The sequence below is a fragment of the Capricornis sumatraensis genome, chromosome 17 (genome assembly GCF_032405125.1).
Source record: "Capricornis sumatraensis isolate serow.1 chromosome 17, serow.2, whole genome shotgun sequence".
NCBI classification, from domain to species: domain Eukaryota; kingdom Metazoa; phylum Chordata; class Mammalia; order Artiodactyla; family Bovidae; genus Capricornis; species Capricornis sumatraensis.
Genome location: NC_091085.1, coordinates 75389211 through 75529578, shown reverse-complemented (window position 1 = coordinate 75529578; position 140368 = coordinate 75389211). Strand labels below are relative to the sequence as shown.

General features: G+C 53.9%; 4 protein-coding genes across 7 annotated transcripts; 1 reads left to right on the top strand and 3 right to left on the bottom strand.

Annotated features, from left to right (window-relative positions):
* Positions 1 to 12760: 12760 nt before the first annotated feature.
* On the bottom strand, positions 12761 to 13133 carry UQCR10 (ubiquinol-cytochrome c reductase, complex III subunit X). The gene has a single exon (XM_068989631.1). The coding sequence runs from the start codon at positions 12947 to 12949 to the stop codon at positions 12761 to 12763; it is 189 nt and encodes a 62-aa protein (XP_068845732.1). The 5' UTR covers positions 12950 to 13133.
* A 180-nt stretch (positions 13134 to 13313) lies between these two features.
* ZMAT5 (zinc finger matrin-type 5) lies at positions 13314 to 36375 on the top strand. The gene is made up of 6 exons (XM_068990017.1): positions 13314 to 13384; positions 25602 to 25756; positions 28840 to 28902; positions 31159 to 31239; positions 32440 to 32551; positions 36067 to 36375. Exons 2-6 carry the CDS (start codon positions 25630 to 25632, stop codon positions 36194 to 36196), a joined length of 513 nt encoding a protein of 170 aa, XP_068846118.1. The 5' UTR covers positions 13314 to 13384; positions 25602 to 25629; the 3' UTR covers positions 36197 to 36375.
* A 1268-nt stretch (positions 36376 to 37643) lies between these two features.
* CABP7 (calcium binding protein 7) lies at positions 37644 to 46949 on the bottom strand. Its single transcript, XM_068990259.1, has 5 exons — positions 46841 to 46949; positions 39605 to 39748; positions 38386 to 38498; positions 37951 to 38104; positions 37644 to 37771 (listed from the first exon to the last, which is right to left on the bottom strand). Exons 1-5 carry the CDS (start codon positions 46947 to 46949, stop codon positions 37644 to 37646), a joined length of 648 nt encoding a protein of 215 aa, XP_068846360.1.
* A 20581-nt stretch (positions 46950 to 67530) lies between these two features.
* Positions 67531 to 137972, bottom strand: NF2 (NF2, moesin-ezrin-radixin like (MERLIN) tumor suppressor). Of its 4 annotated transcripts, none has more exons than XM_068989840.1 (16): positions 137859 to 137972; positions 114823 to 114948; positions 112808 to 112930; positions 110304 to 110387; positions 100977 to 101045; positions 99925 to 100007; positions 98012 to 98087; positions 95044 to 95178; positions 90186 to 90260; positions 88875 to 88988; positions 86235 to 86357; positions 85264 to 85481; positions 84615 to 84720; positions 84021 to 84148; positions 81797 to 81962; positions 67531 to 70171 (listed from the first exon to the last, which is right to left on the bottom strand). In XM_068989840.1, the coding sequence occupies exons 1-16, from the start codon at positions 137970 to 137972 to the stop codon at positions 70121 to 70123; spliced, it is 1791 nt and encodes a 596-aa protein (XP_068845941.1). In that variant the 3' UTR covers positions 67531 to 70120. The 4 variants fall into 4 exon arrangements, with proteins under 4 accessions (XP_068845941.1, XP_068845942.1, XP_068845943.1 ...); XM_068989839.1 differs by lacking the exon at positions 67531 to 70171 and adding an exon at positions 80268 to 80380 and having other exon boundaries at positions 81790 to 81962; XM_068989841.1 differs by lacking the exon at positions 81797 to 81962.
* Between the last annotated feature and the right edge of the window lie 2396 nt (positions 137973 to 140368).

The window sequence follows — 140368 nt, the reverse complement described above, 5'->3', positions numbered from 1 at the left end:
AGACCCGGGTTCGATCCCTGGGTCGGGAAGATCTCCTGGAGAAGGAAATGGCAACCCACTCCAGTATTCTTGCCTGGAAAATCCATGGATGGAGGAGCCTGGTAGACTACAGTCCATGGGGTTGCAAAGAGTCGGACACGACTGAGCGACTTCAATGTCAATGTCAATGGTGGCCAGGGGTGATGAAAAAAGGCACTGGATGAAGAGGCAGGAGGCTGGGGCCCAGGCCCTAGCCTTCAATAAGCTGTGTGACCTTCGGTCAGTCAGTCTCTGGGCTTCTATTTCTTTTTGTGCAGAACGGAGATGATCATCCTCCAAGCCCTCTTGCCTCGTGGGGGCCAGTAACTGGGGGGAGGTCAGATGGGATCATGATTGGGGGACACTCAGAGCAGTGAACCTCGTTCAGGTGAGAGAGAAAAAAACTGCCATGGGCAGCCGTTCACTCTGCATTTGGGGCAGTTTCCTTCTCTGCTTTCTCTCTCTCTCCCTTTTTTAATTGCCTCGTCGGTGGGATCTTAGTTCCCTGACCAGGGATTGAACCTGTGCCCTTTGCCCTAGGAGCACAGAGTCTCAACTACCGGAGGGTCAGAGGAGTCCCATCCTCTGCTCTTCTTTAATCACCCTGCCGGAAACCTCTTTGCACAAATCACCTGTTATTTTGGGGGGCAGGGCGCATTAGTCAACGTGGACTTCTGGGGTCCCAGGGCCACAAACAGCTCCAGAGCTGCCAGCATCTGCGTTTCTGCCGACAGTTCCCAGAAGGACAGAAAATGAGGGGAAGGCTTTTGCCTTTGTGGGCAAGTTCTGTCATGTAACAGCCTCCCCCAGGCCCCTGCCTCTAGGGAGCCAGGAAACCGTGGAGCTGAGACCCCTTTGGTGGGGAGTCTGATTAGAGGAGGGGAGGCCACTGCCTGCTCCTGTGCCAGGCTCACCGGGTCCACGTGCCAATGGGCGGAGCCCCGCCCCCAGGTCCCAGGAGAGGAGTGACAGTGAGGACCAATGGGTGACCTGCTAAAGGGAATGCTTGTCACACCTGGAAAACCAGACTCTCCTGCCCAGGAGAGGTCCGCACACAAAAGCATTGGTTCCCCCCACCCCCAAAGTTGTAAACTCAGAGTAACAGCAAGGGCCAGGCCAGAACTTTCCACCAGGGACCAGGGGCCTCTGAATGGCCAGTGGCCTATATTGCTTTTGCCATTCATAGAAGGAGCCAGGCTCTGGGGTCAGGACCCAGCTGGCCTCAGCCACTCCCGGACCCTGTGACTCTGAGCAAGGTGGCCTTTCCTCTCTAAGCCAGAGCTGTCTTGTCTGCAGATCAGAGATGTTGGCAGGATGGCAACAAAGTCTCGGCCTGCTGTGAGGTGGCCAGCGACCAGGGCAGTCCTCCCAGAAGTCCTCCCAGGGCTCAGGATGGCCTGGACACACAGGAGCCAGAGGGAGAGGAGATAGGCACAAGCCAGCCTGTAAGTGTGTGCTAGGTACCCTGGGAGCCCAGAGGGGGCGCCCCGCTCAGCCTTGTTGGATGTTAACTACCTCACTGAATCCTTAAAACAATGCCAGGTGGTACGTGTTATTATAAGCCTCATTTAGCAATGTAGTCACTGGCTCATGGCTGAGTCAGGATTCAAACCCAGATACGCCAGCCTCCAAAGTCCATAGTTGCAGCCCCTTGGTTTTCCCACCTCAGTGTAGCTTGGCGCTTGAACCAGCAACCACAATACTCCACATGTGATCGGCTCAGCATGAAAAAGAGGACCTATCACCTCCCTCATTCTACACTCCATACTTCTTTTGATACAACCCCTCTAGTCAAGTCATTCCATTGACGGAGGGGCAGGAGAAAGGAAAGGAGAGTAGCAAGTCAGACAGGACATATTTTGCAAATTTCCACTCTGCCACAGTCTCCTAGCAGAAGGAAAGGATACCCATTGGAGGCTGCAGTTTGAAGGATGGGTTTCATTAGGAAAGCTTAGCGAACCAAAAAGATAAGGCATCCCACGGAATTGCAGCCCTAGGGCGGGAAGTGGCTTCTCTGTTGGAAGGAGGGAGACAGAAGTCTGCTAAGTCGTCAGGAAGGAAGGAAGATGGACGGAAGCAGACGGGACTCTGTTACATGGTGAAAGGTGTGAGGAGGAGATAAGGTCTGTCTGAGGAAGGCACGAGGCAGCTGGGGTTTACAACAGTGTTAAAGACGCCAGGAACAAGATAAGGGGGACAGAAGGGAACACGAGAAGGTGATCCGGCCTCCGAGGGATGCAAAGGAGGTAGGGAACACCTCCTGTTAAAGCAGCGGAGACGGCAGTGCTGTGGGGGAGGGGGTCACTTGGATGATTCAGCTGTACACTCGTGCCCAAAGCTCTCAGCCTGCATTTGGTGGATTGAATATGCTAATTAGGCGCTGATCCCTGCAAACTGTGCCAGATTCCCCCCCACCCCATTAACTTCCTCATTAAAGCAATGTAACAAAACCACCCCACAGACCTGTGCTAAGCGCAGCACAAGCATCGTCTCACATCCTTCCAAGCACCCCTAGGTATTATTATTATCATTAATATTGTCATCCCATTTTCCACATGAGGAGACTAAATGGTGGAGACGCAACTCGCCCAAACCCCCCACCCCCGCCCCAACAAGGTCACCTCGCTGGAGGTGAGCAGACCCGGCCTTTGTTTCTAGAATCCATGTGTTTTCTGGTTGTTGTGTTGTTATTGTTGGCTGTGCCACATGGCTTGTGGGTTCTTAGCTCCCAGACCAGGGATTGAACTGTGACCCCTGCAGTGGAAGCATGGAGTCTAAACCACCAGCCCACCAGAGAACTTCCCCCCTTAACCCACGTTGGGAAGTTTTGGTTGTTGTTGATTTGGGAGGAGTTTTTTGTTGTTGTTCATAATGGATTTATTTTGGCATCAATTTTTATCCTTGTTTATTTTCTGGCCATGCTGCATGGCATGAAGGATCTTAGTTCCCCAGCCAAGGATCGTGTCCCCTGAAGTGGAAGCATGGAGTTCCTACCACTGAACCACCAGGGAAGTCCCCCCATAATCTATGTTGAATCACAAGATGAGAGAGCCATGGGAACCCCCAGCAAAGGCCCCCTATTTAGAAGGTGAATAAAGTGAGATTTGAGGTAGCCTGGATCTGAAATTGTCAGGTTAGGGAATTTGATCTTATAGGTAGTGGGGAGCTCTTGATGGCGTGTGAGCAGGGAAGTGGACATGGCAGGCTTCTGAGGGTTCCGTGGAGAGGAAGGAAGAGTCCAGAGCAAGAGGATGTGCAAGAGGCCTGAGCAGGGGACAAGGCTGGGGCAGCTGGAAGGCAGTCGGCACCCTTGTGCTCGGGAACTGTGGACGGCACGGCTCCGGGCCAGCACTCTCTTGCATTCCATTGGCGCCTTGTCCTTGATGCTGGCTGGAGCCTGCCCTTGGCTTCCAGTCTCTGCATAAATCCAAGCGTATCAGGCCAAGGCCCCAGTGAAAAATGATTTTTACGCAGTGTAGAGTAGTGGACCTGAGCTCTGGAGCCAAGCATCCTGTCTTTGAACCTCTGCTCCACTGTCACTAGCTGCGTTACCCTAGGCAAGACATTTGACCTCTCTGAGCCTCATTCCCACCTGTAAGATGCTGCGGAGAGCAGTGCCCACCTCGGACTGAGGATCCAGTGGTACAGGGTATGTTAATGGCCTGCTCCTGGGGGAATGCCCGGAGAAAGCAGCTCTGTGTGTGTGAGTGTGTGTGTCTGTGTGTGTGATATGTGCTGCGTGGGCCACTGCCCGGCCCCAGTACAGAGTGTTCATCTTTTGCTCACACTCAAGAAGCTGCCATCACCTCCATCTTGCCCGAGGAATTTGTATTCCCTCCAACACTGCACATGGCTCAGACGTTTTAAAGTCATGGATTTCTGTCCCTTCCTCGGGAAACTTCAAACTCATCTGCAAGACAGTCCATGTGCCCTGTTGCTGGAAGGGCTGGCTGAGTTACCGGGTGGAATCTCTTTCTTTGTAATTAACTTACATTGCTTCCCACCCCCAGCTTATTACAAAAGCAGTAACATGCTTGCCGTGGGTCACAGGAATAAGCAAAGAAAGAAAAACCACCAGAAAGAATCACTGTTAGGATTTTAGTTCTTTACAGCATTATTTTAGAAAAAGGAATATAAACATCAGTTTTCTTCAAAAATGAGATCATTCAACACAGGCTGTTTTCACTATTCTTTTCAGTTAATAAGACATTGTGAACATTTTTCCATGTCTTATTTGCATCCTTTAATGGGTAAAAGCATGTCTTGCTGTTGAGTCGCTCAGTTGTGTCTGAATCTTTGTGATCCCATGGACTGTAGCCCACCAGGCTTCTCTGTCCATGGACTTCTCCAGGCATACTGGAGTGGGGTGCCGTTCCCTTCTCCAGTGGATCTTCCCAACCCAGGGATCAAAACAGGGTCTCCTGCATTGCAGGCAGATTCTTCAACGTCTGAGCCACCAGGGAAGCCCATTGACCCCAAAAGCACTCATCAGTAAACCTCCTGCACAGAGTCTGCATCCCAGAGAACCCAGCCTGTGATAGGCAACATCTTGTGTCTACCAGGGACTAGACTAGAATGTTCTGAGGGCTGGGCCTTCCTTCTTTCTTTGAGCTGCCAGGACAAACTGGACTCTACCCAAAGCCGAAAAGTTTTGAGCCTTGGCCGGCAGCCCTGAAATGCCAGAAGTTTGCAGGGTAGCCCTTGGCTGGGTTAATTAAGCAGAGAGTTGGGTGAGAATTTACTATACAGTAATCTTCACTCCCCTTGACACTGCTTCAAGATGACAGCATCTCCAGAAATAACAAGAATCATAGCTGTCATTGTAAATAGCACAGTGGGTATTTTACAGGCGAGGAAATCCGCTCAGAGAGGGTGAATAAATTGGTTGAGTTTGCACAGCCAGTGAGTGGTGGGGCTTGAATTCTACCCCAGGACTGTTAAAATATTTGTGCTCTTCATCCTTCACTAGAGCTATTCAATGGGAATAATAATGTTACCTTCCGGATCGTTGCGATTATTCAAATTAAATGACGTGAACTGCTAACACTTGGTACAATGCTTGGCTCATAGTAAATGGTTTATAAAGTAAATCATTACTCAGAAAACTCCCCAGGAGCTTCCCTTTCTTTGTAGTATGAAAACCAGGGACTTCCCTGGTGGTCCAGTGGTTAAGAATCCGCCTTCTAATGCAGGGAATGAAGATTCAATCCCTGGTCAGGGAATGAAGATCCCACTTGCCATGGGGCAACTAAACCTGGGCAACAGCAACTACAGAGTGCATGTGCCCCACAATGAAAGAGCCCGTGTGCCGCCGTGAAGCTCCTGTGAGCCAAACTAGAACTGATGCAGCCATAAATAAATACTTTTTTTTTAATCAAAAGATTTAAAAAAAAAAGAGCGAAATCCAAACTCTTGGTGTGACCTATATAAGACCACACAGTATCTGACCCTGTCTTTCACGCCTTCTCTTCCTTCAGTTCAGTAACTGAACCAAACTAACATCTACCCCAGGGTCTTTGCACTTGCTGTTTTCATTTCCTGGAACACTCTTATTCTGGGTCCTTACCTCACTAGATTTCTATTCAAATCTCAGCTCAAATGTCATCTTCCTGGAGAAGACTTCCCTGACCATCAAACATTGTTCTTCAAACCTGTCACTCCCTATAGGTTATCCAGTTTTATTTTCTTCATAGCCCTCAACATGAGCTGAAATCCTTATTTCCTTTCTCATTTACTGTCTGTCTCACCTACTAGAATGCTTTAGCTCCAAGAGGGTGGGGGTCTTTATGGTTCTCCACTATTTGCCCAAGGTCTAGGACAGTGACAGGAATAATAGGCACTCCTTAGAGATATACTGCTTGAATGAATGAATGAATAGTTTCTACCCATTTGCAGAGATGTTCCTGGATGCAAGAGAGAAGCTAGGGGAATAGGGCATCAGCATAAAACTCTTTGCCCAGAGAGAGGTCCTACTTGCTCAGAGCTGACATACCAGATGCCAACTTCTCTGAAAAGTTTCAGAGACCTTCTGGAACTTGCTTGATGAGGCACCTAAGCAGTTAGCTTTTCCTGACACGTGTACGAGTGGAGCAGGTGCAGAGTCCTTGGGGCTTCTGACCTGTCAAGACTATCCTAGCTCTTGCCCTCAGAAAATGCCGTGGGCTGAGCTTGGGACAGAGGCGGACCTTTTTCCCAGTAATAACGTCTCTGTGTCAGTCTGAGAAGGGTGCTAATCCTCACTTCCCCCACCTGTGGGCAGATTCACCCAGGGAACCCTGGGGAGGCCCAGCTCCCACTCAGCAGGGCCAATCAAGAACAAGCTCCCGGGACTTCTCTGACCGTCGTGGTTAAGACTATGTGCTTCCACTGCAGGGGGCACAGGTTCAACCCCTGGTCAGGGAACTAGGATCCCCTCTGCCTCAGGGCAACTAAGCCTGTGTGCCACAACTAAGAACCTAGGCGGCCAAAATCATTAATAATAATAAAAAAAAGATTCCATGCTTCCACTGTAGGGGGCATGGGTTCAACCCCTGGTCAGGGAACTAAGAGGAACTAAGATCCTGCATGCCACAAACTTAAAAAAAAAAATTTTTTTTTTAAAGAACAAGTTCTCATCAGGACTTCAGGAAGAGGCACCGTGGACCACCCCGCAGCTGGGTTCCAGGGCTGGGGGCCCACATTTCTGGACTCTCTGTGTTCATGTTCTCCCTGGGCAGCCCTCTTTTAATTCACTTCCATTTCCCCACTAAAGAGAATACAGGCTTGATGTAGAAAACTTAGAAATCGGGGGAAAAAATACAAGAGAAAAGAAAATGGCTCAGCCAGTTAATTACTGTGAGGAATTTCGTATAAGCATTTCCAATTTTTTTTTCTTATACATGTTTACCAAAAACATAAAAGGTATCACACTTTATTGGAATTTGTGACCTGCTTTTTTCACTTAGCTTTATATTGTGACTGTTCTATCTAAGCACGTGAATTAACTATTTTTTTTTTGCTGCATTGCTTTGTTTCCTATAAAATATTTTTTATTAGAATGTCGATATCAGCTTGTTTTGAGAAAAAGTCAATCACTGTTGCACGAAGTGAAGGTATATCTTTGAAGTCCTAGCCCTCAGGTGTGAGTTTTCCCAGGAAAATCTGGTGCAGCTCCTGCAGGATTCTGTGTCCAGCCTTATCAGCACGCATGCGTGTGCTTAAGAGGATCCAACTACACATTGAAACATGCCATTTTGCACCTTGGTTTTGTTTTCACTTTGTCCTTCTTTTCAACTGCAGGCTGAGTCACCCCATTCTTTTTATTGTCTGCAAAGATTTCTATGGTATGAAGCTACCTGTTATTTAACGACTCCCCCACTGAAAGGCATTTTTCTCCTTTTTTAAATTCCAAACAAGCCTCCAGTGACTTTTTGTGTGTGCGCATATGCATGTGGGATCCTGGAGATACTTTTCCAGGAAAGATCAGGAACAAAAGGAACAAACAGGGACTCTCCTGGTGGTCCAGTGGCTAAGACTCCAAGCTCCCAATGCAGGGGTCCTGGGTTCAACCCCTGGTCAGGGAACTGATCCCACACGCTACAACTGAAAAAATAAAAGATTCTGCATGCTGAAATGAAGATTGAGTGCTGCAACTAAGACCCAGCTCAGCCAAATAAATAAATAAATAAATATTTTTAATGGAACGAATATTTAAAAATGGATATCACCAAAGTACACACCAATATCACTGCTTCAGGGCCCGTGGGCAGTGCCTGCTTCTTCACTGAAACACTGGTTTTGCTAATCTTCTCCATTTTTGTTCGTGGGATGTGCAAAAAAATGGTATTTCATTGTGCTTATTAGTGAAACTGGGCATCTTTTCACGTTTGTGGCCATTTGTATTCCCTATTTTAATTGCCTCTTCCTGTCATTCACCCTAACCTCTACTGTGCTAGTCTTTTTTTCTCATGCATTTGAAAGACTGTTTCATATATTAGTGAAGCTGGTACGTTGCCATGTTTGTTGGATATTTTCTCCCAGATAAAACTTAATTTTAGGACTTTCCTGGTGGTCCAGTATTTAAGGTACACGCTTCAGGCTCCCCTGGTGGCTCAATGGTAAGTAATTCATCTGCTGATGCAGGGGACACAGGTTTGATTCCTAGTCCAGGAAGATCCCACCTGCCGTGGAACAACGAGGCCCATGTGCCATAACTACTGAGCCTGTGCTCCAGAGCCCGGGAGCCGAAGCTACTAGAGCTTGTGCGCCACAAAAGAAAAAAAAAGAAAAGCCCCCACGATGAAAAGCTCACACACCACAGCGAAGAGTAGCCCCACTTGTTGCAACTAGAGAAAAGTCCGAGTAGCAACAAAGACCCAGCACAGCCAAAAATAAAATAAATAAAACTATATTTTAAAAAACGTTAAGCCCCTAAATCTCTTGGTTTTAAATGGCTACATATTTCACCTTAATGCTGCTGTTAAGTCACTTCAGTCGTGTCCCAATCTATGCCACCCCATGGACGTCAGCCTACCAGGCTCCTCCATCCGAGGGATTTTCCAGGCAAGAGTACTGGAGTGGGGTGCCATTGCCTTCTCCGTTTCACCTTAATAGTAATTCCTATTTTGGATATCTCATCCCTGCCCGCCACCCCCTCCCCCCCAGCCATTGTAGACATCATGATGAACATAACTTGTGGACATTAACTTTTTTTTAGGAAAACTTGGTAGAAGTGGAATTTACTGGGTCAAGGGTGTGTATATTAAGGATCTTGATACATAAGTACAAATATCCTCCAGGAAGATGGTACTGCTTGACATACGCTTGCAATAGTCCATCTGTGACATTTTCCTGTATCCTTGACAAGGTTAGGTAATGTTCTTTAGCTTGGCCAGTGTGTGCCAAGTTTTGTCTGACTTTTCTGCAACCCCATGGACTGTAGCTCACCAGGCTGCTCTGTCCATGGGATTTTTTTCAGGCAAGAATACTGGAATGGGTTAGCATGTCCTTCTCCAGGGGATCTATCCCACCCAGGGATCGAACTTGTCTCCTGCATTGGCAGATTGGCGGATTACTGCTGAGCCATCAGGGAAGCCCAACTTGGCCAATATGACTATGTCACCCAGGGTTGACATGACAGATGACCGCAAACTGAGTGACTGAAAACAACAGAAATCTATTTTCTCCACGTTCTGGAGGGTTACTCTAAACTCAAGGTTTCATCAAGATCCCTCTAAAGTTTGGGGGATAGGAATCCTTGCCCTTGCTTCTGGTTGCTGGCAATCTCTGGCTTTCCTTGACCCCTGCAATTCTCATCTTTCAATCTCTCTCTTGGTCTTCTCAGGACGCCCGCCATTGGATTTGGTGGGGGTTCCCCAACCCATTACTCCATTTCTTTTGAAAAAATGTGTATTTCATAATGTGGCTGCTCTAGGTCTCAGTTGTGGCACGCAGGATCTTTCAGTTGGGGCATGTGAACTCTTAGTTGCAGCATGTGGGATTTAGTTCCCTGACCTGAGATCAAAACCTGGCCCCGGGCATTCACAGCGCAGTCTTAAGTCACTGGACCGCCAGGGGAGTCCCACAACCTCATCTTCATTTAACTGATTATATCTGCTGCTGCTAAGTCGCTTCAGTCGTGTCCGACTCTGTGCGACCCGAGACAGTAGCCCACCAGGCTCCCCCGTCCCTGGGATTCTCCAGGCAAGAACACTGGGATTTTCCAGGCAAGAGCACTGGAGTGGGGTGCCATTGCCTTCTCCGATATCTGCAAAGACCCTAATTCCAAATAGGGTCATGTTGAGGTTCTGGGTGGATAATATTCACTCCCATAAAATAGGTAAAATGGGGTTAACATTCGTCTCTTAATTGAAAACAGACATACAACCTCAACAGTCCAGAAGCGCCAATGACAAATAACGGGGCATCTTAATGCAGAATGGCTTAGAGACACTCTTGCTGCTTGGGCTGAATATGCCTCACCTGAGGCAGGTAATCAATTAAGCTCGTTCTAGCCCCACTGCCCTGAGCTTGTCATCAGGTGCGCAAGGAATATTGTAGAATAACTTTTCAAGAATGCTCCATTTTATTGTTTTTCGCCTGCAGACTACCCTCAAATTGTTGGGGAAACTGTAGTGTAATGTAAATGGCAAATCTTCAACCCCCGGGATTATTCTTTACTTCATGGTGAAATCGTTCTTAAAAAGAATAGCCTCTACTCTGGCTCAGGTCTTAATCTGGCCCCTAGAGCTGTACGACCTTTGTCGGGTCATGATTTCTCCAGGCCTGGACTTGCCACCTTCATGAGGATATGCCTCAGGTGGGGCACACTGGGCAGTTCCTAGGGTCTCTCCAACCCCCGCGTGAGTTTCCCAAATGACTCTCCCCCATCAGATGCTAGTGGTTGTTCTAGCTCTGGCCCCATCACTCCAGGCTCCAGGTGAAAGATGGTGGGCAAGTGAGCCACTCATCTTTCCAGGCCAGTCACCAAACAGAACCAACCGCTCCACTGTTCAGCACATCTCCGTGCCCTCCAGGGCTGCTCCCAGCCATGCAGCGTGCTTTCCGATATGCCTTACAGCTATGAGAAGATGAGCTGTGGCCCAGACAGGTATGCCAGCTTCCCCAAAGATCCTCAGCAACTTAAAGGCAGAATGGAGAATAAACATTTGTTCCCCAGATGGATCCACAGCCAGTTAGCTAGCTGTCCTCTGCGAGACTCAAGAATGGAGCTATTGGTTTAGAGGCCAAAGTTGAAGGTTAACACCTCCAGCTCTAGCTCACGGTGTGAAAACTAGAATTCTCTGGAAGTTAATGGGAGACCCAGAATAATGGAACCTGCCCTTCATGCCTGCAGAGGACTTTGAAGTGGTGTCAAATAACTGGTTAAGTGAAGAGAAGGTAGTTAAGAAGATGCAGAAGCAGGTCTCAAGGACAATTTACATTTATTTGGTGATGACTCTGACTAAACATACTTCAGACACAGCAGAAGTTAGAGTCTGTCAGGTGACGCCATGTCCCTGTGGACAGCTCAAGGTGGTCTGTGGAAAGCGGCGCGAGCATGTCTTCGAGCTGCGGCCCCGGCTCTGGGCAAACAGCTGGTGCTGGACCTGGTCCTTGCGGCCTGGACGGGGGCCTCCGAGGAGCTACTCCTTATTCTCATACTTGTGCTTGATGTGCTTCCACAGCTTCTGCATTTGAAAGGCAAGAGCCACACGCTGAGTTTTGCTCCTCACATCGTACACGCCTCCCACAGCCCTGGACTCTGAAACAGGCCTGAGAGAAACATGGACCACATCCAGACAGCTTGCAGTGGGCAGTCTGGAAGCAATAGCAGGCTTGACGTACACTCCAAGCATTTCCAGAATGTGCTCAATCAGTATGTGAAGGAAGGGGAACGCATGACCTCACTCTAGAGGTAACTGAGGTAGACACTAAGGGCCCCCAAAAGTGAAAGTGAAGTCGCTCAGTCGTGTCCGACTCTTTGCGACCCCATGAACTGCAGCCTACCAGAGTCCTCTGTCCATGGGATTTTCCAGGCAATACTGGAGTGGGTGGCCCCCAAAGCACACAGTTATTAAGGAAGAAAGGCTGGAAATGTCTCATTTCTTCAACTCCCAGGTATTACTCCAGAGGTCCTAAGAGCCTGGTCCCCAAATACTTCACACTGAGCCACACTTTAACCTCATCAGACTTATGATCCCTGGGTCAGGAACTAGCTGTATTTTCACTCCTAAAAGCACCAAGAATGGGTGGATTATGACAACGTTCTGAGATGCTTTCCCCACATACTGAAATGGCCAGGGGAACAGCTTACAAATGAACAGGAGCAGCACTTTCGTAAGGACAGAAAGCTACCCTAACCACAGGCTGTACATCAGGAGACAGAGCCTGCCTGGGCTGTAGGGCCAGACAGTTTCAAATTATTAACAGAGTGGTGGAACACGGCTTATTTGTCCAGGACATTCCTTAGTATGAGCCATAAATTAAATACTTTAATTTAACGATATGAAGTAGGCAGAGCACCCAGCACAGTGCCGGGCACACAGCGACTTTAAAAGCTGTTGTTTTCCACTATCTTATGCTTCCACCTTCTCCCTGGGATGGTAGAAAATGCTAGTTTTTGACTGGTACCACCTACTGGACACCAGCATCTCATGGAATCCTCACAATAATCCCCTGAGACAGCTACTATCATTTCTATGTCACAGAAAAAACTGAAGCTCAGAGAGCTTAACTCACAAGTTATTAAGTGGGAAGGCCCGGTATTTCCACCCAGGGTTCTCTGCTTTTATATCCTCCCGATCCCCCTCACCCCTCACCCCCTAACCACTATTAATACCATCGCTGCCAGCATAGAAAGGCTTCGGAACTGAAAAGTGCTGTCTAAAAAGGCCAGCCCCAGTGTCTAAGAAGATGTCCTATTCACGGCCGTCGCCCGCTCAAATGTGCCCTTGAAACCCTCAGACGAAACAGGGGTCCCGGGTCCAGCCCTGACGTGCCACTGGCCTCCTGGTGGTGTGGCCCTAATAATCCCTCGCTCTCACTCTGCTTTGGTTTTCGCTCCTGCCGATGGACAAGTGGGTGTGGGGCGTGGGAGACAGCGATACTAGCAACCCCTGCAGAGTGGGAGCTGCTGATCCCGTTGAACGTTTTAGGGTTCATACCGGCCGGGAACGGACAGACGGCAGTCTACAGAGAGAAGACCTCCAGGGTTCCCCCGCTTCTAGTAAAGGTAGACTGCGTCCCGCCCCACCTCCACCCCTCAGAAGGGCCCAAGGTCAGGGACGGTCCAGGCCCTCACCCCCTCGTTGATGTGTTCGTAGATTGCGTCTGCGCCTTGATCGAAGGCGCGCTCGAAGAACAGGGCGCCCACGACGATGGTGAGGGCGAAGGTAGAGGTCCGGCGGAACAGCAAGGAGTACAACCTGGCAGTCAACGTCGGGGCCGCCATGTTTGTCCGCTGCAGAACGAGCGCCGGCGCCGAGACGACCTTTCTCTCCAAAGGGCCTCCACGTGTAATGCTTTATGGGATTCGTAGTTCTTCTGAATCTCGGCGCTCGTCGTTTTGAACTATGGAGGTAAACTGATGGCTTGTGCGGGATTAAGGTCTCCTAAAATCCAGATCATGGAATCCCAAACAGCTTGGTGAAACGTATTACTGAATTCTTCTTCTTAAGCATTTTTTTTAAAAGATTTAATATTTTCACTACAACACCCAGAAGCCCTCGCGCTTCCTCAACTTCCGCTCTGTTTCCGCTTTGATTCGCAAAGGTTTCTGGGAAGGGCGGGCCGCTCCCCAGCGGGAGGACTACGAATCCCAGCAAGCAGTTCACGGCGTGAGGGCGCCGGAGGAGGAGCTCGGAGCCGTCGGGCCCCGCCGAACCAGGTACGTTCTGTGAAAGGGACATCGAGGGAGAGTTTCTCCTCACCACCCCCGCGGGAGGACTTGGGCTCTCCCAACTAGATCGGCGAGCCCCGCGGCAGTTTAACACTACGTGGACTGGATACATGGGCGAGGCCTGGGTGCCCTATCTCAAGCTTGTCCCCACCCCTGTCGCCTCTGTCAGCCCCAAGTCCAGGTCTAGAGTTGGAACCTATGGCAACAAGTCGGGTCCAGGGGGCTAATTTCCTCTGCCCGACCCCCGGGGAAGAGGCGATTCTGCCCCTGCTTCCTATACTCCTCATCCCGGGGTTTCGCAAGCTGACAACCTGGCTTGGAAGACGGGAGACCTAGATGCACTTATTCCTTCGGGGAATAGAAATAGCAAGAACTTCGGAGGACGAGGGCGGTCCAGTAAACGTTTTCTAAGAGGCCCTGGGCCCTACGCTGCGGATCCAGCGGTGAACCAGTCCCTGCCCTCATGAAGCGCTCGTTCGAGTGTGTGTGAGGAGGGGCAGTAATAACAAGTAATACTTAGAAGAGCAGAGGACAGGTTGATTGGGGAGGGAGTGGTGGTAATATTTTAGCCAGGGTGCCCAGGAAAAGTTATGAGCAACGTAGATAGTATATTCAAAAGCAGAGACATTACTTTGCCGACTAAGGTCTGTCTAGTCAAGGCTATGGTTTTTCCTGTGGTCATGTATGGATGTGAGAGTTGGACTGTGAAGAAGGCTGAGCGCCGAAGAATTGATGCTTTTGAACTGTGGTGTTGGAGAAGACTCTTGAGAGTCCCTTGGACTGCAAGGAGACCCAACCAGTCCATTCTGAAGGAGATCAGCCCTGGGATTTCTTTGGAAGGAATGATGCTAAAGCTGAAGCTCCAGTACTTTGGCCACCTCATGCGAAGAGTTGACTCATTGGGAAAGACTCTGATGCTGGGAGGGATTGGGGGCAGGAGGAGAAGGGGACGACAGAGGATGGGATGGCTGGATGGCATCACGGACTCGATGGACGTGAGTCTGAGTGAACTCCGGGAGTTGGTGATGGACAGGGAGGCCTGGCGTGCTGCGATTCCTGGGGTCGCGAGGAGTCGGACACAACTGAGCGACTGGACTGAACTGAACTGAGTGAATGAATAGTAGCAGTTCAAACAGGGCTTCCCTGGTGGCTCAGAGGGTGAAGCGGCTGCCTGCAATGCAGGAGACCTGGGTTCGATCTCTGGGTCAGGAGGATCTCCTGGAGAAGGAAATGGCAACCCACTCCAGTACTCTTGCCTGGAAAATCCCATGCACGGAGAAGCCTGGTAGACTACAGTCCATGGGATTGCAAAGAGTCGGACACGACTGAGCGACTTCACTTTCACAAACAGGAAAACATTGGTGCGAAGGCCTTGAGACTGCTCTGTCCTGGGGTGTTGCAGGGGAAAAAGTAGAATGGACTGTGAAGTAGCTCAGATCAGCTCATATCTGGCCTTGTAACCCACAGTAGAGTCTTACTTTTTCCTTATTGCACTAGGAAGCCACTGATGATGGGTTTTAAGCTGGGGTGTGACATGATCTGATTTACTTTCAAGGTCATTTCTGGCTGCTCTTCAGAGATCAGACTGAAGAGGGGAAGTTGCTGTGGTGGAAGTGGAGGCTGGATGGTGATTTAGATTAGGGTGTGGATTAGAGTAGTGATCAGATTTGGGATGTATTTAGGGGGTGGGTCAAATGGAACAGATGCATGTAGGGGGTTCAGTTCAGTCGCTCAGTTGTGTCTGATCCTTTGCACACCAGGCCTCCCTGCCCATCACCAACTCTCGGAGTTTACTCAAACTCATGTCCACTGAGTCGGTGATGCCATCCAACCATCTCATCCTCTGTCGTCCCCTTCTCCTGCCCTCAATCTTTCCCTGAATCAGGGTATTTTCCAGTGAGTCAGCTCTTCACATCAGGTGGTCAAAACATTGGAGTTTCAGCTTCAACATCAGTCCTTCCAATGAACACCCAGGACTGATCTCCTTTAGGATGGACTGATTGGATCTCCTTGCAGTCCAAGGGACTCTCAAGAGTCTTCTCCAACACCACAGTTCAAAAGTATCAATTCTTCGGTGCTCAGCTTTCTTTATAGTCCAACTCTCACATCCATACATGACTACTGGAAAAACCATAGCCTTGACTAGACGGACCTTTGTTGGCAAAGTAATGTCTCTGTTTTTTAATATGTTATCTAGGTTGTTCATAACTTTCCTTCTGAGGAGTAAGCATCTTTTAATTTCATGGCTGCCAGCTACACCATCTACAGTGATTTTGGAGCCCCAAATAATAAAGTCAGCCACTGTTTCCACTGTTTCCCCATCTATTTTCCATGAAGTGATGGGACCGGATGCCATGATCTTCGTTTTCTGAATGTTGAGCTTTAAGCCAACTTTTTCACTCTCCTCTTTCACTTTCATCAAGAGGCTCTTTAGTTCGTCTTCACTTTCTGCCATAAGGGTGGTGTCATCTGCATATCTGAGGTTATTGATATTTCTCCCGGCAGTCTTGATTCCAGCTTGTGCTTCCCCAGCCCAGCGTTTCTCATGATGTACTTTGCATATAAGTTAAATAAGCAGGGTGACAATATACAGCCTTGATGTACTCCTTTTCCTGTTTAGAACCAGTCTCTTGTTTCATGACCACTTCTAACTGTTGCTTCCTGACCTGCATACAGATTTCTGAGGAGGCCGATCAGGTGGTCTGGTATTCCCATCTCTTTAAGAATTTTCCACAGTTTATTGTGATCCACACAGTCAAAGGCTTTGGCATAGTCAATAAAGCAGAAGTAGATGTTTTTCTGGCACTCTCTTGCTTTTTCGATGATCCAGCAGATGTTGGCAATTTGATCTCTGGTTCCTCTGCCTTTTCTAAAACCAGCTTGAACATCTGGAAGTTCACAGTTCACATATCGTTGAAGCCTGGCTTGGAGAATTTTGAGCATTATTTTACTAGCGTGTGAGATGAGTGCAATTGTGTGGTAGTTTGAGCATTCTTTGGCATTGCCTTTCTTATGAATGGGAATGAAAACTGACCTTTTCCAGTCCTGTGGCCACTGCTGAGTTTTCCAAATTTACTGGCATATTGAGTGCAGCACTTTCACAGCAGCATTTTTAGGATTTGAAATAGCTCAACTGGAATTCCATCACCTCCACTAGCTTTGTTCGTAGTAATGCTTCCTAAGGCCCACTTGATTTCACATTCCAGGATGTCTGGCTCTAGGTGAGTGATGTAGGGGGTACCGGAAAGAGAAATCGAGGATGACATCAAAGTTTTGACCTCAGCAACTTAAAATCAAGGAATGATTTTAGCTTCTGTTTGGCCATGTTAAGCTCAAACTGCTCCTTAGATGTCAGATGGAAGTGGTGGTTGTTCAGTTGCTACATGGTGTCTGACTCTGTGACCCTGTGGACTGCAGCACACCAGGCTCCCCTGTCCTCCACTATCTCCCAGAGTTTGCTCATATGCATGTCCATTCAGTGGGTGATGCTGTCCACCCATCTCATCCTCTGTCCCCCCTTCTCCTTTTGCCTTTGTTCTCTCCCAGCATCAGGTCTTTTCCAATGAGACAGCTTTTTGCATCAAGTAGCCAAAAGTATTGCAGCTTAAGCTTCATCATCAGTCCTTCTAAGGAACATTCAAGGTTGATTTCCTTTCCTTGATTGGTTTGATTTCCTTGTAGTCCAAGGGACTCTCAGGCGTCTTCTCCAGCACCACAATTCAAAAGCTTCAGTTCTTCAGTGCTCAACCTTCTTTATGGTCTGACTCATATTCATGCATGACTACTGGAGAAACCATAGCTTTGACCATATGGACCTTTGTTGGCAAAGTGATGTCTCTGTTTTTTAATACATTGTCTAGGTTTGTCATAGCTTTCCTTCCGAGGAGTAAGCATCTTTTAATTTCACGGCTTCGGTCACTGTCCACAGTGATTTTGGAACCCAAGAAACTAAAATCTGCCACTGCTTCTGTTCAGAGGGTGACGGTGGTATGAATGTAGAGTTCAGAGGAGAGGTCTGAGCCCGAGATAAAAGTCATCTGTGTAGGTGCGGCATTGAAAAGCAGGGACCGGATTGGAAACCTGGATCTACCTCTGACTTGTAAAAGCAACTGTAATGCCTTATTAGGGGATGGGGAGGAAAAATGTGAAATGCTCTATAACCATGACCAGTTATTTTCTATTTGCAAAGCATCTTGGTAGCCCTTTGGGGCAGGAGATTGTGAAGCTTCTGGGAAAGAGCACTTTTTCCTTGCTGACAGCTAATCTGGCTGATGGTAAGTTAAGAGGAGGGGGATTGTTTTAGGTGAGATGGGTAGGGAAGACCACAGGGAGTTAAGGTGTGGCTTATTGTATTTTTTTTTTTTTTGCCTTTTTTAGTTAATTCTCATTTTGGAGCAAGGCTTTATAAAAAAATATATAGTTTTCTTTAAGCTATCACTATCAGTTTAGAAATTATTATTCTATGCGTAAACCTAAAAAAATAAGAAAAATAACCTTAACTTTCCCTTTGATTAATGTTTGAACTCAAGTTGAGCAAATGAAATTCCTTTAAATATTCAGCCCTATCTTTAGCCCAATTACATTCCCTTACACATTTAATTCCACTTATACATTTAATATAGTTGATTTTCCTTTTAAGTACTTCAGATATATAACCTAACAAGTATAATATCCCCAGAATACTTAAGCAATTAACTAGAAAAGCCAATAAACTAATAAATGTGATAAATTTTCAGTTCTTGTAAACAGTTTGATTCTGTTAACAGACTTAGTCATGTTCTCTTATGTCACATTTTCTCAGTCTGGGGATTCAAAAAATACTGGTTCCATCTCTGTCATGAAATTGGAATACGGGGGCCACTCTTGGAAGCTCTTCTAGCACCCCAGGTGTTATATGCAGGTGTTTACTATGCAGCCGACATTCCCAGCCATCGCTAACTCCTCCGCCTAAAGTAACAAGCCTCAGACAAATCGCTGATACATTGTCAGTTGTGGACTTGTGCTCGGCCACTCAGGCGCGTCAGATTCTTTGTGACCCCATGAGCTGTAGCCCGCCAGGCTCTTCTGACCGTGGGGTTTTCTAGGCACGAATGCTGGAATGGGTTGCCATTGCTTCCTCCAGAGGACCTTCCTGACCCAGAGATCGAGCCCACATCTGCACTGGCAGGCAGATTGTCTACCACTGGGCCCACTGGGAAGCCCGTTTTCTCAATCATCTAACTACAGGTTTTAATTTTTATATTTTAAATTGGAATCAGTTTAATCAATTCCTGAAAAAACATGCTTTCCTCTTGTATACTCAACAGAAATTCTTTTCAGTGAGATACTTTTAAATACCACGTATACACTGATTATTAATAAACTTAGGACAAGAACATTAATACAATAATCGAGTTGCTCTTCTACCTCTATTTTCTTTGCTAAAAAATGATTGTCTACGTTAATCAAATTCCATGAAAAGTGAAAGTGAAAGTCGAGTCAGATTCTTTGCGACCCAATGGACTCCACAGTCCATGGAATTCTTCAGGCCAGAATACTGGAGTGGGTAGCCTTTCCCTTCTCCAGGGGATCTTCCCAACCCAGGAATCGAACCCAGGGCTCCCACATTGCAGGTGGATTCTTTACCAGCTAAGTCACCAGGGAAGCCCAAGAATACTGAAATGGGTAGCCTATCCCTTCTCCAGCAGATCTTCCCAACCTGGGAATCAAACCAGGGTCTCCTGCATTGCAGGTGGATTCTTTACCAACAGAGCTATCAGGGAATCCCAGTCAAATTCCTTACATATAGCTTAAAAAAAAAAAATGTATTCATGTGTTCTTTATTTTTTTCCGTGCTCCGTCTTCATTGCCGTGCGCAGGCTTTCACTCCCTGTGGAGGGCGGGGCTTCTCTTTGTTGAGGAGCCCAGGCTCTAGAGCGCTGGCCCGGTAGTTGTGGCACATGGGCTCAATTGCTCCCATAGCATGTGGCATCTTCCCGAACCTGGGATCAAACCTGTGTCCCCTGCATTGGCAGGTGGATGCTTAACTGCTGGACTGCTGGGGAAGTCCTGTATTTTCAATTTTAAACTCTCCTGGAGTGTGACAGGAGACGTAGCCAGTAAGAAAAGTGTTTTATCCACTTTTCTGAGTTATGCTTTGCTTTCCGGTCAAGTCGGGGTTTCAGGACACTGAGGGTGTTTGTAGACCAGCAGATTTCCAATTGGGACACGAATTCGGGGGCTGTGTCCACCCAGAGTGACTGCCTGCAGCAGAGGCTGCCGGTGGCATGCAGGGGAAGAGAAGGTTGATGAACAGTGGGACCTCAGTTCTCCAGGCTTTTATTTCTTGGGGGTATCTGCTAGGGGGGTGCTAGACTCACTGGTTAGAAAACAAATTTCTCCAGATATGCTGAGTCAGAATTCCCGAGGATCCTATTCAGGAGGCTTCATTTTTAATAAGCTCCTCACCAGGAACAATGGAAAAATTTGAGGAGTTGTTTTCAGAGGGTTGATATAATGCTGCCCAGGGTGGGCTGAACTAAGGAGGCTGGTTCAGGGGCTCAGCAGTGGCTCAGTGGTAAAGAGCCCGCCTGCCAATGCAGGAGACATGGGTTTGATTCCTGGTCTGGGAAGATCCCTTGGAGAAGGGAATGGCTACCCACTCTGGTGTTCTTGTCTGGGAAATTCCATGGACAGAAGAGCCTGGTAGGCTACAGTCCACGTGATCTCTGAGTCAGACACGACTTAACGACTAACAACTACAAACCAGATGTTATTGAAATAAAAATGTGAGGAAAAGGAAATAAAGGGCAGGGGGAGGCTGGTCTTGGTGTGAAAGGGTGAGACGTGACTTGGGCAGCAGTGGCAGAGAGTCCCGTGGTATTGGGAGCCCAGGCTTTGGGATGGTGGGGGGAGGGTGGAGAAGGGAAAGGCAGAGATGTTTTGGAATTGGGGCGTGTGGATCAAGAGCCTCCTTCGGGTGATTTTTTACCTCTCCTGTTTGGAGCTCTGTCCTTTCAGGAGGTGAGGAGGAGAGAGATGGGTGGTTGCTACAAGACCTCGGGGGCATCTGAGGAAGACCCTTAGCATCTCGGGGGTCCCATCGGGAGACATTTGGGTCTCCTAGGCACTGCTGTTGGAGCTGGGTCCCGAGCAGGTAGTCTGCAGGCCTCCCGTGTGGGGCGGGTCTGATGCCACCGACTCCAGACGGCAGGCATATGCGATGCTGGAATGTTGCGGTGCTCCTAGTGGGCACGCCACAGAGCCGCCCTCTGGCCAAGGTTTGCTGTTTACCCGGGGCCTGGCGGTGCCGTAATCAGAAGAAATGACAGGTGAGCCCGAGGGCAGCGTGTGGAGAGCGCAAGCCTGGATCATTACCGGCTGCCTCCCAGCCCCCGCGGCCAAGCTGTTGGGTTATTTTAGCCTTGTGCCAAAGCCAGCTCTGGACCCGAGCTGCTCACGATAAAAGGAACTGAGAATATCAGTGGAGCAGCCTCAGGGTGGGGCGCTGGGGAAGGGACCGCCGGCCCCGTGTCAGCCGGCCCCGGGACGTGCGGCGACAGCGCTGGCGGTGCCTGGGGTGTGCCCACCAGCCCACCTGCAGTGCTCGGGCTGATGAGAGGCCATCAGGTCTCTCCCAGTCGAGGCTTTGAGCAAAGTAGGAAGTGAGGGTTTCTGAATGTGTGTCCCCACCTGTGAAATGGACGCCCTGGTGTCTGCTCAGGGGGTCTGTGAGGTCAGGCAAGGGAATGCCTCGCACTACAGAGTCAAATCGGACTCTCTTTTCTCCCCTCCTCCTCTTCCCCACATCTCAGCTCAGTGGCCATCCTTTGCTGGAGCCTGCCGGGTGTGAGCTAAGTGGGCCGGGGGTCTCTGCTGGGGACAGAAGCCCTGCGGGGAGGGGGAGGGTGGCAGACTCCCCTTGGGGACCTCGTGTCTCTCTTCTTGTCCTCATGGTCGTCCCCATATTCAAGCTTACGGAGAAGAGGGTGGGCGAGCTGGTGACCAGACGGCGAAAGGCCTCGGGCAGGGATGGGCAGGCCCCTCGCTCATCCCAGCAGCCACTCTGCGTTTGAGCAGGTGCAGCTGCCGGACGGACAGACAGCGCTCTCTGCCCTGGTGGAGCTGTGTTCTAGCGGGGATGCAGCCCATTTAACAGTAAATCAGCATGTGAGACGAGCTCTGGAAAACAGAGCAGGTGGCGAGAGGGACAGACGTGTCTGCTGCTGAGACTTTGGCTGCAGTTTTGAATCAGGTTTAGGGGGGAGGAGTGAGCCCCCTGGGTGACGATGGCAACAGCAGTCACAGCCTCCACTCTCCGCGGTGCTAAATTCACAGCAGCGGCGGGGTTCCTATTTTCTAGCTGAGGACAGACTCCGGGAGATGAAAAGGACTTTCCGGAGGTCACCCAGCTGATAAGCGGTAGAGCTGGGACTCAAACCCAGGCCTGTGTGACCCCAGAAGGTGGTCTCCCCCGAGCCTTGCCCTCTGCCCTGTGGCCACGAGGAGCCACTCTGTCACCTGGCACAGGTCCAGGGAGCCAGCAGATGCTGTTGCCACCGCAGACCCGGTCTCCGGGAGTGGGCGGGCAGTGCCGCCTGTGTTCCCTGCGAGGGAGCGGGGCCGGATGGTCCTGTGTTCCACAGGGCTGCGCTCACATGGTGCAAAGCGTCCTCGGAGGACAGGATGAATCATGGCTGTGGAGAGGGCCCGCTTACTCAGCACCCTATGCTGGCATCTGGGCGCCAGGGAGACGTCCGGCTGTGCCCACCCCCGCCCCTGCCCTGACCTCCTGCTCAGGACTGCCAAGTGCGGTGGTGCAGGCTGTGCCCTGTGCAAGGACGCCTGGCACGCTCCACCTGCCGAGCTGTGTGTCTGTCCAGAGGGCTCTGCAGCTGCAGCCCCTCCTAATGTGAGCCGGGGCACTGGAGCGGGAGGTCGGGAGCCCTGGAGGTTCACACCTGGGCGGTATCCAGCCGAGGTCACCTTGCTGGGAGCCAGCTCCTGCCCAGGGTCAGGGCCTCTGCCTCCTGGGGTCAGGCCTGTGAAGGCGGCAGAAAGTGCTGGCCCCCGTAAAGCCACTCTGCTCCCCCTACCGCATTCCCGGGCACGGGGGGACCCCCGCAGAGCTGCCGAGCGGGCGGGGGTCTTAGGCTGCCGTTGGGGCTGCGAACCAGCCTTGTGCTGGGTGCTGCGGATGGCTCACTTCCCTTCTCCTGGCCTCACTCTCCTCATCTGTATTACGGAGCAGCTGATCACAGAGGTCACTGGGGCACTGATACCCTGGCTTTTTGGAGGCCAGCAGTAATGATGGTAATGATGGCCAATGTTTCTTGAGGGCCTGCTGTGGGCCAGGCTCTCTGTTACGTGTCTGTGTGTGTGTGTGTCTGTGCTTTTAGAGATCTCCTGGCCTAGCTACCTACCTCGTGCTTTCCATGTGGGGAGACTGAGGCCTGGAGAGGGCACGTGACAGCCACAGCCTGGCAGAGCTGGGACAGGATGCACGGCCCGTTGACCTGTCCTGGACAGCTGAGCACCTCCCCTGCCCCATGAGGGGCGGCTTGGGTGGGCAGCGGGGAGGAGGCATGGGGGGCTGTTGCTGCTGCGGCAGCCCTCAGCTGAGACTGGTGTGTCCCCCGTGGTTTGTGCATGTGAGAGACAGGAAAACACAAACACACGTGTACACAGACACACGCAGCCCAGCCCCAAGGGCTCATCATTTGAATCAGTGTCACCAGGTAGGTTGAGGGAGGGGTGTGTACTCTTCATTTCCTGGTGGGTTGGTGGGTGGCTTTCCCAGCAGACCTCAGCCCCAGGCATGACGAGACCTGCTATTCTTCCTGGAGGTGTGATCTGGAGCACCCCAGAGCCCCTCTCTGAGCCTCAGTTTCCTCCTTCATAAATGGGATCATGATACATACCTCTTGGGACTTGAAGGGGCCGTGTGGTCCTGGGGGTGTTGTGAGTAAACAGCAGAGGAAAGCTGTCATCAGTGCGATCTGTTGGGAGGAGGCTCTCTTAGCCGTGGGGAGTGTGGGCTCCAGAGCCATCCCCGCTGCGTTCTCAGCCGGGCCTGGCCGCTCTCCAGCAGCGTGAGCTTGGCTCAGTCCTTTCCCTGCTGGGAGTCTCAGAGCCCTCATCTGAAACCTCACAGGTTGTCCTGAGGATTCAGTGAGAGTACGCCTTCTAGAGCTTTGAGCCCAGTGCTGGCCTGTGGTAGGTGCTGACGCCTACCACCATACTACATGACACTTATCGTGCGCTTGCGCAATGCCAGACATCGTTAGCGTTATTTACATTGCTAAGTCGCACCTGACTCTTTGGCAACCCCATGGACTATAGCCCACCAGGCTCTTTTGTCCATGGGATTCTCCAGGCAAGAATAATGGAGTGGGTAGCCATTTCCTTCTCCAGGGTATCTTCCTAAGCTACGGGTCGAGCCCCCGTCCCCTGCATTGGCAGGCGTGTTCTTTACCACTGAGCCCACCAGGGAAGCCCTGTATTGCTATTTCTCTTTTACTAATAATTCATTTGGATAAGCAAACTTCTGTGTGCTGCTCTCTAAGCAATTAGCCAACCAGTCAGATCCACTGCCCCATATTCCTAGCTGGAACGTAGAGGCCTGGAGGGGTCTGTGGTCCCACAGCTGGCTTCCCAGTGCCTTCAGGGGTTTTGCTCAGCGTCTGCCCAGAGCCCTTGTTCCATCACATCCTCCCAAGGGACGCCTCTCCCCTGGCCCTTCCCCCTGCCCGTTTCTCTCCTCTGAGCTGCTTCAGGCCTTGTGAACTGCTTGGTTAAGCACTTGGCCTTTAAACGTTCATCTCTTACAATTTCAATCCAATTCCTATAAGTTTATTGGCAAGACGGGGTGTATTAGAGCTGCCAAATTTAATATATCAAGTCCGTGTGTCTGGGATGCGGTTTCTCAGCAGTAATAGAAGAGAGGTTTTATACGTTTTCATTTTGAGTGGCTGTCTGTTCCCGATCCCATTACTGCCCTTGACTTAATGGCTGCTGTCTGTCGCGGGAGCGGCCTTCTCCAGGGGGCTCGTTTGTCTCTGTGTCCCTCCCCATTATCAGGAGGGATACATCCCAAGATGCATCTGTCCCCCTCTGGCTGCCCTCTCTGGCTGCCCTGTGGATCGCCTCTCAGCTTTAACTGTATTCTCCGGGCCCCAGGGGGCTGGGGTTTCTGCTGCTGGCCTGGGCTGTGACCTGGTGACCTTTCCCTCTCGTCCTCGAGGCCTCAGGCACCCACTCTGGGAAAGGAGGCTAGGACCTGAAAGGTGTGGGACGATTCTGGGCTCAGCCCTTTGCCGATCCCACTTGATGGCCCTGAGTGGACCCGTTTGTCCTCTCATCTTGTGACACCAAACGGGGACCCAAGGGCTGGCCATGAGTCACAGAGTTGCCACCTGCCTCTGGCTGCTGTGGTTACCACCGGTGAGGGGTCTTACGGGTCGAAGACCCTGAACCGTTCTTGTTTTCCTCCGTGATCACCACCTGAGCGTTCAGTGCCTGCGTGTCCGCCCGAGCCCTCTGGCTTCTCTAAGCCTTGAGCTGGCTGTGGAAGAGCGGACACCAGCGGCGGGATTGTCGGGCACCGGGGATTGCCTTCCGTGTACCAGCTGTGTGGCCTTGGGCGAGTCACTTCCTCTCTCTGAACCTCAGTTGTTCCCATAAGGAAAATGGGAATTAATGCACGTGTTCAACACACATTTAGTTGCCTTCTCTGTACTGTGCACCACTTTGGGGGCTGTAGCAACACACAACAAAACTATCCCAGCCCATAGGCGCACATTCCTGTTGAAGAGATGACATAATAAACAGAACAGATAACGTTACCTCAGAGGTGGTAAAGTGGAGCTGGGAATGGGGAAAGCCAAGCAGAGGGCTCTGCCGTTGTCAGTGAAGTAGTCACGGGAGATTACTGAGAAGGCAGTGTTTGAGCAAAGACGGAAGGAGCACAGCTCTGAGAGGGGAGATGAGAGGTGTGGGGGGCCCTGCGGGGGGCTGGCCAGTGGAGGGCAGGCGGCTGTCCTCCAGCCTGGCTGCAGATGAGGACCTCCAGGGAGCGTTGAAACATGCTGATGCCCATGTGGTTCCTCCCAGGCTGTCTGGGACCTTCCTCCCCCGGCACAGGCCAAGCCCCGGGCGAGCCCCTCTGCACTCCGGGAGGGCTGGTGGCGTGCCCTCCACGCTCTGACCCAGCGCCCTGACCTTGCAGGCAGTGGTAGCTCCCAGCGCGGGTCTCCATGGGGAAGCGTTACTTCTGCGACTACTGCGACCGCTCCTTCCAGGACAACCTCCACAACCGCAAGAAGCACCTGAATGGGCTGCAGCACCTCAAGGCCAAGAAGCTCTGGTATGATATGTTTCGAGGTGAGTATTGCAGGCCGGGCGGCCCGGCGGGGGGAACCCTGGTCTCCGATCGCTCTGATCATCCCTGGGGAAGCACCATGGACCAGCGACCATCCTGGCCTGGGCTCTCCGAAGAGCCAGAGAGAGAGGCCCGGGCTGCTGGCCCCTGGGGCAGACGGGCCCTTGGAGGGGCAGTGGCAGGTGCACTCCTCTCTCCCTGCAGTCCTGACTGGAGGCTCCATTCTCAGAGCCCTTGCTAGGCTCTGGGGGACACCGGGGACAGGGAGAGGGCCTCTCCGAGGAGCTGGTGTTCCAGCCCACAGCTTAGGGAAAAGCCTGTGCTCCGTCCTGAGCAGGTGTTCTTGTTGCAGGAGAGAGGGCGAGGGGGAGGGGCTGAAGCTGGCCATGGGGTTGGGGAGCACCTGGCATGCACCTGGCTGCCCAAGAGGCTCTGAAGACCGAAAGGTGAATAGAACAGGGCCCTTCTGCCCCATGACCTCACGCCCCGTTAGGACAGCGCGGACAGGGCGGAACCCCTGCTGGCCTTTCCCTCCAAGCTCCAGCGCGCTGGCCACGGCCGGTACTGGCCCCTCCCTGCCAGGCCTTTCCTGCTGTCCTGCCCTCCCCAGGGGAGCCCTCCAGGACTCCCTCTCCGACCCCTGGGCCAGGGCAGGTCATCTGGCCGCGTGCGGGCTGTTTACCTTGCTCACAGCCGCGTGGATTAGTGTGACTGTCAGAGTGGAAGGAAGGACCAGGTCTGACTTGTCCTCCGCTAAATCCTCATCCTGGCACAGCGCCCGGCGCCCAGGACGTGCTCGGGAAATGTTTGCCGGGCAAATGTCTCAATGAACGAGCAAACAGACCCAGGGCAGCGGGGCAGCTGTTCATCTGGAGAGCTGAAGCAAGAAGGACCAATGGGGTCAGACCTCGAGAAGCCTTGAATGCCGGGCAGAGGGGCAGGGCCTGGGGTGGGGGTTCTCAACCCTGGGTGCACTTCAGCATCACTGAGGAGCATTTTAACAGTTCTCAAGCCCTCCCCTCGGATGAAATAAAACAGAAGCTGGGAAAGACAGGCTTGGGCTCAGTAGACTTGAAAAGCTGCCTGGAGCTTCTGCCGTGTGGCTAGAGTTGGAGCCAGCAGCCAGATGCTGGGCAGCCTGGAGCCCTTCCCCATAGGGTTGTCTTGACAACCTTGTCAAGACTCAGACTCAGCACCTCTTCCAGTTTCGCTATCCTGCCTGGGAGATGGGTGGCAGGGGAGGCTCTGAGCAGTGTCCAGATGCCTTCCACGGGCCCACCACCCCAGGGGAAGCCTCTGGCACCAGCAGGGTGGGCCGAGTAACAGGCCTAGTACTGACAGATGGACCCTGCTCAACACTGCCAGCTGCACCCACGCTCCGGCAGGCAGGCCGGGAATGAGTCCTCTGATAACTGACTGCAGACCTCAGCAGCCCAACCCCACCCCTGGCTGTCAGCTGGCCCACCTGGGGAGGTGAGGGGCCCCCGTCAGCCAGGGACTCACTGCTGGCGCTCAGCTGCTCAGTCGCGTCCAACTCTTCGCGACCCAATGGACTGTAGCCCTCCAGGCTCCTCTGTCCAAGGGATTTTCCAGGCAAGACTACTAGAGTGGATTGCCATTTCCTCCTCCAGGGCATCTTCCTGACCCAGGAATTGAACCCGCCCCTTCTGTGTCTTCTGCATTGCAGGCAGGTTCTTTACCCGCTGAGCCATCAGGGAAGCCCAACACCAGGGAATCAGCAGCCACACGGGAAAGGGCAGGGGCTTGAGACTCACTGCTAGGGTTCAAACTTGGCACTGCCAGTTCCTGTCTGTGTGCCCCTTTTCCTTACATGAACCTCAGTATTCCCATCTGCAAAATGGGCCTATTTGCATATATGATGGGTTTATGAGGAGGTCATGGAGTAAGAACTGCTCCTATTGTTTGAGCTTCCACTTCTGGCTGCACGTTAGCATCACCGGGGACCCTGGCGCTGAGGCTGCTCCCAGCTCCACTTTCCTGGCAAAATTCTAATGTGTGGCGTCCTCTGCCAAGTGCTGTCCATCCATTAACTTATTAAATGTTCACAGCAGCCCTACCAGATGAGCGTTTTCCTCCCATTTGACATGTGGGGAACCCAAGACTTGGAGAGATTAAACAGCTTGCCTGGGATCCTGTGAACCTAGGCTCCGAAGTCCCTGGCCTCTGGAAAAGGTGGTGGATGGATGGGGAAAGTGCACAGCCCAGGCCTGGCTGCGCCCTCCTCCAGGGCGACGTGAGAGGTCTGAGTCAGGGCACCATCCTGTGTGCCTCACTCACTCACAGATTTTGACCAATTGATTCCTTGCCCACCAAGGAGCACACAAGGTTTAAACTTCAAACAGAATTTAAATTCTAACATATAAGATATAGTATTCAATATGGGATTCCCTGATGGCTCGATGGTAAGGCATCTGCAATGCAGGAGACCCAGGTTCGATCCCTGGGTTGGGGAGATCCCCTGGAGAAGGGAATGGTAGAATCTCAGGAAGTTGCAATGACAGAGCAAAGAAGTCTTCTTCCGATTGAACCTGGGTCTCCTGCACTGTGGGTGAATTCTTTACTGTCTGAGCCACCAGGGAAGCCCAGGAAACCCACTTCCCTGGTGACTGGGTCAGTAAAGAATCCGCCTGCAGTGCAAGAGACACAGGAGATGCGGATCTGATCCCTGGGTCAGGAAGATCCTCTAGAGAAGGAAATGGCAACCCACTCCAGTAGTCTTGCCTGGAAAATCCCATGGACAGAGGAGCCTGGCAGACTGCAGTCCATAGGGTCGCAAAAGAGTCAGACATAGCTTAGCTACTAAACCGTCTGATACCAGGACTTAAAAAAACTCCCCAGGTGATCCGCCATGCACGGTTGAGAGTCCTGACCTCACACCTGTCCTGGCTTTGGCTGGGTGGGGCTGAGGTCACCTGAGGCTCGGGTCCCTCTCCCCACGTCCCTGCCCGTGGTCGTCCCCTCTTACCCTCCTTGCTGGGTGAGGCGGTCTCCCCTTCCCTGGTGTTGGTGGTGGGAAGTGCCCGTCCGCAGCCACAGTCTGAGCCCAGCTCCTGTCTCCTTGCAGATGCAGCTGCCATCTTGCTGGATGAGCAGAACAAGAGGCCCTGCCGGAAGTTTCTACTGACAGGTAAGGTGCCCTGCTCAGTCCAGGTCCCTCCCTTCCCTCCGCCTGCCTGGGACCCATCTGGCCTGCCTGGACCTCTGCACAGCGCGCCCCCTGCCCTCACCCCAGCCACCACCCTGAGCCCACTTTGTGGTCTCAGTCACCGGGGCCCTTCCCGGGGGCTTGTGCCTTATGACAGCCAGGGCTTGGTCCTCAGCTCTTCAGACCTCAGCATATGAGTTTATCAGGTCACCCAGGACAAGCAAGCGCTGGGTGAGCAAGAGCCTGCGAGTCAATCCAGGAGACACTAATGGGTGTAATAGACTGGCTGATTAAGTTAGCCTGGGAGCCCGACCTTCACCGCGCCCTCCTTCTCGGCAGGCACGGCTGGAGACGCTAACAGGTCGACAACAGCGAGAAACTTCAGAGTTCGAACAAAGGGTGCTGGGTGTCGCTTTCACTGCTCCGTACCCAGCTAGTAAAGATGCATGTAGTTCCAAGAGCCAGAAACCTCAGCAGGCAAAGGAGCCGAAGGCAGGTGAAAACAAGAGCAGGAAGAATAGGGCAAGGCCGGAGAGCGGTGTGTCTCCTCCAGGCTTGTCCCGGGGTCCTGCGTGCTCACTAAGGGTCTGGCCCTGAGGTTCCTCGCAGCCAAAGCAAAGAGGAGCACCATGGTGGCTAGCAAAGTGTAAGAGGGAGCTTGGCACCCGGGACAGGTACTGCTGTTGGCCTTGCAAAGCGGGGTGAACGGCTACGCTCCCCTCAGGAGACAGTGCTGCCCCCAGGGTCTCCTGAATGCAGCGTGGTCCGTGAGGCTGTCTTAGGGTACCTCTATCTCCTGTGTTTGTTTTTTTCCTATTTTTTGTTGGAGTCCAGTTGATTTACATCGTGTTAGCTTCAGGTGTCGGAGAAGGCAATGGCACCCCACTGCAGTACTCTTACCTGGAGAATCCCATGGACAGGGGAGCCTGGTGGGCTGCAGTCCATGGGGTCGCTAAGAGTCAGACATGACTGAGGGACTTCACTTTCACTTTTCACTTTCATGCACTGGAGAAGGAAATGGCAACCCACTCCAGTGTTCTTGCCTGGAGAATCCCAGGGATGGGGGAGCCTGGTGGGCTGCCGTCTATGGGGTCGCACAGAGTCGGACATGACTGAAGTGACTTACCAGCAGCAGCAGTTTCAGGTGTATGGCAAAGTGATTCAGTTACACGCATATTTATTCCACTGCTTGTGTGTGTTAGAGTCTTTTCTCACATAGGCCGTTAGGGTGCTGAGTAGAGTTCCCCGGGCTATGCAGCAGATTCTTCTCGGTCATCTGTTTTATATACAGGAGGGTGTGTGTGTCAGTCTCAGTTTATCCCTCCCCCAGCCCCACAGCCTCTTGCTATCTCGAGATACTTTCTAGTCTCCACAGTTGAGATTCGGAAAGCCACCCTGGACTTTGGTGCCTCCTTGACAAAGCTGCTGTGAAAGCCTCTCCGGGGAAGCAGTCCAGCTTTTGTGCCCCACCCCCAACCATGAGCCCTGGGCAGGGGCCGCCAGCGGGCCAGGCACGAGGAAGCAGGACGCTCACAGGGTCCTCCCATAGTTTGATGGGACTCGGGTAGGGGGAGTTGACAGGGGACAAGCCTGCAGAGGCTTAATGGAACCTAGTCACTAAAGGGGCTTCCCTGGGGCTTCCCTCATAGCTCAGTTGGTAAAGAATCCGCCTACAATGCAGGAGACCCCGGTTCGATTCCTGGGTTGGGAAGATCCGCTGGAGAAGGGATAGGCTACCCACTCCAGTATTCTTGGGCTTCCCTGGTGGCTCAGCTGGTAAAGAATCCACCTGCAATGTGGGAGACCTGGGTTCGATCCCTGGGTTGGGAAGATCCCCTGGAGAAGGGAAAGACTACCCACTCCAGTATTCTGGCCTGGAGAATTCCATGGACCGTATAGTCTGTGGGATCGCAAAGAGTCGGACACAACTGAGCAACTTCCACTCACTCACTCACTCGAAGCTACAGTGGACTTTGGTCTCCGGCCAGGGAAGGGTTTCGAGCAGGGCCTGGGGGACCAGACAGGCGGTTCTGGCAGCCCCCGTGGCCAGGCCAGAGTGGGTGCAGCTTCTCCTTCGGGGCTGGGCGGCCCCTCCTCAGTCCCTGACGCTAGCTGGCCCCTCCTCAGGCTGCCCCTCAGCCCGCGGGGCTCCGCTCCAGCAGTGACGGGCTCTGTCCGCTCCAGCAGTGACTGGCTCTGTCTGCTCCAGCGGTGACTGGCTCTGTCCTCCCGTTGCAGGTCAGTGCGACTTTGGCTCCAGCTGCCGCTTCTCCCACCTGTCCGAGCGAGGCCTGCAGGAGCTGAGCGTCCAGGCGGAGGGTGCGTCTCCCTGGGGCCCTGGGCTGGGGGCGGGGGTACTGGGGGCTGCTGCCCTGCGCCTCCCCCCACCCCTTCTTTTGTGACCGCCATGTCCGGTAGCCCGTGGCATCAGGAGCCACCTTCAGTTCACCCCGGGCACAAGTTGGGAAGGAGCCAGGAGCTCCCATCCGCATCCCTGGCTGGGTTTAAAGTGAGACGCATGGCTTCCTGCCCGGGAGTCCTGAGGGTGTGCCTCAGCCCCGCTGGGGCCCTGCTAGCCTGCCCTTCATTCTTATACACCCACGCGCCCTTCCTCAGTCAGGCCACGTGTTTGGGGTCCCTGCTTGGTCCATGGCAGATCCCTTGTTGCTGCTCTGGGTCCACGGAGATGAAAAGAGCACCTTCCCTGACCTCAGGGTGCTCCGTGGAAAGGCGAGGTCAGCGTCCGCCTGGAGACTGGCCTGTCCGCCTTTGTCCGCCACTCACTTCTTACCGCTTCAGTGAGAGGGAAGGGAATTCCCGCTAAGGTGGCCTTGTCGATCTTCTGCCTCCCTTCACTGAACCCATGGAGAAGCAGCCTCGCGTGAGCCCCCGGCAAGCGCAGTGCCTCCATCCACGTGGCCAGCGAGCGTCTGGGGCGGCCTGGCCTTTGCCCTCATCCCCCTATGGGCCTCGCTCCCCTCTGACCAGTCAGACCCTGTGGGCAGTGCCTGCCCTGGGGGGCGGGTGGCAGTGCAGCCGCAGCCCTGGCACAGACAGAGGTCTCTCGGCGCTTTTCCAGGGCAGAAGTGAGGCCCGTGGGCCAGACCGGTGCGTCCCGGCAGCCAGCTGTATCTGCAGCCCGTCCCCACCACCATCTCTCAGAACCGGAGGCCCGTGGAGCAGGGCGCACACAGGCTCTGCTCTGCTCTGCAGCCTGCACTGTCTCCCCGACCCTGGGAAGGTTTGGGCCCTCCTGAAGACCAGGCTCTCAACACGCATTATCCCGTGTCCCCCTCCAGAAAGCTGGGGGGCAGCCAGAGTTTGCTCTCCATTTGATGAAGCAGTGGGAGGCCCAGGGGGAGCTGCCTGGGGAGGCAGGTGGCTGCAGGTGGAGACAGGCCAGAGGCTCTGCTCCTGGCCTCCCAGCCTGTGCCCCCCACCCCAGAAGGTTCCACCTGCCGTGTGGGAGCGTGGGGGTGAGTATGTCCCTCACTCTGGCCTGTCTGTCTGTACCCTCAGAGGAGAGGCGGGCCAGGGAGTGGCCGCTGGACGTTGCCGAGCTTCCTGAGGTCCGCCTGGAGGACTGGCTGGAGAAGCGAGCCAAGCGGCTGAGCTCCACCCCAAGCAGCAGGTACAGGCCCTGGGTTCCCCGCTCCGTGCCCTCTAGGAGCAGGACCCAGCCAGCTTGCCCTTGTCGCCACCAACTGCCCAGGGAGCAGACACGGATACCCACATAGGACTCCCCAGGGGGACCACATTGGGGCTCTTGGTCCCCAGGCCCTGGCCAGAGGCTTACGGACACTCGCTTGTAGGCGCCCATGCCCAGCCTTGTGCCCTGCCTTGGTGGCTCCCCCCTTATAGCAGCCTGCACTGGCTGAAGGCGGGCAGGTGGCCAGGCCAGCTTGAGTCCACAGCACCAAGTGTCCCTTGCCAGAAGGAGAGGCCTGACCGTGGTCACTGTCCCCTCTAGACCCTGCCAGAGGGCCACGGTTGCCCCAACCCTGCGGAAGGGGAAGGGAGGCTCGTGGGAGGTGTGACTTGTCGGGGGGCACACAGCTCTGAGCGGGCAGAGCCGGGATGGCACAGGGGGGTGACAGACTTCTCGCCATTGACCTTAAGGAGGGGGCTGGGGTGGGGCTGGCCTGGTTGCTGCCGGGGCCCAGCACTCAGGAGGCCCAGGAGTAGATGGGGTGCCCTTCACTCCTTATATGGGGGCAGCCTGGGTCAGGAACCCAGGTTCTGCCCTTCAAGGTCACGGCCAAGGCCAGAGCCAAGGCTCCTGGGGCCTTCCACCAGGTATTGAGAGAGAAGGGAGGAAGAGGGCTAAGGGGTGTGCTCGGGAGCTGTCCGACATGGTGAGGTCACCCCGCGCCTGGCTGCACTGGGGCTGCAGAACCGGTGATGTCTGCGGGGGGGCCTCATGGTCTGTGGCCCAGCCGGTACAGTCTGTGGGGTGAGGCCTCCCCTTGAGGCTCCAACAGGGGGTGAGAGCCAAGCCTCCTGCCTTCTCCATGCCCCAGTGAGGAGAGCTTGTTAAGCTGTTTTAAAATTAATCCTGTTTTTAAATCTGGGCCCCGACCTTGAAAACACATTGCAGCCATGACTCTCATGTTGGAGCGTGACGGCCCCTCCTCTGGTCCTGTTGGGAGCGGTTATGACCTTGGTGGCCCACCCTCCACACAGCCGCCCCAACCAGCTTCTAGAACACTCCCCGGCCCGGCCCCTGCTGAAACCCTCCGGGCCTCCTCCCCCTCGAGAAGCCTGGACTCCGCTGCCCACCTCGAGGGGCCCTGGCTAACTTCTCTGCTGCTTCCGTGGCCCGTGGGGGTCGCCTTCTCACCTCCCCCGTCCGGCCTCCGCGTCAGTCCTGTCAGGACACTTGGCGGCTTCTTAGATGTGGTGGGCGCTCCTGATTGTGGGGCGCCTCGTGCTATTTCCTTGGCCTGGAACTGCCCCCCACCCCCGCCACATCTGCCTGGCAGAGTCAGACTCATCCTTCAAGCATTAGCTGAGCCGTCTCCCCTCCCCTGGCCCTCCCCGCCCTGGGCCTCCCCCTCACGGCAGCCCAGAGCTCACAACCCAGGACACACTGGCTGAGGAGAGCGTTTGGGGAGAGGGGCCCGGCCCGGGGGACCATTCCTGGGTGTTCGTGCCACATCCGCCTGGTGGGGACGGGTCTGGTGGCCCCTCTACCTCTCGGGGTGTGTCTGTTTCCCACTTCCTGGGACACCCAGGGCCCAGATGGCTGCCTGGCCCATCTGGGGCCACCCAGCCCCGAGGGCTCCAACCCCCCCAGGCCGAGCAGAGCCCTCAAGCTGAGTCTGGGCAGCCCTCCTGGGGAAGGGGAGATGCAGGCTGGAGGGGGGCTGCTTGCGTGTCCACTGCCCCCCACCCTGGCAGACTGACCCTGAGGGGCCTGCCAGAGCGGGCAGTGCTGGGATGTGGGGGCTGGCCTCAGACCAGCAGGCTAATCCCCAGCCAGGCCAGGGCTCATCGCGCTTTCCATTGTTGGCACTTCAGATTGTGACTTGATCCGTCTTAATCTCCCCTCTGCACCCTTCTCCGAGCTGGGCGCTCCTGTTCAGCCCAGGCGCCTCCCTGAGACCCTCTCTTTCTAACTGGGCCCAGGGCGGGGGACAGCGAGAGAGAAGAGAGAGCTGCCCCTGTCCCCGTGACGGGCAGACTGGGCGCCCGCATCCCTGTCCGCTCTGTGCGGGCTGGAGGGGTGCGCCCTGACGGCTCAGGGCCTGTGAGCCTGGGGAACGTGCCGTTCTCCTGGCGGGACCCCTTGGCCGCCTGGGCGTCTGCCCGGGTCCAGAGGCAGGACGGGGCTCCCCGTTGGGTCACGCCCTCTCTGTGGAGCAGCGGGGCTTGGCCGGCAGCCAGGCGTCCCTTCCAGCAGCCGCGGGGCCTCCCCCTTCACTCCCACCCTTCTCTGCGGCTGCTGGAGTTTATGAACTCTACCCGACGCCATAAATCACGGTGGGAGCCGCTGTCTGTGCTTTCCAGCAGGCAGCAGACAGCCGAGCAGGGACTCCCCTATCCTCACGCCACAGGAGGCCCCAGGCCGCCTGAAGTCCTCGCTCCGGGTCTGACGGCGGGTCAGGCCGGAGAGAGGCCCAAGCCTCCAGGCCTCTCCTCCTGCAGACGGCTGGCCACGGGGGGGGGGGCCCCGGGTCTGCCGACAGCTGCCAGGGCCTCGCCTGCACTGAATGCAGGGCCGGGTGGGGGGTTGGGGGGTTGAGGGGAGGGCTGGGCAGGGGGCTGAAGCGCAAGCAGCAGCCTGCGTGGGGGTCAAGTCCCGAAGGAGCGAGCGTTGTGGGACGGCAGCAGGTGGGGCAGGCTCCCTGAGGAGAGGGCTGCCCCAGGCTGGGCACAACGGAGGGGGTGGGTGCTTCAAACAGACCCCGGTCCCCAGGAGGTGGCTCCCGGGATGGTGGACTTTAAGGGGGAGGAGAGTGAATAGCGTGAGAAATGAGGCTTTAAAAAAAAAAAATTTAGACAGTATTTTTTTTTCCTGATTTCAAAGGCTCGCGTGCTTGTAAAACTTTTCTTTGAAAAGTATAAAAGAGGTAGAAAAAAAAAAATCACCCATAATTGCAGCACTCAGATAGAACCACTGTTAACATTTTGCTGTGTCTTCCAGGTTTTTTTTCTTTTTATGCATTTATATATGTTATATATCTTTAAACAAAAATAGTATCATGCTATATACATTATTTTATAAGCTGCTTTTTCTACCCTCGTCTCACAGTGCGTCATGACACCTTTCCTCGTCAGTGCATATAAGCCTGCCTCTGTCTCACACAGGTTGCATAGCATTCTCTGCCGTGAACGTGCATATATATTTATCCATTTATCCCTCCCCCACAGGTGGACTCCTGAGGTTCCTCCCATCTCTCTCAGCTCAGTCTCTGCCCCCAATCCCCACTATTTCTTGGGGCGTATTCCTAGAGTGGGGGCTCAAAGGGCCCGCGTGTTTCTGAGGCTCTACCTTCCTGAACTGGTGATTCAGGCAGTGGGGGTGAGCGGGGGGGCCGCCACAGCTGGGGTGGTGGGGAGGGTGAGCTGGGCAGGGGCGGGTAGTGCCCCAGCCTGGGCCACAGCGCCCCACTTTTAATTCTCCATCCTTCCCTCTGGGTCTAGGGCCGAGCCCGTGAGAGCCACCGTGTTCCAGTACCCCGTGGGTTGGCCGCCAGTCCAGGAGCTGCCTCCGTCCCTGCGGGCACCCCCTCCTGGGGGGTGGCCCCTGCAGCCCAGTGTCCAGTGGGGCTGAGCCCCTCCTCCCTGCCTGGCGAGCTCATGAGTCGGCCACAACCAAGAGAAGGGCTTCTACGGTGGACACTGAGGCTGTGCCCCACGGAGCGTCAGGAACTGAAGCCTGGGCCTCTCAGGCCTGCGTGCTCCCTGCCCGCCCCCAGCCAGGTGCAGCCCTGGTCCTGACTCTGTGCCAGGCTGCTCCACGCCCACCCCCTCAGGAGACACCTCAGAGGACTTCCTTCTGGATGCTTATAAAGCAAGCCTGTCACCACAGTGGCACAGCTGCCCTTGCTCGCCTGGCGCCCTCTGCTCCGCTCTCTGGCCCTGGGTCGGGAGATGGGCGAGGTGCGGTTCTCTCTGGGCTGACCGGTGCTTGGCACCCTTCTCTTCCCTCAGGGGCTGGCGGAGGCTCAGCACGGCCGGGCGGGACCGATCCAGACCAGGCGTGGCTCCGCATCTGGGGAGGGGAGCTGAGGACCGGGTGTGCCGGCCGGGTCCCCACGTCCGCCAGGGCAGAGCACAGGTGGCGCAGCTCGGGTGGCGTGTGGAGCCGGGTCTCGGCCTGGGTGGAGTGGAGAAGTGGGCGACCCCTGGAGGGCGGGCCCTGGGCTGGGGAGAGCGGCCTGGCTGAGCGTCCCAGCACCGACATCAGGGGGGGCTTCCACCCTGGAGGAGCCAGCCCCCTGATGGGTAGGGAGACCGCACAGGCGGCCCGGGTGGTCTGCGGCCCAGCCCTGCACTCCAGGTCAAGATGCTGTGTTGGGTGCTGGCGGGCAATGAGGCCCCCTGGTCACTGGGCCTCTGGTGGGGGAGCCTGATGGGTGGGGTGGCTACCGGCTCCATCTTTCGTGAGCTTCTGCCCTTCCTGAAAATCACCATTGCTGGGGGGAGCTGAGGCCAGTTCTGGGAGCCTTCTGGACCTCAGACTCCTCCTCTTTAAAATGGGCTGATTCTCTAGTGTGAGGACTAAGGCTGGTTTGAGTCTAGGGAAGGTCAGAGGGAGGGACTCAGCAGAGGGCGGGGCTTCCTCAGGCTGTGCCAGGGACCGGGGCCCAGGAGACCCCAGCCTCGTCCTACTCCAGGAGGAGGCAGCCTACCCCCTGCATGCCCCTGCACGGCCCTGGGCACCCCTCAGGGACCAGGCTGGGGCTGGCTGTGCAGCGTTGGGCACATGGTGCCTCCTCCTGCCTCTGGGACCCCAGCAGCTACCGGGCCCTGCACAGATTCCTCCCTTCAGTGTCTCAGGAGCCCCCCTCCGCCCCGGACAGCGGGAAGAGTTGGTGCTATGGTACAGCAGGCCAGGGTGGGGCACGCAGGGTGCAGGCGGGCCGGGCCCTTCACGGCTGGGGCCACGGCTCCATGCAAGGCCCTGAAGTACACGCGTTGGTGGCCCAGGGGACAGTGAGGGGGAGGGCTGCGGGGCGGCCGGTGCAGAGTGGCCCCCGGCCCTGCGCACCAGGCGCCTACTTCATGCCACTGCGCAGCACCTGGTTGGCTGCGATGAGCATGACGCTGATGATGAAGGCGATGGCAAAGGCGCAGATGAGGCTCTTCCGCACGCACGTCTGGCGGATCTGCTGGTTGGAGCAGGCTGCGGCCGCCGCCACCGAGGAGCAGCAGAGAGACAGAAGGGACAGCCGAGCGAGGGACTCAGGGGCCGCCTGCACTCCCGCACGGGGCGCGTGGAGACGCGGGGTCTGGGGCAGACGAGCCCCCCAGCGTGGCGTTCCTCCCCTGCCCCGCCCGTGGGGTCCCGGGGGGGCCACTCACTCTCCACGTCCACGGGGCACTCCTCCGCCGTGCCCAGGTGGCTCTCCTCCTCCGTCATGATGATGTTCTCGATGTCCTTCATGGACAGGTGCTCACAGAAGGTGTCATAGAGCAGCCGCTTCAGCTCGTCCACGGTCAGCTTCTGCATGTCACACTTGGGGGCGGGACACGGTGCTCTGGCCGCAGCCACCACAGCCACCACCACCAACTGCCCCACCCAGCCCCTGCGGCCACACAAACCGGTGACAAGCCTCTAGGTCCCGGAGGGCTGGGAACCACTCACCCCTCTCCTTGAGTCCTCGACCAACAGTGGCCTCCCCAGGGGAGCCCTTGGCCCAGCGGACAGAAGCCTGGAGGCGTCACTGCCCCCACTTTGCAGCACGGGCCCGACCCTTCCATGGCCCCAGTACAGCCCTCCAGTCAGCCAGGGTGTACCTTCCAGAAGACAGTGTCAAAGTCAGTGCCGTGGAACTTCTCTGGGATCCCCGAGGTGGAAAGCTTGGGTCCCAGGAGGGTCACAAACTCCTCAAAGTCCACTTGGCCGTCACCTGGAGCAGGCAGAGTTCCAGTCAGCTGGGAGGCTGCACCTGGGCATTGCAGGCCAGTGCGGGACCCAGGAAGTCCCCTCCTCGGAGCCTCACATGCCAGGCTCTGGGCTGACGCTGAAGCCCCCAAATGTGCGGAGGCCCCACCTGACAGGTGTGTGTGTGTGGGGGGGTGCAGCAGGCGGGCCCTGAGTGGCCTTGCCCGTGGGAGACACGTTTCACCCCGAACCCTGCTCCCCGGAGCGGGTGTAGGGCCAAACATCCTCCCCACCACACACAGGAAACGAAGCTCAGGATGGGGGACCACTGGCCCAGGTGGGCACGTGCTATCCGTGTGGAGAGGGGACGTGGGAGGGGCCAGAGTAGACTGGGAGGAGAGGACTGGGCCTTCCTGGTGCTTACGAGTTTTTCCTTCACTGAAAGCCAGATGGCATATCCAACTAATGATTCTTTTTTCTTTTTGGTGATGGGAACTGGAATATTTCGTATTAATATATTGTTGCTTAGTCGCTCAGTCGTGTCCCACTCTTTGCAATCCCATGGACTGTAGCCCACCAGGCTCCTCTGTCCATGGGATTTCCCAGGCAAGAATACCAGAGTGGGTTACTATTCCCTTCTCTAGGGGATCTTCCCAACCCAGGGATCGAACCCCCATCTCCTGCCTTGTGGGCAGATTCTTTACCACTGAGCCACCAGGGAGGCCCATTTAGTAGAGACATTCTTACTTTTCTGTACTTTAAAATTTTCTTGGGGACTTCCCAGTGGTTAGGACTCCTTGCTTCCACTGCAGGGGGGACGGATTAAACCCCCGATTGGGGAACTAAGATCCCACAAGCTACAGCACAGCCAAAAAGAGAAAAATTCTTGGAATTCAGAGGTACAGAGTCTCCAACTTCTTGGGTGTAGCTGGGGCTGTCACACTCTGTCTGGCTTTTCCAGCTGAGAAGTGGGGCCAGACCCGGCTGCAAACTGCCATGAGCTTGGGGCCGACCAGGAGTGGTGAGAGTGATGGGACCCCTGTGAGCTCAGTCCTGGGGGCTCAGGGTCCAGACTCAGCTCCCCAGCCCCCTGCAGGTGAGGGGTGAGGGAACAGGCAGGGCGCAGCTCACCGTCCATGTCCAGCCTCTGGATGATGACCTCCAGCTCCACCTCGTTGGGCATGTAGCCCAGGGAGCGCATGGCCGTGCCCAGCTCCTGCTTGGAGATGAAGCCGTTGCCATCACGGTCGAAGACTTTGAAAGCCTCTCGGATCTCTGGGGGAGGGGCAGGGCCAGTCAGGACCTCACCCCTGTCCCCGACAGCCCCCTCCCCAGGACCCCAGACCCCACCACCTGAGCGCAGGACGGAGGCTGTGCCCCCCACCCCCGACCGTCGCCACCCTCTGGGACCCCGCAGGTCTGGTCAGAGACAGTCAGCGGGTGGCCCAAGAGTCCACTACAGCGCTGCCTCCCGGGAGCTCGGGGCAGGCCAAGCTAGCAGCAGTGGAGCCGGGGCGGCGGCGGTGACGAAACCGCCCCGGGGTCTCGGGCTCCCAGAGCCTCTCCAGGCGTGCTCACAACGACCCCGTGTGGCCGGCACCACGGAGCCGGCTGTGCAGGGGAGGACTCCGGCGGGGAGCCGGTCCTCCGTGAGCTGCTGGAGGCTTCCCGCCCACCCCCGCTCCTCCCACCCTCCCCCCATTCCTTCCACCCTCCCCCCATTCCCCATCACACTTCCTCCCCAGGCTCAGCTCGTTAACACCGGCCAGCACTCGTTAATGGCGGCCGCGAGAGGCAGCCGCAGCTCCGGGCTAACAGCTGGGTGCAGACTGTCTCCTGGAGCCCAAGATTTGGGGAAAGACAGGATGGATGGAGGCGCCTCCGCAGGCCTAGGCCAGGCTGAGGTGTGGGGGTCACTCCCCCCCCCCCCCCGCCCCGACCACCACATGGTATGGAGAGGGAGACAGCCCTGAGGAACCTGGGTGACTCAGGGGTGGAGAGCAAGGCACAGGGCTGGGAGCCTGAGAACAAGAAACTCAATGGGTGACCTTGGACCAGCCTCAGTCTTACCCACAGTAAAATGGGCAGTCGCGATGTGACATTTTACCAAAGATATCCAGGAACAGTGGAGGGTTGAAGGGTTCTAAACTCTCCCGGTTCACCTTTCCACCTCTGTCTCTGGGCTTGCTGTCCCTTCATTGTTACTCAGCCCCAGAAGGGTCCTACAGAGCACCTCCCATTGTGGGGAGGGTCTCTCAGTTCCCTCTCACCCCCTCGGCTCAGGTTCCCAGGGGCTCCTTGTTCAGTTTGCAGGCGGAGGGGAGCTCACGCGTGCAGGTGTATTTGGAAGGACAGGCGTACTGCACACCTGGTAAGTGAGGTCTAGGAGGCTAGGGGGTCTGTGAGCCCCTGAGACTGACCATGGGATCCTGCACCTTGGGGTCAGCCCCTGATTCTGCTGGACCCACTAGAGCCCAGAGAGGGTAGCCATGTGTCCCAAGCCACACAGCAAGGCGGCTGTGGCCGAAGCCCCAAACTTCATCAGGTTCATCCTACCTGGCATCTGCCTGAAGGTTCCAGTTGCCACGCAGGCCAGGACAGTGCCCACAGGCCTCACCTGAGCTGCCTAGGCCCCCAGACCCTCTGACTCTGGACTGCCAGCCCCCTCCCCAATCCTAGGTAGGGCCTGAGAAACCAGTCTCCTAACCAGTGGCTGCTTGGCCAGAGGAGCAGCTTGGAAGGGAGAGCTGAGCCAGGCCAGGGGCTCCTGTAAACCCTGGACCGGGGGAACTCCAGGCCAACGCCCACCTAGAGTTTCCCTGGGCCATTGAGAAGGTCACGAGCCCCCCACCCCCAGAGGAGTGTTAGCAGAGGACCAGCAGTTCCAGAGGTGCTGCGGGGGTTCCAGTCCCCTGGGCGTCCTGGGTGAGAGAGGAAGACACTGGCATTGCAGCCAGGCATTGTGTGCCTGACCCTACACACACACACACACACACACACACAGGTTTTTCGCTGGCTCTGTTGGCCTCCTGACCACACACACACACACATTTGGGTTTTTCGCTGGCTCTGTTGGCCTCCTGACCACACACACACACATTTGGGTTTTTCGCTGGCTCTGTTGGCCTCCTGACCCAGCCCCAGGCTCTGCCCACCTTACGTGTCCTGAACTCCAGCTCCAGGGGCCCTTTCAATCCAGGTGGGTACCAGGGCTGCTCCCCCTGCAGGCCTCTGAACATGAGGCTCCTTTTGCCTGCAACGCTCTTTCGCTCTCCGTGGCGAACTTGGATACATCCCTGGTTCCCAGCAAGGATGGACGGCATCACCTCCCTTCCTGCCCACCCCCGCCCCCGCCCCAGCTGACTCTGGCCCTCCTCTGGCTCCCACAGACCCCTTCCCCCGAGGATTCCTTCCTGACCGCGCTGGATTGTGGACTATGAGATGCCATGAGAGCAGGGACGGGTGGGTCTTGTTCACTGCTGTGTCCCGTGACTGGAACGGTGCAGGCATCCAAACCGAGCCATTTGCTAATAAATGGTTAAATGAGTGACTGATTCAGGGACCCACTCCTACATCTGGGGCATACAGAGGAGCTGAACAGAAAGAAGTTCATGGTCCACGTGGTGTGGGGCCACCTCTCAGAACCCATTTACTCTTAGTTTACAAATGATCCTAGTAAGGGCGAGTGTTACCAGAGGCAGGGGGCGGCTGGGGTGCTGCTCATCCTCTCGTGCAGCCCCTAAGGAAACCCTCACCCCAGGGGCCACCCCAGAAGAGGGGGATCACCCCCAGACTAGGCATCCTCAGACGCCCAGATCAGGGGCTGGTTTGTGGGAAGTGGGAACCCAAGGAAGGCACCCCATCTTTCTGGGCCCTCAGCTGGGAGATCTCAGGGTGGGATGGCCAAACCGCAGCCTCATAGCACAGTGGTGCTGCAGTGGGTGCTGGCTCGCTTCCTTGCAATGAGCTGGGGCCCAGGCTGTCTCTCCCACCCCGACAGGGGCTAGGTGTGCCCCCCAAGAGCCCAGGGCTGCTTGTGTCGGAGCCCCTGACCTCCTTCTAAAAGTCCTGAGAAAATACACACACAGGGGAAGTGGAGGGCAGGTGAATTCTGGGGTACATAGGCAGGCGACAGTCCCAGAGGCACCCCTTTCTCAGGCAGGACGAACCTCCCAAAACCACTGGATCAGTCCAAACACTGCCACCTCCCCTTCCACATGTCCCCTTAGCCACTCCTCCGTGGCACGCCCGGCTCACACTCAGTCTTGCTCTGTGTGCTTGGCCTTGCTCAGAGCCACGACCTGGCCCCTGCTGATTCTCCAAGGCCAACTTCAGGGATCACCTTCTCAGCCAGAGAATCAGCACCAAGTCACGCAGACTTGGGTCAGATCCCAGCTCTCCTCCATCCTGGCCAGGTGCCCTCGGGTGGGTGTTTGCTCACCTGTACAGTGGGGCTACAGAAATGAACAGATAGAAAATCAAGCAGGCAAGAGCTCGGCCGGGCCGGGCCTGGCTCAGAGCAGGATGCTATAAATCAGAACAGCCCAGGTGTTCGGCGGAGCAGGAAGGAGAAGGGAGGTCTCAGGGAGCTTCGGACACCAGGCCAGCCTTCCTGTTTGCTGGTACTAGGACCTGGAGGCCCAGGGCTTGGAGTCTGGCCTTGCTACTCAGCAGCCAAGAGACCTAGACACAGCACCTTCCTCTCTCAACCTCCACAGACTCATCTGTGAGCTGAGAGTGTGACTCTTGCCCAATCCCAGAGACCTGGAATCTGCTGGGGGCTCCCGGAGCAGGGTGGGCATCACGGCTTGCCTGTTGCTGCTGCTGCCATCGACACAGCCCAGCTGGGCATGTTTCCCCGAAAGCCTCACTCTGTTCCTGCCCTGGAGGCCGGGGGAAGCCTGCCGCGCTCCATCTTGGCATGGGGACGCCTGGCCCGGGCAAGGGCTGGCAGGGCCTCTGAGTTTCCAGGCCGACACGGGTCCCTTCCTGCTGCCTCCAGCCTCTGCCCTCAATCCCTCCCCTGGCCCGGGGAGCTGCGTCAGGGCCTGAGTCCCCAACCAGCCCCACGGGAGCCAGAGTCCAGAGAAGGGGTGAGTGGGCTGGAGGTCACTTTCGGGGGCAGAGTGTGTCCTCTGCAGTGACGACTCCTCTCCGCGGCATTGGCCCTGCGCCTCAGCACTTTGGCCTCCCTGAGTTTCTGGCCTGCACAGAGGTGGTTGCTGGGCTTGCGGGAAAGAGGGGCAGGAAAGGGGACCCCTCTGTACCCAGAATGCCCTGTTTGGCCACGCAGTGCAGACTCCACTGTCTGAGCAGGTCATGTGCCAAGCCCAGACCCCTGCCCTGGTGGCTGTCTGCCTGTCTGTCCTCGTGTCCATCTGTCTGCTTCCTCCTCTGAGGGAGGGCTGGGTGAGGGCCTACCGTTCCCCAGCTCCCACCCTCAGCTGTTCAAGTCCGTCAATGCCACTGGGGTCAGCCACAGGCCCGGCAGCTGTGGGGCTGTGCAGCGTGCATCTCAGGGAGGATCTGGGGGGTTCTGTCCTCTGCTCGAGGAGGGCCAGGGACCCAGGCCAGCTCTGCCCGGCCACGTCTACCCATCCAGGGGTCCCCAAGTGCCTCCGCAGACCTTCAAGGCCCTTTCCACCCACCCCTTCCCCAAGCCTGCCTTTCTGGCCCAGTCCCCCGCATACCGCGTGTTCCTTCCTCGTGGGCCTTCCCCGACTCCCTCTCCCACTCCTTACCCTCCCCACTGCTGCCTGGTCTCCGAGCCCCCACTGAGCCCTGTGCCAGGCCCTGTACTGAGCCTCCATCACGTCCTCTGTCACTTGTGGCCCTGGGGAGGGGCAAGTCCGACCCCTTTTTACAGATGGAGAAACCGAGGCAAAAAGCAAGTGATTGCCCGAGGTCACTCCATAAATCAAGGAGCAGAGATTCGAACCCCCCCCCCCCCTTGCTTGACTAGGAAGCCCTCCACCTTAAGCCAGCACTCTCCACCTCCCTCCCTCGTCCTAACCGCCCCCTGGATCTCTGCAAGCAGGCATGTACTGTCTGCAGCATCTCAGCCCAAGCTGCTGGGCTCGCTGTCCTCGGCACATGTGGCTCACCCACCGATGGGCGTTCCCCAGCCGAGGGCCTGGGTGGGACAGGAGCACTGACGGGTCACTGGGGAGGTGGACGGGGCAGAGGGGGACTCTGTGCCATGGATGGTCACCCTTCCCACCCAGCCCTTGGCATCCAAGGACCACTGGGGCCTGCAGAGACCTGGTCTCGGAGGAGGAGGGCTTCCAGAGTGCCTGCAGCCAAGAAGGGGGAAAATCACAGAGGACTTCCTGTCCTCATCCTTGGCTGCCCACAGGCTGTCCCAGACGGGCGGGGACCGCCAAGCATTTACAGGCATCATCTGCCTCCCCCCGCCAGGGAGAGCCCTGCCCTTCAGATGTCCCCTGTGCCAGGGCCCCCTGCTCCACAGGGCCCGGGAGAAGGGGACGGGCGAGAAGCAGGCAGCGCGTTTGGTGTGGCTGGTGACTAACACTCCTGGGCTCCTGCCAGCATGTCCGCCATGCAGTCCAAGGGGAGCCTGCGGGCTCCTTGCCCCTGCACTGCCCGCCCTGTGCCCTGCTCACCCCTGCATCCCAGTCTCCTCCCACCGCTCCTTCCTTGGGGTCTGTCCTCCAGGGCTGGGAGATCAGGGGAAGATGGACCAGTGAGGCCCCAGCAAGGCTGCCAGGGGCATGGTGGGATGCTGGGAGCAAGAGGAATGAGATGAAAGCTGCCTGGGGTGCAGGGGGGACAAAGTGTACCCCTGCCCGATTGGCCAGGAGGAAGGGATGGATGAGGGCCTGTGAAGGGGTTGCTGTAAGAGGTTTGGGGTGCCCGGGACAGGAGCAGGGACAGCCGATGCCCCACTCCCGCCCTCTTGCCTCTCACTGGACCCCCTCGTTTTCCTAGGCCCTGGATGAGACTCTGGTTCCTGGGCTTTGGCCCAGACAGAGCACGGACTTGGGCTTTGGAGTTCAAGGCCAGAGACCCAGTAGCGGTACCCATCCATCTGTCCTGCCCGCGTCAGACACCAGACCCCATTTCTACGGCTCTCCCAACCTCTGGTGGCTTTCGGGGGGACGTGGTGAGAAGCAGGTGGCTCACGGTGGTGCAGTGCGGGCTTGGGGGTGGGGGCGCCTTCTCCCCTTAATCTTCCCCCCGATCCCCTCTGACTCCCTCAATATCTGCCCCCTCCAGGGCTTGGGGGTGCGGCTGGACCTCTCTCCGTGGCTTGTGCTCCCACGGTCACCCCTGACTGCACTGGTGTCTCAGCTGTACCCCACAAAGGCGCTGTTGAGCCCCAGATCTCAGAGACCCTTGGCCCTAAGGTACCTGAAGAGAGGCCCAGCCTCTGGGTGATCGCAGGCCCTCCCCTAACAGCAGATAAGCAGATCCCATGGGGCCGAGACCCCCATCAGCCCAGAGCCCCTCACTCCACTGCAAAGGGCCCTCAGGAGGTCTAGGGGGAGGGGAAACCTGAGCCTCTGCCTCCGGTCCTGTAGGGAAAGAGCTGCAGGCCCCAGGGGTCTCACTGCTGCCCAGAATCCTCAGTCCGAGGACCCCAGGCTCTTCGATCTGCTCTGATCCTGCCCAGCCCATTGCCCAAGGTCCCCATTCACGTCCAGAGGTGGAGGGACTCGGGAAACAGATCAAGTCGCGTCCCCCTCTGCCCTTCCCTATCAGGCTTGGTTATCGCGACCAAGCCGCCCAGTCTGGCCACTTGTTGTCGCCACCACCTCCCTAGCCGCCTTCCCGGCGCTCGGGGCCGGGGGTCCCCGCAGGGCTGTGGGGAAAGGGCTACGGGCCCTGCAACAGGGGCTGGGGGCAGCCCGGCAGCCGGCGGGAGCAGGGCAGGCGCCCGCTCCCCTTCTCTGGCTGCCCGAGCAGATTGGATTTTAAAAGCGACACGAGCGGAATGTCAATGCGAGTGCAGAGCCGCGGGCGGGCGCCGCCGAGGGGATCAGGATGCGGGTGCTCCGGGGGCCGGCGCTGGCGGGGGTGCACAGCTCAGACCCCCAACCCAACCCGCCGCGTTGCCGCACCGTCACCGCGGACTGCGCGGCCCCGTGACCCCGCTGCGGGGCCCCGCAAGTTTCCGCAGCGCGGGGGACCACGCGGCTGAGGCTGGGCCGGCCCTCCGCCTTCGCGACCCCCCACCGCGGCGCCCAGGGGTGCGACCGGGTCGGGCCTCCCGCCGCAGCTGTTCGCTGGAGCGCCCACCTGGCAGGCGGCACCCGCAGACAGCCCCCCAGCCCCCGCGCCCTTAAGACCGCGTTTCACCTGGGCGCACAGGTAGGAGGCCGGCGGGGGTCCCGGCGGGGCACTCACCTTCCAGCTCGTCCTCCGGGATGTCCACAGGGCGCTGCTCCGACAGCAGGTTGGGGACGGTGTAGATGCCCCGGTACATCAACGCCGCCGTCACCGGGTGGAACGGCATCTTGAAGGCTCCGCGCCAGCCCGCCCGCCGCAAACTTTGAGGTCGGGGCTCATGGGCCGGCGGCGGCCCCGGGGGCGGCTGGAGCGGGCGCGGCGCGCGGCTGCGGAGGGCGGCGAGGCGGGGGGCGCCCCTCCGGGGGCCTAGCGCCCCCGCGCCCCGGGCCGCCGGTCCATGCTGCCCCCTCCCTCGTCGGGCTCCCGGCCGGGGCCCCGCAGGGGCCGCGGGGGCGGCGCCGCTCGGGCCTCTCCGCTCGGGCCGCTGCGCGCTGCGCCCGCCGCTCCCGCTCCTCGGTGCCCCGCGCGCTCCGCGCTGCGCGCTGCTGGCCGCCCGCTCGTCCGCTCGCCGGCGCGGCCGCCCGGCCCGCCGCTCCGGCTCTCGCCGCCTTCCCTGCTCGCTCGCTCGCTCGCTCCGTGTCGCGCTGGCTGCGCTCTCCGCCTCCCCCGCCCTCCGCTCGCCCGCCCCCTCCGCGCTTCCCCCCACCCCGCCGGCCCCTTCCCGCCGCCGGCCCCTGCGTGGCCGCCCGAGCCGGCCGGGGGTTCCTTCTCCCCTTTGGCCCGGGCTCCTCTTTCTCCCTACGGAGGCTCACTCGCCCACCCCCACCCCCATACAAACCAAGTCCGCAGCCACCCGGATTAAATTAAGATGGGGTGGGGTGGGGTGGGGGTGGGGCCCTTCCTTCCAGCCCCTTGGCTGGCCCCCACCCGCCTCGAACAGACAGCAGGGAGTCGAGGACCAGATACCTGGCAGCCAGCGGAGGTCTGGCCCCCCGGCCCCTGAGTCCTCGAAGAGAATCACAGTGTTGGTGCCAGGAGAGGCTCCAGAGTTGGGAAACTGAGTCCGAGGAAGAAGGGCGTTGACCAAGGTCATGGGGCAGGGCCAGCCGGCAGGAGCTGGGGATAGGTCTTGGGCAGTCTCCCCTGCTCTGTGGCTGAGACCTGGCCCCTGACCTTGCCCCCCAGCAGTGGAGCCCCAGTCCTGGCTCCTTCCCAGACGTTCATCACCACTAAGCCTGCAGAGAGGGAGCCAGGCAGGGGAGGCCGTGGGGAACAGAGAGGTGGCTGGGTGCCTGTGGGGACTGCTGGGAGGGCTGGTCAGTCCACATGGCTCGGGGTTAGACCCAGTACTTGTGCAGGGCTGTCCCAGGCCCCAGGGCACGTGTGCCTGTGGAGTGACGGGACAGCATGTGTGTGCACGTTACACCCTGTTATCCACAGGGTGTGTACGTGTGTTTCCAAGTCCACATGGAGATGGTCGCGTGCTGGAGGGTGTGCGGCCACCTGTGTGTGCCAAGGTTGTGAGCTGGGAGGTGAGGGCAGGGGCCCGTGGGCAGGCGGGGGGCGGTGTGCGGCCCTTGGGTGCAGGCTGTGTGTTCACAGATGTCCGTGCATATTTATGGGGGAGGGCTTGGCCCCCGACCTCACTGTGGCTCCAGATGCAGACCCTGCCCCTGTTGTCCAGCCGCTCAGTCCTGTTCGACTCTTTGCGACCCCATGGACTGTAGCATGCCGGGCTTCTCTGTGCTTCATGATCTCCTGGAGTTTGCTCAGATTCACGTCCAGTGAGTCGGTGATGCCATGCAACCACCTCATCCTCTGTCATCCCCTTCTCCTGCCCTCAATATTTCCCAGCATTGGGGTCTTTTCCAGTGAGTTGGCTCTTTGCATCAGGTGGCCAGAGTCCTGGAGCTTCAGCTTCAGCATCAGTCCTTCCATAGAGGCCCCATTGGAACCACCTCCCTCCCCTCTTTGGTCCAATCAGCCTTCGTCCCCAGGGGGAACGCTGATTGCCATGGCCCAGCCGGCCCTGCCCTCCCCAGTCTGATTACACTTTACTGCTTTTTGTCGCTGATTAATCACAGCCTGGGGAGAGGGGCTCAGGGAGAGATGCCAACCCTGGCTGAGCTGGGCTGGGCCAGGCCTGGGCCCCAGCACTTCTCACGCCTGGCTGTGGACAAGGCTCCCAGGAGCATCTACAGCCTGCAGGGGACCCAGGCAGGACCGCAGCTCTTGGTCTGTCTTCCCAGCCTCTGTGGGCCAGCGGGTGCCCGTTAGGACCTGGGGCTGGGGGTGTGGGAGTCTCCAGAAAAGCCCCCGCTGAAGCCCTCTTCGTCCACCTGTGCTGGGTCCGACATCCCACCCTTAGAGCAGAGTGTTCTGTGCTCCCTCGGTTCTTCCGCTGGAGCAGAGGGAAGCGGGAAGAAAGAACCTGGCCCTCGGAGCCAGACAGACCTGGGCTGCCGCCACTTAGTTGTCTCCTTTAACCTCCTGGGGCCTCAGTTTCCCTTATGAAGTGAGGCTGGCAGTGCTACCTCCCGGGCGGTGGCCGGTGGCGTGGTGAGGATGGAGAGACGTTAACATATGAGAGGCGGCCTGGCTGGGCCTCCCTGTGTATCTTAGGATTTCCTATTGGCATGAAAACTACCCCCCAACCCGAGCAACAAGAAATAATAATTAGAGCTTCGTACTGATTGGGAGGCTTGAGTGGCAGCGGCTCGCTCCTTTGGTGTCTACTGAGCCACCAGCTGGCTCCTTGGGACCCCCGCTCCGAGGGAGAGTGGGCTGGAGTCTGCCGAGGGGCTGGTGGGACACCGGCTCCCAGTGGCTTTCCGAGAGGCCATCACAGGGCAACCCCGCTCCAAGGGAGGGTGGGCTGGAGTCTGCCGAGGGGCTGGTGGGACACTGGCTCCCAGTGGCTTTCCGAGAGGCCATCACAGTGCATGTCAGTGCAGCCTGACAGAGCTCCCACTGCATTCCCCCGACTCCCAGGCCAAGGGGCTTCCAAGGACAGGCAGAAGACGCCCCTAAATAAATCAGACAAAAACTAAGTGGGGGGCCTGCCCTGTACTACCTGCGGGTCTGCGCTGAAGGACGGTGTGGGGTCCACTGGAGACATGGGCCTCCCTCCGGGCCTCGGCCTTGGTCTGTGGCCATCTCTTGGCCAGGTTGCTCCCTGGGGCAGGATCCCACCTGGCCAAAGGGACAGGATTCACCTGGTTTATAGCACCAAGGGATTATAGCAGCAAGGTCGTGGAGCACCCCACTACCAGGGTCATCCCTGACCTCAGGCCAGTCGCTGTCCTCTCCCCTGGTGCAGTCACCCCCCGTGGAGCCGGCTGTGTGTCCAGGGAGTCTTCCACATGCCACCAGCTGCACCTGGGCTGCACTTTAGCTGTGCCTAGGACCTGCATGGAGTCCTCTAAGACTCTGAAGGCAGTTGGCCATGCCCCCAACTCATGGTCAAGGGCACCCCCATTCAGGGAGCCAAAGGGACCAGGTTGGGTCATGCTGGGGTGGCAGGGCTGGGGTTCAAGTTCAAGGCAGGAGCTGGGTAGGGAATGGGATGGGGAGTCAGGTTCTGGATCATCTGCTCTCTGTGCCCTTCCAGGCTCAGAGGAAAGCTGCCTCCTTCAGGAAGCTTCCTCAACCTTCTTGGCCTTTCGTGGGGCAACCCCTGGGCACCAGGTCCTGCGAGCAAGCCAGGCTGGGAGTCAGAGGATGAGGGAGAGGCTTGTCCAGGGTGCTCAGAGAGCAAGCGCTGGAGGAAAAAGCTCACTGCCTGCTGAAAGGCAGGTGTGGTTGTCGGCATCGGGGAAGAAGGGTTTTGTTTTTTGTTTTTTTTTTTTGCAGAGGAAGGTCATAGAAACAGGGCTTGAAATTTTCCTGACATGGCAGGGGGCAAGCAGTGCCAAGAGCAATAAGAGCTCCACATGGAGACCCCAGAGCTGGACCTATGCCTCTGGGTATCTCTGAGCCTCAGCTTACACACCTGTTAAGTAGGAACACATCCAGCCCCCAGAGTGAGTGCTTAGATCCTGCACGTGACGTGCTGAACATGGTGGCTGAGGATGGAACATGGTGGCTCTTAGTACAAGCCAAAGGAACTCCAGGAGGAGGAGCCAGGGTGGGCAGAAGCTCAGACACATGAGAGGACCACTCCCCCACTCAGCTCTGGAGGGCAGGATCCAGGGGTCTGCACACCCCAGATCTGAGTGCCTGATACAGGGCTAGGCTGGGCTTGGGAAGGTGGCAGGGGCTGGGTGAAGGTCTGCTTAAAGGATGAATGAGAGGATGAGTGAATGAACGAGTGTTTGCACACCAGCCCACCCGCCCTTCGGCGCTGCAGCCCCGTCCTCTCCTCTGCACGTCACGGGGGAGCAGATGGCGAGATCGCAGGGTGTGAATTGTGTCTGTCGCTCCCCCATCTGGGGAAGGTGCCACTGTCATCACACCGCACTCTGTGGGGTGCTACCCGGAGACTCGTGGGCCTTCCAGAGAGGAGTCTCCAGGGACTTCCCCCACTGGCTAAGCATCCTGGAGACCCTGGCAGAGGTGACCCTGCCCCCACCCCCCAAGACTCTGGAAGGATCCACCAGGCAGGGAGGCAAGATGAGAGAACTGGGGACTTTCCCGTGCAAAAGCTGGAGGCTTTCCCTGCCAACCCGGAGACTGGAGCCCTCTCCTCTCAAAAGCCGGCATGCTCCCCGGCATCCTGTCTCCACCCACATTCAGCACCAGGGAGAGCTCCACCACGCGGGGTGGAGTTGTGCAGGGATCTGGGAGGCCCTGACGAGACATGAACCCATTGTCCAGGGCAGGATATCAAAGTGGACAGAGGGCAAGCATCGCGTGCAGGGTTTTGCCTGGACCGCTGACCACAGCCCTGCCCAAACTCGGGACCTGCTGGGGATGCTGGTCAGGGAGGGGCGCTCCGGGGAGGGCAGAGGCTCTGGCCTCTGCTCCTTGGCTAGGGAACAATATTGTTCCAAGAATCCACTGGGGACAGTGTGTAGAGGTGAATAAAATATTCATCGTCTGGGCAAACTCACACGGTCACTTGATGAATAATGGAATTTATAGACCTGCAGAGGCACACCCGGCCACGCGGGGCACGCAGGCCTGGACACCCCCTTTGAGCCCCCAGAGGCCAGCTCCTGCAGGCGACAAAGGTGTGCGGGACAGAGCAGGAGGCAGAGTCCATGAGAGGGGAACGGGGTGGAAGGGACAGGTCTTTAAAACTGTTACTTCTGGAGAATCAACTCGACGATGGGAAAAAGAGGACTGGACTTGGAGTCCAGCGTGGCTGGGCTGCAACCTGGCTGCTGTTCTGTGCCCGGGGCGTGACACCCGGTCACCAGGTGACGTGCCTGGCGCCTCGGTCCTGGCACACACAGTGCTGGGTCAGGCTGACAGGCTGGACCCTGAGAGCCCCCCTTTCCAGCTGTCACACCCCTCTGAGCCCAGGAGAAGTCTGAGAGGCAGAGGGAGGCACGGCCACAGGAGCAGAGACGCTTCTAGTCCTCGGGACTGGGTTTGATGTGAAACACATGCAAAAAAGCTGGCTGGGGAGAGACGGACACAGGCACTTCCTAGCCCCACCCCTCCACCTCACTCTCTCCCAGAGAGTCTGCTTGGCTGCGCCCTGGGTGAGGGTACTTTATTCAGTTTTTTAAAATATTTCTTTCTTTATTTGACTGTGCTGGGTCTTAGTTGCAGCATGTGGAATCTAGTTCCCTGACCAGGGATTGAACCCGGGCTTTCTGCATTGGGAAAGTGGAGTCTTAGCCACTGAGAAGACCACCAGGGAAATCCAAGGGAACACTCTTAAAAAGCTTCCCAGGAGCTTCCAAGAGTGAGCACTCTAACTCTTAGAGCTCTCAGAGCTCCACAGAGGAAGGTCTGGTCTGGGAAACTGAGTTTGGGCCGGGGCCAGAGGAATTGGATGATATCCCTGCCCAGGGTGGGAGAGCGCTCCCTGCCCCTGGTCCCCTTGGGCTGTGGTCTCCCCCTTGGGGCAAGCTGCTGGCTGGCTGGGGCATCAGGGGCCCCGCCCCCACTCCAGGCCCGCTTCCTGAGTGACAGCTGTGGCAGCTGGCGGGAGACAGGCACGAGGCCCGCTCCTAATTGCTCTGGGCTCCCGGATCCCTGCCTCAGTCTGCTGCCTCTGATGAGACGCTCGACCGATCTGCCCAGGGCGGCCGCTCCTCTGGAAGAGACCTCACGTCTGGCCGGCCTGGGCACGAGCCTGGGGGTGGGCGAAAGGAGGGAGGGGGAGGCTGCCCCTCCTTGCAGGGTATGGCCACCTCTGGACAGGGCAAGGTCCTTTCCGCTTTTCTCATTGTGACATAAAAGAGCTTGTGTGTCAACCTCCATTTGGACGAGGGTCTGTTCAAACAGTGTGAAATGGCAGACATCGTGGGTGGGCTCTGTGGCCTCACTTGGCATACCCTGCCCCTGCCAGGGGACCGTAACCTGTCCTCTGGGATCAGATGCGAGAGAGAGAGAGAGAGAGAGATGATGTGACCTTGCGCCAGCTGTTGGGAATAAGGGCAGCTGCATCCCAGGACGAACCCCGAAGGAGGATGGCGTGGACAGCACTGAGCTGGGGCCTGGGGCCAAGCGCACGGTTCGCTCTTACCGCTCCGCTGGTGTCTCAGAGCGGTCCTTGTGATGCTGGGGACCAGCAGCGTTTAGCACAGCCCCCGGCTGAGTTCTCAGGCTGGCGCCTGCCTCCCTACCTCCAGCTGCCCAGGCCCTTTCACCGGCGCCCCACCCCAGCCCCTGCCCCTTCCTGTTGCCGAAACAGCTCCAGAGCAAGGGCTGGACATCAGAAGACTGAGGCCTCTGGTCCCTCCAAGGGCATTCTCAGATTTTGACATCTCAAATCTTTCTCAGGAGAACCACAATCATTCCCCGACTTCAGTCATCCAGCCCAGCGTTTATGCGTCTCCATGCGTGAGCTGGCGGCTTCCCCAGTGGCTCAGCTGGTAAAGAAGCCGCCTGCCAACGCTGGAGAGGCAAGAGACAAGGGTTCGATTCCTGGGTCGGGAAGATATCCTGGTGGAAGGCATGGCAACCCACTCCAGGATTCTTGCCTGGGAAATCCCATGGACAGAGGAGCCTTATGGGCTATAGTCTATGGAGTCGCAAAGAATCAGACACGACTAAGCTCACATGCCATGCCATGCATGTGTGAGCTGCTGCCTCCACCTGCCACCACGCGGCCTGAGTGCAGTCTGTGCTTGCATACCTCCAGGGACGGGGAGCTCACTCCACCCCTACCCCCAGGCAGGGCCAACACTTGCCTGTTCCCCAGGCTCTGACTTTCTGCTCCAACATCTCCCCTGTGCTGAGACAAGACACTGAGGCCCCTGCCAAAAGGAGCACCTGCTTGTCACCTGGGAGATGGGCTGTCCTGATCTGTGAGCAGCTCATCAGATAGCACAGACATGGTGTAAGGACGGTACCTCAAGGCTGGGGGCAGAGGGCACCGTGGAAGCAGAGAGAGGGAGCCGGGGTTGTGGGGCCAGGTTTCATAGGAGTGCTTCTAACCTTTCATCCTAGGACTCAGCTGTGCAGGCTGGCCTGGCACTGAGATGCGGGGCTGTGAAACAGTGAGTTTCACGAGGGGAACGTGGGGGAACGCCCAGGCTGGAGGCGCTGCCCAGACAGAGGCTGGTTTTGCCGAAGTCCCTCCTCCCCTGGCCTCTTCCGGTTCCGTCGGGAACTGGGCTGTGATCTTTTTGGAGTCCCCAGTGTTGGGGGACAGGGCCGGGGCAGTCACCAGGACGCTGGGGGCAGTGGGTGGCAGGACTTCCTTCTGAGCTACTGAGTTAGGCCTGCAGCCCTGGCCCTGGCCAGCGCCCTGCTCGAGGGCCCGCCAATGGGCCTCTGTGGCCCGAAGTGCCCCGGTCGTGTCGAGCCTAAGTGATGATAAAATCGACAGCAGTTTAATTGGTAATTTTAATCCTGGACAGAGGAGTGATGGCGTTACTAATTGGATCGCTAGAGATTTGTGCTTTATGGCTAGGCAATTAGAGGAGCTATGGGGGGTCGGGGTGAACTGGGGTGCCATGCAGGGCCAGGGGCAGCGAGCAGCCGGCAGGGCTCCGTCCCCGGCTGGGGCTCGGTCGCCACTGACACCGCTTGCTCTTCTTTGGCTCGTCCTGAGCAGGGCTCCTGGGGCAGCTGAGTGGGGTGTGGGGTGCCACTCAAGGTCTGTGCATGCGCCTCCCAGACCTGGGGTTCCACAGAGTCTAGTGGAGAGGAAGACCCTCTGAGCTCAAAGCTCAGTTCCCTGTAGATGGGGTGGAGCAACTCCATCAAGCCCAGGCCGTCCCTGGGCTCCCAGGGCTCTGGGCTGGGGAGAGAATCACGAAGCGTCTGCATTTTAGACTAGAAAGAGGTTGTCGGTCCGCTGGCCCTACTCAGTTCACAGGTGGGGAAACTGAGGCCCAGGGAGGGGAGGAGACAGCCTCGTGTGTGCATCTGAGACTCACCAGCCCTGGACACCAGCACTCGGTGGCTTTTGTCACCCTGCATCTGTGTGAAGAGACAGGTGGGCTGACAACCGGAGCATGGAAGGGGGCCGAGGGGGGTCCAGCCCGACCCCAGGCACTCGGGGCAGACACTGTGAGGTGCCTTCTGATGGGTGTGGGCAGAGGGGAGTATCCTTTGGATTGAGTTAACGAGAGGCTCCATCTATTTCTGGCCTGCAAAAAATATTCGCTGGGTTAATTAATGAAGGAAAGAAAAAGGAAAAAAGAAAAAGGAGGGAAGGAGGACAGGTAGACCACAGGCAGAGGGCTTCTGCCGGATGCCCCTCCCGCTGGTCCCCTAAGCAAGCCCAGGCCACCCTCCTGACCTAGGCGTGGTTCCCTGCCAGCCTTCCAGCGGCGGCCACCGACTCCCAAAGGAGCCTAGTGGACCTCTCTGCAGCCCTCTGCCCTCCACTCTCCCCCTTGCTCACCTGCTCCTGCTGCCTCAGGGCCTTTGCGCTTGCTCTGCTGTCTGCCAGAAAGGCTCTCTCCCTAGACACCTTCACTGCTCACTCCTTCAGGTCTTTACTCAAAGGTCACCTCCCTGATGGGCTTTCCTTGGCCACATCCTTGCTTAAAAAGAAGACGCACAAAGACAAGCCACACCTGTTCTCCCACCATCCTGCTTTACTGTCCTGGCCTGCCCCTGAACCACAGCCCAACACGCCGTGGACTTGCTGTCCGTGCCTGTTGCAGGATTTGTTGGCAGCCGCATCCCAGTGCTGTGACACAGAGCAGATGCTCCTACAGGGCTGTTGAACGAATGAATCTGTGAATGAATGAGGGCCTGAATGAATGCAGAACTGGAGGCTCCCTGCAGAGGCAGCCCTGGGAGGTGAGGGCAGGAGGTGTGGGCCTGTGCGGGTTGAGGGGGGCAGGAGGCGGACGTGGGGTCGGGTGGTGACTGAGGACCCCTCCCCCCTGGCCAGTGTGAGCCTCCCGCCTGCCCTGCTCCAGCACTGCTCCATCAGGAGCCGCGACCTACACCAGCCAATGACTAGGCAGGTGGGGCCGGGGAGGCAAGAATCTCTCTCCTCGTGCCAAGTGCCCTCCGCCTGCAGGCGGTCAGCCGACCCGCACTCCCCTTCGGGTCACCCCATGGCCCACAGCTGCCTCTTGTGTCTGCCCCCACACAGGGAGTGGTTATCTCCCAGGGTGGGCTTTGGGACTCCAAGGAGACCCCTCCTCTGCTGGCCCCAGCTCCCTGTTCACAGGCAGGAGTCTGTGCCTGAAATCCCACCCTCAGCCCCAGGGTGGGTCCCGCCGGGGAGGGCGCCGGCCCACCGGCCTGGCCCGGCTGCCTCAGGCTTCATTGTCATTGTTGGGTGATGTATGGCCCGCTGGCCCTGCCAGGAAGTGACAGCGGATGGATGGGCAGTGCTGAGGGGTGGGCTTGGAGCCAGGAGCGGGAGCGGGAGTGGGGAGGAGCCTGGCGCTGGAGAAAGCTGTTCCCGGAACACCGCCCTCCCTGACCGCTGGCAGGACAGGGAGCAGTCTCCTGCCCCGCTCCCACACTGTGGCCCTCGGGGAGGCCAAGTGCAGGGACCCGGGGTGGTGGCTCTAGGTTCCCTATGGCGTCTCTCCAGGCCTCAGTTTCCCCATCTGTGAAAGGGCAATGAAGCGCCCACTGGGAGGGGGCCGGATGGCTTGAGAGAATGTGTACCACACACATACCCCGGGGTGTTCCAGCCCCGAAGTGTCTTGGGCCTGGTGCTGGGCCAGGGAGGGCCGTCCCCACCATTATCTGCTTCCTCTTCCCTGTATCTCCCCTAACCCCCCCTCTCCCACCCTTTGGGAGACTCGCCCAGCCAGAGCCGGGCAAGACCTTGGGAGATTTCTAGTCCAACCTCTCTCTCAATTTTCCAGATGGGAAAACGGAGGTCTTGAGGGAGGCAGGACTGGCCCAAGGTCAGGTGGGAAGGCTTGGGAGACCCCCTCGTGGTGATTCCTGAAAGAAGCCACCTCTCCACCCCAGGAGGGTGGGGTATGGGGGCACCGGCACGGCTGCCCTGCAGGTGGGGGAGGACGGCAGGACAGCGCTGGACACGGGGAAGGGGCCTGTCGGCCGGCGTGGTGGCTGCAGCCGAGTCAGGATGCGCCAGACGCCTCCGTGGGATCTGTCTGCGTCCAAGGAGACCGGGACAGCGGGCGGGCGGACGGCGTGTCCTTGCTGGCTGGGCCTGGAGGAGGGCCGCGGAGTGGGGGGGTCATTCTGGGAATCAGGCTGCCTGTGGGGCCGGGCGGCCTCTCCCAGCATCTGTTCACCTGCCCTGCTCCCCAGAGGAGCCCAGACTCCACGTGGGGCTCCTGATGGCTGTGGGCGCGGGACACAGATGTACGTGGACGGGGTTGGTGGGTGCCTGAGGGGTGGGCGAGGGCGTGTGCAGCTGTGGCCAAGTGTGTGCACACGTGTGTGGGGGGGTGGATAGGTCTGAGCGCCCGGGACCCGAGCCCAGGGCTGGGCCCATATCCCATGCGTCTGGGTGTGCAGTGAGCTTGGCGCATGTGGGGAGACGTGGATGAGACGTGGGCATGCACAGGTGGGCGTGGGGAGAGACAGGTGCTCAGTCAGTACCCACCAGGCCCCACGTGGCGCGGCCTAAGCTTTGGTCCAGAGGACCTGCTGTCAAATGGGGAAACCAAGGGCAGCAGCCTGCCTCAGCCCGCCCCCCGACCCCGGGGGGCTCCTGCCTGTAAATCCAGGAGAACCAGCCCTGCCTCATCCTTCTCACAACATGGGTCTCAAACAAGTGCCCCCCCACCCACCCAAAGAGAGAGACAAGGGTGGGCCCTGGGGAAAGGTGCTGTGACAGACCACGGCAGCGTTCTGGAATAGAGTCTTGGAACAGAGCCTTGCTGTGGCCTTGTTCTTCTGAGCACGGGCAGGGCACAGCCGTGGAATTCTGCAGTCGGATGTGGGCTTCGAGATCACCCAGGGAGCCCCGGCCACTAGGTTGGGGCAGGGACCCTTGCAGAGGAGGGAGCCCCAACTGGAGGGTCTCGTCCCCTCTCCAAGCCTCTGTTTCCTTACCTGTAGAACAGAGAGGCCCCCCTCCTCCCCAGGCCCTGCTGGAGGGCTGGAGACCCAAGGTCATCTCAGGGACGAGGCAGTGGTCCTGCCACACTCTCCTGGCGGACTGGGAGAGGGGGGATGAGCCGGGGGCTGGGGAGGAGGGGGCTGAGTGATCCGAGGCAGGGAGGCAGGCCTTCCAGTTCAGTTAGTGAAGGGATTTGTCATTTTAATGATGTGATATTTCTTGCCCGGCTCCTGTCCGCGGCAGCACCAAGGGGCCAGCTGCCTCCCTGAGTGAGGTGGCAGCAGAGGCTGCTCTCGGACTCCCTCGCCCGGCCAGGCTGGGGCCGGGGTCAAGGTTTGGATGCCAGGGCTGGCAGGGAGGGGGTCCAGTGGCTCCCATGCAACGTTGCTCCCCACCCAGCCCTGCCCTGCCGCTCCGTCTGTGTGGCCTGGGCTAGTGCTGCCTGGTCTGCAAGGCTTGGTTTCCTCATCTATTAAGTGGGGCTCAGACCCTCACCCCCTGCCCCCGGCTTCTGCCGCTGACCCACTGTCGGCTCTAAGAATCTTTCACTCCCTCCCCTTCGTGGCCCCCTCCAGTCCCACCGGCCAGGGCCATGTCTGCACCCCTCATTTTTGCAGACCCTGGGCAGGCCGCCCTCCCCCTGGCAGCAGTGGGGTCTTTTTATTTTTCAGCTGGAAGATAATCACGTTGCAATGTTGTGTGGGTTTCTGCTGCACGACGACGTGAATCAGCCCGAAGTGTACACCTGTCCTCTCCCTCTTAGGCCTTCCCCCCGCACCCCGCCCACCCAGGTCATCACAGAGCACTGGGCTGAGGTCCCTGTGCTGCTCAGCAGCTTCCCGTTAGCTTCTGCTTCGCACATGGGCGTGTGTATATATATATACGTCAACGCCAGTCTCTCAATTCACCCCGCTCTTGCAGCGGGGTCTTTTGGAAGCGCCAACTAGCTGTTACCCACCTCCACCCAGAGGTGAGCCCGAGCTGGCCTCGCCCCACTCCCCAGCCTGCCTGGGCCCCCACCCCATGCTTTCCCCACGCCTCGGTCATCCTGAATATATCACAGCCGTGTGACCACCCCTCGCCTTCCTCACTTCTGACCCGTCCCACCAGCTGCTCCCTCTGCCATCATCAGATCCATCAGCCTGGTCCCTCGGGTCAGAGGCCCCCCCGACTCCCACAACCACCCCGTGACCACGCCTGTCACACGGAAGAGTGACAGCTGCTTTCCTCACCTGTCTTGTCTGCTCCGAGTTCCAGCACACAGTGGGCCCCCCTGCTAAGCCTGTGTTTGTTGAATGACTGAATGAGGGGCCCCAGAGCCTGCCCTGCTGACCCTGCAGCACAGCCATGAGGGTGCGGGTGGCTGGGCGGGCGGCCCACCCATCAGCCTGGCACGGCGCCTGACCAGATGGAGCAGCGCCCCTGAGGAGGAGCTTCATCACCCTGGGGTTGGTCCGAAGGTGTGTGGGCGTGTCGCTTCTGCCCCCCATGGGACCCGCATCCATCATGCTGTCCCTGGGATGCTGAGGTGGGGTGAGCAGGCAGCGGCCCCTCCGCCGGGCTCTGGCGGCGGGGGGGCTTGGAGGAAATCTGCAGTTCTCTTAGCACAGGGGAGACCGAGGCCGGGACAAGGGCAACAAAAATAAAGAGTGTGGACTCCGCAACCAGACCAATCTGTGTTTGAATGACAGCTCTGGGCCTCACTCGTGTGACCCTGGGCAGGTCTCTGGCCTCTGGGAGCCAAGGTCCTTGTCTGTAAAATGGGGACACAGCGGTGCCCCAGAAGAGGGGATTCGCGCTGTGCCTGCCTTGTGCCCCTACCCCCCACCCTACCCCCTGGCCTGGCCCCCGGCGGAGGAGGGGGAAGCAAAGATGGTGGCTGCGAGGGGCAGGGCCATCGGATTCAGGCGGGACTGGCTAATTGTCTGGGCTGTCAGGGGGAAGGAGACATTGATGGATGCTCCTCTGGGCCAGAAGGGCTGCGGGAGGGGGTGGCTGAGTGATGACCAGGCCCCGTGGTAAGTACAGCTCGGCTGACCCAACCTGTGGGGCCAGGGGGACATTGTGGCCTGGAACCTCTCCCAGCCCCACCCGGTTTGCTGAGAAGTCACCGCCTCCCTCCTCCTTCGCGTTTCAATTATCAAAACAAGTGCTTTCTGAGCCATCATTTCACCTGAGCTGCACAGCGGCCCCAGGGAGTCGGGGCCTCACCCCACAGGTGGGGGCCCCCACTCCACGAATCGGGGGACTCATTCACTCAGCTGTTGAGTACTGAGTACCCACGGGACTGAGCATCGGACAAGAAGGCTTGCCCTGGGCACCCTGGACGATATGGGACTGGGTTTTGCATCCATCACTCTTGGTACTGGGAGTGTGGCGGGCAGACAGCATCCTGCCTGGCGCGTGCTCCCTGGCAGTGATGGCGGCCTCGGTGCCAGGCACAGTCTGCACTTAAAGTGCGTTCTCGTTTAGTCATCCAAGGTGGATGTCGGTGACCCCGTTTTCCAGCTTTGAAAACTGGAGCTCAAAGCGGGGGTGATCTGAGTTGCTTAGGGTCCCCCAGCTGGGAGGTGATGAGAGGTGCCTACATGCCCACCCCAGACCTTCGCTCGCTCCCTGGGGCCAGAGCCATACCTTTGCCCGGGGGGGTTCATATATGAACCCCACACACTCCAAGAGCACCGCGCTCAGCCTAGCCTCCCCAACGCCTCCCTGCTATGGGGGTGAAGGCCAGGATGGGATCTCACCTCCCAGCATCCGACGGCACCCCGGAGGGCCCCTCCCACATATCCTGCCCCCCACCCCAGCTTGAACTCACTGGGAGCCCCCTTAGGGGGCCGATGGCCACACCCAGCTCATTTGAGGGCAGAACAGCCCAGGCAGAGGTAGGATGGGGCTCGCACCCCAGCTTCGAGGAGTCAGGTGGCCTCTCTGAGCCTCACTCTGTCCCCGTCTCCTGTCCCACAGAGGTGACAGCACAGGGTCCCCCAGGGGCCTTAAGATGCAGCCAGGCCCGAAGTGGGAGCCACCGCCACGAGCTGGGCCCGTGTGCAGCGTGACGAGCATGGTCCTGCTGGGACCAGCGTGCTGAGGTGCACACGATCACTCTTGTTCTCTCCCCCTCAGGGCCGGAGCAGGTACTCAGGGGACCCTGGGTCGGTGCTGGGGTGGGGGGGCAGAGCCTGCTCCCGTGAGGCAGGCAGCGGGGCTGGGACAGCTGGAGGAGCTGCGGGGCTGGGCGTGTAGAGGGGTGCCGGGCCTGGCCTGTGCCGACCTACCCAGCGAAGCAGAGCCGGGTCTAATGAAGTGGGCTAGCCCCAGGCCGGCACTGATTTCACGACTCGGTGGCCACTTCCCAGCCAGTAAATGTCACCGAGAGAGGAGCTGTGGGCCCTGGCACGGACCCAGTCTCTGGAGGGATGGGTGTGGGCAGTCTGCCGGGGGTGTCCAGAGATCCCTGTGGAATGCTGCTACCAGCGCCAGGCTCCTGGACCCTCGGGGCTCCTCTCCAAGTCCCGGGGGCTGAGCCCAGGTTGCTCCAGGGTCACCTACTCAGAGACATACGTGACAGAGCCCCGCTCCTGTGTCACCCAGGGGCCTGAGCTCGGGGGCCCTAAGGGCCATGTCCTGCCACCCTCTCTTCATGGGGGCGCATTTTGGGGTGGTCTGCCCAGGGCACGGGAGCAAAGCCAAGGAAGAATCACCTCCTTCCCCCGCCCTCGCAGCTTCTGCTGCCCTGAGCTGTCTCCTCCGACACCTGAACCAGGACGAGCTAACAGCGAACAGCCATAACCACACAGCGGCAGGCCCCGCTTAATAAAGCCTCGCTGTGGCAGGTGTTGGCTCAGACCTGGGATCCATGATGACCCTGCAGCTGGCTGGGAACTGACTCTGTCCCATGGAAGACGGGTGCGGGGCTCCAGAGGCCGAGCCCTCTCCTCTGAGCAGCGCTGCCCCCGACCCAGCCCAGCGGTGCCACCCCTAGTCCTCATGGGACCCTTCTCTGCCTGGCCAGAGGAGATGGTGCCCGGCCCCCCTGTCTGCCCTGCATCTTCCTCCCATCATCTGGGATCACCAGGAGGCGGGAGGTGGGGTGGGGAGCCCTGACAGGCATTGCTTTTCCACTGCTCCTAGTGGGCACTCCGCGCCACCCCCCAACCTGCCACTCCAGCTTCCTGGCCCACGGGAGCCGGAGTGGGGGAGAAGGGAGGCTCGCCCTTTCCAGGTTTGAACTTGAGGAGGAACTGGGCTTCCTGGAGGACGGAAGCAAGAGGAGCAGGGGGCAGGGAAGGGGCGTCCCTGTGCACCCTTCCTTCCCTGTCGTCTGTCTCCTTTGGGAGCCTCCATCTCCTGGTCTGAGACCTGACAGCCAAGCTCTGCTCACCCTCGACCCCACACTTCCTGCAAATACTCTTGACGCTGCATCGGTGACGGATGGGACAGTGGCTGATGCGGGCTCTGCAGGCAGAGGGTCAGACCCACCTGTCACGCCGTGACTTGCGTGTCACCGTCGCAGCCGGGGTCCCTGGGCCCAGTGGGAGCCATCCCTGAGTCTTCTACATCTCCTGACCACCTTCCCCACCTAAGGAGCCCCTCCAGGTCGGGCCCCGGCTCCCTGATTACTGCCTTGCTGGGCCTCTCCACCTGACACCCAGTACAGATTGGTCACAGCAGAGCTTGGCAGATGGGGATGCTGGGGCGGGGGCTGCCCCTGGAGCCCGGAGGGCCTCCTGGAGCGGGGAGTGGGGTGAGGATGTGGCCCAGGGATGCCCCTGGTGGGGACATACATGCCCGCTCCATCTGAGAGCTGCTCCCTGCCCTCCCTTCTCGGCGTTTCCGGGGACCTTCCTACGTGGGGCAGGGAGCCCTGGTATCCCCAGCTGCTCCCCCTCTATTCCATGGGGAAAGCAGGGAGGAGAGAAAAGCCGTATTAATAAAAGAATAGGACGCTGAGACGGCCGCCCAGCGTGTGCAGCTCAGAATAGCAATGTGCTTTCTCAAGGCAAACAGAACTCCCCAGGTGTTAATGCAAATTCACTCCAGTTAAGATGAAAGAGGGTTGTTTCCCCTTTGCCGGCTAATATGAAGGACTTAATAGATTCTGCTTGAGGAACTCGGCTGGGAGCGGAAGGCTGGGGGAGGGACCTAAGCGTGGGCAAAGAAGCTGGGGGTGGGGGGGTCCCCAAGGGTCTTAGGGCAGAGCACCTGTCGCAGCAGGCCTGGCTGACAGCGCCGCCCCGGCCGCCACTTGGGCTGTCAGGAGCTGGACACGTGGCCGGAGTCAAGGCGGTGCCAGGCCCCCTGCCCTGTTGCCCACTGCCCTTCATGCCAATGCAGGGGCTGGCACCAGAACTGCCCACTCCCCAGTTTGTTCCAGAGGAGGGTGGAGCTGGGAGAGAGGGTCAGGTGAGGCAGGCTGACCCTGCAGGGTGCCTGGTTCAAGACCCTGGCCCACCCCCCACCGCCTCCCACCCCTCTCCCCAGCCCCACCCCATGGGGAGCCTGGGTCTGTCTTTACTCTGCTCCCCGGAGGCAAAAGGGAGGTAAAAGAGACCAGCCTGTGGAATTCTTTTAGAAACACCTGCATTCATAGATGCCTGCAACAGGAAGCTTTGCCCCGGGTTCCTCTCATCCAAATTTGGACCTGGGCTCGAGGACAAGGGAGCCTGGAGAGTTGGGGAAGGGACCTTCTGGGCCACACGGCTGCAAACAGAGAGCTGTTCTCCGGAGGCACAGGCTGGACCCCGACAGGCCAGGGCAGGACCGTCCGTCTGAGTGGCTCTGCCAGTCACGGGCGCCTCCAGCCCAGACCACCCCAGATCACTCTGCACACTTGTCTCCCTGAGTCACCCTCCCCTGGGAACCATGCAGGGCCAGGCTGGGCCACTGCTGGGGAGGTTGGGGCCTCAGAGGCCGGGCTGCCTGGTGGCCCAGGAAAAGTGGCTCTGGAGGAAAGAGACTTCAGAGAGGTCGGCAGGGGGGAGGGTGGGCAGGAGAGAGGCTGTCCACAGTTCTGAGTTTAACTCCATCTCCTGGGTAAATGGCACAGCAGGTGCCTACAAGGAGACACCTCCGCAGCATTCTTGCCTTTTGTTTACTGACTTAATTCCTCCAGATCAAAGGCCCCTTCCTCCCCGAGCAGGCAGGCGGGGGAATTACATTATTTTTATTGAAAATGGGCAAGAACTCCATGGGGACTTCTTCCTCATGGCTGATAGGAGAAAATGAGGTCGCTGCGTGCCCGCCGCCCCACCCCACCCCCGCCTCCAACCCCGGCGTCTGCAGTGGGTGCCCACGGGCTCAGGATGGGCTACTCCAGGTGCCGGGCAGGCCGAAGGCTGCCCACCCACCCGCGCTCACCTTGAGCCTCCAGTAAATTATTGACCGGAGCAGCAGGTATTAATGTGACGAAGCCAGAACATCCTCTCCAGGCAGCCCCCAGCCTGGGTGATCTATCATCTCTCTGGGCTTTGCAGCTGGCACTGGGCAAACACAGCGAGGACAGAGAGGCCAGATGCAGGTCATTAAGCTCCGGGTGCAGGTGGAGTGAGGGGGCCCGGGCGGGGGCCACAGGTGGGTCTGGTCGTTCTTGGGCTGGGGTTTCCTCTGGGTCACCTACTGCTCTTTCCTCTGCTTCCTCCTGCACCCCCCGCCCTCCTGCCCCATCCTCAAAGGAAGCCTCCAGAGAAAGAGTCACTGGGCTTAGGGCTTCCCTGGGCATGATCAACTCCCACAAACCCCGACAAAACTCCCTTCTCGATGAGGAAACTGCTGTGCCCAAAAGTTAGGTAACCTGTCTCGACCACATGGCTGCTAAGTGGCTGAAACCCAGGTCTTCTCTGAGTTCCAGGTCAGGGGCTTTGAGCCCGTGTGATGTCCTTTGGCCCTCCCCATGGTTATGTGAAAGGAAAAGATGCCACATTTCTTCGTGTGTATAGCTAGCTCTTGGTACTTGTAAGGAAATGGTGGTACCACTACACACCCGCAATCCCCTTTCCCTTAGAAATCTCAGTATTTTTTGGGGGGGTTGTCTCATCTTCATGTTAGCCTGACAGCATCTCAGAGGTGCCCAGAGGCATCACTCCCAGCCCTCTTTGCAGAGGGGGAGCCAGGAGGCAGGGAGTGGGTATGCAGCGAGCAACCTCACCGGGAGGTGTCTTGATTTCTTCGGCTCAGAGGCAACGTACCAGGTGCTATTCTGGGGCTACTACTCCAGCGGGGAATAGGCATCACGTGGGAACCAGGAGGGGACAAGGTGGGGGTTCCTCTGTGAAGGCTCAGGTCCTGGCGACGCTCAGTGGCCCCGAGCCGGCTCTGGGCTCCCTAGCGGTGCCAGGATTGCAGCCGCGGCATGCTGCCGTAATGCAGTAATGACAGGCTGCCAGGGAGTCCCGCGCGGCCCGGGAGGGGAGAGAAGCCCTTGACCTCCCTCTCAGCTGCCTGGGCTGTCCGAGAGGGAGATGACGGAGAACACACGGATGGCTCGACTGTCTCTTCCCCAGATGAGCAAGAGAAATTGGATTAGACACGGCTGCAGCAACCGTCTCACCAATACCTTTCCCCCTGGAGTCCTGCTGCCAACTCGTCGTTACATCCGTGGGTGGCTCCCGACCCACTCCTCCAAAGCAAAGGCTTCTGGGGTGGCCAGCCCTGGGGACGGCTGGAAGGCACTCAGCTCAGGCAAGGACCACAACAGAGGACGAAGTGCTGGCAGGGATGCCAGAAGGGGCCACTCAGGGCCCCTCGTGGGGCCGGGCTGCAAATGCCACAGTGAAACACCCAGATCCTGTGGCAGATTTGGGTTTATAGCGTGGTCAAAGCAAACGAAAAACGACACACACAAAAAAGCAGAGGAGAATTCAGACTGTCTCCCCGGTTAATTCCAACCCCACTGAATGGTGATCTTGACATCTGTGAGAGCACATTGTTATCTTTTGGGGGTCAGGGGTTGGCTTAAAAAAAAAGGTAAAAAATTGTCTGGACAACTTCAGACGACCGGTATTTATAAGGTTCTTTCTCTAGCTTGGGACTAGGTAGGAAATCAGACTATTTCCAATCACTGCAAATGAAATGTGGCAGTTTCTGGACACCCGAAACTAACACAACGTTGTAAATCAATTATACGTCAATTAAAAAAAACAAACAGCAATTTATTATTATTTATTGAACAAAAATAGTTGAATTAGTTACTAACTCTATACATTTAAAATGAACAAAATAGTGAAGTGTTTAAAAACTTCCTAATTCTCTAGCTTTACAACTTCATATATATCTTTCCAATATATACATATATAAAGCTGGTTTTATATATATATATATATATATATATATATATATATATATGTATGTATGGCTTCCCTGGTAGCTCAGCTGGTAAAAAGTCCACCTGCAATGCAGGAGATCCTGGTTCAATTCCTGCATCGGGAAGATCCTCTGGAGAAGGGATAGGCTACCCACTCCAGTATCCTTAGACTTCCCTGGTGGCTCAGATGGTAAGGAATCTGGCTGCAATGCAGGAGACCTGGGTTCAGTCCCTGGGTTGGAAAGATTCCCTGGAGAAGGGAACAGCTACCGACTCCAGTAATCTGGCCTGGAGAATTCCACAGACTGTATAGTCCATGGGGTTGCAAAGAGTCCAAAAACATGACTGAGTGACTTTAAACAAAATCCCCTAAGCTCAGAAGGGTAGTTCTCAACCCCAAGGGTGAATGGCACGCGGCCCTGTGACCACACAGGGCCCCCTCTGTCCCGTAGGCAGCACCTGGGCTCCTGGGGATTCCACATGCTGCCCACTACCCCCCTTCCAGAGCTGGAAACGGGGACCCCGGAAGCAGAAGTGCCTGGAGTGACCGTCCAGTATGGCACCCTAGTTTCCAGGTCTGGAATTGAGGGCAGGCGAGGGGTGTGGGAAGGTCACTGGGCGATGGAGGCCCAGTACACAGCCTGCTTCATGGGAAGCACGAGGGGGCGGTGCCCAGATGAAGGTGCAGTCAGGGGTGCTGCCATCAGCCCGGAAGAGGGGGGTCCTTTCCCCACCGACACAGGGATAGGGCTGAGGTCCTAGACATCAGTGGGGGCAGAGGCCCGTTTCCTCCTGGGGCTCCCAACGCCCACCACTGCAGGGGCTGGAGCGACGAGCAAACTGAGGAGGCCCAAGACCAACTTTTTACCGTTTAGAATTTTTATTAAAACAATCATTTAAATTACAACAGTCCGCCAGAATAGAAAACAGCCTTCCCTGGTCCGGCTCTGACAGGAGGCCCCATGGGAGGGGGAGGGTGGTTTGATGTCTTTGAAAACCGACGGAGCTTCCCTGGAAGCCCAGAGGGGCCGGCCTGGCCCTGGGGCAGCGGCCATCTCCCCACCAAGGCCGCCCCCTCCAGGGGCTGCCGGGTCTCAGCCCTGTCAGCGGGCGATGCTCAGTCGCTGTGGCTGGTTGTCAGCCTCAGGACATGCTGTTTGGATTCGAAAGAGAAAAGAGAGGGAGAGAGAGAAGCCTGTCCCCAAGACTCAGAAGGCAGTCACTCAGGAAGCGTTATGTAAGGCCGCGGGGGCCGTCCAGCAGGGACCGCACACTGCAGAGGCCCCGGGGCCCAGGAGGGGCGGCAAACACGTCAGCAAGGTGGTCTGCGTGCGTCCACCAAGAGCCGCCAGTGCAGCCCCACCGAGGGTCACTAGCCCGGTGCTTCCGCCCAGTGACCGTCAGGGGCGCTTCTAACCCAACGATCCCAGGCAGGGCCCTGCTCTCGGTGGAGGTCAGGGGCTTCCTTAACTGGACAAGCCCTCAGCTTGCCCACTGACACATCACAGTCGCCTCTGCTGTGGGCATGCACCCTGAGAACGGAGCTCCTCTTTCAAAGTCCTTCTTCCACTCGGGCTCAGGACCCTTCGGAGGATCCCATCCTCTCCGCCTGTCCATCTCCGGGAGGTACCCGCCCGCTCTCGTCCCCAAGGAAAACTGCAGTGTTCCAGCCGGCCCCCTCCCACCCCGAGGCAGCTCCCCTACACGGCTCAGATGCCAGCCCGCTCCCCTGTGGTCAAAGACTTCAGACACACAAGCAGCAGTTAAATAATAATAATAATAATAAAACCCCCACAAAGCCTGACAACGTTTTCATAAATGACCACCATGCTCTGGGCCCACAGCCACTGTTACAGACTAAATCTACAGGTCAGGGAAGGGTGGTGAGCCTGAGGAGACAGCTGGGCAGACGCTAGAGGACCCCCACCGGGAACCTTGTCTCAGGGTTAGAGGCCGTGGAGGGTCAGGGGAGACGGAGGGGAACCTCCCAGCCACAGCCGTTCATGCCTAGTGTTCAGAGTCCCACCCTGCACGTCCCAAGGGGCTGGCGGCCTGCGGGCAGGGCGGCCCGAGGCGGTGGCGGCCAGCCCAGGACAACCGCTAGGGCAGCTCGACCGTGGAATCTGGCAGGATCTCTGTGAGCGTCTCAGTCTCTCAAAACCACTTAGGATGGCTGGAGACCACCTCTGCCCCCAGGAAATCTCCGGGCCCTCACAGGTCTTCATGTAGGAAGCGTCTTCTCACTGGATGAGACTTCCCTCCTGCCACTCTGCGCAAGAGCCCCGTGGGAAGGACGTAAACAGGCTGGTGGGTCCAGCAGGCCATGGAGGAAGAAGGGCGGGAGAGTGGCCCCAGACTGAGGAGCGAGTGTGGGCCCCGGGGTGGGCGCATGGGGTGGGGGGCGTCACGTGCCAGCAGGCGCCAAGCACTGACTATGCCTCCCCATCCCCACCCGACCCGGGGGTCACCTGCACCCCTCCCCCCACAGCCCAGGGAGAATGTAAAGTGAAGGCTCTGGGGAGACGAGGGCAGCAGGAAAGGAGGCCTGGGCACCATCACGGGTAGGGGGTTGTGTCGGCACGTGGCCAGGAGGAAGGATGCTTCAGATCAACAAGACAGACCGTGGCCAGTGAGACATCCCTGTGGGGCCTCAAGAGCCCTGCAGAGACCCTGGTCGTGGCTGGGCTGACTAGAGCGACGGGGAACCCCCTCGCGGCCCTGCCAGGTGCAGGAGAGCATCCAGCTGGAGAGGCCCACCCCGCCTACGCCTGCCTCTCAGACCTGGGTCTGAGCAGGCAGAAGAGAGGCAGTGAGTGTTTCGTAGGGTGCAAGTTCCAGGTGCAGGCCTGGCTGGCCTCCCAGGCCCTCTGCCAGCAGCCAGTCCTTCACCACAGCCTGGGCTGGGTTTTCCCCGGGCGCAGCTGCGTTCCCACTCCCCACCACGGGCAGCCAGAGCACTGCCCCCGGGGGGTGCCTGGGCCGACCACCCATCTCCGGGCTCGTCATGGCCGAGCTCTCCGATGACGTGGAGTCGGCGGGCCACTCTGAGCCACCTTCTCTCCATGCCAGCTCCTTACTAGGGAAGGAGATGAATGTTCTGGAACCCTGGGGGCAGGGGTGGGGGATGGCACCAGCCTCTGGGTCTCCAGGGGGCTTGTGTACTCCCCTCCCTACAGCCACTTCCCAGCTGGGGGACCGGGGCGGTCAGCCGGGGCGGGGGATGTGAGGACAGTAAGACACACACTCCAGGGTACTTTGGACGAAGGAAGCATAGGATCCCACATCAGACAAGGAGAGACAAATACTCCTTAAAAAAGACCTAAAGACTCAGGTCAGGAGAACTAGAACCCCACGAGAGAACCCTCTGCAGGGTCATAGTTCAAGGCAATTGCACACAAAAGGCCTGGGCTCTCCGCTCAGCCCGCCTTCGGGCGGCTCCCGTGGTGTCGGGCCCATCCCGTCGGTGCCGGGGGCAGACGGGCAGAAGCAGCCGATCCTGGGGTGGCCGGGTCACTTGCTAGAGCTCTTCAAAGAAGGCCACTCGGGACTTGGCGCTCTGCAGGGTGAGCTGTAAGGAAGCAGAGAAGATGGTAAAGGCGGGGCTGGCTTCTTGCCCTTTCACAACAGGACATCCTCCTGCCTTGGGGACTAAGCTCGAAGCGGGTTTGGAATGAAAGGAAAGATGGCTCGAGAAGCCGGTGGTCAGCCCCAAGCAAGTTTCCAGAGTCGTCCAAGGACTCGGATTGGGAGGTGACCTGTGAGGACACTCAGGAGGGAGGGATGGCTGGCGGGTGGAAGATCCCAGGGCATTTGAAGAGACTCCTCCATCCCTGTCTACAAGGCGTGCTATCCACGCCAGGGCTCGAGGGTCAGCTCGGCAGCGCCGACGTCTCAGTCCTCAGGCCCTGGGCGTGCCGCTCGGGCAAGGTGACGGGCCTTGGGCGGGGCAGGCCCGCGTCACGTGAGGACCAGCTCATCTCTTCTGCTCCCGGTTCCCCAGGGAACCCCAGAGCCGACTTGCCTGTGACCTGGCAGCTGAGAGGGCGTTTCCATCCACAAACTGGGATGGAGGGCCCAGGCTTTCTAGGTGGGGCCGGTTCAGGCAGGGAGGGGGCAGCACGTGGTGGTGATGGGGATGCTCTGGGCCCGAGGCCTCTCCTGAGAGGCAGGAGCCTGGCGAAGAGGTGGAAGGGAAGGGGAGGGCCGGGGGAGGAGCTCCTGGCTGGCAGATAAGGCCTGAACTTGGGTTTGCAACCTCTCGGGGCTGCCAAACCTTGATTCCCCAACCCCATAGGCCCCTTGCCAGGAGCTCCCCAAGCTGAAGCATCTGGCGTGGGCACCCTCCCAGCGCCCGGCTCTGCTCCTGAAATCAACCACGCTGGCGAGACTGTGCGTGCCACGTCCAGCTCTGGGACTTTGCTAAGGAGAGTTTCTGGGGATGGGGACACAGAGCACGCACAGTCCATCCACCTTCATACCCTCGAGCCTCTCGGCTTAGTGCTGTGCACACAGTGGGAGCTTGGCTTGTCGAGTGAGCAAAATGCAGGTGTAACTGCAACAAATGGTGAGATGCAGGGGAAATTCGAGAGTTCCCCACTGGGCTGGAGAGGCCTAGGTGCTAATTCTCCACCACCAGCTCGCGGTGTGGCCTCAAGAGACACACCTGACCTCTCTGGGCCCCTTTTCTCTGGAGTTCAACCACAGGGGCAGGCTAGATGGCCTGGCCTATTCCCTCATTCAGAGACCTCTGGCAGCCTCTGAATCCAAAGAGCTTGGCTCTGTGAAGGGCGGGGGAGGAAGGCTCCAACCCAACCACTTCACCATCAAAGATGCACAGCATCAGTGCACTCGAAATGAGACAGCTTGAGAGCCGGCTCTTTAAATCCTGCCAAATCTTTTGGCCTTGAAGTTCCCGACTAACAAGCTAAATGCAGGGAGGCATCTGAGCTGTTTCCTTCAGTGGAACCAATTTCTGAAGCCCTTTGGAAAGCCCAGCTCTAACTGGAATGCAGAGAGCTTTCATTTCTTTGCTGAGATGGAACTCCCTCTAGAAGGATGGGCTTCTCCCTAAACATAACAGCGGAGAAGGACCGGGAAGGACACGCTCGGTGATAATGGGATGCGGAAGAGAGAGCCGGAGAGCCTCTGGGACAAAAATCGTCCTGGGAGAGAATGAGCTGAAAGGGGTGGAAGCCTGTGTACCACTCAGGTTCCTCCAACATGCCCGGGGAGCCTCAGGTCAGCTCCTCTGGGGACAGGGGACCTGCAGGAGACACACTTTGCCACACACCCAGTCAGTCACAGGCACAGCCAGACCGCCTGACCCAAAGCCCACCCGGGCTGCTGAGCCGCAGGGTGGTCCTGACGGTCCCTTCCTCACAGGGTGATCAGAAGCGCCCGATGACACGCTACGGCTGGTGGTCTACGGGGGCACTAAGAGGAGGTCACGTCCCTCCTCCCCCAGCTCTGGCTGCTGGCCTTCCAGGGATCAGGGAGCAGGGCAGAGCGCAGGTTAGAAGGGGTGCCGGCGAAGGGGAAAGGCCCATGGCCGCTGAGATGGGGCAAGCAGATGCCCCCGAGGAGGGGGGCCTGGCCACTTCTGCGGGCGGGGAGCCCGGCCTGTGCAGGCCTCCGAGAGCCTGCTGCCCGTTTGTACGACGGTAGCGCCAAGAATTCCTGGATTGTCTACACAAGCTGCGTGCCGGCTGTCCCCTCGAGGTGCCAGCACCAGACTCCAGCTACTCACTCCAGCGTGAGCTTGTCAGGAGGCGAAGCCCTCTTCGGGTGGGCAGCACGCATCCCTGGACCCCAGCCCACACTAACCTCTTATCTTGCAAGAGCGGCAATTGAGCCGCAGTCCAAGGAGAGGTGTGGGGACAGACCCAACGCCCCGGCCATGCGGAAGCAGGGAGGCGCCCCGGACACACGGCCTCGGCAAGAGGACAGTACTGTGGCCTCTGGGCTGCTGGACGGACGGGTGGGGCCGCCAGACAGAGGTGGCCGACGTGGCCGCTGACACGGGCCACGGGATTCCAGCCCTGGCCCAGTCAGACCTGCCCCCATCGCTCCCTCTTTCTGCACAGCTAGTGTAAATGTAAATCCTGTGTGAGTCGCTCAGTCGCTCCTCTGTCCATGGGATTTCCCAGGCAAGAACACTGGAGTGGTTTGCCATTTCCTTCTCCAGGATCTTCCCCAACCAGGGATGGAACCCAGGTCTCCCACATTGCAGGGAAGATTCTTTACCGTCTGAGCCACAGGGAAGCCATGGCGGTTCCAATTCCCACAGGGAGCCCGTCATCAGAGGAGAATCTCGCACCAGCCGACTGGTGCCGCTGGAACCCTCCCAGTGGCCACAGCGGCCCCCGCCTGCCCCAACTCAGCAGCATCCTCCATCTCAGGCATCACGCCGTGATCGTGGTCATGCTGGAGAGCAAGCTGGGGAGGTAGGCGGCGGGAGGGTCTGCAGGGAGAAGCCTGGGCTTCTTTCCTCCATGTGGGGACTCAAGCCCAGGGGCTGGGAGATGCACCCTTGGGGTCTGCCAGCCACGCTCCCAGCCCCTGGGCTTGAGATTACTCCCCTCACCTGTGGGATCCCTGACCGCCAGCTCTTTCTAGAAAGCTCCCTGACTGTCACACTGACCGTGCAGCCTCAGGCAGGATGCGTTCCTAACCAAGGAAGGGAAGCCCTAGCGGAAACGGCACACAGCCGGCCCTTTGTAGCGTGAACTGCCCCTGTGGTCGTCTCCGTAGACTCCGGGAGATGGGCTCACAGAGGCCGGGATCCCAGCCACAGTCTCACCCCTCAAGGTGTACAAGCCACTCAGTGTTCTGTCCACCTTCCTGGCTCTCTGCCTAGCAGGCAAGGGACCACATAGGCGATGATCCGACCGAGGCCTTGCGTCCTGCCATGTCACACGGGAGAGCCGAAGATCATCCCGTGAGGCTACCCCCAACCCTGCAGTCCCTTGGTGATCCAGCAACATGCGTCATCACCCTCAGAGGGACTGCTCGGGGTGGGGGTGGGCAGCGCCTCCAGGACTGGGGCTAGAGGAGGACCCCCCCCATTTCAGTAGACAGAGGAGCAGAAAGCCCTGGGGACGTGGATGGACACGTGCGGCCTCGCGCACACAGGCTGCCCCGTCCAGGACCGCGGGGTCCACTCCACCTTCTCTGAAGCCTTCTGAGGACGCGCGGCCACAGCAGGTCTGCTCACCGGCGCCCCGAGGATGACAGCAGGCCATGACGGCTCCTCACCGGGCTCAGGGCTGACCGCGCCTCTCTTCCTGCTGTCTCCTGACACCTGATTCGGATCAGCCGTGTGAATAACGCAGGAGTTAAGTTCTCTCTCTCGACTGAGCCGGCTGTTCAAGCCTGTCACTAACCCAAGCTCCATTCCGAGCAGACAAACTTCCTCTTCTCTGCCGGCTGCAGAGCTGGACAGCGTGTTTTTCACTTTCAGGGGGTGTGTGTGTGTGTGTTGCGGGGGGCGGGCGTCTGGTCCACCTGTGGCCTGGCCCCTTCTTCCTGCCTAACCTTAACACACACAAGCCCGGCAGAGTCGCCTTCCTGCTCCTGCCCACCTCCCCATGGCACTGCCCGTTGTCTGTGACTGCCACCGGGCTGGGCAAGGGCAGGACAGGGTGGGGGTGTCACCTGGGTGGGGTCACCTGGCAGGGCCGAGACCTCTGCACACCACCCAAGCTGTGTGCAGTGTGACCGAACAGACACCTCCAACCCGCTAATAAACGAGTTCAGATCCGGGAGCCCCATCTGTGCCCTTAAAAAGACGGGAGGTTGGCTCCCCTGGCCCTGGGAAGGACCTGGTAGCCAGCCACCTCTCCCGGACTCAGGCACGGGTAGAAAAGATAGGCTCAGGGGCCTCCAGCTCAATGGGCGAGGACTTCAGGCAGCCCTCTGGCGCTGCCCGCTCCTGAGAGAGAGCCCCCGGAGGTCTAGAGACAGCAGCCCGGAGGCCTTGAGACAAGCACCAGGCTCAGAGGGGGCCGTCCCGCCCTGCAGGGAAGGCTTCCAGCTCTCAGGCTCCTCCAGCCTCATTCATTCCCAGGAGTGCCCCCTGCTGGAGGAACACAGCCCCCCAGCCTGGTGGCTGCCAGCGCCCTCCTCCCCGGCTCTCCTCTAAAAGTCCTTTTGGGGTGGGGGGGGCATGGCGGGCACTGCTTCCCAAAGTGAACGGAGAAGAACTAGGTGTATTCCGGCACGGGGCCTGCAGCGGCGAGGCTGCCTGATTAAGGGTGAATTACACTTTCATCAGCGCATAGAGAAAACTGATTCACAAGGCCGCATTGTGATAATCTGGCTCCTAAAGAAAAGGGGGTGGCGTCGGGGGTGGGGGTGGGCAGGACACAGAGCCACTTGGGCGATCAGTGACAAGACAGCGAGAAGACGCTCTACAATTAAGCTAGGAGAGCAAAACTAATCAGAGAGCCAGGGGTCCTCCAACTAGTCTCTGGGGGCCTCGCCTCAATCCACTCATCCCTGAGGGTAAGAGAGAAAGGCGGTGGGGGTGGGTAGTGGGGGAGTCTTATTCATTTTAGACAAGGAGACCCACAAGGCTGAACCCGTTTCAGACACTAACCTAAGAACTCCGGGGGGCCAAGACCCTGCCCTTCCCACAAAAATGCAGGGGAATCGAAATGCAAGCCCTAAAATCATGTTACACTTTCTGTCCGTCACTACATATTGAGAACAGAGGAGCTGGGGGGAGGGGCGGGGGCAGCACAGATGCAAAAGGGCGAGCGGCTTCTCCACCACTGGGAGCAGGAAGGTGAACGGCAAATCCGGAAGCAGCAGCGAATTCCCACAGAATCTCTGGCTTGGGGTGTGATCAACATTCCCCTTCCGGAGAGAAGCTGAGGGGGCAGGGCCGGCGGAGGGGGATGGTGGCTGGGAACTGGCTGGATTAAGGGATTCTGTCATCTTGCTAGCGTACAACTTGCACCCGAATGCCATCTGGTGATGTGTACAGGGGCAGAGAACTTGTCCACATGCTTATCCCGAAATGGAGGTGGGACGAGGGGCCGAGTCCACCACCATGAACAAATCCAGTTTGGCATCAGTTACTTTATCTGCTTCTGGGAGAAATCTGCCTGGGAAAACCCAGAGGGTGCCTTTGGTTTATGCATCCTTTAGGCTGAATGGCGCCTGGAAACTGGCGTCTGCTGGCATCTCTGGCTGTCCGGGTGATGCTTGGCTTCTCCACCTGGAAAATGGACTAATCAGCCCGCTTCACCTCGCTGGGCACAGGGAGGCTGACGGACGGGCACGGAGCGCTCGGCATGGGCACCTGGGGAAAACGGTGCAGAAAGACCCATGTCTTTCCAAATCACCAACATCAGAAGGGAAATCACGGCAGGGATCATCAGAACAGAACCTCGCACCCGCAGAATGAGTTTACAGGCAGATTTGTCCCTCCTGTGGCTGTGATGATGGATCAGGCGCTGGAGGGAAGCGGCATGGACGCGTAGGGTCTGTGCGGAGGGACCAGATGAGATGTTTGACTCAAACATCAAATAAAGCCCAATGGTGCCCTCGGGCACTTCCAAACGGGGGCAAGATATCCTTGGAGGGCAAGGCAGGCTTTGTAGGCTCCTCGACACCTCCCACAGGGAATGGGCTCACCCAGGTAAAGCCCACCCGCCCAAGGGAGGGGCTGGATTGTGGTCTTTTGGCAAAGAGGCTGAGCCAAGTGGGTCCCTGAGATGGGTCTGGGGGCACTGAGCGTGTCAACCACACCAGCAGCACAGCCTGTGAAGCGTCCCGGGTCCTGGCAGGCAATGCAGAGGCTGGCCGGTGGCTTTAGCCAGGAGGGATGCCTCTCGCGCGAGTCCGCCCTCGCCCTGGGGTTGATCATGCCCCTGGTATTTTAACTGCTGCACTTGACTCCCAGCCCTGCAGCTCCAGAGGGAGTCCCCACAAATTGAAGATGTCACTGGTCTTTTATGTCTTCCTGATGTGAGAGCGGCAGCTGGGCTTCAGAGACGTGTTAAGGCTCCTCACTGCCACCTCCCCACCAGCAGAAACCACAGCAGGGCCTCGGTGGTTCGCACCACTTACGAAGGAAATAAGCTTTCTAAGCTCTCTGACCTCCAGGATTTCTCATCTGTCGACTGCCTTTGAGATCCTGTGCTTCTTCAGAGGGTACAAGACATGAGGACAAGCTTGCTGGCGCTCAGACCAGCCCAGAATGACGCCGTCCCTCGAGAAGGGGTGGGGTGAGGGGTGCAACTGCGGTGCCACCTCCACAGTGCGCTATGCAGCTAAATCGCACCCGGCCACCGCGCACCTCGTCGGCCCGGTGGCTCTGAAGGCAAGAGGCTCAAGCCCCGGACACCGTTTCCCCCTCCCCCAGCCTCACTGCCGGACCCCACGCCCTCGTTCAGAAGACCCAGAGGCCAGGAACACGTGCCTCTGTTGCTCTCCTCCCCCCATCCCCGCCACCCCGAGAATGCCATGGGTCTACGTTCCCAAGGGCAGCCTTTGATCGCTAGTGCCGCTCAGACTCGGATGCAAACGTCAAACCAGTTGTGCTGATTATCGATCGGGAGAAGATGGAAAAGTGCAGCGAAGATCAGTGGGAGCAGAAAAATGCGGATCGCACAGCACCATCGGCGTGGTTCGTTCTGGCTTTTTAAAAGCGTTCACCTCCCAACACGTGGACGCTAAAGCACCACGGGATGCGCACGTCTCACGCTGTCACGCAAGCGTGGCGCCTCCCAGCCCAGGCTCCCCAGCAGGTTTGTTTCTTTACATAAGTTCAAGCCCTCGCTGAGTTTTTACACGGAACTGCGTGCCATGCTGTGCTCAGTCGTGTCCGACTCTTTGTGGCCCTGTGGACTGCAGCCGCCAGGCTCCTCTGTCCATGGGATTTCCCAGGCAAGAATACTGGAGTGGGGTGCCATTTCCTTCTCCAGGGGATCTTCCCGACTCAGGGATCGAACCCGTGTCTCCTGTGCGCGTGCGTCTCCTGCGTCAGCAGATGGATTCTTTACCACGGCACCACTTGGGAAGCCCACAGGGAACTCACTGAATCCTCATAAATGTCCTGAGGGGCATGAACTGTTTTATCCCCCTTTTATAGGTGAGGACACTGACTTTAGCAAAAGGTAAGAATTATAGAGGAAGGAAGTGGCAGAGCAGCTGGCCCCGGTGAGGCAGACTGGACTGCCTCTCTGGATTGCCACAGGAACATGGTAACCCCTGCCCCGGGTAAACCCTTGGAATTTAGCCTAAGTGTCACCAGCCCCAGAGGGTTCTGCTGAGACGGGTCAGACACAGGCCTCGATGGGGAGGCAGAGAGCAAAGGGGGAGGAATACGGCCAAAGGGAGGGGAACCAGTCTTTCCTCGAAGGAATCTGTGATCAGAAGACACGGAAAATGAAACAAAACAAAATCAATGCAGGCTGGTTTGAACCAAGATTAATGACGAGCTTCAGGACAATGGAAACTCTTCGGTTCACCCCCGATCTGCCTTTCTCACCCTAGACTTTCTAGATGGAGCTGTGCCCTTGACAGTCTGGGTGCCCACATCTCAGAGCCTGCGGTATTTCTCATCATCTAGGCTCACTCTCAGGGAAGGTGATGGCACCCCACTCCAGTACTCTTGCCTGGAAAATCCCATGGAAGGAGGAGCCCGGTCGGCTGTAGTCCATGGGGTTGCAAAGAGTCGGACATGACTGAACGACTCCACTCTCATTTTTCACTTTCATGCACTGGAGAAGGAAATGGCAACCCACTCCAGTGTTGTTGCCTGGAGAATCCCAGGGACGGGGGAGCCTGGTGGGCTGCCGTCTCTGAGGTCGCACAGAGTCAGACACGACTGAAGCGACTCAGCAGCAGCACCAGCAGGCTCACTCTGGCCCAGACCACGGCCCAGACCACAGCCCACGCACAAGGCCAGAGCCACCCTGCCGTAGCAGGTGGCTGGCCGGCAGGCTTGGTTACTGGCTGCTGGAACCACCGAAGTCCAGAATGTGCCTCCCCTCCAACTTCATATGTAGCAAAGGCTACCACTGCTTGATCTGTGATGCTGAGATTAAGTCCAGCTGTGTTGAGAGCCAACTCCATTTTATTAACCCTCGATTAATCTGAATTCTGGGTTAACCGGAGCTTGCAGCCAGCCTACTTTGAAAACAAGTTCATATCAAGACATTAAAAAAAAAAAAAAAGGCGTCTATGCATGCCCTAGGAGCAGTACACGTTTGACTACAAATCAAACCTCATTTGTCTGTAATCACAGCTCAGTGAGGACTGACGGTCAGAACCAGGCTCCTGAAGAACTGAAACGTTCTGAATCATTACAGAAAGAAGAGACGAAATCATCCCAAGGTAGCAGAGTACAGTCACAGAGAATATCTGACAGCCCAGACTGAAACAAAAAATGGGCTTTCTGTGGGCCCCTGTGCTCGCCACGGGGCCCAGGAAGCTACAGTGGGCCCACCCTGGGTGCTGTGCCACCTGGCCCACTCATTTCATGGTTCTCACTCCTGCCCAGCACAGAGCATGCACCGCTTGGTGACAGGGTGTTCAATGCCAGCACGTGGCGTGAAAGCTCGAGAAACAGGAGCCCGCTAAATAAAAGTGTCACACACAAATTGTGGTTCACGCCAGGGGTTCCTGGAACCACTGACAGATCGAATCCATCTTATAATGAGATCCATCTGGGACTTTAATAGCTAACCTCTCCCGCTTGGATGGCAACCACAAATAGGATCTCTCCTGTGCCAGATCGCACTTTTTGATACAAAGCTTCCAATGGGCTTGTTTTATTCTGGGAGCAGAAACCATGGTGAGGATAGCAAAGAACATGTCCACATGTGACCGCGGGTGTCGGCGGGCTCCCTGGCGCGGGTGCTGCCGGGGTTCGGCCGAGGAGCAGGGGGAGAGTGCCATTTCATTACTGCATGCAATGAATTCTCTCCACTGCCTAGGCCTGTGGGGAGAATAATGAACTGTCGCAGAAGGAAAGCAGCAATCATTCAATTAATTCACTTGGCGAGCGCTGACCGCCCGTCGGCCAGGACTGCGCCGTCCCGAAGGGAGTTCCTGCCGAGGCGGCCGTCAGCGCGCTTGCTGGTGGACAGACAGTCCGCTGAGCCTAACCGCGGCTCAGCCCCTGTGCTAGCGGTTTGCTTTACTTGAAAAGAGAATAGATGTGGACAGAAACTAGGGGTTGGGAGGCGGCTCTAGAAGAAGGCAAAGCAGCACGGGCAGCTCTTCCCGCCCCACCCCGGTCCCCCCGACCAGGAGCTGCCAGGTGTGACCGCGGACGGGTCTTCAGAGGCTGTCACCACATGAAAGGTCACGATCTCGAGTTAAAAAGACACCCAAACAGACCCCATTCCCATGCTAGGGTTATTTATCGGAGGGGGACGCCACCAAGACGAAGGACTTGAGACACACCTGACCGGACAAGAAGCCACGACCTTCCCCAGCCCAACAACGACACACGTGAAGGAAGCAGGGCTGGGCCGGCAGCCCCGGGACATGCTCTTCCGAACGAGGCGGCCCCCAGGGGCCTGGAGGTCGGCCTGGCCCCACAGTGGGGGCACCTGCTTTCAGACTCAAGCATGCTGCGGCCAGGCCCCAGGTGCCGCCTGCCCCCCCGGGAGGGCTGGGCGCGGCCCCGGGGACACAGACAGGCAAGCTCATGCAGGGGTTAGTACCACAGAGGGCGGTCCCATCACCACATACAGAGTACCTGGGCATAACCTACTGTGAGGGCTCAAATGCAGATAGGTCTTCTGCCTTGGGCTTGAGGCTAAACCAGCAAGATAAAAACGAAGAAAAACAGAAAACACACCCTGTGATATCAACAATGTCACGTGTCATCGTGCCATTTGCAAAATGCTTTCAGAGCGGGTCTGAGACTGTGACTGGTGACTTCACTCGTTTGTTTTTTACGGCTTGGAAACGGGGATCTCTACAGCTTTCAGCACCCCGGGGGCCGTGGGGCAGCTACATACAGCCTGTGCCCGGGGCGGCGGGGGAGAGAGAGTGGAGTAGGGAGGGGTCCGAGGCAGCTCCTTGGAGGCCCCGCTGGCTCCCTGGGCAGCTGGTCCTTCCTCCTCTCTGCCCACAGGCTGAGGCCTCGCTCTAGCACCCCTCTCTGCTCAGAGTTTCAGACGTGGGTCCAGGAGGGAAAGCCGTGAAGTTACAGAAGCTGGGGGAAAGAGGAGCTTGGATGGTGGGGAGGTCTCTTCTTCCCGGTCATGCTATTAAAAGGAATTCTCTACTTGGTGCCAGTGCTAACTGGAGTCAGGAGGAAGGATTCGGGACTCCCGATTGTCCCCCTGTGTGATGGCAGGTACACACATCTCAGGGTTTTTAGATACAGCTTAACCACTGGAAATAGTCCTCCAACTGAGAGACGAATTCTAAAGGCTCGGGTAAAGGGTACAAAATTAAACACATCTATGACCATCTAAGCTCACTGAAGAGCCTTGTCGTACTGACCCCCGTGTGACAGGTATTCCTGGCTCTAGGGGAAAGTGTCAGGAGCTGATGTCACCTGGAGGGAGAGGACCTTTCTGATCTGCCCAGCAGAAGACAAGTATACTCTTGGGCTGACAGTGTGGGACTCAGCTTCCTCCCAAGGGCTGAAAGCCCAAAACATCCATGGAGAAAAAGACACGAAACTTGTTAGCAACATAAATGGGAGTCTCATCTTTTAAAACATTAAGGTTCTTCCAGACATTTCTTTTCAAGTCTGGACGAAAGCTTAACATTCAGAATTTGGTTCTGAATCAAGAACGGAATTTTACAGTCCTACGCCGCTTAGACACACAAAAAGCTGAGAGGGAGAGGCCAGTCTCGACAGCCTCCCTTTCATTTTGCTTTCTCATTAAGTAAGGTAGCTCCCTGGGCAGAACTCCCCTCGGCTTGAAAGACAGAACTGCTTTACTGCTAAATGATGGATCAAAACCTGTCCTGTAACCATGATTCGTTTCATCAGAGCTCTTAACACAAGCTCCCCTTCCATCAGGCCAATGGGTTCACAGTCATCAGCAGAGTAACTTCCCTTCCCGGCGTGAGTCAAAAAAAAAATTCCCTCAACTAAGTACATGTCAAAAAAAACACGACACCGGTGTGACGCCTCGGCTGCCGAGGGAGCCAGATCCCGAGCCCACCCTTGGTGAGTGGCCATCCTGAGCGCAGAAGTCGGGCGGCCCGGTACCTTTTTGATGGTGCTGTGCTTGCTGCCGCCGCCACCCCGGTCGGAGTTCTCACTGTGCAGCATGTCCAAGGCCGTCTCCCGCTCTTTGAGTCTCAAGGCCTCGATCTCGGTCTTGAGCTCGTTGAGCTGCTCCTGCAGGTGCTTGCTCTTCTCCATGTACTCCACCCTGCCGGCGAGAGGACAAGTGTGTCACGGGGCTGGCAGAGGGCGAGACCCGCTGTGGCTCAGAGGCCACAGACCCACGAGCGGCTCGCCCGGGGACCTGGAGCCTGAGCGAGGCGGTTCAGGTCCCTGCTCGGCCCTCCACGGGCCAGTTCCTTAACTGCTCGGCATGTTTCTCGCCCATGAAGTAGGGATGATGATCACAGAGCCGAGGTCAGGATTAAGCAGAAGGGGGCGGAGGATAGCCTCAGTAAGCCGTCCTACTGGTGGTGACGGCTAACAGAGAGCTTCTAAGTTCTGTCCAAGAAACAACAGGAGAAGCCAGCCTCCCAGAACCAAGAATAATGTCCTCGTCTCAAAACGGAAGTCGCCCTGTCACGTCCGACTCTTTGTGACCCCATGGACAGTATAACCTACCAGGTTCCTCTGTCCATGGGATTTTCCAGGCAAGAACACTGGAGTGGGTTGCCTTTTCCTTCTCCAGGGGATCTCCCAGACCCAGGGATCCAACCTGGGTCTCCTGCACTGCAGGCAGACGCTTTACTGTCTGAGCCACCAGGGAAGCCACGCTCTTCTTGGAGAAGTGACTCCATTCTGGTGGACCTCTCGGACAGGCTGTGGCCCCATCCCTACTTGCTCTGGGCCATCATCTCCTAACGACAACAGATGCTCACACAGCCAACACCGGAAAGAGAAAGACGCCCGCCACCATCTGCAGGCAGACACGCTGTGAGGGAGGCCACTCTCGGGGTGTCTGACCGCCTGGGCGTGGCCAGGCAGACGGGGCCCTCCCAGACCCAAGGGGACATTCTGCAGGGGTTCCCAAGGCTGGTTATGGACTCTGCCCAGATGCTCATGGGGAATGAGGAAGGAAACATACACTGTAAAAGAGCAGGGCACGGACAGGACACAGCTCACCCCCATCGCGACCAGGTAACGCTGAACATGCCTAGGATGCGGAGAAGGGGGAGGGGAACTCACGCCGCGGGTGCCACAGTCAGACACTGGGGCCCTCTGTCCTCAGGACACACTGCCCGGCCTGGGGCTGCCCGTGCTGGGCACCAAACCGGTTACCTGAGGACACCGAGCAAGGTGAAGGTGCTTGCCCTGCAGTCAGGTGGGCGAGGGGCTGAACCACCGATTTGTCCTTCATCTACAGTGAGGGGCTGGGTGACCTCCTAGGCGCTCTAAGTCTGGGCTCCTGTTGATAACAGGAACACTAGGCCTGCCTCTAAAGTCAGTTGGTGGCGATGAAATGAAATGAATGCTAAAGAACTGTGTCACCAGGCGCCCCACGCCAGGTAGCTGCTGTGACAGTCCCCTGGCCGGGGTGGCATGGCTGGCTGATTTACCCACGGCTCAGAGCAGGGGACCCCGGTTAGATGTCCTTTGTAGGCGGGAGGTTCCCTTCCATCTCAGGGCCATGGCCCCCGACCATAAAGTAAACAAGGAGGTCTGCTCAGGGCGGGCTGAGCTTGGCCGCCAGAGAACGCAGCTAGGAAACATGTTCCACCGCCAGGTCAGAGCACGACCACCACTTGAACAGGGTCTGACTGGCTGGGAGACCCCCAACAACCAGTCCTAGACTGTGGGTGAGCTCAGCAGCCACTGTAAATTCCGGGTCACCCATCAGGTGTCATTTTCATCCTGGAAGACTGAATGCTGGTCTATCGCCCTTCATTTCCAATCAGGAAGCTCCTCTTCTGGTGGGCAACTGCGAACGTATTAGTCGCTCAGTCGTGTCCAAGTCTTTGTGACCCTGTGGACTGTAGCCCGTCGGGCTCCTCTGTCCACGGGATTCTCCAGGCCAGAATACTGGAGTGGGTAGCCATGCCCTTCTCCAGGGGGTCTTCCCGACCCAGGGATCGAACCCAGGTCTCCTGTGCTGCAGGTGGATTCTTTACTACTGTCTGAGCCACGAGGGAAGCCCACAAAGAGGGGAGCAGCCGGGAGAGACAGGCAAGAGTGCTGCGAGGGTCCGGTGGGCAAGGACAGAGCAAACCTTCATGGGGTCAGGGACAGGCTGCCCACGTGGGGGCCCAGGGAGCCAGGGACTCCGTACTTCTCTTTCTCTATCTCCATGGAAAGCCGCTTCATGTCGGTGTCCTTGAAGTCGAAAGACAGGCTGTCGCCGACGAGGTTGAAGCTTGCCATGTCGGGAGGCATTGGCGCTGGCAGTGGGTTCATGGGCTGTGAAGGAGAAACCTGATCATCAGAAGGGCTGGTTCCCCAAGAACGGAGGGCACCGCCATGTCACCCGCTGACCCTCCAGAGGGCACAGAGGCCCTGGGCCCAGCGCGCCCACCCCTAAAGCGGATGGAGGTGGGGCAGCGAGATTGGACGGCTTTCTCCTCCCAGATCAGAGGGTCACCTGAAATGCAGCCCCAACAGACCTCTCCCACCGCCTGCCCCACAAGGCTGTACGTGGTACTGTTTACCACTCTTTGGGGCCACTCTTTTGCACTTCCTGCTCTGTCCCTCTGCTTAAACCATGTTGCTTCCCTACACACCACGCTTCCGAGGCCCTAGAATGTTCTCCACTGCTCACTCTGCCGTGCATTTGCTTAACAGTCGCCCCGAGGGCCCCGCCAGGGAACCTGAGGGCTGGGAGGGCGGGGAACCTATGCGGCTAGAAGCCCTGGCAGTCCAGGCTCACCGGGTACGTGGGCTTGGTGGTGATTTCCAGCAGCTTCTGCTTGGCTCTTCGCTCTGCCTCACGGGCTTCCTGCAGGTCCTGCTTCAGCTGATCAGCCTCCTTGGCCCTGCAAGGAGAGGAGGGGCCGTCAGCTCCACAGAAGACACAGGAGGAGCTGGAGGTACACGAAAGTGGAGCCCCTCTAGGAAGTTCAGACTAGGAACGAGCCAGTGTTCATCTGATGGCTGTGGGACAAGGACAACCCAGAGCCTTGAATCGTCTTTGCAAAGCACAGACCACAGTTCTAACCTTGGACCTGGCCGTGAGCCAGGGTGGCCTGTCCAGCCCCACTCCCGCCTATAGAGCATGGTGAATACTGCTGTCTCCCCAAGCGCCTCTCAGAAAAAAGGAAGAAGCAGCATATTGTGTAAGTGTAAGGAAAGTCTCATGTCTCCTCAGCTAAAAGCAGCCTGTGAATAAGCTTGGCAGTTTTCCTGCAAACACAACCATCCAAGGGACAGGGGCTCGGTGCAAAGGCACGTCTGGACTGCGGTCCACAGAACCAGAGAACAGCATCCCTGCGCCCGCCCGGCTCCAGCCCCTCTGGCCGTGCGGGAAGGGGCCTCTGGCCGGCCCAGGAGATGGACTGGCGGTGGGGGGACCCGCTCACCTCCTCTCTGACTCCTCGGCCATCTTCAGCGCCAGCACCTCGGCCTCCAGCACCTTCTGCTCCATCAGGCGCTTCTCCTCCTCCGTCCGGATAGCCGTGGCCTTGATGCGCTGCATCTCCTGCTCGGCCTCTGCCGCCTTCTGGGCCAGGAGCTTTGCCTCCTCCTCTGTGATCTGGGCCTTTTCGGCCAGCAGGTCAGCTGTCTCCTCGGAGCGCATCTGCAGAGAGGAGCGCAGTTCAGCGGAAAAATGGGGGGGTCCCGCTCCTGTCCTCCCACCCTGCTCAGGTCTCAGACACACAGGTCAGCAAGAACCAGTGTCTTGGACATCCTGGGGCCCTGCTGGTCCCCAAGCCACACCCTTCAACTGCTAAGAAGGCCCTTCAGGGGGTCCATCCGCGGGGCCCATTTGAGCTGAGGCTACACTTTATGAGGGAGAAAACCAGCTTAACTCTGTCCTTCTCTCTCTTTAAATAAGGGGTTCGAAAGCGGGGCGACTGTGCCCTCATGGGACACATCACAGTGTCTAGAAATGAATTTGTTTGTCACAAATGGGGAATCCAGCGGACAGAGGCCAGGGACACAGCCAACCAGCCCTCAGTGGACAGGACGGCCCCCACCAGGGGACCACCTGGCCAGATGGGCAGGGGGCCGAGGCTGAGATACCCCGGGGAAAGGTGACCCACGGTGAGTGAAGTTTGCCTGTCCTGGGAGGCTGAACTCAGCCTAAGTCTGCTCCTGCAAACATAGGTGGAAAGAAAGCAATGTTTGTTTTAAGCCGAAACGTCAAAGCAAGTGGCTACTCCATGGTCTTTGGGGCCTGACCCTGAGCCCGAGGGAGGCCTCTTGGGACCCGGCCCCGCGGGCATCACCAGGGCTTTTTAAGCCGAGACGTCACAGCGCGTGGCACGCCGTGGTCTTTGGACCCCGACCCCGAGGGGGGGCCTCCCGGGACCCGGCCCGCGAGCGTCACCAGGGCTTCGTTGGCCATCGTCGCCTCTTCCTTCATCTGCAGCAGCCGCCTCTCCAGCTCGTCCCGCGTGCGCTCAGCCTCCTCTCGCATCTGCTTCTCCCGAGCGAGGCGCTGCCGTTCCATCTGCGGGGGAGGCGCGGCCACCGGTCACAGGGGCCCACGACCTGCGGACGCCCAGTGCCAGGGTCTCCCTCTGAGGACCCTTTTCCTCCCTGCACTTTAGGGACCCAGCGTGACTCCCCTTGCCTACCAGCCTCCATCCTTCTGAACCAGCTTGTCAAGTGGCAAGCCGTGCTCCTTGAAAAATCACCGAGTGGTAAATGAACAAGCAGCGGAATGCCGAGCCAGCCTCCCCTGGGATGGACGGGCCCATTCGTGCATGGTGGGTGCAGAAGCAGCTACTTGGCCAACGCAGCCCTTGTGCAAGGGAGGCCCTGGTGGCCCTGCTCTGCGGCTCAAAGGATGCGATACAGGCTCCTCTCAAGGGGCAGCTGCAGAGACAGACTGCGTTCTCCCCTGCACCCACAGACCCCTCCCACACCCCTAGTCTCATCAGCAACGGCGCCACTCTCGCCTCTGACCCTCGGCGGTGACGTCGTCCATGTGATGCATCAACAGCTCGCACCCTGTACTTTACAGGGGAGGCAGCAGCAGCCGAGGTACAGACCCCACAGCCTCATGCGGAGGCAACTCCCGAGCCAGGCCTGCGACAGGAAGGAGCCAGGAGGGGACGGGGCCCGCTCCTCGCGGCACCAGCACTAAGCCACCACTGCCGCCTCCCTGGCCTTCTGGATCGCTGAACTAATTGGGCCACATGCCGAGCTTAATAAGGGGAACAAGAAGAGGACAAGTGCTATTCTCTGTGATCTTAGGGCCCTAGCTGAGTTCAGAAAGCAGGAGCCAGAAGTGACCACTGCACTATTTTCTTCCTTAAATAATTAAAGCACATCTAATGACTTATTTCTTGCTTTAACCTTTTCCCCAACTCAAGATTTCTAAGACTGCTGCCTTTTCTAAATACTAAGCAAAAAAAAAAAAAAAAAAGGCATCGGGCATCGAAGGAATAATGCAAAGACAAGCAATAAAATTCTATAAATTCTTCTCCAATTTTCCTCTTCCAGGTCAATGAAAAGCTTGGCCAATCTGTTCTCGATTTCTACCGTGTGAGAATTTCCATTATCTGGATGACTAGATCCCCATCATCATCTGCTTGAAAAATGCCTACAATCCCTTCTGCTCCCAGCACTGCACCTTCCCGGAGACCTCCACCTCAACCATAAGGAATGCCCCCGTTTGCAAAGTGGTTTCAGCCACAAAGACCCGCAGGTACAGTGTGTCCTTTGATCTGAGACGCAGAAGACAGATCCTCAGCTCCACTTGACAGATGAGAAAATGGAGGCCTGGCAGGTTAAGTCATTCACTGGGGTCTCAGACTAAGTCCCATGTGTGGCACCAAGGTCAACGTCTGTCCTGCTGGGCCACGGAGTCCCTGACCTGCGGCTGCCAGATGTCAGGAACGTGCGTCTGCCGTCCTCCCAGCAGTGTGGGTCAGGGGTGTGTTCATGTTACTCTCTGCACAGCCTGGAGGCTTACACGCTTCCTTGCCCTGTTCAGATCTCTCGCTTCTAAGCTCTGCTCTGCCCATAAGAAGGGTATAGAGGGATCTTTTTTAAGTTGCCTCTATGGCCCACAAGCATTTCTTGTCCAACAAAACCCATTCCACTGCCCTCCCCCACCCCACCTCGCACACACACACACAAAGCATCCCAGTGAGTATGTCTATGGCCTGACGTCTCAAGAGAGCAAAGAGATGGAGAGCCGGGAGCACAATGGATCCAACTGGGCGTTTTGTCCTAAATCCCAGGGCTGGGAGCCAGCCTCTTTGGAGGATCCGAAGTTGCGAGCTACACACAGACTAAACATCACCCTCCGAGCCTGTGGGTCCCAGGGCAGCTGACTGCAGCTGCTGCTCCTCTGTCTGGTGGTTCATCCACAACCACGACTGACATCTGCAGCAGCGAGGCTCACATAAGCCGCGTGGGTTTCAGTGAGTCAGAAAGGTCTATGAGCAGAAAACAATGGTGCGGATGGTCCAGGCTGATGATAACGGATGCTAATGGAGGCTCCCGGCACCTCCCACTGTGGCCGCTGCGCTGCCCGGCCTGACCTGCAGCGGGGAAGTGTGGCCGGGGTCTAATTAGCATTCTATCAGCGGGCTGCTGGGTGCACCCTGTATTCCATCACCAGCTAATTAGAAAAGAAAAAGTCTGGGCACAGGAGACGGGCAGGCAGAAAGAACGAAAGCTTAGCTGCACGGACCAGAGATGGATGGATGGGTAGATGGATGGATAGAAAGATAGACGGATAGATGCGTGTGGGCTTGGCTATCTCTGCCCGAACTTGCGCTGACCACGCTTCACTCCCTTCACTGGAGAAGTAACCAGGGACGTGTCTTTGAGATCCCCTGTTACAGTTTATTCCTCATTTCCAGAGCTGACGTCCCACCATCATTTCATCGGCCAGAAAGATCCAACAGGGGCAACATGAGAGCAGGCACTTTCATGATCAGAGCTCGGCCACCCCTGACCTCCGGGCCGAGGCCCCCACGGGGTGACAGCAGCAGCTCCAACACCCGCTCACCTGCTTTCTAGCCTTCTCCTCCCTGGCCTGGGCTTTCATCTGCTGGACTTCCAAAGAATCGGCCTTCCTTCTCCTCATAAACAGGTCGTGATTCCCAATACACAGCTGGAGAATCTGCGGCCAGGAAAGCAGGGGACGTGTGAATACCCGTGGACACGGGCTGCGTGCAGGGCTACACGGAGACGTGCTCTGAACTCCCAGGCAGCGACTGCCCGTGCACACCAGTGGACAGACACAGACGCAGAAAGCACTTGACTGCCTGCTAACAGGAGCGTGGAGGGAAAAAACATGTATCATACAATGTACGACGGAGTACTATACAGCAGTGAAGTATGGGCTCAGTTACTCAGGACCATATTTTTAAGCATCAACATGGATAAATCTCAAAAAAAAAAAAGGTAAAAAAAGGCAAGTAACAGAGGAATACAGTTGACAGCACATATATACATTTCAAGAACATACAAAATTTGCTAGTATCCTTGTTTTGCCATACGTGAAATAAAAGTTCTTGAATATCGGGGGGGTGGTACTTAGCACACAGCTGAGAACATTGGTCACCCTTGGGGAGCAGAGGGCTGGTGGGGTGCCAGTGTGGGAGGGGGTTCCCACAGTGATGGGAGTGTGCTGTTTTTCTTTTTTGTTCTGCCAGACTGCATGGTGGGTGGAACTTCGCCAACCGGAGACTGAACCCATGTCTCCTGCAGTGAAAGCACAGAGCCTCAGTCAACCACTGGGTCACCAGGGAAGTCTGGGAGCGTGGCACTTCTTAAAGCTGGGTGGTGGCTAAGTAGTTGTTTATTCCTGTCATTCTTTATATCTCATAGATACATTATACTTATCCTTTCATATGTATGAAGTACTTTAATAAAAATAACTTTAAAGAAGTTCCTCATCACAAAATGTAGATTTGACTTTTTGCTGGTGGTGGTTTAGTGGCTAAGTCATGTCCAACTCTTGGGACCCCATGGACTGCAGCCCATCAGCTCTTCTATCCATGGGATTTTCCAGGCAAGAATACTTAGGTGGGTATTTGCCATTTCCTTCTCCACGGGATCTTTCCAACCCATGGATAGAATCCAAGTCTCCTGCGTTACAGGCAGATTCTTTACCAGCTGAGCCACCGGGGAAAACCGTAAGTGTGACCTTCTAGTGAAGCTGGAGAGAAGTCTTTCAAGGCTGATCAGGAAAGCACATACCAAGCGGGTTATCATTTTACATCTCACAACATGTTGCTCTGATACTGGTTCAAAAAAGGCTTTCAGTTTCGCAGAAAAACTGCAGTCCATAATAAAAACCAGGATCTTAACTTACCAGCTTATTGACACGAAGCTTTGAGGAGTTAAATTTGAAGACGTCGATTTTCTTATCCAAAGGCTTAATGGTAAACTGAAAGGAAAACGCAGAAAACAGCTTCAGTTTCCGACAGCCTAGAGCGCTACCACCAACCGGGCAATTCCACAAAGGTGGCGACCCCCTGGCAAAGATCCTTGTCCCAGGAGGTTCAGGATCCTGGAAGCTGGGTTCTTAGCACCACCTTGGGCTTGGTAACTTGAAGTTAAACCCTAGGTGGGCCCGACCTTGAGGCCAATGCTGGACGGGCCACCCCGGAGTCTAAGGCAGCCTTCAGGGTCTCTCAGCCTGGCCAGAACTAAACCAACCACTGTCAACGGCTCGATAGGTCACATCTATCATCACTGCCTCGCTGGGTGGCACAGATCTCAAATCCTCAGAGTAGGAGGGACATGCTGGTCTTAGACAAAGAACATGACAGAGAAGCTAAAAGGTAGGAGGGAGGGGCGTTCTGGACAGGGCGAGTAATAGAAATAAAGCAGAGATGGGGAAATGAGCACCGTGTGGGAATGTGTGTGCATGTGTGTGTATGTGGTGTGTGCGTGTGAGAGAGAGACACAGCATTAGCTCTTCGATGACCAAGAGAAAACCATGGGGGGGGCTTCCCTGGTGGCTCAGTGGTAGAGAACCCACCTGCCAATGCAGGAGACACGGGTTTGATCCCTGATCCGGGAAGATCGCACACGCCCTGAAGCGACTAAACCCGCGCGTCACAACCATTGAATCTGTGTTCTAGAGCCTGGGAGCCGTAAGTCCTGAGCCCACACGGCGCAGCTACTGAAGCCGGCGTGCCCTAAAGCCCGCGCTCCCCAACAAGAAAGAAACGCCACCGCAATGAGAAGCCTGCGCACCTCAACCAGAGAGCAGCACCTGCTCCAGAAACTGGAGGAAAGCCTGTGCTGCGATGAGACCCAGCACAGCCAAACAGATAAATGAATTTATAGGTATACATATATAAGAGAAAACCCATATGCAGAGTACATCAAGAGACACGCTGGGCTGGAGGAAGCACAGCTGGAGTCAAGACTGCCGGGAGAAATATCAATAACTTCAGATATGCAGATGACACCACCCTTATGGCAGAAAGTGAAGAGGAACTAAAAGCCTCTTGATGAACGTGAAAGAGGAGAGTGAAAAAGTTGGCTTAATGCTCAACATTCAGAAAATGAAGATCATGGCATCTGGTCCCATCACTTCACGGCAAATAGATGGGGAAACAGTGGCAGACTTTATATTTTGGGGCTTTAAAATCACTGCAGATGGTGACTGCAGTCATGAAATTAAAAGACGCTCACTCCTTGGAAGGAAAGTTATGACCAACCTAGACAGCATATTCAAAAGCAGAGACATTACTTTGCCAACAAAGATCCATCTAGTCAAGGCTATGGTTTTTCCAGTAGTCATGTATGGATGTGAGAGTTGGACTGTGAAGAAAGCTGAGCGCCAAAGAATTGATGCTTTTGAACTGTGGTGTTGGAGACGACTCTTCAGAGTCCCTTGGACTGCAAGGAGATCCAACCAGTTCATCCTAAAGGAGATCAATCCTGGGTGTCCTTTGGAAGGAATAATGCTAAAGCTGAAGCTCCAGTACTTTGGCCACCTCATGCGAAGAGCTGACTCATTGGAAAAGACCCTGATACTGGGAGGGATTGGGGGCAGGAGGAGAAGGGGACGACAGAGGATGAGATGGCTGGATGGCATCACCAACTCGATGGACTTGAGTTTGAGTGAACTCTGGGAGTTGGTGATGGACAGGGAGGCCTGGCGTGCTGTGATTCATGGCGTCGCAAAGAGTTGAACACAACTGAGCGACTAAACTGAACTGACTGAAACTGGGAGGAAGGCAGGAGCTGGGGGTGGTGAGGTGGGCTGGGGATAGACAATCAGCAAGGCTTAGATTCGATGTGACAGCAGTCAGGGAGTCACCCCAGATTTCCCAACACGGGGATGGCTTGATAATGCTCTTAAGAGAAGGAACGCAGTCACGAGTGATGAAGAATGCACTGGAGTAGAGAAGGAAGACATAACCCTCACAATCAAAGGGGAGAGGAAGATGAATAAGGATGGGGATGGGGGAGAAATCAGGAGGAGACCCGAGGGCCAGACTGGGGACTGGGCCACATAAAAAGAAAAGAGCTGGTGCTCTCACCTCTTCCTGATGAGATCGGACAGAGCCCAGATTCCAAAGCTGCACTTTGGACGTGAAAAGCCCACTCCCACGAAAGACTTGCTAAGCAGACAAAGGCACTGGGGAAGCTCTATTCTTAGATACTTCCATCCCACGCTATGCTGTCCAACAGAAGGGGAGCACACGGAGGACAGAGGAACGGTCCTCTGTGTGGCTTCCGGTCAGGTGAGCTGAGAAGCAGTGCTGCTCTCGTGCAGGCCGCTATTTATGAATTTCGAGAGCTTATTTTTGGCCTGGCTGCCAAACCCCAGGGCTGCCAGTGGGAGACCTGAAGGAACGGGGACTCCACAGGCTCTGTGCCACTCTGGGGCACGCGTGCGGTGTCCACGGGTCATCTGGAATAAACCGGACTTGTGTTGTCACAGCACGGGGGAGAATGCCCCAGGCTCCTTCCCATCACGTCCCACCCGTGCTGCGTGAGTTCCTGACATGATGGCAGGCGATGGTGCCCGGCCCCGGGAGAGGAAACGTTAGAGTTTCGTGTCGGGCTGTATGAGGGGAGCCTTTGCTGCCTGGCTTCTGTGAAGGACGAGCATCTCGGGACCTTTTAGCACGCCAAGTGTGCGGACGTGCCGTAAACAGACTTTTATGAAATTAGAGATGAAAAACTACCAGCGTACCCTACTGCTGCTTCGAGTCACATGGAACTTTCCATTTCAGGGCCTTAAAAAAAAAATACCTTAAATGCTCATCTCTTGGGCTACATGCAAAAAATCTGAAAGCCAGAATGTTTTGAGTTAAGAGGCTCAATCTGTCTCGTCAAGCGTGGCCGAGGGGAGCTCAGCCACGTATTGGCAATCGGGGGCCTGGTGTTCCTATCCTCAGAGCTGCTACATGAGGGAAGGGCAAAAACAGGAAACCGGCTTGGAGGTGGGGGCCTGCAGGCGACCACGTGAGCCATCTCTTACTCACTCCCTCCGCGCTCGGGCCTGGCTGTGCGGGTACCAGCCCACCGCGGGGCACTGCCCGGGCCTGCATTCCTGGGCCCTGTGTCCTGAGTCTCGGGGCTCGTCCTCTGAGTCTCCCCGGGAACCGCCGGGGGCGTGGCTTCTGCTGGTGTGCCCCCCTGCCTGACACAGCTCCCCTGCTCCCTCTGGGTCCCCGCTTCCCGAGGGGGCGCAGAGCTGCCAGAACACACCCCTCCTCCCGCGGCGGTGTTCCTGTGAGGGCTGAATCAGAGCCGGGGCGAAGCTGCTGGCTGGCAGAGAAGCGCCACATCGTCGCCCTCTTTGTCACCGGCCCTTCGCGCTGCAGTTATGTGTCACGGCAGCTGAGTCACCGCTTGACTAGAACTTCCTTGAGGGCTGAGACTGCACTCGCTCCATCTCTGTTTCCCTCACGAAGCCTGACACCAAGCAGATGCTCGAAAATCCCTTGAAAATTAACCAGGGAGGGGGACTTCCAGTGGTTAGAATCCGCCTGCCAAGGCAGGGGACACGAGTTTGATCCCTGGTCCAGGAACTAAAATTCCTCATGTCTTGGGGCAATTAAGCCCGAGCGCTATTGAGCCCGAGCTCTAGAGCCTGGGAGTCGCAACTACTGAGGCCTGAGTGCCCTAAAGCCTGTGCTCCCCAACAAGAGAAGCCACTGCAATGAGAAGCCCTCCCTCTGTTGCTAGAGAAAGCCCACACACTGCAATGAAGACCCAGCACTGCCAAAAATAAATCAGTTATTAAATAAAGCGATTTGTAAAACTTAACCATGAATGCATGAGTGAGTGAATGGACACAGCATTACAGCATTTGGGAAAAGTCCATTCTGTACCAGTCAGCTCAGTCACTCACTCTTTACAACCCCATGGACTCCTTATCACTATATAGGACCATCCTATACAGTAATACTTGAATTCTGCGTTAGGGTGTTCATCCAAGTTATCTGAAGTTCCTTATTCTTGAATTCTTATAAGCAAGTTAGTCTGATATCCTTGTTTATATCATTGCTGGTATGTATATGTTATTTGTATAGTATATATAATACATACAATTCATGTATGTATCATGGAGATTTGAGTGAGTGAGTACAAGTGTCTCTCAGTCGTGTCTGACTCTTTGCGAGGCCATGGACTATATAATCCATGGAATTCTCCAGGCCAGAATACTGGAGTGGGTAGCCTTTCCCTTTCCCAGGAGTTCTTCCCAACCCAGGGGTCGAACCCAGGCCTCCCGCATTGCAGGTGGATTCTTTACCGGCTGAGCCACAAGGGAAGCCCTATGAAGATTTATGTATATATAAATGCCTACATCACATTGAATCAAGCTCTGGACGCAGAGAGAGTTTAATAAACACCACGTTTAAGAGACAAAGAGAATTCTCACCAGAAATAGAAAGCCAAGGAATAAGAAAGGGTTACTTTCTGGTTTGTTTACAGTTCTCTGGGGCTTAGTCCTGACAAGTTGATCTTCCCGGTCTCTTGTTAGTCAGTAGGGAGGGTTTAGTGATACTATTTGAAAACAGGATGCCAATATTGTTCTGTAAATGCTATAAAAATCAACAAGCAAAAACCCAAAGCCTGGGAATTAAAGGATCTTGCTTCTGAGAAGGAGCAGGCTGGCCTGGGCTGCTCCGGAAGGAGGAGAGACAGAGAAGGTTCAGCTCGGCTGCCAGGGTGTCTGCTGTGCAGACTCGACCTACCTCCTTGTCGCTATAGGAGATGTTCCGGATTTCGTTCCACGGGAAGGAGATCTTGGGGGTCAGCCTGTTCTCAGGGTCATAAATGTGAAGCCCCAAAGCATCCACTCCGAGCAGCAGCTCTGTGCCCTTTTTATTCTGTAGATGCGACAGAGAACAGCCACCGTCAGCTCCAGCTGAGGCTCGAGGTCTTGCTCAGCTTCCAAAAGAATTGACATAGACCATTACGTGTGACACGTTTCAACAGCTCCTGACAGAAATCACCACTGTCTTTGAACCTGGGGGGGCCTCCAGCCTCCTGCACTGGGGCAGGGGGAGGCAACATGAGACGGTTCTGACGACTGGGGTGTCCCATGGAGGGGGTACTGGGGGCACCCATCACCGCCTCAGGCACCTTGCACCTCTGCCAGCAAGAGACAACGTGTGAGTGAGCGTGCTCAGTCCTAAGTTGCGTCCAGCTCTTTGCAACCCCATGAATAGGAGCCCGCCAGGCTTCTTTGTCCATGGTATTTTCCAGGCACGAACACTCAGGTGGGTTGCCATTTCCTTCTCCAGGGGATCTTTCAACCCAGGGATCAAATCCTGGACTGGAGGGCGATTCTATATCACTGAGCCACCTGGGAAGTGTCAGCGGCTAAGACAGCAGTAATGGAAATGTTGTTACTGCTAATTACATAGCCGGCTTATCACAGATGTAGAATAAAGACCTGTAGGGTTAAACACCCCTCATGTTAAAAGAAGAGGTGGTTGTACTACCAGAAAGAAAATTCTAAGAGCTGTGATCAGGTGGCTTTATTTTACTTTAAAATGCAGTTTCAATGTGATAAAGCACGTGTTTTGTAGTAAACTGTTAACTGTGGAATCCAGGCAGCAGGTGTACAGAAGTCCTCACTCAAAAGTCTTCCGACTTCCCTGTATGTTAGAAATTTTTTATTGTAAGATATTGGGGGAAAAAAAAATCAAAATGACTTGAAAGTAAATTACACTCCAATAAAGCTGTTTGAAAACTTAACTGACAGGTTGCATGCAGGCTATGCCTCTAATGGTAGTCCAGCCAGCACCCAGCACACTGGAGGGCGACGCCCTGGGCCCTCACATTGCAGACCGGTGCGCACCTCCTCGGGTGTGGGCCCCTGCCCTGTGCAGTCTGGCCCTCGAACAGCGGTGGTAGCCAGCTCCCTGCGTCTGACTCCCTTGCTGACAACAAGGAAAAGGAACCAAGACTCCAGGGCAGGAAAACAGGTCGGCAAGCGAAGGACGTGCCCCGACTGTGAGGAGAAGCACCAAGCTAACAGCAGGTGCAGGAGAAAATCTTTTTACTCCATCTAACACCCTGGAGTCAGGTGCGATCACCAAAGCGTGAGGGAGAGTCGTGAGCTCTTCTGCAGGGCTCTTAAAACCACTGCATTAACACAAGTGAGGCTTTGTGCTTCGAAAATCTACGTTTTGGAAAACAAGACATTTCATTATGTTTCTAACTTAAATTTTTAGAGGAAAAAAAAAAATGGATCCCACCCTCTCGTCTCCTATCACGATGACTCCAAGACTTCTCGAGAATAAACAGAGAGAGGCGAGGACTGAAGAAGCCCCTTTTAAATTGTTTCAAGCACACAGCTTCCTTAGATGATGGCAAAATTTCAGGAATGTTAACCCTAAGACACTAAAATATTCCTTACCCTCATCTGTCATGCAATATGAGACATATATGCACAGAATAGTATAATGTAGTCTGACTGCTGCTGTAGAATTAGTGCCCCCAAAGAAACTGGTTTTTCTTGTTGTTGTTTTTTTTAAGAATTAGAAAGATCTAGTTTTCTACAACGTAGGTGGTGGGGCAAGAGACGTTGTATGGACAAAACCACAGAAATGCGTCAAATGAGTCTGCCCTTAAAGAAACCAAATGTTTGGCAAATATACATCGATAACATTTTACAAGACAACCTTCAGCATTATCATGGAAAACCTTTTAGGCATTTGTACACTGTACAAAACGACAGGACTTGTCAGTGTGCCTTATTTTATGCAAATAACCCATTAAAGATATGTATTTAGAAAACAAAGTAAAAAGCTATCCCGAGGGTATTTTAAATGTGTTTCAATTTACCTAAATGTAATACAGAATTTTGGAGAAGGAAATGGCAACCCACTCCAGTGTTCTTGCCTGGGAAATTCCATGCACAGAGGAGCCTGGCAGGCTCCAGTCCATGGGGTCTCAAAGAGTGGGACATGACTTAGTTATTAAACAACAATAAATACAAAATTTATGGACACTCCAAACAGGAAAGCAAGCCTGAACTGTAATGACTAAGGTGGCCCAGTGTAGATGGTTGTTTTTTTTTTTTTAACTGTCTGTTCATCTACAGTTTGGAACCGGCTATGAAATAGGTCAGCAAATTGTATGAATGCTCTGGAAGGCACTGCATCCAGCAACAGAACCTTGGGAGAAAGATGCTCAGGGTGCTAAAAAAAAAAATAAAAAAAGATGCTCTCAGGGATGGACGGGGGGCTGAAAACAAACGCTTCTCCAGTGTACAAGCCACGGGTTCCCAGAGGACAGAGGAATATTAATGGTCTGAGTAGAAAACCAATTAGCCTGCCAGGGAGAGTTCCCACCCAAACAAATCAGTAATCTGTAAAAGCAGCTTTACTCTCCTCGTGTCCTGAGGGGAGAAAGTATTTACAGGTGATCCCTGTGGGCCCAGATCTCACAGAGCCAGAAATAATCAAATGTTCCACCAGAGCATTCAGACGGCCCCCCCGAGGCTCCACCGACACTTCATTACCTAGCATCTAATTGAAGGCCCAGAATAGAAACTGAGGCTCTCAGACCCTCTCCCCTGCCTCTTCCCTTGTTGGCCACTGAACCGGCCAAGTATCTGCCACCTTGGGACCAGGAAGGACCCATTTTAGCAGTCTGCCCCTGATTCTGCCTCCATCTACGCCCCAGGAACTCGCAGGGGCTTCCACACACCCGGATTGTGAAGTAGTTCACACCATACATCTCCAGGTCCTGAGCTATCTTTAAATACTCCATCTCCGCTTCGTCCCTGCAAAGAGAAGGAAAGACTCTGTCACTGGAGGGTAGCGGGTGCCAAGCTGAGCCTCGAACCTGCGTGAAGACGTGAGCCCAGCAGCTCCCAGCCTGGCTCTGCCCAACCCTGAGTCTATTAACCACACTGAGGTCAGGCAGAACTTCCCATCCCCGTGAAAACAAGAGAACAGATTCATTAGCGTGTCTCTTGGCTTCAATTTCACGCTTTGCCCTTGGTAAACAGTGACACCCGTCTCAAGTAATTCGAGATGAGCACGTGGTATATCTGCTCCCTCAAATGGATCTGGATGTTCACAATTTTATTTCAGCTGTTGCTTTATCCAACGGCTTGATTTCTTCACCTAGAAGGTTTTGGTAACAAAGCATCTCTGTCTGCAAGCAACCTGAGAGCTCCCTTCCTGATCTGATTCCTTTGGGTGTTGCTGGAAGTTGGGGTGAGAGCAATCCAGCCTGTAGAATCCCAGCCAGGACGCCCACTTCTAAGTTATGAGTCAGACTTAAAGGCAGCTCTTGAAGTAGTGATGACTTGCAAAGAACTCTCAGACAGGTAGAGTGTTGAAACATCTTAAGTCTATGACCTTGCCTTCTTCTCTTCTCCAATCTCAAAATGGCCTCAAATGAATTTTAAAAATTCAACCCCGAGGGGACACTGTGGTGGCAAGCTGAAGCAACTTGAAATCATACATGTATTGTTGACATACCATTGTTTGGAAGATTGTTTGATGTTATTCGTCACAACAAACACCAGGAAACAACACGGCAATCTACATGCCTGTCGGCAGCGGGGTGGATAAATGGTGCGTGGGCTATTAACACATTGGAATAGTACATAGCAAAGAGAAAGAAAGGAGGGGCCACAAGCCCACATCGCACAATACGACCCTGAGTGAAAGAAGTGAGGCCCAGATAACAGAAACTGATCACACTCAAATCACCTTTAAGATTGACCACACCAACCCGTGAGTTGTGTGTAGGAGAGTGGTCAGCTCTGGGGAGGAATGAGGGGGGTCACCTGGTGTTTTCACTTGGTAAGAGTCCATCAGGTGTTACATTTATGACTTGCCCACTTTCTGGTGTACTTTTTTTTAGAGTTAAAAAAAATGTCATAGGAAGTTGGTTTGAAAAACAGAAAAAAAATATACGTTAAAGGCTAATGAGAAGATGATTAATTCCCAAAGTGATTGGGGAAAAGCTAATGATACTTGAGATACAAAATTTCACCTTTGAGATCACAAAAGTTAGATTGGTAATTATTGGGGATTGGATGGGGGAGGGACGTGAGGCCCTTTCATACTCTGCCCACGGGCATGAAAAGGGGTACAGCCTTTTTGCAGGACGATCTGGGAGGCACCTTTCAAGACACAAAACGCTCACCTCCTTTGACTCAGCAACTCTTTTTCTTCTGAAGGATCTCTCCTCAGAACGACTCATACAAGTACATCATGATGTAAGACTGTACACTGCAGAACGTTCCGTGAAACTGAGAAACCTACAGCTACTCCAGACGCCATCAGTCAAGGGTTGGACGCAAGAGCTACGGGGCACGCGCACAACAGGAATCTTAAAATGGACCTAAATGAGCAGTGGACGTGGCAGGTCTGTACATTCTGGCAGGTCTGTACATCCCGACAGGCGGGAAGTACCCACGCCTCCACGCGCTAACAAAGGGACTCACACAGTACCGGAGCCCGCAGCGGCTGCCAGCGCTCCCTTTTTCCTTTGTGTACTCCGGGACTGCATTTTGTTCAACAAGCACGTCCCAGTTTTGCAGTTCCTTAAAAAAGAAAAAAGAGGCCCACGGGGAAACGTCCACCAGCAAGGAGCAGCCTCACCTGGCTCGGCCTCGGTGCTCCGCGTACCAGGCTGTGATCCTTTCCTCCCACATTTCCGGAGTCATCTGATACAGATTTATTACCTGGTGCGGAAGAGAGCAAAACAAGAAACCCACACACAAAGGAAGTTTGAGTACTGTGCGCCTTTTTGATAATTATGCATCATTTTTACAAAATAGCGAGGCATGCGTGTGTATGTGTGTGTTAGCCGCTCAGTTGTGTCTGACCCCTTGCGACCCCATGGACTGTAGCCCTCCAGGCTCCTCTGTCCATGGAGTTCTCCAGGCAAGGATACTGGAGTGGGTAGCTATTCCCTTCTCCTGGGGATCTTCCCCACTCAGAGACTGAACCTGAGTTTCCCACATCACAGGCAGATTCTTTACCATCTGGGCCACCAGGGGGGCCCCAAAAGCCGCACACAGGGGGCCAATCACAGGCAGAGGTGGGTGAGTAAATGAGCATCGTCCGATCTGAGTCACAACTCAGAAGGCTGCACCATTTCTCGGGCTGGCACTGGCCCCTCTCTCCTGGGCCATGCAGCCCAGAGGCAGGACCTTGCTCAGAAGCAGGACTCCCTGGCCTGAGAGCTGCCTTTGACTCTTACAGAAGCCATCAGGGGCGCAGGTCAAACCAGGGGAAAGTGGGGAGCAGGCCTTTATCACACATGACAGGTGAGTGGAGCTAGAGAATCAGAAGTGGCTAAAGAGAGGGCAGGCCTGCTTCTGTGGATAATCAACCAGACCAAAGACACCAGGGATTAAAAGCTACAGTGCCCACCCATCTACCTGCCCCCTGCAGCTACAAACAGCTCACTCTGCTGGGCTGAACTCAGGTGGCTCCATGCCCCTCCCTGGGAACCAGTGCTGCTCGCCTACCTTTAAAAAAAGGACCAACTACAGGCCACGCCTGTTCTAATAACCCCAAAGGAATTCCACAAATCTTTACTCAAGACTGATGACAAAACATTTATGAAAACGTTCTCAATACGGCCATCCTGTATTCCTGCAGGTCCTTCGATTATGTCTTCCCAAACGGGAATTTTAACGTCTTACCCTTTTTGGAAGCAATTCCTCTTGGGCCAGAAACCCCCGCTTGTGAACAGAGGGGTCGTAGTCGCCGTACTGGAAGAAGAGAAGGTGAACGAGGGATTGAGATTCTAGAGACAACTGCGTTTCTGAACAGGTCGACTCGGCCTCCGTCCCTCCCAGCTCCCGGGAAGCAATGCAATTCTGATGACAAGTCAAGATTTCAGCCTCGCTAGTTTGTTATCCTCGGATGAAGATACAAAGCTGATTGTATCTGTGAACAGAGTTGCATAATCCCATACGGGATGGATGGGTGACGTGCTAATAAGAATGTGACATTTGTAGAGAAACGGGGCTACATTTTCTAACTCCTGAAGGAAGCCACTGCTACCAAAACATTAGGTTTTGAAAACAGACAACGAAACACAACCGGGTGTGAGATGTGATTAGCATCGGGTGATAAGAGTCTTACCTACACATACTTCTAAGTGGCTGGGAATTGGAGCCAAGTGCTAGATGGGAGCTAGGGACAGTGCTGGCAATATTTTTAATAGCTTTCACTGAAGGCTCTGAAAAATGCTTTGGAAAAATCTGATGCCAACACTGTCATCCTTACCGTACAGACAATAAAAAAAAAAAAATTAATAAAAGGTTAACTGATTTTCCTAAATTTGCAGAGAGAATCACTAGGAGGGCCAGAAATCGGCCCTGCATTTTCATGTACCCACAGGGGACAATAACTTGGAACTTCCTGATTTCAAAACAATTATCTCTTTCTTTCCTAGAAAGTTAGTCTGACCAGGAAATAACCAGAAATGAAGGAGTTATTTTTAAAAAGAAACTAACCACAAAATACATAGAACATCAAACCCTGTCTCTTGTCAATTAGCATTCAGTGGTTTTCCTCTTGATCCCAAATGACAAAGCTCAGTATTGTAGTATAATCTTCTATAAACATTTATGCTTTTCACTACCAACACTGGCAAAAAAAAAAAAAAAAAGGTTTGGCAGTTGGCTCTACATCCCACCACAATGGATCCAGACATGGCCCACCCCTCTCATTCCCAAGAAATCTCAAGTTTAGATTTCTGGTGTGTTTTTCAATCGACACTCATGGGATTGAAAAGAGATGTTTATCATCAACTGGAAATCACGCCTTCATTCCATATCACTCTTTTGTAAAAGCCCCAAGGATCAATATCTCTTAGGAATTTCATAATTATCTTGCAAATAGAAGAATTGTACTGCATTGTTTTTTCAGTTTAAAAAAAATTCAATCTCAGCCCCTTCACTTCTTAGCAGTGACCTTGGACATTTTGTGTCCCAGTTTTCTCATCTGTAAAATGGGGATAATAACGTACATATCTCACAGGACTCCCCTGGGGGATCAAATGGAATACCCATAAATTTTTTTTTAAACTATGACTAACACACAGCATTCAACACAACCTCATGTCAAAAGATAAAAACTCAGGTCATGCCACCTCTCCAAGCCCGCTTCCAAATTGTCAAAGGAGAGCGTTGGTCTTGGAGGGTTCTGAAGGGGCACTCTGGACTGTTCCGAGGCCTCGAGTGGGGAACCTTCTCTCTAAAGCTCAGCTTCCCTGTCTGGAAAGCAAGGGTCAGAATAGTGCCTGCCTCCTGGTGGGGTGTGTGTGTGTGTGTGTGTGTGTGTGTGTGTGTGTGTGTGTGTGACAAGGATGAAGAGTCAGGGAAGCATTCTGCACGGTGCCCGGCTCATAAGGCATCAGGTGTCACTGTCATGCCCTGTGTTATTTATAAAGATGCTGGTCACTCTTGGCTTCTCTGATTTTTGGAGGGACAGAATGATAAAGTCCTCGCTGCACTTGCAAACCTCTCTGAGTGCTTCTGCAAGCAGATATGCAAAGTGAGAGCTATAAATTCAGGTTCCAAAGGCTTGCGAGAGTAATGACCCACATTATCATACGAGCTCCCAGCTACGGCACTGATCAAATAAACGTTACATCTGAGCACCAGGGAGGTGGCAGGGATGCTGCTGAAGGAACTTCTCCCCTGGACTAATTCCACTTCGGACACTAAAGCCACCTTGAGGTATGGGTCTGCTCTTAAATGTCTTTAAAACAAAACAAAAGAAGAAGATCCTCAAGTTGTGGCAGCTGGTGAATATAAAGGAGAGTCACACCACCCCATGGATGCAGACGGCTGTGCCCCCGTCTTTCATGTACAGAGGCTCCCTGGTAAAACAAGCAGGAGTGAATCTGCTGGGAAGCTATAATGAGGCTTGGGATTCAGGCCTCTGCACCTGCATGGGCCTTGACCTAATTTTATATTCATAATTGGTGTTCTTGCATTAAAAGAACCCCTAAATTATAGAAGCTCCTGGCCCCACAAAACCTGGGTCCACCCCTGATATAAACCAGTGGAATTTAAATTCAAGAAGGGAGTTCACCGGTCTCCTGGGAGGAAAAGCGAACGAACATAGCAGCAGAGATGTTCTAGGCTTGCAAGGGGAAAGGACGGGGCGGCTGGCCGTTTAATGAATTTTAAGGACATGTCAAGAGATGGTGTCAAGTGGGCGTAAAAACCCAAGCACAGAGTAGATAGCACACGCAGGGAAGACCCAGGACGCTCGGGGTGATGTTGTCCACGCTTAGGGAAGGGAGAGAGGAATCGGTTCACATTGAGACCAAATTAAATTTTAAGAAACCAATTTGCCAGTGAATGATGAGGGAAGTCAAGAGTTTAATGATATGTGGATCTTTGCATCTTAAACTTCTCTCCCGGAAGCTTTTCGTTTTCGTTAGTTTCATTTTACCACCTCTGGCCACTTGTGAGAAGTTTAGAGCTTTGAGGTAGCCTCCTGGCCCCCCATCCCTGACTTCAGAGTTTAAAAAGAAAATGTCTCTGTTGCTATAAATAGCATGTTTCCATCCCTAATGTATGGTTTAAAGAGAGTCTGAAGGTATCCGCTTTTCATTGGGGTAAATTGCGACAGGTTTATTCACAACAAAAGAAATGAGAAAAAAAGAAGAGAGTCCACCTTTTAAAGGACTCTCAGAGTCACTTCTTAAACAGAAACCCATACTTTCCTCTGCTTATATATATGAAAAATGAGACCAAACGATCTGAATAGGATTTCACAAAACACAAAGGTCTAATCAATGCATATATAGATTAAGTAGTCAGATCCCTACCACACACCAGTCACTAAATTCCAGATGGATTAAAGACTTAAACTTATAAACAGAAATCCATAAAAACATCAGGATAAAATATTGAAGAACATATTAAGGTTGATGTATATTAAGGTCGGTGTATATTAAGGTTGATGAAATCATTTGAAATCAAAAGTCACTGAAAACATGAAAAGGGCGGACAAGACTGACATGTAAAAAAAGATAAAAGATTAATATTCATAATATATGGAGCTCCTGTAAATCAATTGCTGTTCAGTTGCTCAGTTGTGTCTGACTCTTTGCGACCCCATAGACTGCAGCATACCGGGCTTCCCTGTTCTTCACTGTCTCCTGGAGTTTGCTCAAAGTCATGTCCATTGAGTTGATGACTTAGGGACCAAACAACAAGCCCCAGTGCTATGCAGTACAAACCTGTTGTTTCAGCTCAGTCCAGTCGCTCAGTCGTGTCTGACTCTGAGACCCCATGGACTGCAGCAAGCCAGGCATCCCTATCCATCACCAGCTCCTGGACCTTGCTCAAACTCATCTCCATCGAGTCAGTGATGACATCCAACCATCTCATTCTCTGTCATCCCCTTCTCCTGCTTTCAATCTTTCCTAGCATCAGGGTCTTTTGCAATGAGTCAGCTCTTCATATCAGGTGGCCAAAGTATTGGAGCTTCAACATCAGTCCTTCCAATGAATATTCAGGACTGATTTCCTTTAGGATTGACTGATTTGATATCCTTGCAGTCCAAGGGACTCTCAACAGTCTTCTCCAACATCACAGTTCAAAAGCATCAATTCTTTGGCAATTTCATGGGTTTGAAGTATTTCCATGTGTGTGCGTGTGCTAAGTCACTTTGGTCATGTCTGACTCTTTGCAACCCCATGGACCATGGCCCGCCAGGCTCCTCTGTTCATGGGATTCAGTTCAGTTCAGTTCAGTTCAGTCGCTCAGTCATGTCCAGCTCTTTGCGACCCCATGAACTGCAGCATGCCAGGCCTCCCTGTCCATCACCAACTCCTGGCATTCACCCAAACTCATGTCCATCAAGTTGGTGATGCCATCCAGTCATCTCGTCCTTTGTTGTCCCCTTCTCTTCCTGCCCCCAATCCCTCCCAGTATCAGGGTCTTTTCCAGTGAGTCAACTCTTCGCATGAGGTGGCCAAAGTATTGGAGTTTCAGCTTCAGCATCAGTCCTTCCAATGAACACCCAGGACTGATCTCCTTTAGAAGGGACTGGTTGGATCTACTTCCAGTCCAAGGGACTCTCAAGTGTCTTCTCCAACACCACAGTTCAAAAGCATCAATTCTTTGGCACTCAGCTTTCTTCACAGTCCAACTCTCACATCCATACATGACTACTGGAAAAACCATAGCCTTGACTAGACGGACCTTTGTTGGCAAAGTAATGTCTCTGCTTTTGAATATACTATCTAGGTTGGTCATAACTTTCCTTCCAAGGAGTGAGCGTCTTTTAATTTCATGGCTGTAATCACCATCTGCAGTGATTTTGGAGCCCCCCACAATAAAGTCAGTCACTGTTTCCACTGTTTCCCCATCTATTTGCCATGAAGTGATGGGACCAGATGCCATGATCTTTGTTTTCTGAATGTTGAGCTTTAAGCCTGAAGTGGGTTGCCATGCCCTGCTCCAGGGGATCTTCCTGACCCAGAGGTCAAACCCTCGGTTTTTAGGTCTCCTGCATTCCCAGGAGTGCAGTAGTCTCACCCGAGTTACTGGTGAGACTGAGCGCTTTTTGTATTTACAGGTTCTTCTCCTGGTCTATAAACTGCCTGCTGTTCATACCCTGTGCTCTCATTGTCCTGCTGTCTTTTTTCTTAGAAACTTATGAGGTCTTTATATTCAAGGATGTGCCTGGAATTCTACTTCTAGAGATGTAACTTAAGGGGAAAAAGCTTTAGCACATGTACACAAGGAAGCATATAAAGAGTTTTCAGTAAAACACTACTTATAATAGGGAAACAGCAGAAACTAAACCTACCTCATCCTCAGGAGGATGGAAAAATAAATTAGGTTTATTCATCAATGGCTACCATACAGCAGTTAGAATCAATGAACTACATCTACAACGTCCAACATGACATATCTCAAAATCAACATTGAGAGAGAGAAAATACCCATTTGTAAAATGAGAAGTCCCTCCAAAAGGGAGATACGCAGAGGACAGCACCACTTATATCAAATTTTCCCTTCTGAATATTTTTTTTCCTAGATATTATATTTCTTTCCTGGATATTTTTTATTTTTTAAAAACTTTACTGTTATTTCGGCTGTGCTCTGTCTTCATTGCTGCCCACAGGCTTTCTCTAGTTGCAGCAAATGGGGGCTACTCTCCAGCTGCGACGCACAGGCACGCTTCCCTTGTTGAGAAGCACAGGTGCTAGGCATAAGGGCTTCGTTAGTTGGGGCCCGAAGGGCTCGAGAGCTCAGGCTCAGCAACTGTGGCACACCCGCCCAACTGCTCCTTGGCACGTGGAATCCTGCCAGACCACGGATTGCACCCGTGCACCCTGCACTGGCAGGTGGGCTCCCCGCCACTGGGCCACCAAGGAAGTCCTTTCTACCTGGACATCTTAAAGTCAGCCTCCTCCCACCCAGCTGAGCACTGCCCAAGGTGTGAAGCCCACAGTCTTGTCTGGATGGCCACCACAGCCTTCTACCAGGTCTCCTTGCTTCCAGACTGGTATTCCTCCATTCTGTCCTGCACACAGCCGCCAAAGAAAGGATCTGTCTAAATATAAACCCTTCCCTGGCTCTGCATCTCCCACAGGGTGAAGTTAAGACTCTTTCTGATCTGATCCCAGCAGACCTCTCCAGCCTCAACTCTTACACTCGCTCTACCTACACTTTACAGATACCCAACTTCTGAGTCGCCTTTTGGCGCTCTGCCCCTGATTGGCATCAGAGCGCACTGAGAAACAACAAGCCTCCTCTCCCTCCCACCAGCCCTTCCTCTCTCCGAGCACTAGGAATCTGCTGGCCAGCCCTGCAAGTCTGGGGAATTATATACCATTCCCTCTCCAAGTCATTTTTAATAAGAACACATTTTCAAACTGTCAATATGAAATCCAACAGGTGGCTTAAAACATTGCAAGATGGTTTGGTACATCACATGACTAGGCCAAAAAAAAAACCAAAACAAAACCAGCCCATATTTTTAATTGAAATATAACCTAAACTCCAACTATGAAATATGGTTCTTGTTAACTGAACCATGTGATTAATTTTTGTATTTATGCTTTAAGGGTAATTGTTTCTTTATGCTTTAGAATGAACTGTGTCTATATCAGCTGAACAGCTGAAACACTGTAATGAATACATTAGGGCGTAATTACATCCCATGTGTTAATGCACTCAAATTCACTTTCCCCACCACACTTTTACAGTTCCTGTCTGTCTCAGAAAGGTTGTGGGAAAGAAGAAATGGAAGGAGCAGGTATAATTTATTGAAAAGTTTGGAGGGGTGTGACCAGATAAATGAACCTGGGATTTAGTGAAAGGGGTGGGACCAGTGTGGGACCCAGAGACCCTTCTCATGGTATGAGCAAAAGCTAAGTGAGGCAATCAGACTCTAGGGTTCTCATCCTGGCTCCATTCTCTAGCTCCCTTTTCCTTCAAATCCTGTCCATCAGGAAGTGGGCTATAGGGGGACTTCCCTGGTGGACCAGTGGTTAAGACTTTGCCTTCCGATGCCGGGGGCATGGGTTTGATCCCTGGTCAGCGAGCTAAGATACCACATGCCTCTTGGGCAAAAAAATAAAAAATAAAAAACAGAACATAAACAACAGAAGCAGTACTGTAACAAATTCAATAAAGACTTTAAAAATGGTATATACATTTTAAAAAAAAAAACCTCAAAAAAATAGTGGGCTATAAATTCCAATAAAAGCAGAATTAACATCAAGTATTGTGAGACAAATTATTAACCTTTCCTGATCCTTAGCTTCTGGAAAAGACTCCTCTGAGGAATCTCAAGAAATATTCATGTTATAACACTGTGTAAAACGGTAAAATGCTACAGACGTATAAGATCGGATCAACATGACAACCAGAGGCACCCTACTCACAGCAGCAGCTGTCCTAGAAACCGGAAGTATGGTCCAATAATCCTTAGCTTCCCAAATGCAGACTTGAAACCATAGATCACCTTTGTTTGTACGACTGTGACAATTTACTCCGGGAAAAACAGCTAGAACACGCTTCTCCATGTGAACCACACATGATGTCTGTGCATCGCTTTCATCTCTAAATTAGGAGGATCCAAATCAGGAGGGCTTTCCTACAGTGAAACCTGTTTAAGCAAACATCTGCTGGTTCCCTGAAAAGTTATTTTTTTTCCACAAGTAGCCTTTGAATTTGGGGGCCCCCCCCAATTTGTGCAAAGACAGTGTGGCCTTTGAGAACTGAAGTCCTTCAGAGGGAGGTGGTATCCTTGGGAGCCTGGGCCTCCTCTCGGCTGGGGAGAAAGCGGGCGGGAGAGGAGCTCGGTTCCAGTCCAGGAAGTGCTCGGATTTAATGAAAGTGACAACAACTGCTTCATCACTGTCAGGGCGCTACTGATTGAAAGGACATGTTTTTTTCCCCTGTTATTAATATTCTTAATCAAAGCAGAAAAGGAAGCATATGTTTTAGTTGAATCCAGGCCCATTCTGTTTTCTCAATTACTCATTTGTCAGGGCAGCGGGACAGGCAAGGCACAAGATGCAACCCCAAGGCCATGGGCTCTGCCCTGAGCTTTGCCCAAGGTTGCCCAAACGACCTTGAACAAACCATGAGGGCAGAGATGCTCGCTTCGTGTCTGTATCCATGACAGAGTCAACAGCCTCCTCTCCGGCCAGCAAATACTCAGCAAATATTAGACAAGTCATCCAGCGACCCAGATGCTTCTGTTGGTGTGACGAACAGGTACAGACCCTTTTCTCCTTCAAACAGTGGGCCAGTTTTTTTCCTTCCGGGCTTTGATCTGAAATTATCTTAAGCTCCCCTTAAAAAGTGGGCTAAGAAGTTGAGGGTCTTATTAATTTCTGGAAATTAGTTTCAGGGAAATGGCTTTATGGAGACCTCTAATTAAAAAAGAAAAATGATAACTGAAAAGATTGTGCAAAATCACAAAGCTAACAAAAGTGACCCAGTTCTGAGGTCATCTTCCCATGCTGTAGTGAAAGGCGGTAGCGAAGGGACCAAGGGCAAAAGGCATGTAGGGGGGAAACGATGGGGGGAAGGGATAGTTAGGGAGTTTGGGATGGACATGTACACACATCTGTATTTTAAATGGATAACCAATAAGATCCTGGTGTGCACAGCAAGGAACTCTACTTAATGTCAACAGGCAGCCTCGATGGAAGGGAGTTTGGGGGAGAATGGATACATGTGTATGTATGCCTAAGTCCCTTTGCATTTCAGGTATTCATCTGAAACTATCACAACATTGTTAATTAGCTATACTCCAGGTAAGCTAAAAAGCTGGAAAAAAAAAAAAAGAGCAAGTGGCATGTGACTAAAGCAGGAAACCTGAGGGGCATGAAGCATCCTGGGTAGACCCTACGTTCATCTTATAAAAACAGAGCGGATAGGAACACAGCTCCCTGCCCCACCAGTCCCAAACTGCAGCCATTTCTCTGAAAGACTCTCAGGTCACCAGACAGCTCAGCTGGGCTCAGTGGGCCCGAGGGCCTGCAGTGCCCACCATAAGCAGAGCCAGCATGCCCGTCGGGGGGCATGAAACAGAATATTCTCTAGGGTGTGGTCCTGACACACAGGGTTGCTGGTCCTCAGAAGAAGAGTTTGCAGTGAGGACCTGGGCCTTTCTGACCTCACGGCCACGTCTGGCCAAAACTGGAGATGATAAACTCATTTTTCCTGGTTAATGAAAAGGGAGGTTGGCGCGGCGGATATAATTAACCACGTGTTCAAACAGGATTACACAGAAAATTCATCAAGCTGTACACTTATCATTGGTAGGCACACACACACACACACTCTCTCTCTCACAAGACGGTACAGAAGTGGGACAGTGAGAGTGGTCCCCAAGCCCACACGTCCCAGAGCATCCCGCTTTCCAGGGGAGGTCTCTCTGAAGCCCAGAGAGTCCAGAGAAGTGGATGTCTGGCACAATCCATGACATGCATCAACGCTCGGAAAGAATGCTTGCGTCTTCTCTGAGCCTACCTTGGCCTGGACGGCGTAAGAAGCCAGGAGCACAGACGCCTCGGGAGGGCAGTAGATTTTTTCATCCAAGATCTGCTTCTTCACCTGCAGGGGCGACAGGGGAGGCGTGACAACGTGCGTGCGGAGGGGAGCCGTGAGGGCGGCTCACAGCCGGTGCCACTGGGTGTTCTAATGAGCCCTGCCACACCTGCCTGTAATGATTTTCTGACAAAGGGTATGATTTTAAAAAATTTTTTTAATGCTGCTGACAAGTTGGGAGTTCAGCCTTGAGAAGTTACTGGTAAGATAGCTAGGCATTAAAAAAAAACAAACCCCGTATCTTATCTCTTCTGTTCATGATCAAATGCTGAAGAAGAAAACAGTCTTTGCGGTGGTTAAGAAAGAGACTGACTGTGCTGTGACGGAGGAGAGCTGTGAACTTGAGGGGGTGTCAGGAACAGGCCAAGACTGCAGCCTTGGCCCCTGCTGAGCACACGCACAACCAGACCAAATGGAGTCTGCTTTTTGAAGTCTTAACACGAGCCCAAAGTCAGCGAGGCCACTGAGTTATGACTGCAGGTAGAAAACCATCGCTTTCAATATGCCTGCTCTAAGGAAAAAGGAAGCAATAAAAGCTTGATCGATTAAACCTTTAAGTCCACGTGAGGTCCAGGAAATATAATTCTTAAGCCATAATGTTGAATTAACATATCTCATGGCATTTAATTTCTTAGCCTGGTGGGGTGGGGGGATGTTCCAGACAGAGAGGCAGGAGGGCCTCCTCAAGTGGGGGCAGGTTGAAATAAACACAACAGGAAAGCCAACTCTCCTTCACAGACGTCAACAGTCACCAGATTCATAAAAGTAGTAAATTTTGCCTTGCTCAGCCATGAGAGCACTCCTGCATTTCAGTGGGAGGGTAAATTGAGCCAAAGTCAAATGGAGAGTAGGCACTGCTTCCAAGAAAGCCATCTCTATAAGGCCGGGATGTTCTGGGGCCCAGAAGGTCATTGAGTGGCTTCATTTAAAGCAGGGCAACTCTAACTCTTGGGTTTTTAAGCCACACTACAGAAAAGCTGAGAGGGCTTCCCTTTGACATGAGAATGTTGTAGCGCGAATATATATACATATGAATATATATATATACACTTTTTTTGGGGGGGGTAAACTTTGTTGTTTTATTGTTCAGTTGCTAAACCATGTCTGACTCTTTGCAACTGCATGGACTGTAGCCTGCCAGGCTCCTCTGTCCGTGGGATTTTCCAGGCAAGAATACTGGAGTGGGTTGCCATTTCCTTCTTCAGGGGATCTTCCCCACCCAGGGATCGAACCAGCATCTCCTCTACTGGCAGGTGGATTCTTTACCATTGAGACACCCGGAAAGCCCTGTAGGAGGACTGGGTGATAGCCTATATGCCTGCTTCTGGGAAAAGTGAAAGTGAAGTCGCTCAGCCGTGTCCAACTCTTTACGACCCCATGGACTGTAGCCTACCAGGCTCCTCTGTCCATGGGATTTTCCAGGCAACACTGGAGTGGGCTGCCATTTCCCTCTGCAGATCTCCCCGACCCAGGGACTGAACCTGGTCTCCCGCACTGCAGGCAGATACTTCACTGTCCGAACCCCCAGGGACTCACACAGCTAATGCCCCTGCAGGGCTTTTTCCGTCACTGATCTCCCAGCACCCGGCAACGACCACAAGGGACTTCCCTGGTGGTCTAGCAGTTAAGACTCCGAGCTTCCACTGCAGGGGGTATGAGTTCGACCCCTGCTTGGGGAACTAAGATGCCAAATACCTCAAGATACAGCAAAAAACAAACAAATAAAAACTAACCCTGAAACTGGGGAAACACTCTGACCAAGCAGCAGGAACACAAACAAAACTGGCAGCTTTCCCGCCCTCACTCCAGTGCCCTGCTGCCCCTCCAGAAGGCCAACTCCAGCGGTCTCTGCACCTCTAATTATGGAGTAACTTATGGGATGGCCACCGTGCACTCAGTGAGCCTTGCCTTAAAGAGGCTCACGATCTAAACGGGGAGTAAGTGGGAAATAAGACAACCTAGACTAACAGTGGCTTGAAGCCTGATGAATCTCAAGTGTTAGTGGAACGCTGAAGCCCCAGCTTCATGAGAGTGAATTTTGAACTTTTCGAAGAACTGCTGTTTGCAGGACTCTCTGTTCGGACTTCCGGGGCAACTACCTAGTACTTTCAAGTTAGTGGGGAAGAAAATGGGATCCCTCTCCAAAGAGATGGATCTAGTGAGGGAGCCGCTACCAGCATGGGTTCTTTCGCCATCACACTTCTGCAGTTTCATCTGATACCAATTCTCATCGCTCAAGCACAGTTCTGTCCTGAAGCTTGTTTTTTCATTACAGAACCAGAGGGACTGGCTTTCCAGAGAAAGAGTTTTCAGGATGTGGAGGCATGTGTGGTCGACACAGAGGGGTCAGTCCAGACTGCCTCTGTGGCCACGCCTCTGAGAGGGGGGGTACTTTTAGGATCGGGGGGTAGCATGGAAAGGGGTACCTGCAGGAAGAATAAGTGTTGCGTGATCTCCTGAACCAGCTCTTCCTCGGCATTCTCGGGATAAAATTTGGCCAGGAAGTGAAAGGTGACCGGCTCTTCCTTTGAGACATCGTGATCCAGCACCTGTGGGATCACGGAGCGAAAGGAAAACAAGCTGGGTTGGCCCCTCTCCCTCCCGGGGCCACCATCAAAGAACCTTCTGCAGGGAGTGTATAAACATCCTTCTCCCTTCTAAATTCGTCACATTCCCCAAGGGTTGTGATTCTACAGTTTGAAGCATTCACAGAGCCACCTGTAACAGGAGGTGATGTTCACTCACATGGCGTCTCTGAACCAAATGAATCGATTCCCCCAAGTGGCGAGTGGAGCTAAGAACATTAAGGCACCAATGTTTTCAAGGCTGCAGAGATAGCTAACAACTAGAAACTTATAACCTGAGGGTCTTGGGCACCATCCTTTACGGTTGGCCGAAGGTTCTTTAATTTTCTCAAGTCATGGAAGCTTCCTTTACTGTTTGGTCTGGCTGCCTACCTCCAGCATTTAAGTCCACGGTGGAATGGAGCTTAGAGATGACACACTAGATCTCTGTCGAATCATCTCATCATTAACTGAGCAACGAGAGGTGAAACCTGTCCATCGGGGCAACCCTGTGTTTCAAGGAACCTCTAGAGGGGCCCCCATGATCTACTTGAGCACGGCCAGTAAACCATGCGGCCTTTAATCTTCTAACAATTCCATCCACCCACTGGAAAGCTTGAGCCATCTGCTCTCCAGAATGAATTTCATCTCAGGACATAAACATGCCATGTGACAGGCTACAAGGCTCCATTAACATGTGTCATGATTTATTTCTTTTGAGCAGCAGGCTCCGCGGCTCCTGAGGCCCCCCAGTCTAATATCCATTTGGCCGACACTCAGGTACGACTGCAAATTTACTTTGCCGAGAGCCATAAAATGATACTGGTGGTTCTGCTGCCTTTGGTGGGTAACCTTCCAGGCTCCTGCCCAAATTCCTGGCCTCGGTGCCTGAGAAATTAAAAATAAACCTGATCGGGGACGTTCATGATCGTTGGGAATTTCCACGTGAAATTTATAACCGGCAGCCATCCCAATGTGAAGAGCCGGATTTACGTACGTACACACAATTTGAACACTTGGGTTCAGCGTCAAGCTGGTGAAAGACAGAAGGCCTGCACTGTTTATCATGCCAAGTAGTAGATAATAAGATGGGGTAGGCAAGTGAAGGGGGGTAATCTGTGGTAAGAATTCGACACTGACTCACTCTGAGATTCGGGGGTCTTTTAGGAGTTACTGACAAACACGTATGGCCCTGCTCTCAGCATCTCCGCAGTTAGGTAGGCAGCTAAGTAGGTGACAGTGTCTCTGTGCGCATATAAGAACCCACGCAGAGGGCAGTTCCCCGAGGCAATATCCATTTCTGAGCCACATTAGAACTGCTGGGAGCCCAGACTCCTCCATCAGGCCTCAGATGTCCCAGGAAACACGAGAACAAAACAGACATTCTTCTTTCACCGTGGGGACCAGGCACACTTTATTCCTTAGATCATGGCAATGAGTAAATTGAGTTGGGCCATGGTGGTTCTCAAAAAGACTCAAAAAAAATTCCCTAAAGAACATGAGCCCTGAGAAAATCTTTCAAAGACATAAATTGTGGGGAAAAAAATAAAAGATAATACAATAGTAATTTTCATTCACAAAGCCTGACTCCTGGCTCAGGCTACTGAACGGCATAAAGCCTGGAGCAACCAGGTGACATCCGATGACAAACGAAGAAGCCAGGAATGGTGGCAGGTCAGTCCTGGGGGATTCTTCGGGCCTGGAGAGCAGAGGAGGGGCCTCTCCAGACCCACGTCCCACGTGACTTCCTCTGCGACCCGCCCCCCTCTCTGCTGTGCACCCGTAATGTTCCATGATGAGCAACAAGCTAGACACACACCCAGGGGAAATTTGGAGCCCACGCCAGCCCCACTAGTGTCATCGGGGTCCAGGCCCACCTTCTTGTCCATCTTGAGCCAGGCCACGGTGTCCTTGATTGTGTACTGCAGGCCGAAGAACCAGGTTTCACGAAGCCCCAGGGTCCGGCACACCAAGTCAAACAGGTCCTTCCCCTTCCACTTCATCTGCAAGGGAAGAAACCCACAGGGGAAGCTGGCTGAGCCTGAGTTGCAGTCCACTCACAGGAAAAACTCTTTCCTCTGTGCCCCCCGCTCTCAGGTTCCGAAAGGTGGGGAACGACGCTGAGATGGCTGATGAGCACAGAATTCCTAAATAATTGTGAAGCTTCCTACACAAAACCATGAGTGGGAAAATACCAATTAGAGCTTAATGGCTTAATCGCTGCAAAGCATACACAATACCTCCCTTGGACAGTTCCTTTCAGATCTTAATATCCCCAAAGCTGCTAATTTTGGAAAGCTGGTAAATAGCATCCGCATTTAGGAGAGTCGAGCTTCTCCAGTTAACCCGGGGTGAGCTCCCAGGGACATCCATTTCCTCAAGATTTTAATAACGACTCTGCCCTTTGATAGAAGGCTAGCTTTTTAAAACGTAAAGACAAGTTTTACTAGCTATTTTTAAAAGCAATATAGGGGAGGAAGTTATAATCAAAGTCACAAATCAGGAGGAAAAGGCACCATCAGAGACCAGCCAGCAAAACCACAGTCTCCCCCCATAACGATGTGTAACGGAGGCTGGAGGGGAAGGGGTCCCACCTATAGTCACACAGCAATTTCACAGGAAACCCAGGGGACAAACAGACAGGAATACACTGCCGTGTGCTAATTCTACAGCGTCCCCTTCAGAAGGACCTGAAGCAATGGCTGCTAAACCCTTTTTCTCTGCTCTTCGATCTTATGGCTGGAAAAGCAGGTTCAATATCATAATAGGGGAAGAGAATGCCCAGCAGCTTAGTAAATGTTGCCCCCTTGTGGCTCTCCAGTTATATCACCCAGGATGCTCCCACATTACTCCTTAGCAGCCCATCGCCCAGACCCCAGCGGCCCCCAAGTATCAGGTGGACGTTCGAATGGACACCCAGGTACACGGATGAGCGTAAGCCATACCACAGAGACCACGGTCACAGACGGTGGATTCAAATACTACGAGGTCACCAAACATCAGAAGAGCAAGGACGCCAGCCTTCAGAGGGGCGTCTGTTCTTCTCCTTCCCTCATGAGAGAAATCTCCACCCAAGGTCCCAGCACATTCCAGATGTATGATGAAAAAGCACTGGGGAAAATTTCGGGTTCAGAGACTTCTTATAAAAGAAGGAAAAAAAGGAAAAAACAAGCAAGACCTCTAAGATTCGATTCGTTTCTGCTAAGACCCGACTCTACAGAGGGCTTTTCAAGCAGGATTTTTCTATTTTTAATGTGTGTGAGCGGACAGTGTGTTCCCTACGAGGAACTCAACGGGGAAGCCCATCCTGGCCTGTTCCGTCAACATCAACAAAGCAAAGGAGCAGCCTACATGGAAGGACACCAAAGGCTGCAGCACAGGGCCTTTCCTGGTGGTCCAGTGGTTAAGAATCAACCTTGAAATGCAGCAGATGTGGGTTCGAGCCCTGGTCCGGGAACTAAGATCCCACATGCCACAGAGCAACTGAGCCCGTCGCCATAACAAAAGATCCCACTTGCCGCAAATACGAGCTGATGCGGCCAGATCAATAAATACTCAGCAGACAACGGGTGGAGATTCGGGTTGGCTTCTGTCCCTCACGGGGACCGTTTCTCCAAATGTCCCTCTAACTCTGCCCCTGTCCCGCCTCTGGGACCTCAGTGGGGCCCCAGCGCCACCCCAGAGGTGGAGGTCTTTACTAGTAATGCTTGTTGGCACATCTGTGTCCCAGCCTGACTCCAGGACAAAGGGCTTTTTAATTCACGGCAGGTTTTTCTAATTCCTACCAGCAGACTTCACCGAAGAAATGTTATTTTGGAAAACTAGGAGCTTCAGAACGCCGATGATCCTCTTGTCTCTATTTTAAGCCGGCATATAGTATATAAATTATAAATGACTACCTTGCTACCAGATAATGTAACGCTTAAGAGCAGACATTAACTTGGAGAAGTGAAACACCCAGCAGCCCAGAAGATCAAGGTAAAGGCTCCCCATCCGCCATAACTCACGGCCGCGGCAGGGAGGGCTCTGGCAGGCAGGTGCTGTCTGCTGGGAGGTGTGCGGTGCGTCCTAACTCCCGAGAGGATGCTGACTGGATTTCCTGACTTGGGTGCTTAAATTCTCAAACACAATCTCCTAACAAGGCAGTTTTCCTGTATTCCTTTCTACCTCTTTGTTTCCGAAATGCAAAACTATCACTGTTGAAGGCAGAGACTGCCTTTGTTCCCATGGGGCTTGCAATGAAGTGTGTGTGTGTGGGGAGGGGTGATTCTCACACCGACTCAATGCCTGTCTTGGATTTTCAACTTCGACTCTAAGAACTGTAGGATGTCAAATGGAAACGAGTCTGAGTCATTAATTACCTACTGCAGACCTGTCCCCTTCTTGTATAAATAAGGAGACCTTCCTTGGCAGCCTGCTACAGCAGACACTGGCCATTTTCCTGATGGTCTAAGGTAGGCAACCCCCCCCCCCGCCCCGCCCCATCACCTCTTTTTCTTCTCTGTGGGGTTTCCTTTTGGCTTTCTCTCTATCAGCACTCCCCAGCCATCTTTTCCAGTAAGTGACTGGGGTCTTAACACTCTTCTCCCACCTTAAAATAAAACCTGTTCTTGGAAGGGCCCAATATTATTCCTTTATAGCTCAAGGTAAATTAAAGTCTCTGCTTCCTCTTATCTAATCTTTTTTTTTTTTTTGGCTGCATCACGTGGCTCATGGTTTCTCAGCTCTTGGACCTGGGATTGAACCTAGGCCATGGCAGCGAAAGCCCAGAATCCTAACCTAACTAGGCCACCAGCGAACCCCCTGTCCTCTGAGCTGATCTTTCAGCAGGCACTACAGAGCACATTCTATGTGTCCAACAACATTAGACACGCGAAATCCTGGAGGCATGTTCCCCGCCAGAGACTCAAGCAGGGACCCACGTGGGGAAAAGCTTTAAAGAACAGAGGAGAATTAGTTAAAGGAGAAAAGGAGATACATCTTAAAACAAACAAATGTCCCGATCTCTACAAAGAAATGCAGGTCATTTGGCAGAAGTGAGACAAGACAGCCTGAACTTGCAGGGGTGTAGAGGGGACCACCCAAAGACCTTCAGGCAGATGGATAATAGGATCGGACCTGCATTCTAGAATGCACACTGACAACATGGTGGAGAACGGGTTGGAGCAAGTGTGAGTCTCTCAGTCGTGTCTGACTCTTTTCAGACCCCATAGACTATAGCCCAGCAGGCTCCTCTGTCCATGGGATTCTCCAAGCAAGAACATTGGAGTAGATGGCCATTCCCTTCTCTGGGGGATCTTCCCGAACCAGGGATCGAACCTGGGTTTCCTGCATTGGAGGCAGAGTCTTTACTGTCTGAGCCACCAGGGAAGCCCAGAGGAGACTGGAATCAAGAAAGCCAGAAGGGAGGACAACTCCCACGTAGAGGAAGGCAAGTGGGAAGGAGAGGAAGGCTGAGAACTGGAGAAGCATTGAGAGAAACACCTGAATTTCTGGGTTTGAGCATCAGGTGGTTCCAGGAAAGGAGGGCTGGAAGATGGGAGAAGCAGGAGCAGCCAATTTTGAGCGAAACAGATGAGTAATTAAGTTCTAGACAAAGTAAGCTCAACTAAGGTGCCCGAGGAAACCAGGTAGAGGTGTCCTAAATACATCTGATTTTGTCTCTGCTCTATTTATAAAATAAAGTGTTCTATTCTTAAGTCATTAAGAGTCTCTCTTGGGTTACACCTAACCTCCAGCGTGCTGTTACCTACATGAGGTTGCACTTTTCAACCTGCCTTCCCCCAAAGTTGGCGGGCGGGCTGCTCAGTCCTCCTAATGTGGGTTTCTACTTCTTCACAGACAAGAATCATTGCTCACAGTTGCTCCCAGCGGTTCTCAGGACACCCTGCAGAAGGGAGGTCTTGGGTTATGATGGGGCGTCCTTGGACTCGCCAGCATGTGGCCACACCTGCCCCTATTTCTGTCGCCAGTCCACAGAGCTGGTGGGTGCCTCGGAACAGGAGCGACCAGGTCACCTCTCCACTCCCCACGACGCCCGCCGAGTGTGTACACAAGACGTGGCAAATGATGACTGTGCAACAGAACACACTTGGCCACTTAAAAAACCCTTGGCTCCAAAAAAAAGGAAAAGCCCTTGACTCTGCACTTCTCTGGTGGTTAAGACGCCATGCTCCTAAGGCAGTGGACATGGGTTTGATCCCTGGTTGGGGAACTAAGATCCCACATGCCCTATGGCGTGGCCCAAAAAACCCTTGAGGCTCAAAAGTGTAAAGCAAAAACGAACTCCTGTTCATCCACTCCTTCAACAAACATTCAGAGAACACACGTTGTGTCCAAGCCCCAGATGAGGCACAGGAGGTTAGCGGGGAACAGAAGACGGTCTCCGCTCTCAGAGAACAGGCCCGGAGCGGGAACCTGGCAGGAACGGGTGATCACTCCTCTCACCCCGCACACAGGTCAGCTTGCGGTGCGGCTGTCAGTGCTACCGCACCGTGAGGGCCCAGGACAGCGCCGTCGGGGGCGGGAAGGGACCGTCCACCTGGGAGAGCTGAGGAACTGCATCTGAGCAGGTGGAAAAGGGAAGCCGAGGGAGGGCCGGACCTGGGGAAGGAGGAGTGAGCAGGGAAGTGCGTGACAGGCAGAGGGAAGAGCATATGCGAAGGTTTAGGGGCCAAACAGCTTAGATGGTCCTTGCAGGCAATGACAGTGTTGCAGTTCAGCGTGGCTGGGGAACACCTGCAATGCCATACTTTCAACTACCGTCTAAAACCAGTTCTTCAGGGACTTCCCTGGTGGGCCAGTGGTGAAGACTTCCCCTTCCAGTGCAGAGGGTATGGGTTTGATCCCGGGTTGGGAGGGTAAGATCCCACATGGCTTGAGGCCGAAAAGTTGGAACATGATGTTGTAACATAAGTAATATTGTCACAAATTCGATGAAGACTTTAACAAATATACAAACCAATTCTCTGTCACCTAACCCTGCCTGTCTCGTGAACCACAGAAAGTTATCCGAGGGGCTGTTATCTGCTTTCTCCCTGAATGGGAATCTGACTCGTACCCATTCTTCATGCACAGGAGAGAAATTAAACCATTACATAATATGGATGCCTCTGGAGATTCGAGCTTAATTCCTTCCAGGAACCAGCCTCCAAGGCAGAGAGAAACCATGGTTATCTGACCTCGGTATGAATCTCTTCGCTGCCACCGTGTGACCTTCGGCAAGTTATTGGGCTTCCTTGTGCTCTGCAATGGGGATAATGAACAGAACCTGTCTTAGCAGATTGATCTCAGGAGTAAGCGCACTGATACATTTTAAAAGCCTGAGAAGGCGCCGCAGTAAATACTCAATCAAAGGGGGTGATTACTCATTCTAACCCCGCCTCTTCTCCTTACATTCCCAAGTGGCATCGTTTAAAGCCTCCCAGTCGTGTTCCACTCCACGGGTGATGGATGGCGGATCAGGAAGGGCACCATCAATTCTCATCGCGCTAACCACGCCATCACTCACTTGACAAACATTTATTGAGCACCCACTACGTCCTCGTCACTGCGCTGGGCCCTGGGGATGAATGAGGGATCCGGGACAAGACGCTGTCCCTGCTCACGGCTGACGGGGAAGACAGGTGGATGGAGGAAAGTGCAGCCTGGCAGATGCTCATAGAACAGAGGACTGGGGGGGACACAGCTCAGGCCTGGGGGTCTGATGGGGAGAGAGGGGCCCCCCGGGGGAGATGCTGGGTCTGAGCTGGGTCTCCAAAGCCAGGTGGTAGTTGGTCCTCTGATACAGGAATGGGGCGGGGGGCTCATGCCAGCCGGAGGGAACAGCACGTCTGCGGCTCGGGTCCAAGCTGTTGCAAAGGGAAGGAATGTTCTCTGCGCTCTTCTGGTGTCTGAGAGGCAGCATGGCTGTCCTGTCTGCAGTACTGAATGTTCAGTGCAGTACTGAGCACGCGGCTGCAGCCCCACCCACCTGTGACGGCTCACACCCTCCTCGGCCCACCAGGGCCTGGGTCGTTCGTCACTGTTTCCCAGCCTCCCCCCAGCAAGACCTGCCAGGTCTCTAAGGAGCCACGACCAGTTGGATGAGTCTCTTGTTCATTCATCTATTTTAATATTTATTTGGCTGCAGCATGCAAACTCTTAGTTATGGCATGCAGGGTCTAGTTCTCCAACCAGGGATCAAACCCAGGCCCCCTGCCTTGGGAGCGCCAAGTCTTAGCCACTGGGCCATCAGGGAAGTCCCTTATTATTTTTTTTTTATTAAAACATTTCCTCTTCTGACACCTGCTAGAACATAAGTCATTCAGGCTTTGCACTTACAGACCCTTCTTTTGGGAGGGTTTGCCATTTTTCCCAAACAGATTGCCAGAAAGAGAACAGCTCCTTGGGCTGATGGATGCATTTGCTTGAATCCATCTCTTCCTCCCGAAGGGACGTGTCCCACTGCCTCCCCTCAGCCCAGGGAAGAGGAGGCAGGGGCTCACTTGCAGAAAGAAGCGGGGTGGTGGAGGGAGTGAGAAAGGCCATTTGTGGGAAGGAGCAGGGCTCTGGACTCATCCTTCAGGTGCCCGTGGTGCGCAGGGCAGCTGGCAGGGAGCCAGGGCGCCCGGTGCGTCATGCTGCGTCCTGGCTGCGTGCTCACATTACTTTAACGGACTGCAGTGCTATTTCCCAGATCCACCCTGCACCTCCATCAGAGATGGATGTGTATGAACTTTATAAACAGGACTAAGTGCTGTCAGCTTGTTATTTTTGGTAGGGGCTGAATTTATGAGCTCTACCCAGAGTGAAGTGCTTGTCATTTATCAACCTCGAATGGTTTAAGGAAATAGCGCTAAGCACTTACGGCTCCGTGGCGGAGGACGTAGGGAGTGCAGCACTTCTCCCGCTCTGGGAAGCAACTGGCACCAATAACCTACGGGGCTGATCCGGGCCTGTTAACTGGGGAAAAGTTAATACAAATCCACGACCTCTTCTTACAACGGGCCAAGTTTAGACTCACAGTCCTGAAACGATCACTTGGTTTCTGGGCTTTGGTAGACATGGAGCCGTCTTTCTCCCACTGTGCTCTTTAATCCCTTGTGCTTGCAGGAGACAACCACGCAGGGTGCATGGAAAGCCAGACAAGACACAGGAAGAGGCCACAGACAGAAAAGGGCAAACTTTCCCGAAGAAACAGAACTGAGTCTGACTGCCGTGGGTGAGATGTCTGAGAATTAGAAGACACTTCAGCTTTACAGAAAAGACTCAAGCCTGGAGAAGCTGGCAGAGAGGTCTCATAGATGTCAGGGGACAGGGTGATCAGCCACCCAAGGGAGGCTATTTGACTGGCTGTCTACTCCACAGAAGATGACAGAGAACCAAGGGACCTGGCATTCACTTATCAGGGTTTCTCCTAATTGGCTCACAAGCTGCCCTAGCATTTGCTGTAAAAACTGTCAAAAGGTCGGATCCTTTACAGACAGAGCAACAGAAGGAACGGCACCTCCCAGGGCTCAGGACACGTGTGGCATGTTTGCCATAGTTTCGGGAACACAGAGCCAGAAGGGCTGTGACCTCTCGCAATGCTCATCCCTAACTGACCTCTGCAGCCACGGCTGCCCTACAAGAACTGATTCAGAGAATAGTTGACAATTTAAGGTGTTGCTGTACCAGATCCAAACCTAAGTACGACTTTTATTTGACTGTTTTGAAAAAAAAAAAAACAACCAAACAAACAGATGTCAGGGACTTCCCTGCTGGTCTAGTGTTAAGACTCTGAGCTCCCAGTGCAGAGGGCTTGGGTTCGATCCCTGGTCAGGGAACTAGGTCCCACACACTGCAACCAAGAGTTCGCATGGAGCAACTAGGACCCAGCATTGCCAAATAAACAAATATGAAAAAAGCCCAACACCTCCATTTAGCAGATCTACACAGTGGGAAGAGTTATAAAGATGGTTTTGCTGCACAGTAGTGAATAATGAATTCCATTAAAATCTATTCTGGTTTGCAGACTTCCCTGGTGGTCTAGTGGTTAAGACTCCATGCTCTCAATGCAGAGGGCATAGGTTTAATCTCTGGTCAGGGAACAAAGACCCCACATGCCATATGGTCTGGCAAAACAAACAAACAAAAACAAACCACCAGGCTTATGTCTCATGTCTGTGTTCCCTATCGTGGTGAAGACACATCACTCCCCCTTTTTTCTGAAATGTCTCAAAAAACACTTGATTTTTAAACAGATGATTTTGACCAACTGTAGGCTAATGTGTTTTGAGCAGATCTAGGCTGGGCTTCCCTAGTGGCTCAGTGGTAAAGAATCCACATGCCAGTGCAGGAGACTCAAGAGACCTGGGTTCAGTCCCTGGGTCAGGAAGATCCCCTGGAGGAAGAAATAGCAACCCACTCCAGTATTCTTGCCTGGGAAATCCCATGGACAGAGGAGCCTGGCAGGCTATAGTACACGGTGTCACAAAAGAGTCAGACATGACTTAGTGACTAAACAACAATGACAAGGCTAGGCTAGGCTAAGCTATGATTCCCTAGGCTACGTTAATTAAATGCATCCTCAACTAGGATATTTTCCACTTGTTGTCCATTCACTGAGTCACGTCTGACTCTTTGCAACCCCATGGACTATAGCTTGCCAAATTCCTTTGTCCTCCACTATCTCCCAGAGTTTGCTGAAATTCATGTCCTTTGAGTTAGAGATGCTATCTAACCATCTCATCCTCTGCTGTCCCCTTCTCCTTTTGCATTCCATCTTTCTAAGCAGCAGGGTCTTTTCCAATGAGTTGGCTAGGACATACCACTCCTACTCAGCCATTATTTCTGAGGGAAAAGGGGAAACAGGATTTTAGCCAAAAAAGAATCGTATCTCTCTGCTCCATACCAATCATGACTCCCAAATCCCTTATCTTGATCTGAGCAAAGTTACACAAACCTGAAACCACCCTGATGCAAAACAAACATTTCAGCTGTAATCTTGCCCTGTCAGTTTCTGCCATAATCAACCACAGCAAGTAATCTTCCTCTCCCGGTCCTCCGATCATTGCTGTTAATATGCCCAATCTATCTAAATTATTGGTTTCAAGGCTCTCCACCAATTACCTCCTCTTTCTTCCAACCAACTGCCTCGCCTTGTGACAAGGCAGCCCGTGTCCTCCCAGCTCAGCACAACCATATGCTTCCATTTTCTCACAGTCAGACCTTTCTCAGGTCCCTTCCTTATCTCATCATCTCCTTCCCCAGCATATAACACCAGACACGTGAGTTAATATGCACTTTTGTTGTTTTAGTCGCAAAGTTGTGTCCGACTCTTTTGAGAACGTGTGGACTATAGCCCACCATGCTCCTCTGTCCATGGTGTGAAAAAAAAAAGAATACCGGGATGGGTTGCCATTTCCTTCTCGAGGGTATCTTCCTGGATCAGGGATGGAACCTGTGTCTCCTACATTGCAGGTGGATTCTTTACCACTAAGCCAATTGGGAAATCCTGGTGGCTCAGAGGTTAAAGCGTCTGCCTGGAATGCGGGAGACCCGGCTTCGATTCCTGGATCAGGTAGATCCCCTGGAGAAGGAAATGGCAAACCCACTCCAGTACTCTTGCCTGGAGAATCCCATGGAGGGAAGAGCCTGGTAGACTACAGTCCATGGGGTCGCAAAGAGTCAGACATGATTGAGCGACTTCAAGCCACTTGGGGAATCCAATATGCACTTACATACATGGAAAAATTGGGTTATCTGTCTTTTCCCAAGAGTCCTGTCTTTCCTGTAGATCATAAACTCCTTGAAGGCAACAGCTAACACATACACTCTCTCTCTCACACAATCTCTAAATCTCCTGGGATCCAAGCAAGTACTGCATAATCAATTTGTGGCCACTTCACAAACACTTGTGGTCGGTTGATGATGTTGATATAATGATGATGACATCTGGATCAGGCTTCTGAGCAGAACAATCTTCTAGGTAATGACTGCAATGAAGCAAGAATTTATGATGCTCCTTATTAAAATTCTAATTGCATAATTGGGCCTGAAGGTATATGTCCCTCCGCCTGCCTTTGGTGACACATACTGATTTCCTCTCTCTAAAAATACCTTGCAAAGGAAATCCAAATCTCAAAGAGCCAACCAAGAAAAATTTCCTCAGAATAAGAGATCAGTAGGAAACAGATCACATCACCTGCTGCTGCTGCTACTAAGTCGCTTCAGGCGTGTCCAACTCTGTGCGACCCCATAGAGAGCAGCCCACCAGGCTCCCCCGGCCCTGGGATTCTCCAGGCAACAACACTGGAGTGGGTTGCCATTTCCTTCTCCAATGCATGAAAGTGAAAAGTGAAAGTGAAGTTGCTCAGTCGTGTCCAACACTGTGCGACCCCATGGACTGCAGCCCACCAGGCTTCTCTGTCCATGGGATTTTCCAGGCAAGAGTACTGGAGTCGGGTGCCATTGCCTTCTCCACACATCACCTTAGGGAGCCACAAAGAGGAGGTTTTAAACTCTAAGGACTCTTTCAAAACAAAACAAATTATAGTTGTTGTTGTTTTTTGTTGGGGGGGGCAGGGTGCAGGGAGAACAGTCCTTAAGTTTGCAGCTTCCGGCATGTTTCCTGCTTTAGTGGAAACAGGTTCTGGCAGCAACCGTGAGCCCAGAAAGGGAAACCAAGTCCTAAACTGCCCTCTCTGGGAGACCTCCTAGCGGTCCAGTAGTTTAGACTCTGAGCTGCTAATGCAGGGGGTACAGGTTCGATCCCTGGTCAGGGAACTAGGATCCCACATGCTGTGCAGCCCAGCCAAACGATATTTAAAACAAAAACAAACCAAAACTCCACCCTCAACCACCCACAACCGTGGGTGAGCCACTTGGCTCAACTGGGCCTTGATTTCTTCATCTGTCAATCTCTCATGGCCCCCATACAAGGCTTAGATTTCATGATGCCATGAAAAAAGAGGGCTTGAAGCTTTGAAAGCCGGCTGACAGATGACAAAGCAAAAAGTATCCGTAGTTTATATGCTATAAAAGCAGTACAGTCCTCCCAAAGCAGAGAAGACTGTCTCTGTCTTTGGAATTTAGCTCACAACATGAGGGCAATCACAGCTTTGTCAAACAACTATAAAACACCCAAACCTGCTGTGCTAGGAAAGTCACTTAACCTCTCTGGGTCTCGGCTTCCACAATCATCAAGTGGGCTTTCAGGATTAACACCCCCCGAGTCTATGAGATTCAGATGGTTTTGTATAAACCGTGGAGTACTTTTTTCGCTACTATAATAAATTTTCTTTTAATCCTTTAACATTCCATTCTGTATCTTAAAATCATTTTCGGGGAGGTCAATGACACTTAACAGTTAATTTCTGTGCTCTCGCTACATTCTTTTCCCTTACTCAGGTCCTGTCATTGCGATCATGTTCTTTACTCCTAATAATCAGGAGTTGTCTTATAATAATGAACTCACTAGTGTAACAAAAATTGTGATTTATCATGCTATTGAAAAATAGAAGCTTTTTTAGCACCAAGCTTGCTGCTGATATTCAGCAATTATCAATGAGTACCAACGTTTCCAACAACCGAGAATAAGAACTCTATGGGGAGCTACGGAGAAGGCGATGGCACCCCACACCAGTACTCTTGCCTGGAAAATCCCATGGATGAAGGAGCCTGGTAGGCGGCAGCCTATGGAGTCGCAAAGAGTCGGACACGGCAAGCGACTTAGCAGCAGCATGGAGAGCTATGAATAGGAAACACCAGTAAATCCAATGCCAGTGGTACAAAGCTCAATTTCAAATGCCCGAACATGAAATGAGATGAACAGACTCTGAAACATCACCCATGACCAAGTGCTACTCAACTCATGCCCTGGTCTCTACGAGAACTGTAGTTTATATTTAAAAGTGTGCTTCTTCAAAAAAGAAAAGCTATCAGCACAAGAGAGCTAAAACATTATGTGTTTATGCAAACCATCTCATGTAGAACCCAGACCCTAGCCTGGAAAGAACGTTTAAACATTCTGTTTCTGGCTTGACCTTTTGATTAAGGTTCACAGTCGTCAATCCTGGAGAAGGAAATGGCAACCCACTCCAGTATTCTTGCCTGGAGAATTCCATGGACAGAGGAGCCTGGAGGGCTACAGTCCATGGGGTTGCAAAGAGTCGGACATGACTGAAGCGACTTACATGCACGCACAGTCATCAACGAGAAGGACACTGATTTTAACAAGGGTGGGAGGCACAGGTGCAAGTGAGTAGGACTGTTTAAAAAAAAAGTCTGCAGGTAGATGAGAACTACTGTAGGCCGAAGTCTTTTAAAACTTATTTATGAGACTGATTTAATCACAGATCAATAGGAGTAGGATACTAGATAGATACATGATTGGTGAATTTAAAACCACAGATCAGCTCAGATAAGTTTAGTAATGATTCCAGGCTTCAGTTTTAAATTTTACTTGAAAGTCAAATTTCGAACTGTGGTGCTGGAGAAGCCTCTGGAGAGTCTCTCGGACAGCAAGGAGATCAAACCAGTCAATCCTCAAGAGTCAACCCTGAATAGTCATTGGAAGGACTGATGCTGAAGCTCTAATATTTTGGCCACCTGATGGGAAGAACTGACTCACTGGAAAAGACCCTGATGCTGGGAAAGACTGAAGGCAGGAGAAGGGGACAGAGGATGAGATGGTTGGATGTCATCACCGACTCAATGGACATGAGTTTGAGCAAACTCCGAGAGATAGTGGAGGACAGGGAAACTGGTATGCTGCAGTCCATGGGGTTGCAAAGAGTCAGACATGCCTTAGCGACTGAACAAAACAACAAATTATCAAAACTACTAAAACCAGGAGACTAAAGCTGGCAAAGTGGATGGGAGAGCCAAAAGTAATGTAACTCACTAACGGAAAGTTGTGAATTTTCCAAGCACGGCTCAAATTTGGCAAAGCAGCAGAAAAGAACAGTAGGGAGACTCAGGAAGAGGAAAAAGGCCCCATTCCTTTGGAAATGATGTGCTCTGACTCCACCTAGTGGGGCCCAAGGATTCCTGAACTAGACTCCTAAGCACCTCAATGCGGCACAGGTGACTGAAGATCTGATTAAAAGCTTTTTTTTCCCCTTTGGTCAGCACTAAATTGGTAATAAATTTTTGCTTGCTAAAAATGTACTAAAACATGTGGACTCGGAGTCTAAATCAGACAAGGCACAGACAGGAGGATGGAACACATCATCCTGTAACAAACCAGAGAAACCTGGTCACCAGCTGGCTTAAAAAAATGATTAGCAGCTCGCAGAAAACTCAATTCTGGGTTTTTAAGACAGCAAATACGTTAACTTATGAAATTAGGAATAAACAAGTACCAAAAATGTTCTTGGATAAGAATGCAAAACTAGCAGGAATAACTGGAGAAAAACAAAAGAGAAAAATTCCAAGATGACACAAGGGAACAAAGGAATGGAGGATAATTAAGCATTGCAGAAAAGAGTCCTGCTGTCATCGCGGACATCAAGCTACATAGAGACCAATCATAGAGTGCATTACAAAAAAAGATCCTTAAATATATGGCATAAAGCTCACTATATTTAGACTAACTGTAGAGTCTAGAAGGTCTACAATTACCAAGGCATGGATAACCTGAAGACGATTCAGAGAAAATGAAGGAGGTGATTCAAAGAGAAAATTCACGGTGCCTCTAGCATGAGACCTTTCCTCTTTATTCCCACACTTCTGACTCAAGATAACAGAAAAAGCTAATGTTTGGGCTTCCCTGGTGGCTCGGTGGTAAAGAATCCGCCAGCCAATGCAGGAGACGCGGGTTTGATCCCTGATGCGGGAAGACCCCACATGCCTCAGAGCAACTTGGTGCCAGGCACCACTACTGAGCCTGCGCTCCAGAGCTGCAACTGCTGAAACCCGTGCACCCAGAGCCCATCTCTGCAACAAGAGGAGTCACCCCAACTAGAGATGCAGCCAGAGAGCAGGCCCTGTTCACAACTGGAGACAAGCCAGCGCTGCACCGACGACCCAGCACAGCCACAAATACACAGAATCAAAACTATATAGATGTATGAAAGTCATATTTTAAAAAAAGAGCAGAAGAAGCTAATGTTTACCAAGTAGTTACTACGGTCAGTGCCTGGGCTAAATGCCTGTGAAGGTCTGCCTTATTCAGGCCTTAAAACAATCCTATAAGAAAATACTACTAATCTCATCTTACAACTGAGGTTTAGAGAGGTAAATCCAAGATCACTCAGGGAGCAGGGGGCAGTGGCAGGGCTTCCTTCCACCCGAGCCAACTTGCCACTTCTACCAGGATGCTGGCTCTTTTCCCTGAGCAGTATCTGTCGGGCCCTCTAGCAGATTTTTCTCATACCTGCATGCTCAAATCCTGACATGACTTCCTACCTAAGAAGGAAATATGAAACAGAGAGCTGTGTGATAAGCTTCTTCGGCCCACATCACCTAAAATGGGATGTGCAGCTGAGGGCCTTGGAAATTGAGCTCCTCCCTGTTTTACAGCTGAAGAATTGAAGCCTGGGAGAAAACAAGAGAGAGAGAGAGAGATGTACCCAAGGTCACAGAAGAGCTCCGCAGAGAAGCCAGGGTTCAGACACCAGTCTGAACCCCCTCCTGGAAGACAGTCACTGGCCTCAATCTTGGGGTGTCTAGGATTTAGCATCTTACTGGAATCACCAGAGCTGCTCTTCCTGCTTTCCCCTTTGGAAAGTCCCACCTGTCAGGTGTATGTCCACTTGTATGCTGGGATGATCTGTAATGCTGGTTATCTAACCCAATTGTAATTCCGCGTGGGTATGTGAAAATGTTTGAGAAGCCAACCAACAGGAGAAGGAGGCTTTGTTTTCGATATAAGATGAAGGTATTAGGCTCTCTCACAACTCAATTTCGAGAAATTTTTCATATTTGACTCCTCTTACTGATAGATTGAATTACTAGAGTAGAATTCCAGTCTAGATAAGAAATAACAGAACTGTTTAGCCTCCTGGCAAACTACGTTCAGCACCCACTTTCTCAAAATGACAAATATCAAGTCTTTCAAGTGGAAAAATTCTCCAAAGCATCAAGCCAATTGTGCAATGCAGCAAGTGGTGCAAGAAAGAGATTTTTGCCCCCATCTCTGCGGCAAAAAAGTCTGAACTGATTAGCATAAGGCATCACAGTTCATACGTTAACTCCCAACTGGTTGTGACATTGAGTACTTCTTAGAAAGCCACCTACATCTGACCTCAGTGAAGCCAAGAACTCAAGTACCATCTCTCCTTTGTTTCAAAATGCATCTACAGGCTCCCTGCATTAGCATAAAAATAGAGTAGGAGCGTAAGACCAGACACTTCTGAGTTCTCGCTATCACCATAAATCAAACAATTCTTACTTTCAACAGAATATTGCTTTTTTTTTTTTTTAAGCATTTAAAAGAAATGTTTCTGGCTGCATCAAGTCTTCCTTGCAGCACGCAGGATCTTTAGCTGCAGCCTGTGAACTCTTAGTTGTGGCCAAGTTAGGATCTAGTTCCCTGAAAAGGGATCGAACCCCGGGCCCCCTGCGTCAGGAGTCACGGCAGTCAGTGCTCACGGTGACCCAAGCCTCCTGTTTTAGGCTGACTAGAGTCCTGTCCTTCCTGCCCAACACTAAGCATTTCATGAGTCCTTATAACACTCTCGCGGCGTCAGTAATATTAGTTCCATTGTACCGATGTGCAAACTGAGGTTTAGAGAGCTTGAGTATCTCACCCAAGCTATGAGTAGTTTAGCTGGAATTAAAGTCCGCGTGTGTCTTATTTCAAAGTCTGCGCACCTTCTACTGCTGCTTTGTTCGTTTAGTGCGGCTTCCCCGCGGGCTCAGACAGTAAAGAATCTGCCTGCAATACGGAAGCCCAGGTTTGATCCCGGGGTCGGGAAGATCCCCTGGAGAAGGAAATGGCAATTTACTCCAGTATTCTTGCCTGAAGAATTCCCTGGACAGAGGAGCCTGGCTCGCTATACAGTCCATGGGGTCACAAAGAGTCGGACATGACTGAGCGACTAACACTATTTGGACCAGTAGCATTGGCATCACTTGACAGTTTGTTAAAAATGCATAATTCTCAGGACTTCCCCGGTGGTCCACTGGCTAAAACTCTGCAGGCTTCTCATTGCCATGGCTTCTCTTGTTGCACAGCACAGGTTCTAGGGCTCGCAGGCCCAGTAACTGTGGCGCTTGGGCTTAGTTACCCGGTGCCATGTGGGATCTTAGTTCCAGGGCCAGGGATCGAACCTGTTTCCCCTGTACTGGAAGGTGGATTCTTAACCACTGGACCTCCAGGAAGCCCCTGAAGATTTTATGTTGTCACAACTGGGGCAAGGCAGGTGTGCTACCGTCATCTGGTGGGTAGAAGCCAGAGATGCTATCTATACGCCTCGCAGTACAGGGGCAGGCCCCACCACAAAGAACTCTCCAGCCAAAATGCCAGTAGCGCCAAGGTTGAGAAACTCTGATACTGCTGATAGTAGTGTCCATCCTCTTTGGGCCTGGGGTCTGTTTAAAGAAGAAAAACTAACAGCTTTTCACTGCAAAATTATGGCTGAAGGAATGTCACTAAAAACTTCTGTCCCTGTGGGTCAGTCTCACATAACAGGTACCAAATAGTAACTTCAATCCAGGGGTCAGTAAACTATGGCTCATATGATAAGTCCAACTCGCTGCCTGTTTCTGTGCAGTCTGAGAGCTAAGAATGAGTTTTATATTTTTAGGTGACTGAAAAAAAAAATGTATTAACATTTCCTCAGTTCCGAAAATTATATGAAACGAAAATCTCAACGTCCATAAAGAAAACTTTACTGGAAAAAAGCCATATCCATCATTTTTCATTTCAAGAAAGGCTGCTTTTTTTCTTTTATTCTTCCCCCACCCCGCTGCTCAGCATGGCACACAGGATCTTAGTTCCCCAACCAGGGATCAAACCTGTGTCCCCTGCAGCGGAAGCTGGGAGTCTTAAGCACTGGACCGCCAGGGAAGTCCCAGAGTATCAGTTTTACACTTCTTTTGTTATATTTATTCCTAAATATTTCATACTTAAAAAAATATATTTATTTATTTGGCTGTACCTAGTCTTTGCTTTGGCATGTGGGATCTAGTTCCCTCACCATGGATCGAACCCAGGTCCCCTACACTGGGAGCATGATGTCTTAGCCACTGGACCACCAGGGAAGTCCCTATTTTATACTTTTTGATGCTATTATAAATAGCAATTCTTAATTTCGTTTTCAGATGGTTCATTGCCGACATACAGAATTATATTTAATTTTTCAAATGCAGACTTTCCATATCATTTTTACTTTTATTTTTCAATTAATTAATTAATTTGGCTACACTGAGTCTTAGTTGCAGCCTGTGGGATTTTTGTTGTGTCATGCGTTTCTATGTTACAGGTCCAACAGTACATTAAATACAAATAGCATTGTATATGATATACAAAATTACTTTATACAATTGCATCTTACGTCACTTAAAAGTAGAAAGGAGAAAAATATATTTATACTGTCTTTTATAATTCTTTAATTACCTTTACGAGTGCTCCTTGATTTCCTTCATTTGGATTTGAATTACTATCTGGGGTCACTTGCTTTCAGCCTGAAAAACTTCTTTTAATATTTCTTGTAAGGTGGGTCTCAAAACAACAAATTCTGGTTTTGTTTATCTAGAAAAGTCTTTCACTTTATTTTTGAAAGGTCCGTTTCATTTATAGCCAGCTATGTTGGATATAGAATTCCTGGTTTACAAGCTATTCTCTTTGAGTGCTTGGAAGGTTACACCACTGCCTCTGGCCTCCCTAGCCTCTGCTGAGAAGTTAGCTGTTAATCTTACTGGGGTTCCCTTAAAAGTGCCAAGTCGTTTTTCTCTTGCTGCTTTCAGGATCTTCTCCTTGTCAGACTTTCAGCATTTTTACCATGACGTGTCTGTGAATCTCTGTGTTTGTCCTCCTTGGAGGTCACTGAGCTTACTGAATATACTGGTTATTCTTTTTCAATTAATTTAGGAAGTTTCAGCCAATTTGGGGGGAATATTTTTTTCTCACTCCTCTCCTTCCGGTAGTTGCATTACATATATGTTGATTCACGGAATGATCCTCACGTTTCTCTGAGGCTCAGAACATTTTTCTTCATTCTTTTTCTCTTTACTCTTCAGCTTCCATAATCTCCATCAATCAATCTTCAAGTATACTAATTATTTCCTCTGCCAGCTGGAATGTACTTTGAGCCCCTCTAATTAATTTATTTCAGTCATTACATTTCCCAACTCCAGAATTTTAATTTGGCTCTTTTCAAAATTCCTGTCTCTTTTATTGGGCTTCCCTGGTGGCTCCGTGGTAAAGAATCTGCCTGTCAATGCAAGAGACCTGGGTTTGATCCCTGGGGCGGGAAGATCCCCTGGAGAAGGAAATGGCAACCCACTCCAGTATTCTTGCCTGGGAAATCCCATGGACAGAGGAGCCTGGTGGGCTACAGTCCATGGGTTCACAAAGAGTCAGTCACAAATGAGCCACTAAACAACAGCAATCTATTAATATTCTCTAGCTGATGCAAAAATATCATTATACCTTTAATCATGTTTTCCTTTAGTTCTGAGAACATATTTATAGCAACTCTAGGGAGTGGTTCTCCACCCTCACCCTGGGCATGCTGTTATTTGCTTGCTGTTGAGTAACAGTCTGGACTGTTCTAGTGAAATCTATTTCCCTCTCATGGTGTTAGGGCCTATGTTGTTGCTCCTCAGGGAGCCATATCTTTGGGTTTGCCCAAAGTCACCAAAAACAAGACCAGGAGCTGACTGTGGCTCAGATCATGAACTCCTTATTGCCAAATTCAGACTTAAATTAAAGAAAGTAGGGAAAACCACTAGACCATTCAGGTATGACCTAAATCACATCCCTTATGATTATACAGTGGAAGTGAGAAATAGATTTAAGGGACTAGATCTGATAGAGTGCCTGATGAACTATGGATGGAGGTTTGTGACATTGTACAGGAGACAGGGATCAAGACCATCCCCAAGAAAAAGAAATTTTAAAAAAAGCAAAATGGCTGTCTGGGGCGCCTTACAAATAGCTGTGAGAAGAGATGCGAAAAGCAAAGGAGAAAAGGAAAGATATAAGCATCTGAATGCAGAGTTCCAAAGAAAAGCAAGGAGAGATAAGAGAGCTTTCCTCAGCGATCAATGCAAAGAAATAGAGGAAAACAACAGAATGGGAAAGACTAGAGATCTCGTCAAGAAAATTAGAGATACCAAGGGAACATTTCATGCAAAGATGGGCTCGATAAAGGACAGAAATAGTATGGACCTAACAGAAGCAGAAGATATTAAGAAGAGGTGGCAAGAATGCACAGAAGAACTGTACAAAACAGATCTTCATGACCAAGATAATCACGATGGTGTGATCACTCACCTAGAGCCAGACATCCTGGAATGTGAAGTTAAGTGGGCCTTTGAAAGCATCACTATGAACAAAACTAGTGGAGGTGATGAAATTCCAGTTGAGCTATTTCACATCCTGAAAGATGATGCTGTGAAAGTGCTGCACTCAATATGCCAGCAAATTTGGAAAACTCAGCAGTGGCCACAGGACTGGAAAAGGTCAGTTTTCATTCCAATCCCAAAGAAAGGAAATGCCAAAGAATGCTAAAACTATCGCACAATTTCACTCATCTCACACACTAGTAAAGTAATGCTCAAAATTCTCCAAGCTAGGCTTCAGCAATACATGAACCATGAACTTCCAGATGTTCCAGCTGGTTTTAGAAAAGGCAGAGGAACCAGAGATCAAATTGCCAACATCCGCTGGATCATCGAAAAAGCAAGAGAGTGCTAGAAAAACATCTATTTCTGCTTTATTGACTATGCCAAAGCCTTTGACTGTGTGGATCACAATAAACTGTGGAAAATTCTGAAAGAGATGGGAATACCAGACCACCTGACTTGCCTCTTGAGAAACCTATATGCAGGTCAGGAAGCAACAGTTAGAACTGGACATGGAACAACAGACTGGTTCTGGACAGGAAAAGGAGTACGTCAAGGCTGTATATTGTCACCCTGCTTGTTTAACTTATATGCAGAGTACATCATGAGAAACGCTGGGCTGGAAGAAGCACAAGCTAGAATCAAGATTGACAGGAGAAATGTCAAAAACCTCAGATATGCAGATGACACCACCCTTATGGCAGAAAGTGAAGAGGAGCTAAAAAGCCTCTTGATGAAAGTGAAATAGGAGAGTGAAAAAGTTGGCTTAAAACTCAACATTCAGAAAACAAAGATCATGGCATCCGGTCCCATCACTTCATGGGAAATAGATGGGGAAACAGTGTCAGACTTTATTTTTTTGGGCTCCAAAATCACTGCAGATGGTGACTGCAGCCATGAAATTAAAAGATGCTTACTCCTTGGAAGGAAAGTTATGACCAACCTAGATAGCATATTGAAAGGCAGAGACAGTACTTTGCCAACAAAGGTCCCTCTAGGCAAGGCTATGGTTTTTCCAGTGGTCATGTGTGGATGTGAGAGTTGGACTGTGAAGAAAGCTGAACACTGAAGAATTGATGCGTTTGAACTGTGGTGTTGGAGAAGACTCTTGAGAGTCCCTTGACTGCAAGGAAATCCAACCAGTCCAATCTAAAGGAGACCAGTCCTGGGTGTTCATTGGAAGGACTGATGGTGAAGCTGAAACTCCAATACTTTGGCCACCTCATGTGAAGAGTTGACTCATTGGAAAAGACCCTGATGCTGGGAGGGATTGAAGGCAGGAGGAGAAGGGGCCGACAGAGGATGAGATGGCTGGATGGCATCACCGACTCAATGGACATGAGTTTGGGTAAACTCCGAGAGTTGGTGATGGACAGGGAGGGCTGGCATGCTGCGATTCACGGGGTCACAAAGAGTCGGACACGACTGAGCGACTGAACTGAACTGAACTGAAAGTCACCCGAGATGACAATGGTCTTAGTAGGACACTCTTCCTCCCTTTCCCTGATCACACCCAACTGTTGAAAGTGAAAGTGTTAGTGGCTCAGTCATGTCCCACTCTTTATGACCCCTAGGACCGCCAGGGTCCTCTGTCCATGGGATTCTCCAGGCAAGAATACTGGACTGGGTAGCCATTCCCTTCTCTAGGATATCTTCCCAGTGCCGGGATCAAATCCAGGTCTCCCTCACTGCAAGCAGATTCTTTACTATCTGAGTCACCAGGGAAACACCCAACTGTTACACTCCACTATTGTGATATATTGCTCTATTATTTCCAACAATACCCTAGAGCATAACTTGTTCTACAAAGTAATCCAATCAAAAGGTGGCTCTTCTGAAAGAACCATTTCTGAGGTCAGTGTCTGACATTTTTTTCTGACCAGGAGGGCTCTTCCCAGCTGTCTTACTCTCCTGCAAACTAGCTGCCTACAGTAGTATCTTCATTAAATCCACAGATCTCCTTCCAGTTGCCTTTCACCAAAACCTTCACAGTTCTGGAGAGCACCCTTAGGCATAAATTTCTCCAGTCTCTGCTGCAAATACGACTTCCCTGATGGCTCAGAGGGTAAATAAAGAATCTGTCTGCAATGCAGGAGACCCAGGTTCGATCCCTGGGTCAGGAGGATCCCCTGGAGAAGGAAATGGCAACCCACTCCAATACTATTGCCTGGAAAGTCCCATGGACGGAGGAGCCTAGTAGACTACAGTCCACAGAGCCGCAGACTGAGCGACTTCACTTTCACTACAGCAAATGAAGTCGATGCTTTGGGGAAGAGATTAGAAGCTAAGGGTTTTTAAGCCTATTTCTCCTTCCAGGCAAAATCTCTTAGAAGTTGGCGGGCCAGTTTGAAGTCGTCTCAGTTTGTCTCTCTTGGTTGGTACCACCCATCTCACAAACTGAGGGTGGGGACATAACCACTGGGAATCCAGTATTCTTGGTGAGCAACGCCCAGAGTACAAAGGACTGAGCCTCAGTATCAAGCAGCCTTGGGCAGAAGCCCTAAAGTAATGCTCCTTCTGGGAAGAAAGCTGTCGGACTGGGAGCTAGGGAGGGGAGAGAGCCCAGTATCCTGGGTTGCAGCCGTCCAGAGCTGAGCAGGAGGGTGACAGTGGTCTTAGTTCAAATATTAATACCGCAAACTCCTGAGATTTTCCCTGTGGTCCAATGGTTAAGACTCTGCTCTTTCACTGCAGGGGGCGTGGATTCCCTGTTGGGGAACTAAGATAAGGCATGCCTGGCGGCCAAAAGAAAAACAAATACCACAAACTCTTGCCTTTCTTACCAAATTTTCATAGATTTTCTTGAGTAGATGTTTTTTCACTTGATGCTTGCTTGCCCTTAGGACAATTTCCAGAGGGGTTAAACTGAGTTGTTTGGAGTGAATGAATGTCAGACACTTAAGTATTCAATAAATGATACCTGTTACAGGACAGAAACTATGTGCAAAGTTTAAGATACCATCACTTTCCTCAAAGAATTTTCTCTAGAAAAGTTAGTCTGTGAAAAAGGGAAACAATATAGACTTTCCCAACGAGATGCAACTTTTAACACCTATGATTATATCATCTTATAAAGCTGAAACTCTAAAGAGCCGGAGCTAAAGCGTGACACTGAGAACTAGAATTCGCTACCACTGATGCTTTCAGACTTATGCAGTAACAATGAATGAAAACCTTCAGGAAGTGCTTCCAAACCCGAAAGCCCCATTGAAAAAAAAGCAGTAATTATCTTTAACGTGAGGATTTGGGCCTAGATGGCCCCTTCCGGATCTGGCCGACTCTATCTTTGCCCAGAGATGATATAAACAGAATACCGAAGCTTCCACCTTGACTGTCACCTCGGCAAGGGCGCCCGGGTCGGTGCCGGACCCAAACCAGGGCCAGATCCCAAAGGGCTGCCCTTCGCCGCAGCCCGTCGGGGCTGCAGGCCAGTTACCTCGCAATTGAACTCCATCTCCGCGTCCATGGTGACGATCCGCACGGTGAATGTCTTAGGCTGCTTCCTTTTGAGCGAGCTGAAGCTCATTCGGGAAGCGATGGCCCCGGCCATGGCGCGGGGCTCAGGCGCAGGACCCTCGCGCCCCGAGGCCTGCGCTCGGGACCTTTTAGCCTCCCTGGAGGAGGCGCACAGGCCTCAGGGCCACCATGGTGGCCGGCCGGCCGGCCCGAGAGCTGTCTGAGCGGCGCGGGCCCCCAGCGGCCAGCATGGGCCGCGAGGACCCTGCCCAGGAACGGAAAGGGGAGTCCCGCGGGCGGACCCTGACGGCCCTGGGCAAGGATCGCGATCGGGGACCGACGGGGAGGGCACGGCCCCGCTCTCCGGGACTCGGGCCGGGGACGCTGGGAACGCCCGCGGACGGGGCCCTTAGACGGCAGCTGCCCAGAGCCCGCGCGCCTCTCAGCGGCCGACGGAGGTCTCAGGGCCGCGCTGCAGCCGGGCGCGCACGTGCGCGCGTGGCTGTCACCGTCCTCGCTCCGCGCGCCCGCGGGAAGCGTCCCCTCCCCGCAGCCCCCGGCCTGCTCCCCGCCCCGCCCTCGGGCCCCCAAGAATCACTACACACGACGCAACCAAACCCGGCTGCTGCCACCCGGATGCCGCGGTTGGCTGAGCGCTCCGAAGGAGACGGGACTTTCCCGCTGTGTCCCACCCTCTTCGGCATCACTTCACCAATCGGAAGTTCAGATCTGCCTGGAGGCGCGGGTCTGGGCTCGCCGTTGAGTGGCTGCGGTGACAGTCACTCCGAACGCTTTTGTTTTCTAAGAGGTACGCCTACTCTAGCAAGACTGGTTGAGGTGCCTGAGCCCCGCCGACCCTTTCCCAGGGAAACACGTAGAGGCTGGTACCCGGGCGCGGGGGACGCGTCACCCCCTGTTCCCGTGAGGGACTGCACTTCGGACCAAGTCGGCGCCAGGTGTGGCGCCCCATGGAGATCGTGTTTGGACACCGGGTGGATAAGCCTGTTGAGCACTTAAAATTAGTTACGTGTGCTGACCTGTGTGTTTCTCAAACTCTCAAATCACTTGTGGAGGCCGTTTAGGTAGCCAGCACTTACCGCCCTCCACCCACCCACCCCCCACCCCCCACCCCCCACCCCCCGGAATACTTATGCTTCTTTTTAGGGAGAAATTCTAATTATTACCGAGGGTTATCGTTGTTGTTCAGTCGCTAAGTCGTGTCGGAGTCTTTGAGACTCCATGGAGGGAGGTGGATAATAATTGTACTTACCCCACGGGATTGTTGAGGCGTATAAAGCTTTAGAACGTGGCTGGTCATTTTAGGTCGAATCCTATGAAATTGCTCTTTTTTGTAGATACTTCCCCCCGCCCCCCCCCGCCCCAATAAAAGTATTCTGGGGGAATTCCCTGGCAGTCTAGTGGTTAGGATTATGGGCTTTCACTGTGGGAGTTCAGTACCTGGTCAGGGAACTAATATCCTGCAGGCTGCTGGGGCGTAGTCAAACAAAAGGAAAGAAGAAAGCATTTTTCATTTTTTACTCTGTGATTTCCAGTTTTGGATCATAAACATATGTTTTACTGTCATCAAGGGTTATATGGATGTGTGTGTGTGAGAGAGAGAGATAGGGGAATACAATTTTCTTTATTTAAAAAAATGTTCAATTTTAAATGAGACTTAATGGTTGAATACCTGAATGGCTGAACGAAACACATTCCACGAATGTTAGCCGTTAGCATCACCCCCCCTACAGGTGAAGAAAAGAAAGTCAGCCTGACAGAGTTACTTGCTGGCTATTATACACATTCAGTTCAGTTCAGTTCAGTCGCTCAGTCGTGTCCGACTCTCTGCGACCCCATGAATCGCAGCACACCAGGCCTCCCTGTCCTTCACCAACTCCCGGAGTTCACTCAGACTCCCGTCCATCGAGTCAGTGATGCCATCCAGCCATCTCATCCTCTGTCGTCCCCTTCTCCTCCTGCCCCCAATCCCTCCCAGCATCAGAGTCTTTTCCAATGAATCAACTCTTCGCATGAGGTGGCCAAAGTCTTGGACTTTCACCTTTAGCATCAGTCCTTCCAAAGAACACCCAGGACTGATCTCCTTTAGAATGGACTGGCTGGATCTCCTTGCAGTCCAAGGGACTCTCAAGAGTCTTTTCCAACACCACAGTTCAAAAGCATCAATTCTTCGATGCTCAGCCTTCTTCACAGTCCAACTCTCACATCCATCCATGACCACAGGTAAAACCATAGCCTTGACTAGACCAACCTTAGTTGGCAAAGTAATGTCTCTGCTTTAGAATATACTATCTAGGTTGGTCATAACTTTTCTTCCCAAGGAGTAAGCGTCTTTTAATTTCATGGCTGCAATCACCATGTGCAGTGATTCGGGAGCCCCCAAAAATAAAGTCTGACACTGTTTCCACTGTTTCCCCATCTATTTTCCATGAAGTGATGGGACCAGATGCCATGATCTTCATTTTTTGAATG

Coding starts and splice junctions, on each gene's coding strand:
- UQCR10 (XM_068989631.1), bottom strand. CDS start 12,949: ATGGCGGCCCCGACGTTGACTGCCAGGTTGTACTCCTTGCTGTTCCGC.
- NF2 (XM_068989839.1), bottom strand. CDS start 137,972: ATGGCCGGGGCCATCGCTTCCCGAATGAGCTTCAGCTCGCTCAAAAGG. Junction 98,088..99,924: donor GAGCACCGAGGCCGAGCCAG/GTGAGGCTGCTC, acceptor TTCTCTTTGCAG/GGACGAAGCGGAGATGGAGT. Junction 90,261..95,043: donor TCTCCTATAGCGACAAGGAG/GTAGGTCGAGTC, acceptor TTTTCCTTTCAG/TTTACCATTAAGCCTTTGGA.
- CABP7 (XM_068990259.1), bottom strand. CDS start 46,949: ATGCCGTTCCACCCGGTGACGGCGGCGTTGATGTACCGGGGCATCTAC. Junction 38,499..39,604: donor CCAGAGGCTGGACATGGACG/GTGAGCTGCGCC, acceptor TGCCTGCTCCAG/GTGACGGCCAAGTGGACTTT. Junction 38,105..38,385: donor TTGACACTGTCTTCTGGAAG/GTACACCCTGGC, acceptor CCCGCCCCCAAG/TGTGACATGCAGAAGCTGAC.
- ZMAT5 (XM_068990017.1), top strand. CDS start 25,630: ATGGGGAAGCGTTACTTCTGCGACTACTGCGACCGCTCCTTCCAGGAC. Junction 31,240..32,439: donor GCTGAGCGTCCAGGCGGAGG/GTGCGTCTCCCT, acceptor CTGTACCCTCAG/AGGAGAGGCGGGCCAGGGAG. Junction 32,552..36,066: donor AGCTCCACCCCAAGCAGCAG/GTACAGGCCCTG, acceptor CTCTGGGTCTAG/GGCCGAGCCCGTGAGAGCCA.